Source organism: Chelon labrosus (genome assembly GCF_963514085.1).
Source record: "Chelon labrosus genome assembly, chromosome: 22".
NCBI classification, from domain to species: Eukaryota; Metazoa; Chordata; class Actinopteri; order Mugiliformes; family Mugilidae; genus Chelon; species Chelon labrosus.
Genome location: NC_140355.1, coordinates 15157521 through 15301699, shown reverse-complemented (window position 1 = coordinate 15301699; position 144179 = coordinate 15157521). Strand labels below are relative to the sequence as shown.

Here is a 144179-nt window from a genome sequence, read left to right as displayed (position 1 = left end):
TGTCACCTGTCAGATATGCAACCAAACGGTTCACACACACACATACATACTGTATGTCTGCCTTGAATGAAATCTCTCTTTGCACGGGGAAAAGCAAAATGACTGAGGAGTGCACTGATAAGCATTTAAAAGTCTCATCTGTTCTCCATTGTCCTATAATAGTAAAAGTAATGCTCATGTTTCACTCTGTAACATCATCTTCAGCTCATGTGGAGCATTAGACTGCCATAATAAACCTCTGTGTGTTCATTAAAGATCGCTGTAGCTGCCAGCATTAATGATTTAATGCCCTGTTCTCAAATTGAATCAAAAGTTATATCACTGGACCCAGATTCAGGAAATGAACTCGCATCAGCCGGAAGTCGGAGACCGAAACGTGCTTTCTCTTTGACTGCAACTGCTGCGTTCAATTTTCATTGTCAATGTGCATCACAAAAATAACTACAAAACAAACAAAAACTAGCCTGTTTTATCTGACAGAAGGCTTGTCTCATGTTTGCTGTGGTGTCACCATAACAATTCGCTATTCATGTTTTGTGAAGCTGTACCCAACATGCCGTTTACAGCCTTCGGTCCGAAAAGCCAGCAGAACGTCAGCCCAAACCAGACGGAGCAGTGGATTAACCCAGCTGCAGGGGAGAGACATTTTTTTAGCGTTTGCATGACTCACTTGAGCTCCAAACATAAACTTTCTGGTTTCTCGCTGATGTGAACTTTGATTTGCATGCAGCAGTTCTGACAGCCGTTGATTCATTCTTTTGCCTTTTGCAGCGGGTCCGCAATCACTCCTCAGAACCGTGATGTTTTCTTTACCGTTTCCCCGAAGGGATGTGTAAACATTTGCCTGAATCATTAGCCATGATAAACCTAAGCTAAGCTAAACCATTGATCAATATTACACCATGTCTTCCTATGGAGCCCTCAGGAAGATACCCTGTTGGACAGCCAAATACATCAAGTGACCTTTCCTTTGATAAACAACATTTAAGGATGTCAAGGCACTCAGTCAATTTGGATAATGTTAATATATGCGCTGAAATATTGATAGGCATGATCCACCTCCTGCTAGGAGAAGCTCGTTAAAAACATAATCCCCTGAGCATCCAGCCAGCAGAAAAAGATCAGATAGGGTTGTTTATGCCGAGGTTGACCTGCTGAATTAAAGATCAACAAAAATCAAATTTACCCTTAAATGAGCATCAATGATTTATAGCTAAGTATTAGCTATTTGTTTAATATATTTCCTTTTCCAAGGATGCCATAATCTCTTAGAGTTGAGGATATTCGACAGTTGTAGAATTTTCCATAATCATTTCCTTATTGTAAACCCAATTACTTATATCACGCTGAAACATGCAAATGACTGACAATAGAAAAAAGTTTGTTCTTCCTGCTTGTTTAGCCGAGGCAGAACTACAATATGATAATGACAACATGCATTATCAAATATGTCCTTTACGTTACAGTTAATTGAGAGGGAGCCCGTCAGGAACCGGTCTAGCCGGTTAATCAAAGCGGCGGCGGACAATGAAAACTGGCAACGCGAGAATCCACGCCCTCCTCTGCAGCTGCTGCTCCTACAAAGGCGCACAAATGCAGCACGCATGCGTGATTCCGTGCGTGTGATGCAGGAGTGGTGCAACATTTATTTTCCGTGATGACAGCGGCGTGCGTTCGCTGTGGCGCAACTGTGACGACAAAAGTGCCATAAACGCGCAGGAGGTGATTATGTAGGACTAGTTTTACAGTTGGCTACAAAGGAATTGCTTTAAAATAAAAGACTGATACTGAGACGAGGAATTGACTTTGGATCAAGTAAAAAAACAACAAAAAATGCTGCATCCCACACTTCCTGAATACGTCATTCTCCAGCCTGCATTATATAAATCATTATAGCAGCTAACTCAGCTGTAACAGAGCTATCAAAGTCTCATGTGAAGTGCAACAGCTGCACCTTGTATTTGTACCAGGATTAAATTCCACATGTATGCTTTAGTCAGATGTACACCGATCATCAGTGACCATCTTGTGACAATACAATGTTCTGCTGGGAAACTTTTGGACCTGGCATTCATTCATGTGGATGTAACTTAGACATGTACCTAGACCAGACCAGGCACCCCCACCCCATAGCAATGACACTCCTTGATGGCAGCAGCCAACCCCAGCAGGATGACACAGACACACACACGGTTTAGGAACAACTCAAAAAACATGAAAAACGACACAAGGTGTTGACCTGGCCTCCAAATTCACTAGATCCCAAACTGATCAAGTGTCTGTTTGCTGATCCACAGAGGCCCCTTCCCTCAACCCATTGGACCCAAAGGCCCCCACAAACAGCATCCTGTTGCCAGACATCACAGGACACACTCAAAAGGCCCATGTCCATTCTCTGATAAATCACAACTGTTTTGGAGGCACAAGGCAGACCTACACAATATTAGGAAGGTGGTCGTAATGTTATGTCTCTTCCCGGCTGGCCTCAAGCAGATGGGTCCCCCGTATGAGCTGGGATCTGCTCAAGGTTTCTTCTTGCTTGCTCTGAGGGTCTCAGGTCGAGTTTTATAAAGTGTCTTGAGAGAATTTCTATTGTTATTGGCGCTATATTAATCATTATATAGCTCCAGCATAGTGTTTTAATATTCGATTGAAATGAACTGAACTGAACTTGTGCAACACAATGCAACCTGCTGGCACAGTGTTTTAGTCACCGGATTTCAGTTTAAGCTTCGAAGTCTCCAGGCTGAGATATCATGCGAGTAATTGCCACACATGAAACAAAAGATGTGAGTTTTACAACCTTATTGCTGAATGAAGTGGCTTTCATGTGTAAAACGGAGACGTGCCCCTTGACTAACTTGAACTTCAGGTCCACACACCTTGACCCAACCCCGCCTGTCTAATGACCCCACTCGTGTTCTCTCTCTGCACTTCTAGTGTTACTGGACTAATTTAACATTATGGCGGATACCCTGCCAGCCTCAGGTCACAGATGGCTGACAATTACAGCTCTCATTGTGCTTCCTACACTTTCTGTACTGTATCGCCCCCCCCCCCCCCCCCCCCGGCCTTGTCCTTACTATCCCAGCTTCCCAGCCGCCTTCTGCCCCCTTAATCAAAGTAGAATAAGATTTAGAGAGGAGGTAAACACTCTGGTTTTATGATTGGGCCCCTTCTTACAGCGTGGCCTGTATAATTGAAAAGCCCTCTGTGACTATTTTAAGACACTAGTGGGAACAGGCTCCCATGTGTGCGCTATGGCTGGGAATGGGGCTCTCGCTTTTTCTCTAGCGCTCACTGATTGCTAAGCGAGCACGGCTCTCTTCTGTGATTATCACACTGCACCGAATGCACAGAAAATCAAACAAAAGCTCAAAGCAAATATCTGCCGCCTCACCAAGGCCGTGATCTGCCACGACGTAACAATGGTGTCCTTCACCATCAAGAGGAGAAAAGAAGCTGCACTGTCACAACTGGCCGTGTGTTTTCGAACAGGTTTTTACTCAGGCCATCTGTTCTTCACACCGCTCTGCAATCCCCGACCACCAACATCCCGCAAACCAAAATTAACGTTGTTTCACTGTGAGTAAAAAGTTTAAACAAACAGAAATATCAACAGTCAGCGTCTTCTCTCTGCCCCTGAGTCGGCCATAATAGACTCTTTGTTCAGCTGAAATTATAAACTCTTATTTTGGACCTTGTTTGCATGAGCCATGTGCGTCATGATGATAAATGTTTGTACCTAAGATTTAAAGTTAGAACCTCTGTAAAGAACAAATCACAAGCTGGCTTTTGATTCGTCGCGCTTCGACACTGAAAAAATAAATCCAGGACTCAAGAACAAGCACAAGAACGAGAGCAAGTGAGGACAGTCCTGTTACTGTTCTCATTCTGGTGCCAAATTATTCCTCAGCAAAGGTAAAGAGACATAGTCTGACCGCATATCGTGACAGATTTATGTGCTACACAACCTGATGTGCCTTAAAAAAACCCTCAGGCATGATAATTAAAGTGAGAAGTAATATGATATATGCAGGGTTGAAGGGGTATGTACTGTAATCACCAAATCACTAAAAACATGAAACTTATTTTACTTGTCTATAACACAGAAGCAAAGCACTTTTATCAGCGTTGTGAGGGTGCACTTGGGAACAGCAGTGCTTTTGAGCTAAATGCTAATTTCTCACAATGAAGATGACGGTTTAAATACAAAAGTTAAAGGAACATCAAAGTGATTAAAGACCAGCCTGAGGGACTTTTGAGTTGGCGCACAAACATTTTGCGTCAATCTCTTGTTCAGGAAACCACAACGTGGCGCTGCAGGGAAAGTCAGGCTAGAAAAGACACCAGGATTCATCCTCTGGGAACCGTGAATGTGTCTACAGAAGGAAAACAGGCCATTGACCATTAGCATTCATCATTTTGGAGCTATTTCACTCTAGCTCGAAGTGTTGGAGTCACAGCGATGGGGCTTCTTTAAAATCCTCAAAAGTCCCAAATTGTATCAAAAGAAGAAGTCACGAGTTTCTCCTGCGATATTTATGATATCAGCTCTTATTCATTATGAAAGAATTACTATAATTACTATACAGTAGAACCGAAAAGGAGAAAATCTTTAACTTGACTCTAAAAAACACACTTTCATGAGTCTTGTGGTGAAAAGATATTTATATACAGAAACATTGCCTTGTAAAGCCATTTAAATAACACGAGGCAAAGTCCCCCAACTCCAGCAAAATAGACATGTTACCACATGAAAGCCGCGCTCTGCTCTAGATCCATTCACCATTATAGCTTAACATGCATTAAATGCATTAAGTAGTTTCTTTACTGGGTGTATCTCTTCAGACAGACGCTCCATTTATCAGGGTTTCATCATATTCTTTCAGATTGCTCGACAGCCTGGAAAAACAAAAAAAGAAGAATAAAAACTTTAAGTAACAAAAATGTGAAAGTATACAAGGGACGCGAAATGAATGCACAGCAGGATGAAGATTTTTTTCTCGGGTATTACCAAGTTCTAAAGTTATTCTACTATAGCGGGCTAAGTATAAATGAGACTAGGTTTCCAGTGGCCTGTAATTACACCGCTTACATTGTGGCCCATAAATACTCTAATGCAACAGACGACTGAGAGAACATCGGTTTAGTCACGGCCTATTGCAACAGGTGAATTCCAAAGCTGATGAATACTTAGAGTCGCCTACACCACCAATTATGACAGGAATATTTTGGACTTTTTTGGGAACATGCTTATTTACTTTCTTGAGACAAGTTATTCAGTTGATACCACACACCATAACACGTGTGGGCATAAGACACATTGATCTTCCTTTGGAGCAATTGGTGCAGTTTCTGACTTCCAACATCCAAGTCACAATTTAAAAAGATGGATTCTTCGGGGGGGAAGCTCTGATATATCTGACCTGTTACTAAATAAGAACAAAAGTGACTAAAAAAATTTAAATCATATGCATGCCTCACATCAGACATGAGATTGTAGCTCAAGATAATTCAAGTTGACTTTAAAGGGGAACTACTGTTTTTTACAACCTGGACCTTATTTCTGGCATAAAATACGATAGTTTACTCACCCATATAACTTTGGTGTCATTTGGAGTCATTCGGATGATATTTACATTCGCGTATATCCATACAGTGGGAGTGGATGGGGCACCGAAACGCAGCCTCTAAATAACGCATCATCTGCCGCGAAACTCGTTCATTTCACCAATATTTTGTTATAATACGCTAGTGTTATTTACCGTTGAGTCCGGAGTTACCTGTTGAATGAGTTTTGTGGAAGATAATGCGTTATTTAGAGGCTGCGTTTTGGTGCCCCAGTTACTCCCATTATAATGACACCAAAGTTATATGGGTGAGTAAACGATCTTATTTTATGCCAGAATTAAGGTCCAGGTTGTAAAAAACAGTAGTTCCCCTTTAATATTTGGAGTGCTACACTGACAGCTAGTGAGCTTATAGCTTAGAACCAAGACTAGATGCACTCACACAAAATATAATCAACCATTTCTTGGTTTAGACCAGGGGAGTCCAATACGTTGATTGTGAACTACTGGTAGATTGCAAAGGTAGTGTGGGCTATCATCTGTCCTCAGTATGGCATTTAACACTTGGTTGATGTACAATGCAAGGACGGATAATATGGACTAAAAAAGGGGTACAAAAATGATTTGGAGAGCTGCACCAAATAAGGAACTAAAAACTATTTAAGTGACCCATAAATGTGTTGAATTGCATTGCGCCAAAAGGGTTCATCCAGTTATATGTATAGCATTTTTACTCTATTTTTACTCTTGGCGGATCATTTTGAGTAGTTCCCAAAACAAAAAAAAAGTGTGGGTCCCCCTGGTTTAGGCTGTTAACTATTCATTCATTCATCTTCTGTAACCGCTTGTCCTCTGGAGGGTCGTGGGGGGCTGGAGCCTATCCCCGCTGTCATTGGGCGAGAGGCGGGGTACACCCTGGACAGGTCTTCAGTCTATCATAGGGCTAACACAGAGAGACAGACAACCATTCAAAGTCACACCTACAGCCAGTTTAAAATCACCAATCAACCTAACGAGCATGTCTTTGGACGGAGGGAGGAAGCCGGAGTCAGCTCCACAGCTCCACAGATGAGAGGAGTAGTAATGATCTATCATCTAAGGCTTGATGAGGAAGCGAATAAGTTCCTTTCCCAAAACAGCAAACTATTCCTTTGACTGTCTATTCTGTTGACGCTGCGTCAGCTCGCAGTGTCACCTTGGCACCAGTGAGGTGGTGCTTGATCAGTGACGTGTCACAACCCATCTAAACTGTGCAATAGTTCAAATAAAGAAAAAAAAGACACACACACACAAAAAAAACAGTAGCTTAAACGTAGCAGCGAGAGCCGTGCAAAGGAGCTCTGCAACGAGACACAGCAAGTGTGTTTCCAGATTTCAAAGCTAGCCACAATCATTACATTTGATTCCAGAAAAAGATCAAAGAGAGCTGAAGGGAACCCGCACACTGCAGACATAAGGAAAAGCTCCTCACCAGAGGGGTACGAAAATAGATGCTTTTACATTTCAACCATACTAAAAAAAAAAAAAACGTGTGCACATTTCCATCAATGGATCTTCCACTGTGCACTATATTATATGCTGCATATACTTTACATGTATACAAAGACATTTTGTGCAGTGAATGACAAACAAAATTAGAGAATGACTTGTTTTATGGACGCCCGCTGTGGCACCAACCAGCATCGCCACGCTGTCTCTGCACAATAAAACACATTGGCAGTAAGTGACTTTGGTCTGCTTTCAGTCATTGTTACAAACATTTCCAGGGAAGATAAATAACATTTAGGAAGCAGCAATTCCAGTGAACACACGAGCGCCTCGATGACACATGAATCACCTACCATCCCCTAGTGTCATACAGGAAATGTTGTCCGCATCAGTTTTGACCAACTGATAAAAAGCATATCTTGTCAAATCATATGTTTTTTTGTTTTGTTTTGTTTTGACGCTGGAGTCTGCTTTTGACTCAACTTTCTCCTTCCTTTTAAAGTACGACTTTACGACCGTAGGAAAAACACTTTGTGGGAAATCTTTAAAAGAACCAGTAACTTTTCCAAGATTGTAAATAAAAGGGTTGAATTCCACTTTTCCAAGTTTCAGGTAGGACGTGTTGGACGTGAAACTGAAAGAAAGGTTGTATTAATATGAAAAAGATATGCTCGTTGGCTGTCATCTGTTATCTGTTTGACTTAAATCAAGAAATTTGGATGAAATGTTTAGTAGTATTGAGTGGCCTCACTACTGCCTGCCTGCCTGCCTGCCAGTACGATTTTTCACTTGTGACAGAAACTGGCTGTCTTCCAGTCTATCTGCTGCTGGCACCAGGTTCATATCTGCCATACCGACATGTGAGTGGTATCAGCCTTCTCAAGTCAGCAAAACAATTATTTCCCAAAGTGTTGCACTATTCCTTTAAACTGTGGCACTCAAGATGAGTGCATAAACAAATACTGCGTGCAAGAAACACACTTTTACGCACAAGCACGCTGCAAAAATTACTGCTGAAGAGAATGCCACGGTCCTTAATTCTGTCCTGGCTCTTCATTATAGTTAACTTAAATTAACAGCCACTTCAATAACAATAAAGCAACAGTAGGCAAGCTAATGAAACACTGAGCTGTTTCCAGCGTGCAAGTCTGACCCAGACTTCACTCACGCCCACCGGCATACTTTCCCCTTACATCAGCAAACAAGAAAACTGCAAAAGCTTTTTTTATTATTCATAAAACAAGATAATATAAGCCGTCACTAGCATCACAGACAATATTGTGGAGTTTTTTTTTGTTTTTTTTTTACACTGTGCATTACGCTCTCATAAAATCCCCACTTTTTTTATTCAATTCAGCATGTCTAGACTATATTTTTATTATCATTATTGCCAGTAGCTAATTAGGATTTTATTGTGCAAGTCAATTGGGTTTTGGTTTGCCTTTGTTTTTCTAAGTTTTTGTCATTCCTTGTGTCTCTGGGGGAATGCCAGTCGACCAAGTTCGTCAGCCACCCACTCAGATTCAGGGCTGATGGAGGAACCACAAGGAACCAGGAACCGTCTGCCAGTCTCCCTGAACGTCACACTGAAACCGAAAAAAAAAAAGAAAAAAAAAAGCTGTGTATCAGACGAACTGAAAGATAACTCTAATGAAACCGCAAAGATGTCTGCCAGCTGATATGACATGTAGGCCATCGCACTGCGAGTTAAATTTAGCCTACAAAACCATGATATTATCAGTAATACAAACATGTCATGACATTTTCAGAGATATTAGACTGTACATGTACACAGAGGTTACATATACAGATAATTGAGCATGTCGAGCATGTAAATAAACAGACAAACAGTCTAGACAGGTTGCCACTTGAACCAGCCCAATGGGCCATCAAAGCCAGAAGAGTAACACAAAAATCTGTGCCTGATTCATGTGCATAGTCGCCATGTTGCTTACGCATACGGCTCAGACAGAGTCAAATTATCCATCTTTCACTTGACCTGGTGGTATGACCGATCGTCTGACGTCCTCTGTAACACCAGAAGAGCTTGTGAATCTGTTAAATTATTAACAATTCATGACAGGTTGTGTGTTCGCAAAAGGACTTTGTCATAGTTTTCTGCAACATCTCGACTGCTACTGGGCAGATTGCCAAGAAACAGACCTTTGTGGTCCCCGAAGGATGAAGTCTACTGTCTTTGGCGATCTGTTGATTGTTTCTCTGCTCACATTAGGTTAAATGCTGCCTTCAATCAAACCTCATGTGCTTGCGGCTATGGCAGATGAAGTCGTGTACATAAACGCTTGGTGTTTGAGAGGTAACTTCAGTTGTGAGAACTACGCTGTGAGGCAACTTTTGATGCCAACAGTTTAATAAACTAATAAACAACTATGTAATTTGATGTAGGAAATACAAAGGTATAATAAAGTGGGAATATCACTATTGTAACCAGACGTATTATATAGTAACAGAAAAAAAACTTTACAACAAAATTACAATATATATAATACATACACATCCACAAGTTTTGGAAAACGTCAGTAAACTCATCTCACCTCGTGACTTTAGACCTTAACAAAAATTTCCAGCTACATGGTGGTCTGTTTATATGGACTGTCCTCGTTAACAGGTGAAGTTTTTGGTGACCTCTGACCTTTGACCTAGCAAATTTCCATTCTGCTTCCATATGTTGATTCATGACCATAGTCTGTATAAATATGGACAACCTGTCCCCGCTTCCTTGCACTGACCAAACTCCAACTTTCATGGTCCTATGGACTGCTTGGCATTTTATAGCGTCAAATAACTAGAACGAAACTTCTCCGAAAAATGGACACTTGAATATGTGTCACTATTATGTTAACTACCTAAAATGACTGAAACCATCCTCGACAAAAAAATTACAGTATTTGAGGTGTACTTTCCTGTATTTCGTGATTTGGCCCATCCGCTAACACGGAGGGGGCGGAGCTTATGACCTATACTGCAGCTAGACACCAGGGGGAGCTCTACTTGCTTTGGCTTCAGATGATCAAGAGTACCTTTAGAATTATGTTAATTTCTTTGTTCTTGTCTCTTCAGCACAATTAACCTGCTTCCCCCTCTGTATTAGTGAGAATTGTTGCTTTGTACTGGATCTGCATTTTCCTGTGTGATTCATTTGACATTTGTTGATAATTACAGGTAAGCTGATGGTGGACTCCTTTACTTTGTGCCATTCTTTAATGCATCCAGTGATGGATGACTAGATTAAGCACATTTTCTTCCAAGCTGCTAAGTGCAAGGAATTTGATTTAATATGTTTAATGCGCTTTAAACAAATTAGGTGGCTGTTAGGTATCCAAAATATGTTGAAATACACCTTATAATGCATGGACCATAAAAAATTAGTGCACCATCTTAGCAAAAGTCTCCCAGACGCAATGTAATGTGATTAATTTCTCTGGCCTGAATTGCAACCCACTGTGACTGATATTTAGGGATGACGGGGCGAAAGACTGCAGGGGGAGGAAACTGTGGAGAAAATACGAGTGAGAGTAACAGGGACACAAAGAAAAATGAGGAAAACTGAAACTGAAAGCAGCCCACAAGCTATATATAGGGCAGATGTGGTGCTGGTGAAGGCCCGTATAATAGAGGCGGTGGTTGGTGTCAGGTTGCGCTCCTTCCCCCCCCTCCCCCCCTACTTTGGTTCTGGCTTGGAGCTCTTTATTTACCCCCTCAAACCTCACATTTACAACACAATTACCCCTGAGGACGTCAGCAGCTCGCTCTCCACTCCACAGCTGTCGGTGGAGGTGTCCAAAGGAGAGAGGCCAATGGGGGGGAGGGGGGAGGGAGGGCAGGGCAGGGCAGGAGATGTTACCCTGCATGCACTTCCTCAAGGTTCGCCACAGAGTGAGTGTCAGGGTTTCGTCGAGGCTGTATGTGTCCTGATGACTGTGAAGTAAACAACAGGTGTTACATATGGGATGCCTGGGGGGATAATCTAAGAAGGGATTAGTTAAAATAGCATACAGTAGATTGGGTGACACAACAAGAAACTTGAAGCATTGTTTGAGATAGCACTAATGCCTTGAAGGCCCTCTAGCACACACAAACACACACACACACACACACTCATACAGGTTGTTGATGGGCACTTTTATATCTCTTGTCTGTCCTTTTATGCATCTGTTTCTTCCTTCTAGTGTTTCTGTTTGTGGATGCATGAACAGTCCATCAATTTATTTTTCCTTAGCCACAAGGCAGCAGTAAACTCAAAGCATGTCATTGCCATGTTAAAGGAGACGAACTGCAAATATATTTTATTTCTCATAAAAACCATCAGTCAGAGGAACAATCCAGCCTGACCGCTCTATTAAAATAATTCCACGAGCTTACACTAATATTTATCTAATACCTTTCTGTTTCATCCCGCAGAGACTGAGCATTTAACAGGGCTCTATGGGTTTTAAGCTCTCAGCCAGGCAGATCCACACGCGTAAAATAAGATGGGCACGGCATTACGTTCTGAATTTCAATTTGCAGTGAACACGGCATACTAAAAGATATTGTGGACAAGGGGGGCTAATATTTCGGTTCTTACTAGCTTGCTAGCAAAGCCTGCAATGAAGAACTCAAAGAAATCAAGGTGATCTCTATCAGAGGAGGATGCTACGTCAACAGGGTCTTTGCTGCGAGTTGTGGCCATAGACTGTGTAAATATGGACAACGCGTCGCCACGTCCTTGCACTGGCCAAACTGACACCATTTCCCCGGGGATACAGGCAGCGCCATCTTGCAAGTTTGGAGCCAGATTCTGCACAGCACGATATCGCAATATCGATGACCTGACCACACTTCTGCCAGACTTACTGCTTTCAAAGCGGTTGGGATGGCAACTGGTAGTCACATCCTGTTTCAATAGCGTTAAATAACTAAATAAAATGAAACTTATCCAGAAAATTGACACTTGAACATGCAATAACATCATATTAGGTACCTGAAATGACAGAAACCATTTTTGCAAAAAACAATTATTTGACATGTATTTCAGTGTTTGGCCCAAGTCCCATCCACTAACATGGAGGGGGTGGAGCTTATGACCTATACTGCAGCCAGCCACCAGGGGGAGCTCTACTTGCTTTAGCTTAGTTAGCAGTCACAATGCTGCAGTTCTGGCTAGTCAATCTAAATAGACCTCGGTGTGAAAATCCCCTACTTTACATCAGAAATAAACTTGTTTACATCGTGGTGCAAAAAATATCAAGCTTTATAATAGCTCTGCACAAGGGGTGAATTATTTATATAACTCAGCTGTTTAAATGATATCAAGGCTTAAAGTTATTCATGATTCAGGGGATGACTGCTTTTAGTGACAGGTGGGTGCCATCACAGGTCGTTATCTGTGTACCTCGGAGTCAGCCGCCCAACCCAGTTCCACTCACGCTCCACTCTTCTGCTCGTTATTAATGGAGATAGTTGGAGTCAAGCGACGGTAAAATGCCGATGGTCCCGATCAACACACTTCAGAATCACTCTTCAGGAGTTAATCCTTGTTTATACAATCGTTGTCTGACCGCATCACGGACCGCCTGACTGTGTTTGTGTTCCCTTTATGCGCTTTCAGAGCAAAGCCAACATTATTGGAAGGTTAATGTAACATTACTTTAGACTCAAACAGAGGAAGAGCAGGCGGAGGACAACAGGAACAGACCAGCATCTCTGGGTAATCCAGTTTATTCAGAGTCATTATGAATCTTCCAGAGAACCTGATAAGGCCAGGAAAGAGTATCTGCAGCTTGTGAGCGGAGCTGGTGAGCAAAAGAAAAAAGAAATCAAGCTATAGCAAAGAGTAACACAACACAACAATCTGTTATCGGTGTTATCTCTGAAAGTTTCCTTCAAAAACACGACTAGTCTTCTTCTTCCAGGCTGCGCGGTCGTGTGGGGATATCATGTTGATTCACACCACAGCATGTCTTAAAACTGTCATCACCCTTTCATTTAAATCTTGCCCCGTTGCTGGTATTTCTGGAGCGCTGAATTAATGTCTTTTCAACGGAGCCCCGTCCGGAGAACAGACAGAAAACTATACAGACAGAAATGTTTGGTGGATAAGGAGCGGGAAGAGGGTTTTCTTGGCTCCAGTCCATCGGATCGGGAGGAGGTGCATGGAGGTGGGAGAAATTCTTTGGAAATGTAAGCAAACTTGTAGCCAGCTGATATCCAAAGGCACACCTCCCCCTCTGTGATATCAATCTAGGTAGCTACAGCCACACTTGATTGGGATAATTTATGTATTCGTGAGTTCAAGATGAAGCAACAAACATATTTCAATTTTTTTACATTGCATTTTGACACGGAGACAAAAGAGCAATTCAGACACGGACTCTGAGTCAGAACCAGGAAAAAAATCATCATCATTTCAGAGAGTTTATTAAAAAACACCAGTAACCATTGGTGCTCATGTGGTTTATGACATGTGGGAATGCGTCGATGATTATCTTGTCTGTGTTAGCCGTTAGCTTGGAGAAAAAGAAAAAAAAAAGGCCTCCATGTGAGTGTATCCCTAAAAATAGATGATTTGAGTGTCTAGAAGCCACCGGGTAAAAGCAGCCCGGCACAACGTCTCGCAAGTGACTGAAAAACTAGAGAATCGTTTCCAACATGGACCGGCTGACTGAACATGCAAATGTTAGTGTAGCATCTTCGAAGATGAGAGGTTAAAGCCACAAAGCCCTGTAAGAGCTCCGTCAGAGAGACATGGTAATTGCTAACTTCCTTGGACATTTCCACGAGCAGAGGAGTCTTGGAAATGTTCTCTGCTTTCCTTTATGGCACTTTCTCATGTATCTGTGTCTCCTTCTTCCCACACACACACACACACACATGCACACGCACTGCATGCCGAGCAGTAATCTGATGGGCAGAGCTGTACCCAGATGGTTTGATTCATATTCCTGCTGTTAGTAGCTGATGTTAAACAGGTGCTACCTGACCTTCATTCCATTGCTGCTCCGCGTTCATTCCCTCCGCGGTGTTCCCCCTGCCTAAAATCACAGTGTATCATGTGCTCCTTCATGCCTGGCTACTTTTACTCACTTAACAATGAAGTGTGGTAATTGCTGCACGGCAAGTTGACTCTCAGTTTGACTCTTTACTTTGCCAGTGTTTTAATCAGAAGCCAGTCACTGTGTTGTCTAAACTCGGCCTGAAGCCATTGTCTACCAGACTGCATTTTGGTGCCTCCAGCTATTATGTTCTGTTAATGAGATCCTCTTTCCACTGTGGTAAACAGCACGGCTTTGCACCTACCAAAGTAGACTTGTTAATGTGGATCCAAAATAAAAAAAAAGCTCTATAGGGTTTGTGGGCGCAGACATACCGAGGCGTGTGCCCATTTTGCCTAATGACCCATGGTGTGATGATTGTTTGTCTTTCTCTCAAAGGGAAACGATTGATTGGGAAAATATTTTTACTGGAAGGAAATCTGATTAAAACTCAAAGACCCAAGTATTTGTCTCTGTCCTGAGCTCTTCATGCTGTACAAATCAAGACGTATCCTTATCTAACCTACGCTGATACGATTCAAAGTGGTGCTAAAAAAAAATCCCTTCCTTCGTTTAATTAGTGGGGTTGCGGGAAAGCTGATACCCTCTATTTATTTGGCCCAACACGGCAGTTCCGGTTAAGACAGATGAAACACGCTCCTGCCATCGGTCTCTTCTTTGGTGATGGCCTGTGAAGTGTTTAATTATGTCAGAAATTTATGTTCTGAGAAAGTGGATCATTCAGATGATCCCAGGGCTGAGTAAACATCCAATGCAACAACCTCTCCCATTTCACACACATGCAAACTAGCTTCCTTCTTCATGTGATTCCATGCATACTGGAAATCACGTGGGAATGAACTGCCTGCATACGTTATAAAGTATTTTTACAGCAGCATTTACGACATCTGAAGTCACCAATTAAGGGTTTAAGCTCCTTCCTGTTTAATTCATAGATAGTCCTAAACCACTTTGGTGTGAAAAAGCCGTTAATCCCACCTCAGGGTCTGAAATAGCGTTAGTTATCTTTCTCCCTGCTGAATGGAGAGATGCACAAAGAGAAAATGGGAAGGTGGTAATCCAAGCTTTGAGCCTGTGTGGCTGGTTAGCGTGCCGACTGTGAGAGGCCTAGATTGCGTCCTGTGTTTCCTGTGGCTCGGAGAAAAGAGTCAATTCTCTCTGGCAGTGTCACATGTCACTGGATCCCATCACTGCTCTGGTTACCTGTGTACACCTAGGGGGGTCATTTATTATTATTTTTTTATTTTTTTTCAAGCAAATAGAAGCAATGTAAAATAATATAAAAAAAAATATATATATATATATATATTTGGTTATTTTTGCATGATGCAAATGATTTTTGCTGCATTTGCCAATCATCCTTTTACTCAACCTGCATGTGTTTCGGAGGAGGCCGGGATAAGGTGACCAGAGAGGATGCTCTGGGATAAAGTGACACAAAGCAGCAGGTGTGGGAAGAAATGGTTCAGCCTATTCTGCCCAAGCTCTGACATTTCCCAAGGTAACCATCAATAGCTTGGATTTCCAACCGTCTACTTGACCTGTGTGTGCGTTGATATTGTCTACGAGTGGGAGAGAGAACTGGGGGGTGGGGGCGAGGGGGTGGACGAGTGAGGAAAAAGTTTGCAGAATATGGGCAGTGGGGTGGGAAGCATGCAGTGTGTTGCACTCCCGACTATGAACACATGCAGGTTCACTTGCAGAATACATTTTATTACATTAACTCTATATGCAAATAGTGATAGTCACTATCACTCACTCATTACAAACCCATGCTGTGCAGTCGCTTATTACAGAGACCCTGAAGGTTTAAAATTATGACGAATGTAAGTATATAAAACCTCTAAACCCCATTTGTCAAAGTTGTGTTTAATAAAGATGGTTTATGAGCATTTCTTGGTTGAGTCCGAACCCTATTGTCTTAACTTTTCCTCAGAGTCGAAACACACACACACACACACACACACAAAGGAAAATTACATGTCGTGCCTGTCTTGCATTTACTCTTCCATAACTGCATGCAGTCGGACTGACAAAGCATAAAGCAGATGTAACGAGCAGAGGCTTGCGTCGGAGTCGCCTGACAGTCATTATTTAGCTTATATTTCACTTAATATAGCTCTTTTTTTTTTACTGGTATAGTATATTAGCAGTTTGTGGTTTGAGGATACATACGTTCGCAAAGGCTTTGAAGAGCGCTCTTCTCTCTGATGTGTGTTAAGCTGTTTGGTTCGGCTTGTACCCCCTCTGGCCTGTAATTAGAAATCTGGTACAGTCCTCACAACAAAACACCGGCTTGTTCGTTCTCTGTGAGAAATCTGCTCCCATTTCTCACTCTGTCACCGGACCGTGCTTTCTACTGATGATTTCTCGTAGTTTTAACTCAAATAATGTTACTCCTTCATCTTAGGCCCGTGGAATTCATGAAGACGAAACCCTAGGGAGATAAACAAATACTCAGTTTCCTACAAATTCCTTCGTAACTGCTCCTCTGTGCCACATCATGATTTTATCATTATTTCTTGTTTCCCCTCTCCTCTTTGTGTGCCTTGCTCCACGGCAGGCTGAGAGCGTGGTTGCTGTGATATATTGCTTTGTTTACGTATCATCTGATCCCGCTTAAGTAAATGCATCATCACTATGGGAAATCCTAGTAAATGTCCCAGAAGGTACGCTGACGTCAACGGACGAGTTTATATGAGGCTAAAATGCACTTAAGGAGGAGAAAAAAGGGGAGTGAGGCAAGACAGAGAAACAGTTTGGATGCAAAATGTCACATCTGTTCCTCGATGATGCAACTGCGTTGGGGTTGCAGCTCGGCATAGCGGGAGCTTTATGGTTTTGTGAAACGGAGAAAACCCCTTCAAGCTGGGGTTGCACATCAAGGTCAGGTACCGACATGTTTTATACAAACCTGAAGGGGTTGTCATACCTTGAAAATTACACATGAATCATCAACAATACAAAGGCATGCTCCCTTTATTGAACACACCCTTCCCTACGCAGTGAGGAAAGCCCTTTGTGTAATATTATTGATATGAAGCATGCTGCTATGCATTTACACGCACGAAACAAGAGTGACGCCGTTGTGACATGGCGCGATGCCCAGCAGCTCCGGATCCACACTTCAGACCCAGTGCCAAAAAAGAAGACTCCCCACGCCTTGATCTGGTCTGAGTCAGCAGAGCACGCAGGGATGGTGCCCTGCAGATTTAGTTCATGTTTGTTTGAGCAGGGAAGCGCAGACACACGGCGGAGGGGTTGGAGACATAATTTTATACACAAGAAATGCACGAGCTCAGCTGTATTTTGGGCAACTTTAATGACACAGTAAGCGAGACGGAGTAAAAAGGTACTTAGGAGGTAATTACATAATCATAGAAAAGTATGGGGTTCGGTTCTATTGTACCACGATACAACACAAGTGATTTCATCTTTCCTCACATATTATTTAAAATGAAAATAATCTGGTTTGCCAGGTCCGAGCAAAAGTGTGAAATTCCAAATCTTTTACAGGTAAAAATAAATATACAGCTGGATTCTAGTTTTACACTTTCGGATTTCTTTCTAAGTGCTGGCAACAAGATGGATCTGGTTGAATGTCAATATCACACATTCGAGGGCCCTATTAAATTTAATTATCACATTACAAACAGCCTTGTCTCTGTCATAAGCGGCCGGACCCCGGTTTGTTGCTCTCCCTTCGTCAAAGTTGGAAACATTGACACTCTCATAATTTTATTACGGTATTTATTGCGCCCGCGGAGACGTACATTATATGTCGCCTGTGTTTCGGGGGCCGAATTTGGCTCATTTCAAACAGCTGCGCCGTTTCTCGCATGCAACACAAGGCTGATGTATTTCATGTGATGTTTCAGAGCATTGTTTGGAGATATGAAATTTCAGTCGGTCGCATGCTGGAATAGTTCACGGAAAATGACTGCTCGGGGTGTGTTACTCGGTTCATTGGTAATTTATGGACATGCTGAGCGCATAACACTTCAGCTGTTCCGTGTTTATTGATGGATATCTGGATTGTAGAGTTTGATCAGTGGAGATGTGTGTTTACACAGTGAGACGGCAATCACATATGAAATTATCAGGACATTAATAAGACAAATATGCTTTTACAAGCTGTTAGAAGCTATTATGGCAATTTCACAATGTGAGACCGGTCCAACTGCAGCAACGCAAAGCAATGCCGTTTAAGCATTGTTGTTATTAAAGCGGCGCGCTCAGCCTATCTAGAGATACAGGTCAGAGGTAAAGGTTCTTGGTCATAACTTTAGAAAGAATTCATTAGACGGACGCCATCCACATGTAAAGCTGACAGTTGATTGCTAGTGGACATTCCAGGCTCTGGTTGCCTTGGTAACCCCCTTGCATATTTCCCACCCGAAATTTTTTTCAGAGAGAAACAAGCACAACATAAAAACATTGCTAGAGTTCGGACGGGGCTAGCTCTTCTTGCCGTCACACCTCTCTATTTGAAAATACCAATGATCCCACTACTCGATGTGGGTTCACCCAAACCCTCCAAGCCCATTATTTGGGTGAATGAATGTGGTGGAAGGAACCAAAGTTGCAGACGATGCTTTCCTGCTGAGCTTAGATCGACCTGGTACCCTAAAAACTTTATGTCGCCCAAGTGTTTTTCTTCTATTATCGCCACAACTCTTTGAATTTCATTAATAAATTCCATGATCTCATGTTGCCACATTGTTTCTAGTTGCTTCCTGTCCATACACCCCTCAATTATGACAACATTTCACACAAATCTATCTCAAATCCAATAAGACAAAATAAGGAATGATGACATATCTAAATGGGACGGCACGGTGGAGAGGTGGTTAGCACTGATGCCTCACAGCAAGAAGGTCCTGGGTTTGAATCCATGGGCCGACTGGAGCCTTTCTGTGTGGAGTTTGCATGTTCTCCCTGTGTCTCCATGTGTCCGGTTTCCTCCCACCATCCAAAGACATGCTCATTAGGTTCATTGGTGATTCTAAATTGGCCGTAGGTGTGCATGTGTGTGTGAATGGTTGTCTGTCTCCCTATGTTAGCCCTGCGATAGACTGGAGACCTGTCCAGGGTGTACCCCGCCTCTTGCCCGATGACAGCTGGGATAGGCCCCCCACAACCCTTCACAGGACAAGAAGATGAATGAATGAACCCAGAAAAAAAAAAAGAAAAACTAAAACAAAGGCAGCTGGGCTTGTTTTAAGAAGTGAAGAAGCCACTTAGCTTCAAGAAGACCTCAAGCGAGTCCTTCTTTTAGCTCTGTTTCACATATATCAAGAACTACATGAATCTTCACAGGCAAGGTAATATGCAAAAGACCAAAAGTCAACTTCAACTACACTTTTCTTAAACAAACATGGATGTAAACTTCACTGGTTTGACTGCAAGGTGGTCAGTTTTGAAATAATAGGCTGATTCACCTTCAGTCTTAAAGGATTAAATGAGCTTAGCCTACCAAGACAGGAAATGGGGAAACACCCAGCTTGGCTTTGTCTGAAGGTAATAAAATCTGTGTACCAACATGTTAAAGCTTACTGATTAACACTTAATATCTGTTTGTTTCATCCATACTATAACCAAACCATAAAACTGTCAATTTGTAGTTCTGCAGGCCTTTACAGTCTTTATGCTAAGTTAAGCTAAACAGCTTCTGGCTGTGGCTTTAAATTTAACAAATCTGACGACTGACAGGAAAGGCAAACAAATGTATTGCCATAAAAGGAATGAAGGGCACATTCTTCATAATCTAAAACTTCTTCAAATCAATCAGCTGATACGATGCAAAGCTAGTGCGGCATTCACATGTTTAGGTGTTTATTCAGAGTCTTCAGTTCCCTTTACGCTGGGGGAGGAGACACGTGACCTTATTTTATTTTACTGTGCTGGGAAAGTGCTGAGGTTCCATAACACCGTTTGGAAATAACCTGCTTCAAGCAATTAAAATGCATTTTATGAACATCACCTGCACCGCCTGCGCCATGACCTTGTGCTTCGCCCTTTTTTCCGGTTGACGTTTGCTGCGTTTTATAAGCGGACAGGTGGTGGAAGCACCTCGGGAGCATCAAATCTAAAAACAGCATTCAAAAGGACTAAGGAGTTGGCGTGAGTTAACAAACTCACAGTTACTAGTTCATTTTTTCGGTCCAAAGGCCACCACGGCAAAACTATCCCTATTTAGCATTCTTAGCATTTATAAGTAGTGTTTGAACTTCTAAATGAAGACTTACAAATGTCCTTATGTGTGTGCATTGTAGTAGATATAAACCACTTACTACTATGCATGTATTATGCTCAGAAAGTGTTACCTGTGCAGTAATATAAGCAACAAAAGCATTGAGACACATCAGCTGTATAGCTAAAAATCTACAATAAAATCTGTGTAACTGAGGTTAAACGATGTATATTTTACTATTTTTTCATTTAATCATTTGTCACGAGCTGTTTCTCAGTTAAATTCTGCTCATGGAAGCCTTCGTTATTAAATCAGATGTTTCAGATGTTTCAGATGTTTCAATCTGACAAATATGTTTTCGTCCGATTGCAAAACATGAGGGAGAATAGTTATTCCAGTTATCACTTGATGTGGCGTCGTATGATGTACTGGAGATTTTGGTCACATCCCAAACCTGATTTGTCATTTGGCCGCATATTTTTTGCCTTATATCACGTTGCTGCTCTGTAATGCATCCAAGTGTCTGAGGTCAGAGAGATAGAGAGGGATCGTGAACAAGAGGAAGGAGAGAAACAGATGCTCCCTCAGGAGGAGGGTTGAGCTGCCACCTCCTCTCTCTCTTCACTCCCCCTCCATTTAATTCTAAGAGCATATGGACACTAAAGAAAGACCGCGGGACGTGCCGGGGAGGATAAACAAAGAGAAAGTGAAGGGAGAACAAACGCAGGAAGAAAGTCGAATACGCAGCAGAAGGAATGAGGAAGAGACACGTGCTAAAATACAAAGGGAAAGAGGCTTGAGAGGGACATTTTAAATAAACATTTTTTTTTATGAAATTAAAGCTGGAATGAGAATGAATTATGGAAAATAGTGAGCATAGCAATGAGGCAGCAGGCAGCTCGCCTGCTGAGGCAGGGTGCGGTGAGGATATCCTTGACTTAGTTTGCACCCTTTTCTGGCCTGAATCTAATCACTGTCAAGCTGCAGAAAGTCTCCGAGGCTTATCGGTTTAATAAAACCATGTGCTTTGATTGGGTGATTGAACATTTAGTTTACAATGACACTTTTGCTTCGCTGAATGATCAGGGGATGTGTGGATTTCTGGACATCCCCTCTCATAAGTTGTCTTAAATCCTTCTTGGTCGTATTTGCTGCAAATTTAAAGCCAAGTAATTGAGAATGATGGCTTTTCAGGGAAATTTATGTCTTGTGTCTTGAAGCAATACACATGAGTGAAGATGAATCACGCTGACTGACTCTCAGTCCACCCAACATGTGTTTGGCCGAGAGGCTATAAAAACTGGAAACAATATTTGTTTGCATGTACCACGTTTATGCAAGTCATTTGTCACAAATGCCGCAGTTTTCCAGTAACTTCCTAGAGTACGGAATTCGCTTTGCATAAATATTGACGTGCAATTGCAACACCTGCTGCAGCTGGGGGATGCAGCAGTCTGCGATCTCGGCTGAAGCCATAAAATTATTTCATGTGTATAAGACAGCTGGAGTCACTTTTCACTACTGATTAAGAAAGCCAACCCAAATCCAACCTGGAGGTATCACTCTGTAGGGCCCAGGCGTGAAATTGTTATTGACTGACTCTATACAACACACGAAACAGTACTTATTCAATGCTGCTTTGAATCCTGCATAACGCACTGTTATGCTTAATAAAATAACCATGGTCATAAAAGTATGGCAACAGAAGAGACCAACGCTGTGTTATGTTTCACGTGAAGTAATTTCCCCGAGTTTGATACCGCAGCGCCTTGCCCTGAATGTCACCTTCAGTTTGCTTACCAAACGCAGCAGGAAGTATGCAGTCATAAAAATCCTGCTTGAGGTTTATTTAATTTTATCACAATAATCAATTAGGGTTTTATGACCCTGGAAGGGGAATAAAATGGAACACATATCTTTATAGCTTGAGGATGTGATGAGAATTTAAAAACCTACACTGTGTTTGCAAGAAAGAAAATATAAAATATGCTGCATTAATAGACATATTTGAATCTTTCCTTATGGTTCACTTGTTTTTGAAGGGCATATGGTTGCTTTCTAATGCTGCAAATTTGCATTTTTGACATTTATGCGTTGATATTTGGGGGATGCAATGTTCAGGAGCAATAGTGGAATATCAAAATACACAAAACATAGTGGTTGAAGTGTATTTAAAAAAAAAAAAAAGTAAAAGTGCTTTGTGCGTTTTGTCCGAGCCACAGTAGCAGAGGGATTCATGGGAGTAAATCTACTCACAATGAATCAGTGTCAGGGCCGTTTGAGAGCTACATATGTTTGGCTGCTCTTTGAGTTCTTTTGTTTTGTTTGCATAAGACTCCAGTGTCAAGGGAAAGACGAGAGATCTGGATTAAACGTTAAAGGTCCTCAAAATATAAATCTTCCACTTGAGCACATGCATGATTTTGACTGCTAAATAATACCTGCAGATGCTTTTCAGTCTAATTCTTAACTTTTAGATTATTTACTTGTGTAGATTTCAATCACAGAGAAAATACTTTTATTTGAAACCGAGTTTTCCCGAGGCTTTATAAATGTACGACAGTTCGCAGCGCTATGGTATTCCACATATTCACATGATGGCTAAAAACAAGAAGCTAGGGAGGACGCCCCCATCCAGTGTGCTCTGATTGGTCAGCTCCAATGGGGTTTGCAGAATCAGCCCATAATACGCCCGAGCCAAGACTTGAATCCGAATCTGAGACACTCGGGAGGAGGGAGGGACATGAAAATTCAAGAAATCCTTTAATTGGATGAAATATTTGTATATACACGCAGGTGCAAGGCGACTAATCAATATATTTTTTAATTGTTTTCCAGAAAAATCCCTCAAATGCATCAGTGTTGGGCCAGGTGCTGGTGTATGGAAGACATATCAGACAAAACCACTTATTTTAGACTTATTAGTCTTTAAGTCATGTTCGTGTAAGAACTCTTCTGGCTTGTTCTGGCTTCTCAATCAGAACCTTTGCCGTTGCTCATTACACCCCAGATGTTGCCTCATGTGGTACTGATGAGCTCATTTCACTGGCCAAGTGACAACTCAAGCCCCTTCTCACTCACAACAAAACAGCATCTCAAGCGATTGCCTCGGGTCAGCCTAAGTATTATTTGTCAGATGAGACTTTTTAACCTTTGACCTTGGCAATGATATTACAAGAGCAGCATACATTCATTTCACAAGAGGTATGGCTCCTCTGAGCTGCCTCAAGGTGACGCATGGAGCCAAGAATGTGCTGATTTCAGATGTGGCGAATGGCAACCATGATGATTGTCAAATCGTTACAGTGTTGTTATTGAAACCATGTTTTGCTCAGCAGGAGAGACTCGATCCATTTTTAAGAAGACCAGTGAACCACAGCAAAAGTCGCTATGAATAATTAGTAGATCTGATTTAAAAGCTGGTGTTGAGTCAGATCAACACTTGGATCAAGCAACAGTGGCGTGTGATCGGGGAATGATTGATTCCTCTTATGACTGGCTGCTCTATTTCAGCTTTTAATCAGTTTTTTTGGAAAGGGCTGCGGCATTTCACACTGTAAATGATCTTTTACTCGGTGTGGGATGTGATGTTTTCTGAAGTTTCCTGTTCAAATGTCGACACAGTTCCTTTAAAAAATAAAAAAAAACAGAAAAACTAAACATAGCATACCAAATACTCTCCTGCGTGAAATCTGCTTTTATTTTTAAAGCTCAATGATTGATTCAACAACGTAAAAACAAATGACGCTGCACGTTAAGATAAAGCAACATTTAAACAATTGTTTTTTATGCATTAATTAACTACAAACCCAGCAGGGACTTTATGTTGGCTTACAATTATATTTGTGCTGTCTGGACTTTGGTATTTTACCAGGATTAATAGCAGGAGTTTGTCAAATTCCTGTGGTTAAGCCCTCAGAGAAAATCATTGTTTGCAAATGCTATTTTATTTAGCAAGAGACATTGCGTCTTGTGTAGTATAACCAGCGTAGATGGAGCGGATTGCTCTGAAATTATTGCAGCTTATTAGGAATTAGGAATGTTTTCCTCAAAAGGCAATAAATCATTTTCACAATCTTACTGGACAACTTATTTTATAAAAGTCATAATGAATCTTTGTTATATCAACATTGTTGCAGGCTTTCAAAGGATTCCTCTGGGAACAGTCTGACTGGCCACCATCAATCTTACTGTGTCGAGGGGGAAAAAATTGGAGGTGGTTAGCACATTATATCATTATAGTAATCATAACTTCACTGAGGCAGAGTGTTTGTGGGCAACTCACAGATCCTATAAAAGTGTTTTCAATAGAAGCCCCAAACATCTAGTCAGTGTTCTGCTATTATTAATTCCATTATAATTACTGTGTACTGACTCTACACCGCAGCTAAATCCTGCAGGTTTTTATCTTAAAAAATTTTCATTACGCAAGTTAAATGGTCTTGTTTACACTCCATGCAGGTATATATATATTTGCGAGTGTGTGCACTTTCAGTATGTGCGCTATATAACTTGTTCAACTGTGGCAAACTAATGAAATGTTCTGATCTCATTGGAAAGTGATTTGTTTTTGAATTAATCTAAAAATCTTCAATTTAATACCATTCTGAGTTTGTGTTCCTGCATTTTCTTTAGAGACAAAAAACAATAAAAGCTTGTCACAGAAAGTGTTAGCGAAAACAACGACAAAGTAATATTACATAAAGTATGTTACAACAGCATTTATTCAGAGAGAACAACAATATGGTATTTAAACAGCTTTCTTGCAGATATTAAACATTAATTTGCTCAACTGTGGCTCTATTAATTTGATGCAATCGCAGCATGTTGAGTAAATACACTGCAAGTTTCTAATGTTCCAGTTTTATGTCACATTGCTAATCCTTTTCATGCTCGCTTGCTGTGAACACGTTTACAGCTTTTAGTTCTAATGAGAGTGTTTCCATGATTGAAGCAACAAGAGTTAGGCTACAGTCATGCTAGCGTCTCTGTAAAGCTTAAAGAAAAGGCATAGCTGTGTTTGGAGCTAAATGCTAATGTCAGCAACACATGTGACAACACTCCTTCAAGTGGAACTCGTGAGGTCATGGTTACGATATTGAGAAGTCGTGCACACAAAATGCTCGCCATTCTAGTGGTGATATCAGCCATACGTCGTGAGGACTCCTCTGCTAGGCAACTGCTGCCGTCTAGTAGCCTAACGGTTAGTAGGCTAACGGTTTAGCAAGCTAATGGCCGGGTTACTAAATGTAGGAAACGCAAAGGCATAGTGACAATATGAGGCCATGAAGAATACTAGCTAATGAACTCGTACCATACTTGTAAACACAAACATTTGAAGGAAGCATGGCATGTTGCATGACATGTTGCATGACATGTTGATGCTTAGCATAGCTACTATTGGCTACCATGGATCAAGATGTCTGTGAAGGTTCTCAGTGATTCAGGTCATGGTATATTCAAAAAAGGGTAACTGGACTTGTTGAGTTTCTTGAAGACATTTCTTAAGAAGCTATTTGGATTAGAGGCGAAACATCTTCAAGAATTTCAACAAGTCCACTTGCCCTTGTTTCAAACACAAAGATGTGCTAGCACGCTGTTTTTGCTAAGTAGCACTAAACCTAAAGTAGAACTCTATTTTGAAGGTGGTTAGGTACAAGTGCATTGAGTCTTAAAACAAAGTATAGGACTATAATAACTTTACTTTGCCACCCACAGAGTCTCACTTCTAGCATGGCTAAAAATAAAATGCTTGACAGCAGAGCAATGTCTCTGCTTTTTTTATGAATTAAGACCACAAACACTGTCAAATCTTCACAGCAAACTGTTAACAGTGAACCCTAAAACCTCTGCACGCACTTCCTTCAAAACCATTGCGCATGTGTTGGTTTACTATTCAACGCCAAAATAAAGCATCACACTTAAATACAAAAGAATTTAAAAAGAACGGAGCACAGGAAGAAAACTTTTAAAAGTAGGCTATACGCTAAAACAGTACAACCCAGAGGGGGTCAGATTATTTACTTATCTTATGCTATATAAACCTGATGCAATATGTAAATATTTTTTGTACCGTAACGGATTTTCATTTTTATATAGGCTACTGTAGTTTCTCTTGTCTACCTTACTCAGTTTTTTGTATCTTGCACTGTTGTTCCGTGCAGCTGTATCTTATCTTATCTTATTAGCAGAAATTAAAACATAAAATAGTTTAGTCTGTTTTAAAAAGTAGTATTTGTGCATTAGACTTTCCATTAGGCTTAAGATTTGCTGGAAATGTATTGTCAACGACTGAGATAAGTTACTGTACACCATAGCTGGAAACTGCTTTTACAAAAAGAGAAAAAGAGAAAGAGAAAGAGAAAAGAAAAGCTAGTTGGGGAGCCAATTTGCTGCAAGCATTTGCCCAGATTTTTTCTCTGTAAGAACACAACTTTTCATCCAGTTAAAATACATGTATCAAGTTAAAAGATATAGTTAAGGATATAAATTTAGAGAAACCAAGGTCTAAAAGGTGAATCATTAAAAACACAGCCTAAAACTGGATAAAAGGTTCATTTAAAAGGAACACTTTCTAATGGGCCAACTACAACATAATTGTAGAAGCACTGCTGAGAAACACTCACTCAATTATCAGTTAGGCCTAATAATAGTAAAGGGACACTTCATACTCAGTATAAGTACTATTTGCTCATAATATCTGGCCATTACTTATCTTGAAGTAAATTAAAACTCAAAACTAACCAATAGATACCACTTTTTTGGAAGAATTTACAGTTATTCCCTTATTAACTTACCACAGAGAACAGTTTAGTACGTAAACAGTCTCGCTGGCTGCTCCACTCCAACAGTGGATACATGGTGCTAATGATGTGCACATGATCCAATAAAGTGAAATGAGCGCAACTCAGAAATTGGGATGATTGTTGACATAAATCATGTGCAGATTATTCTCCAGCAGCAAAAATTATAGCGTTAGGGTTAAGAATATGTGGTTTAGGCAAATAAAACAATTTGATTCGGATTACATTTAGGGTTGAGAAACTCTATCTTTGGTTAAAGTGAGGTTAAGATTTTCGTAGGGGATTTAGTAAGAGGTATGTTGTCAAAAGCTCAAACTTCACTCACAGTAGAATTATAGTTAGGTCACCAGAGTTTAAGGCCACATATCCAGCCATCCTCCATCCACCAGCCCAAACCACAACATCCTCACTTTCCGCCACGTTAGTTCGCTGTGAAAACCGCTGGCTGTTTCCTTCACATGAGCCCAGTGCGGTGGGAAATACACAGCTGTCACTTTTCATGAATGTATTTGCATTGTAAAACGCTCCGTACTCACGTCACAAACATTTTGAGAGGGTGCTCATTGAAATGCGCGAAAGTCCAAATCAAAAAGTGTCATTTAACGGTGAATAAGGAACAGCACATCTCAGATTGCAAAAATTACACTCTCCCCCTCCTCCCAAACTTTTCTCTGTGCCTCTCTGTTACAAAGCTCCTAATTAGAGCCAGATATGAGCTGCCAAATTCTTCTCAATGGTTTACTGAGCGCTGATGTCAGAGATGCAGCGGAGGTGAAAGTTGAAGCCAATGATTCAGTTCGCCTGTTGGAGTACGACGACCGTAATGCGAAATATGGCTTTAACTCATGTTCCCTATTTGTTTTTGACAGTGTGCCGTGCTTTGCGCAAAGTTTAAAAAGTCAGTTTAAATCTGCGCGACTACTCATTTATTTAGATTCATTGTTCTGAACCAAAAACTTAATAAAAATCCAATTAACTTGTAGCCTTTTAGTGTTTGAACACTCTTAGCCCAACTGGAATAAATCAGCTCGAAATAATTACCTTTTACTAACTGAGTTTGCATCGTGAACTTGCCAAGATGGATGACATTGACTTTTACAACGTGTTCCTTTTCATTTAAATACCGCATTTCCACTCTTCTGACAGCTTTTGTTTACGATAAAACCTCACACGTCTGAAAGTTTTGACGTATTTGTTGCGAGATCAAGCACAAAGAAGCTGCTATTCTTTTGTGGCGCATTCCCTGATTAGACTGCCACGAAGACTAATAAGATCAGATTTTTATTAGTGTTGTCTTTGGGCCACAAGTGGTTTAGATTTTGGGGAGGTCAGGGGTCATCATACATCTTAATAAGCCAATAATATGTATCAGCATGAACTCTCACCTCCATCATCTCTAGCCTATTGCTCCATCTCTAGCCTATTGCTCCAGACGTCGGGATTGAATCTCCAGTGTTTTTTCTCATTAAATTATATTCCGTTAAACTTCCTTATTTGCATTCAAGGCAACATCTTTGTGTTGTCTTTACTCTATTATGTCCACACTCATATACGTGGCTGAACTATTTCTGAAAAGGAATTCATTTCGTCTGAAGTAGCTTTTTGTTTGGGCAGTTTGGGCAAGGAATGAATTCAGGCCGTGGGTGTGAAACTGGCTTGCATACCATTCAAATAATTACCCTTTTTAATTTTTAGAAAAGAGGGCTTTTTATTTTGCTAAAGGGCGACGATTATGACAGAAAATATGGATTACACAAACAGCATGGTGCATTTATGAGGCCGGGGTTGCGCCGTGCGGAAGGGACGGCGCAAACATGACACCCTCAGGAGAGATAACTTGGACGGACCCCCCAGACGTCTGTGTGTTCAGCAAATGTGATTAGGGGTCAATTAGGAGAGGAACATTTTGACACATGTCTTATATTTGGTGTGAGAAGACTCAGATATCATCGGCAGAAGAAGGTGGAGATGGCGTGGAAGATATTCAATACAATGGGTGATGTTAAAGTCAGTGAGGCGCATTCATGGCGTTCAAGAGTCTGGCTTTTAGTGCACTGGGCTCCCGCTGGAGACAATTTTTCACATTCTCATTGTTTGCAGCAAGGCTCCCTTAGAAAAAACAAAAGTGTGCTTTTGATCCACTGCAGGACCAGGCTTTCATTTTCTTTGGGAGTCAGTCCACGGCACAACACATTCTGGTGAGAAAGTACACTTACAAGGCTGCCATGACCTCACATTTCTGCATGCGTACATAAAGTGGGTAATATGTCCAGGAGTCCTACGTCACTGGATAGCTCTGTGAAACCACTAAAGCAGAGCTGTAAGTCTTGTTTTGGTAAACACTCCTCTAGAAACCACCCCGATCAGAATGTGGCTCGGCGGCTGCTGCCAGAATTAATATGCGGTTAATGACACGGCTTGGCAAGCTGCCCTGCTCTATTGATCCAACGTGGATTCTTCCAGTCCACTTTATTGCCCTAATGTAAAACATTCATCACTGGTGATTTCTGCCGTCCAACTCAGCTGAAAAACTGTACAATCTATGCAGTATTTTCCCTCTGGAAGCCTCAGGCCTCTCTGGCAGAAACCGAATATTTCAGATCATCAGATTTGCATCAGATTTACATACCTTAGTCCTCTACACCCTTAAGTGAGTCAAAGGCTGTTGGCCAAGGGCTTAGTGCTAAGAAGGCTGTTTCAGTCCGGTAAGATGTCTTCTCAAGTGACTATTTTTATAGATTTCTGCTGGGCCAGGTGAGCTCAAAGAAATCCCCAAACCAGTAAAGAAATACAGCAACTCGCACACTATGCGGCCGGCTCAAGAGTATGTTGCTTTTGTGAATGGGAGCTATACATGAAACATCTGGAGATGATCTGTATAGAATGGCGGCATGATGCAGGAAGGAGAGGGTACCCCCGCAAAAGCAGCACGGGCTGCTGCTCTCTTGGAAGCAATGTCACAGTCTTTGAGGTTAAAGGCCCATCTGTTTCTCCCTGTCTGTCTATATCTGTCTGTCTGTCCCTGGGATGGGCTCCAGGTGTGTTGTAACACTGCGGTTGTTTCCAGGAGATATACTCGGTGCACAGGCGCCAGAGTGCCGCGGTTCCTCGTGATAAGCTTTCACGAACAGTCGGTTCGAATGAGCCGGAGCCAGCCCCGGCACCAAAAACTCAAGTTAACCGTCATTAAGGCAGCTTTGGGGCCGAGCTATTAACACTCTTGCATAATTTTGCACCTCTTTAAGAAACAATTTGGAACAGCCAGCGTACTTTATAAAACATCTATCTTCATTGGGAGCTGGCACGGGTGAAGGCCCTGATAAATGAGGTCATCATTTAGATTAGAGTGGCTTCGATGTCAAAAAAACAACATGATAAATTAAAGCCATCCCGGCTTGAATAAATACTTTGCTTTTCTTCTTCTTGTATTTATATGTTTAACTTAATTTCAAACCAAAATTTAAACTGAATTGCCTCATACTCAACGTCTATTTGATGTCTTTTCCTCATTCGTTAACCCCTTCCATCTTTAGGGTTCTTCTCGGAGCTCTAGGCTGTATCTGTTATTGATATAAACTGATACTGCCGTATTTAGAAAGTTGCATAGCACGATGCATGACCAAATTGTGTGGCACCGTCTTCAGATCAGGTTGAATAACATCAGCGTTTAAAGACTTACTGCGGCGTGGTTTGGTGTTTACAAGGAGCCCAAATGTTGTTCAGCTCCACTCACATTTGTGAAGTCGTTACTGACTGAATTTGGGAATGTTTTCACAGACAGACTTGAGCTTAAAGAGTGCAAGAACCAGTGAACATTGCCAATAATACCAATACCAAATTCTCGCTTCCCGCACTTGAACTTTTGAGGAGAGCACCAGACACATGACGGCTGAAAGCCAAGCGTTCTTTCATCAGCCCTGCCTCTGGACCAGTGTTATCACTTCCAGTGAAATCAGATGGAGCCTGTCACTCATGGCGCGCTATAACGCTTCTTTCCTATGTTTAAAAACAGTGTGGCATGTTCACTAAGAATAAACCAATAAAGAAAGCAATCAAGGAAACTCAATGACACTATAAACGCGTATCAGAAAGCGTATCAGTGGGGGAGGAGTACACTGGGGTAGCTATCAGTTTCTACCTTTTGAACACACTAGTAAACTATATCTGTAATGTAATTATGATGCTCATTAAAAGTCAACAGTAAAGCCCATGGAAAAAAAAAATAAAAAAACTCAACCACTGAGCACAATGAGCTGCACCGTTCCACTGGGTTCCATGTTCTTTCTTTGTGCTATCCTGCAGCTGCATCTAAAAAAGATAAAGTTTGCAAAGGTATTCAAGTCCATACAAGTTATTTTACTCATGCTTTTGGTGCTCATCTAGCACCAGATCATATTCCCCTATATAGTCCCTTTTTTTGAACCGCTCATCAGATTTTTGCACCACTTTTCCTGTCTTTGCTCCACCCTGCTGATCCACCTCACGCCATTGACAGCTTCCCGTCCCGTCCCTTCCCTTCCTGTCATGCCTTGCCTTTCCCTGTCACCCCAACCCATCCTGTCCTGTCCTGTCCTGTCTAGCCTCATCTATACCAAATTATTCCCCCGCTCTGAACATTGCCTCTTCTCCTACTTTTGGTCGATGTTCTTTTTTTTTGTCCCCGTCTCTTAGCTGCCTCACATTCCTCTCCCCTTTTCTTTTTTAATAAGCACTGTCACTGCAATATTTACCTCGCAGCTGACAAATTGACAAACATGACGCGAGTCGTGCCCAGAGAGCTCTTTAGAAGCGGGACAAAGTCAAAGAAAGTCAAGCTCCGTCTCAGAGTCAGATTGTTTGAATTAGAGCAATTGCGTCTTTTAGCCTCCCCTCTGCTCCCTGCTGCGTGCACACACACAGACACACACACTCGCTCACAAACACACACACACGCATGCATGCATGTGCGAAGGGTGAAGGAATTGTTACAATCCAGCTGCCTCCCATCCGAGGCTTGTCCACTGCTGCCAAAGAATGATGATGCTGATGATGAAGTTGCACTGGACAGCATGCCAGCGTTGGTCCCATGATGACATCACGAGCTGATGTCAAGCAGATGGGTGTGGTGATTAGACTAGCAGCTGAGAAGGGTATGTGCGTTTGTGTGTATGTGCATGTTAGGGAAGGGTGAAAGTATGCAGTGTCCTCTGGGGGCTTTTTCTGCAGTCAGTCAGAGTTTTGGACGGACGCTCGCTGTTACGTTTGTGCAGAGGAGGATAAGGATCGAGGAAGAGAAGAAGAGCAAGGAAGTGGAGGGGGAGGAGGGGGGAAAAAGAGGAAAGACGAGCAGGAAGGAAAAAGTTTAAGATCTGTGATTTAGGGGTGGAAATGGGGAGATAGCAGAAAACAAGAGTAATTTGTCTGCAGCCATTCATGCCGCGAGACTGTGTTTAAAGCCCAGATGAAATCTGATTTCCCCAGTTTTATGTTTTTACATACTCTACGTCTTGCACATTACTTTAAAAACAATAACATTTTGCACCAGGGGGCAGGTTAAAGTTTTGAATCCAATCTAATTATTTCTTTTTCTCCCTTGCTCCTATCCTTCAACATCAGCACTCTACTGGCAGGGTTGATGCTGACTGATGGCGGGGTGTCTGCTCTTAATGTGCAGAAACAAATATCACTCCACGAGCTCTTTCACAATTCAATTGGCTCTTATTGCCACATTTCTGCTAGTCTCATCCTGCGTGTACACCCCGTAAGAGCTAATATCCACATGCTAACATGCTCGCAGTGGCAGTGCCAGCTGTCTGATGTTTACCAAGTTTGCCATTTTAGTTGAGTGTGTTGGATGATAATTTTACAAGTTTTGCCCTTGTAAAAGAGAGGGCATCTTGAAATTCTGTTTAATTTGGCGTCATGGACGAACACGGATGTCTGTAGAAAATTTCATGACAATGCGTCCAGTGCGCACCAACAGTGCTATCTCTGACGCTACTCCATTTGCGTGAATAAAAAAAATGAGAGAAATAAAATAGAACCACTGACACAATTCTTTTGCTATTAGTGATAAGGAAGGATTAATTATCAGTTTAGCGCATTTGTCCTGTTTTGAGATATGAAGTTCCTGGAAACCTGTGAACAATCTGTTATCAGTCATTTAGCTCTCAGGAAATCCAGAGAACCGCATACATGTGAAAGCCTGTCTAATCTAATCAACAGAGTCTCTCAGCACAGACACCACAGCACAGGAGAGGGTTTTCCTTCACCCCTCTTGTCCGGTCAACAAGGTAAACCCGTTGTAATTTCTTGGACTTTGTATGGCCTCCTTGTGGCAGTAAATTGCACGACAAACCTCCCACGCAGTCCACAAGCGATAAGAGTATATCAGCAGCTGTGGTTGCTCTTAATTTGATATTGTGACAACACTGAAGGAGAAGCACCTTCAGTGCTGACAGCAATTGAAATGCAACAATTATAGTAATGAGAAGGATATGTGAAAATAGTAACGGGAGACTACCGGGTAGACAAACTTGTTTTCTCAAAAATAGAGGTAAGGACAATGAGTCCTTATCAGATAGCAGGGCTGCGATGAGTCATGTGTGGGTGAAAGTAGGTCAGTCGAAGAATGAGACACACAGGTATTCAAGTGTGGGATGTTACCTTAGAGTTCAGCCACAGATCATAACCTCACCTGTGTACACCGATCAGCCACAACATTAAAACCACCTCCCTAATATTGTGTAGGTCTCCCTTGTGCCTCCAAAACTGTTCTCATCTGGGAATGAACATGGGCGACTGAGGGGATGGGCCCCCACGTGAATCAGGGTTGTTCCAGCACAGCCTGCAGATGCTCACTCCATTTGGGATCCAAAGAATTTAAGGACAAGGTCTCTCAAAGTTTTTCAAGCTGCCGCATTGACCTGCTGGATGAGCCTGTCGCCTTTGGGGATGGTTGTTGCCATGGGGTGGGCGTGCAACAACACTTAGGCGTGTCACATGTGTCTAAATCCGTCTACATGAATGTCAGGATCAAAGGTTTCCTAGTAAAAGTGCACCGTAATGCGATGACCAGTGTTATTCACTGCACCTGTCACTGGTTTTAATGTTGTGGCTGATCAGTGTATTTCTACATTATATCTACATATATGGATATCTTTGTGCATACTCATCCAACAGTAGGCTCTAAATTGGAGAGTTGGCACACTTTGAGGTTTGGATATAGTCATTTCTAGATAATTTTAACAAATGAGATATCAGTGTTGAAAATCTGAGATAAGAACATGGTGTGACAACAGAAAACACAGTTATCAGTGATCTGCTACCAGGTGTACAGAACAATTTTCATCTCTGAATGAAATTAATATCTCATTTTGTCAGCTGAAAAAGCTAAAAAATACTGATTCGATTGCAAAGAAGCTGTTGCTAACTTTAAAGAAAAAACGAAACAAAACAATTATGTTGGATATTATGAACCAAAGAACAACAAGGCAACACAACGTGATAAATTAAATATTTTTGAAGGGTCTCTTTTATGCCTTAATACCTACAGCTGCTGGGCTGAGAGTACCACGACCATGACTGTTACATAATTTAGGGTTTGTTTTGCTGCTATGACGCAATTTTGAATATAGCCCCGCAAACCCAGGAGGTTAGTTTATAGACATGTAATTTACTTTTATAAGCCCAGCTTTAGTCGTTGGGAGTCAAAGATGAAGAAACAAAAATAAGTCTGCCAGTGTTTGCACGGTTCACTGGAGAAACGCTACACTGCTGAACGATAAAAGATTATATGAGAGGACGTTGAAAACTCAGATCTTCAACGCCGGTCTTTGCGATTTAAAGATGTGTATGACTGTATTCACAAAATAAAATTTAATAATGGCAAATACTGAAACCGACACGTTACAGTAAATATAGATTTACTGATACAGTGCAGCCTGTGAGTATTTGGACAGTGATACGACTCTAATTGTCTTGGCTGTACTCCAACACCTGAGATATGAAATAAAACAATGGCTGGGTTGAAGTGTTGACTCTGAACATTAAGGGTTGGGAGCACATTGACGGATATCACAGGAATATTTACACACTATTAATACTCTATGACTATTCTTTTCACTTCCAATCAACGTGAGTTAATATACAACTGAAAATATGTATATATATAGCATGTGTGTACAATACAGTACATTGTGACAATTTTTTTTATCTTATTTCCTGCAGATAAAAAAGGGGAAAGTTACTTAACAATTAGTTTCATTTTGATTTTTGTATTGTTAAAATAATCAACATGGTTCCAACTACAGAGCCAGTCTTGTTTCTCCCCGTTTCCTCCTTTTATGCTAAGCTAATTGTCTGGTGGCTAATTACTGCACTTCCAGCAGCCAGATTTAATTAGCTTAGGACAAAAAACTAAAACAAGGAAAAACAAATGTGTTAAAGTGTCAAAAAATAATTTAACAACGGTTATGTTGTAGATTTACACACTTACATTTTGATTTTTGCACAGGTAAAACAGACAAAACGCTTTGGACAGAGCCCCGGTTAGTTGGTTACATTACGATAAATAAATACAACAAGGGATAACTTTTGTGTAAGAACGTTAAATTGTTGTTCAATACTGGGTTATATGTGTTAAAAACCTTTGTTCTTTGGGAAGATCCCCCTTTAAAGGGAAACTATTGTTTTTTACAACCTGGACCTTATTTCTGGCATAAAACACGATTGTTTACTCACCCGTATAACTTTTGTGATATCTGTAGTCATTCGTCAGATATTTAGATCTGCGTATATCCATATAGTGGGAGTGACTGGGGCACCGAAATGCAGCCTCTAAATAGCGCATTATCTGCCGCGAAACTTGTTCATTTCACCAATATTTTGTTATCGTACGCTAGTGCTATTCCCCGTTGAGTCTGGAGTTACCTGTTACCTACAGACCCCGGATGATGTCTTCTGACCTGGATGATGTCATCTCTGAGCGCCGCGCACACCCGTGATCGGCTTGATCACCTGTAATTTATTACTGCAAGTTTTTTGCAACATGGCTGAATATTTTTGCCGATTTTGAAGTTGTGGACGAACAATAGAGTTTCGCAGCAGATAATGCGTTATTTAGAGACTGCATTTCGGTGCCCCAGTCACACCCACTATATGGATATTCGCAGATATAAATATCTCCTGATTGAATACAAATGACACAATAGTTATATGGATGAGTAAACGATCGTGTTTTATGCCAGAAATAAGGTCCAGGTTGTAAAAAACAGTAGTTCCCCATTAAGTTGTATCCCTATTTCCTGTTTTTATGCTAAACTAAACAAAATGGGGATTGAATACTTTTATCAGCTTACTGACTTAACTTAGGACACAAAAATACAACAGGGGAAAACAGAAGACAAGCTATTTTTATGTATGGTACATTTTGAGTTTTTACAGTGTAAACACACAAGGTGCTTTGGACAAAGACAGACTAGCTGTTTACCTTTTTCCAATGTTTACGCTAAGCTAACCCGCAGCTAGAAGACTAGCTTAGCTTTGGGCATAAAAAAGAAAGGAAAAAGTACAAGAAAATTAAAGTTGTCACTCTTTAACGGGGGGGATGGTGTGTGGAAATAGTAGTGTGTTCAGACCACCAGTGGAAAAGCAATGGGTTTGAATTCTTAATCAAACATTTACTTGTTGGAAGCCCGCAATATAAAGCTACAATCTGACACCTGCCTGAGCTGGCCTTAACACTCCTGTTACGATGTGAAGAGCCCGGCTAGCGTCTGTGTTTGTTTTACCATTTAACTTTAAACTGAATAACGACTAGCGACTGAGCATCAACGGCTGCTCTTTAAACTCATTTAAGCTATGCTAACCAGGTGGTAGCTCCAGATGTATATTTAGTGTAAACACGAGACTCTTATCCGTCTTCTCATCAAGGAAAATAATATGTGTACTTTCCAAAACATTTAACTTTTTCCTGTAAAGAGGTTTTTATCGTATTACCTATTCACATGGGGAACTCTAAGACTCTTGCTCTGACAGCTCAGACAGACAGGTAGTGAGGTCTGCAGTTGCTGATCGCTGGCCAGGAGGGTGTGGGTACACTTCCTGTGCCAGCATCGTGTCAAATCTCTGGCACAGCGCACCGGGTCCTATGGTGGGTGGAGGGATTATGTCTTGTCTGGTGATGACGTGCCCCGTCACGGCAGAAGAATGAGGGAGGGGACGAGAGGCTTGGAGTGGGCACAGGCGCTGTTTGAGGTGTAAGAATTAGTGAGTGTACGTACTGTGGATATCTGAGGCGTGTACGAAGGCGCTTGTCGTGTTCGTGTGCGCAGGCAGGGTGTGTGTGCATTCCTTTATTCCTTCTTGTGTGTGTGTATCTCTACAGCTGACACAAGCTTCCTGTTGTAGTAATTGTCTTTTTATAGCTCAACTGAGGCGCCCCTTGGCCTGTGGCAGACATGCACTTCAAAATCACCTGCTAGACAGTGAAGAAGTTCAGCATTTGACAGCAAAGGAAACTGAAAGAGAACGGACAAGACCAAGTGCTTTGAGGTGAATTCAAGAATGTCAGAATGTCACAGGGTCCTGAGGGAAGTCCGTAAAAAACACTTCAATCAGCATGAAGTGGCAGCGACCACTCAAGGCGTTGCATAACTTTTGCTTCATTTTGTTTCTCTTGAGCTGCACTTATCTGAATTGTGGCCCCTGTAAAACGAGCCCTGCATTGTTACTGGACAGAATAGTAACAAGATTAGACCTGGCTTGGCTTTGTGTGTGTGTAATAACTGCACCTCTGTGGCATTCATAACACAGGCCTGGGTCACAGTTAACAGAGAGAGAGAGGACAAAATAAAGCAACGACAGCGGTCTTATCCAGCGCTCCCCTCCCTGCTCTTTTCCTTCCTGCGAAATCAGATCTGAGCCCTGGCCTGTCTCTCCACCCGGCCCCCCGAGAGGGCGAGGAGGGGGGTTCTGTCTGTCTTCAGAGCTTCCTCCCCGGCCTCACCAACATGGGTGGCGCTGGGATTGTTGCGTAACTACGGCTTGATAGCACAATGTTATGAGGTCATCGTCCTTTGACCGACATTATGCCTGCTTACCTCTCTCCAGCCGGGCTCAAGCTCCAGCCTGTTCCTTCCTTCCCTGAGTGGATCCTGTGATGTAGTGAAAGTAGGTCTGAGTCTGAGGTTACGTCAGGCTCATGCTACAATGGGTGCACGTATATATGGGTGTGGAAATGATAACATTATGTCATAATTTAAACACATGAAAATAAAAGAGTTGTTGATGAATGGAAGATTAGGAATGGCACAAAGGTAGCTGGACTAACAAGCATGGTCACTTGGTCACTTGTCAGGAATGACGCCAGGATTAAACTCATCTGCCATTAACTTGCTAAACTTGCTAAAACAGCCTCCAGACCAGTGGTATTTTCTCAAGGCAGAAGCAGTGACAAACTTCAACACACATTTAATCGATATGCATCACTCTTGGTATGGATATTCTCACGTCCACATGATTTGTAATTATTTCTTTGGTGCTCTCCTGACATTTCTCTTGCACGATGGCTTTTTTGCTTCTTAGGTAAATATCACGCGAGTTAATCAATGGGCCATGAATCAATTCCTACAAGCGTTCCTGTTGTTTCTTGGGATTAAATGTAAATAGAGGCCACCGTGGCTATAAAGGTGTGTTTTGCAACTTTTTGAAAGTGCATCCGAGTGCGAAATCAAACAACATAGACGTGGAAAAGATGTCTACGAGAGAAATCAGAGCGGCAGTCACTCTACTTTCTGGTTTGAACAATAAGTATGCCTATTTTGAACGACGCTTACTGTAAGCCTGGCTTAAACAGGCCAAGGTGAACTAATATTACGTTCTGATACCCTCACACAGCCCGCTTTGTATCACAGGACTTCTCTGCTTTTAGACTGGTGCCTGTAATCTCTGACGGTATAAAACTGTCTTTGTGCTTATCAATCAAAGCATCAGTGAACTCAAACAGGAAATGTCTTTTTAACGACCACGTTGGCCTTGTACCGTAACGTTGTGCTATCCAATTATCTGCCAATAATTACGTGCCGGTGTGTATTTTAGAAATGGACCTTGTCTGCGAGCACTTTTATTAGTGTTGTTTGGACAGTGAACGGGACAAAGTCACAAAAGGTCTCTTTTAGAAGCTCCTCAGGTGCATTTTGTCTCCGCGGCCGCGGCACCTTATCTGATAAAACTACGAGATGATGCCAGCACTCTGCGGCGTACTTAAACATTTCCTATTGGAAAAATTGAAGCATTTTAAGCTGTAGCTGGTCACGAAACGGAGTGGAGACCAAGTGGCGCACTGAAACGGGCTGATAAACATCAAATTGCTCCTGTTAGCGACAAAAACTGTCTGTTTCTCACATTTTGTGGCCATAGGCTCCAGGAAAAGGACGCCCTTTCCTGCAGCTAAATAACACTCATTATGGACAAGAGAAAAGAAGGACTGACAAATGGTCAACCTGTTTAAAAACGTATCTTAATATGCATCTGAAATCACTTTAACACCTAAAATGAGAAGAGAGAAGTTCCACACAGCATGGTTTTGTAAAAGGGGCACGGGATATTTTCATATTTAGTAATTATTTAAGCAATTTACACACACGTGTCTGTTTACCATAGCAACAATTATTATTATATTCCTTAAAATGCTTGATCAGCACTTTTTCACTGCTCTGTGCTGCTATTTTTCCTGCACACGTCACTGTTACTGAGCCTGTGTGTATGGTTTGAGATAAAAGGCTGCTCCTATCTGTGGGTAGAGGGCGTGTACACCACATCAGCACGCACATTATCGTGAATAAGTGAATATTTACCCTCTGGCCCGGTGCCCTAGCTTCTCTCTCACGATGGCATCTGACGTGGTTTCTATGCCTCCATTCTTGCCGAACATGTCCCGACAGCCACACTTTGATCCCAAGCCGAAGTCAGATATTTGCATTCCTTTTGGTTATTTTTTTTCTCAATTTCAGACCTTTACCAGAGCTAGGTTGCGTATAGACACGGTGATCCAGTGACGGCTTTGATAGTTTATGAAGCCAAGTGTAATAGTGTTGCTGGCTGTGTCCACTGTGACATTATAATTTAGGCAACACCCTCATTATGGCTTAATGGAGCTGTAATAGTGACATAATACTACAGAGACCCTAAACTCAGTGGAAAACCCCTTTGACAGTGATTCATTTTCATTCACCCAGACTTGTGTTACTACGTCCTCAACACCTGCTGCTTGCCGTCACACACTTTCTCCTCACTTCCATCATCCCTTCACATCCCTCCTTTCTCCCCACATCTTTCTGCTGCCTCCCCCCCCCCCCCCCCACAGTAAAACATTGCACTGTAAAAAACAGCTAAACATTTCCCACGGATACACATTGTCTGCATTATGATCTAAGTCTTGCTGCTGAGCTGCTCTCTGTTTTTTAACATGTCATTTGCACTGCAACAACAGCAACGGTGACGGTGATGAGGACGATGAAGAGAACAATAATGGTAATAGTAATGGAATACTACTCTAAGTCCTGTAGCAGCTGCTTACGCACGTATCAGAGTGAGTCACAGGGACGGGAGGGTCCTTCCTCCCTCTGCAACTTTGTGGTGAGGTATTTAAATAGAGGGCAGGAAAAAAAAACTGGTTTGACAGACAGTTACACAATCTAGATTCTTCTGCTATGGAACGCAGGGAAAGTGGTTGGAGATGTGTTGACGAGTGGTATGCGTGCACATGACTGCAACGGGCACAGAAAAATTAAACAACAGGGAGGCAATAGAGAGAGTCTGAAGGGGAAAGAGTAACAGGGATTTGGAAGAGGGGGTATTTTCTTGTAATGCACCCTCCATGAAATGCTGAGCCATATGTACTGGTTAATTCTAATACTGAAATGAAAATGTCTGTGTGACGTTTTCAGTTCAAAGTAACAAATATTATCATGCCAACACTCATTGGCTGGCCGTGCATTTTCCACTTAGCCCTTAAATGACCTCCAACCTTATACAAACACGTCTTAATACGATCGTTATAACGCCACTGCTATAGAAACAATCAACAACAAACAGATACGCAATAAAACGGGACATTGCGTCACAGACAGGTAGCTCATATAGTGAGATGAGTGCCATCAATAATTCCATTACTAAAGCCAGAAACTCACTTAGGACAATTCAAAAAGTCTCCTCCCAGTTACTGCTTCGCTGAGGCTGCGCACCAGCCCCACATATGTCAGATCCAGCAGAAGCATCAATGTTGACCCAAATATAATGGCAAAAATTTCAACAAAAGATAAGTATAATTTATTTTATTCACCAGGACTTAAGAAACAATTTAAAGTTCTCTTTAGCCTGTCAACCAACGGTAGCGCTCATAGTCGCTGTCCTGGAAGTTTTCTCGGCTAGGTCAGGCTCGCTAGCTCCAGGACTGGGTGGCCTTTCCTCACAATATCCAGCTTTTCCTTCAAAGTCCGCTGTGAAAATGGTTTTCTAAGAAGATCTCCAACCAAATCAATAGCCTCTCCTCCTTCAGCCATCGTGGGTTTAAAAAATAGCTATCAAAATGTTAACAGGGACGATTTGCTTGTGCAGCTCGCAACAGATGAACATGAACCAGTAGCTTGGCTTAAACGGAGCGACTCTCTGACAGTCCAGTCAGAGGACCTGAAAACGCTGATGCTAACGTAGCCCACAGAGAAGGCCTAAGAATATGAACTTTAAATGTGACTAGCTAAAGGAACAACCTCATTACAGTGTATTTCAATGTATTTCAGCTTCAGCCGCCTGCAGTTTTAATTGTGAAGGCCCGGGCAGATTTCACTGACTCCGGCAGCACATGACGGCTGAAATATGATTGGATAAAAGCTCTAATGCAAAGTTACGCTGCCAGAAGCACCACAGCAGCTGAGAGACAGACAAGCCATAAAATGAAAAGAATAGGCTATTGGGAATAATTTAATAAGATTAATGGGAACATATTAAAATGTAAGTCAGTGATTTTGATAAAGTTCAGGCCAGAAGAGAAGGCTTTTGCTAAACCAAAATGACGAACACGGGAAGTATAATGTTAGGACTGTGATTATACTCAGTGCAATGGCCCATTTTTTTTATTTTTATAGGTTTTGCGAAGTTTGTATATTTCAGAAATAGTGTGTGCATTTAGTATTTATTTCTCCTTCTTGGTCTTTACTCTGCTGCTACTTAAATTATTTATCTTTGTTTTCTTGTTTCTTTTTTGTTCTCTTGACTCCTGACTCAGGGAACTTCGCACAAGAACTTCCATGTACCTGTACCTAGCATCCTGATGTTAGCATTTAGCTCTCGCTGCTAAGAACAAACTTTTTTTTTACAGATGGCGCACATTCCCAGACTACAGCTAATAACTTGGTGTGTTACTACTCACAGAATGAAATCTAAATAACAAGACATAGGTTTTAAGTTAACTAATGTTTCTTGGGATCCTTTTGTGTCAAGGCCATCTTTGAAATCCTCGAGGGCAGTCATTAGGCCAGTGGTGAGTATCTCCAAAAATAGCTTTACAGTATGTCCTTCCTGCGGTGGTTCCCAGCTCAGTGACAGAGAAGTGAAACTGACACTGTAATAATCTGAGTGACACAATACACTGGTCTCCTATTCCTTCAGACACACGCAACCACATGCAGAATGAGGAAATGAACGTAGTCATAGCTCCTGGGTACGTGTGACAGCGCAAACACAACCGCTCAGTCTTCAGACACTTCAGTCACAACAGGTACACAAACTGTTGATTGTTCCACTCTTAGCGTCATCATGCGAGCCCATGGAACCAGCTCATGCACTTGTTTGCTTTACGAAGGAAGTAGCCCCTTTAACAAGAAAACACATGGCTGCGCTTTAAATAGCGAAGTGGCCTTTGCTTGCCGTACGCGAACGTGGCGACGATGGCGCTGAAGCCTCCAAGACAAACAAGAAAAGTTGTACTTTTCCTTCCACGCACAGAGGTGTGTTCAAATGTGTGTGAGCGCATATGCTTACACGGTGTTTGCATGCCCACGTCTTACAGGCTTTTTTGTGAGCTCCCATAATATGTCTGCAGCCCAGTACCCTGCATCACATTTTCCCCGGTGCAGATGTAACTAGCTCATGTCTGCCATGAACTGTATGTGAGCGGGCATACATACTGTAGCTTGGCACAGTGGGGTAGTGGAATAAGTCCACATACACTCTGACACCATCAACAAGCTGGAGAGCATCCACTCTGGCTGTAAGGTCTATAAACTATTGGAGGGCAACGAGGTCACATAGTATGAAGGAACCGCTGGGTGAGTCACACAGTTTTCTTTTAAAAAGTCTGGTGGCTTGAGGTATTGTTGGAAAAGCACACAAGGCATTTGTACTGAAAAAGTGCATTAAAGATCGTAACTTGAAAATGCCATCTGATGAGAAAATGGTTTAAATCACAGCAAATGTGTGACTTTATAATCTAACTGTCTAAATCTAAAATAATATGTGTTGTTTTTCCTGCAGTGACAGCACAACATCCAAAACTCTACAGCTCCAGCTCCGTCTCCGCCACTAACATGCCCACATAACAGTGTCCCCGTGGAAGTAGCGGAGACATAAAACATTATCCAAGATCCAAGTCTGACTTTGTGAGTTCTAGCATCAGTTTTAGCTGTTCAGTGACGACTCTCCTCAAAGTTTCTGAAACATTTATAAATACTGAAGTTTAAAATTGTTTTTTTTTCTTTCCCATTAAAGATCAATAAAATCCGCGGGCAACAAATACACCACTCAGAGTGCCAAGCTTTAATGATTACCATTCTTTTTGTCATGTTTATGGCCATTTATGTGGAAGGTTCTGCCAAGGAAATCCTAATTTAATTTTGAAAAAACTTCTCGGCGTTTCATGCCGGAGCCCGACTTGATCACAGCACCGTAGTCGGCGAGCTGTGTCGTGAATGTCATTAGCAGAGGGGAGAATTTACTTTAATGCCTTCAAAGTGCACCAAAGAACGCAATCGGTATGAAAAGAGGAAAAAAAGTCTCTGATGCTCTTTCAAATATGTCCATAAAGGAAGAGTGCCTTTGCTAATGTGGCAAATTTCCAATTTTGGTTCCAAAGAAATCCATGTGAACGCACTAATTTAGTTTACTTCTAACAGCCAGTTTTCTTTTCAGACTCATTAAATCCATGCGTCTAATGAACAGCTTGTGTAGTAGCTCTCTCTCCCTCTCTCTGTGTGTGTAATAGTCTGTGCACATGTGTGTAATGTTCTGTATTGTAACTTTGCTTTGGGCCCATATAGAAGAATTTTGGAAAATAGTTTTAGTGCATGTCTTGGTGAGAAGATTGCCACCGCTGAAGCCAGTTAGCTTAGCAAAAAGAATGGCAATATGAGGAAAGAGATTTCACTAGTACTACTCTACTATAACAACTCTAAAGTCCATTATATTGATACACTACACAAATTAATCCTGGCCTAGAAATAGCCAAACACAAAACTACACATTATTGGCAGATCAAATGCGATGTGTCACGTCAGTAAGAGCAGATGTAACTGCACTCTTGTTGCTTTGTGCAACAAAACATTCAATTGTTTATCAATCTTATAATCTGCATTCTTGGCAAGAAAGCAATTAATTTTCAAAATTTCTAAACCATTCCCTCCAGGGTGTTCATTAGTTTGAACCGTCTGCTCCAAAAAACTAAATCTGATAAAAAATCTGTCGGGTTTATCATGAAAAGATGACACTTTCACCACCTCTACTTTCCCTCCCTGTCTTTATGATCAACGGCAGGCTATCGAATTCCTTCAGTCAATGTAAATAGGTCAGTTTTATGACATTTTATTTCATAGTTAAGTATTTCGCTGAGCCAAAATAGTTCTGTAAGTGGAGAGAGAGAGAAAGCGAGAGAGAGCGGGAGGAGGGGGAGGGGGGGCGGGCGGACGTTAGTGCATGAGCTGGTGGCCCATCTGGTTTGAGTTACCAAAACCCCCCTTCTCAATTAGACTCAGCATGATGTCAATAAAACGTCAGACTGGAGAAGCCATCACTTAAATTGGGCCTGTCAAGTATTGTTCTTTCCTCAGCATTCCAGCAGGGCCGATCGGTCTAAAATGATTTGTAGTTTGATTAAGGTTACCACAATGTGCCATATCTGATTTGATTTGGGCGCTTGGCTCGAAAAAACACTGCCACTAAAGTTGTTTGCCTATTAGTGGGGATGTATAAGCAGAGATAACGCTCAGGGGAAGGTGAATATACAGTATTCCCCATTCGGCATTCTCTCAAACAGGAAATCAGCTCGTCTCTAGTTTGAACTTTTAATTATTTTTCCAGCTATCATTTTCCGTGTCTTAGGCCTTCTCTGTTTTTCAGCTCTTCCAAAGATTTGCCATCTAGCTTTTAGATTTATGCTTGAATATTAAACTGCATACCACAGGGAGTTCTGGAGAAAGTGGTGACATTTATGTTTCTCCTCTCTTGTTGCAAATTTATTAGGAGTTCCCTGGTTTTTTTTTTCAGAGGGGAGTTTCCCACCAAGACTGTTTCCTCTCTCCCTCAAACCATGGATCATCTTGTATCGCCTGTGCGCTGATATTCAGGATTAGGATTGTCATTTCACCTCTCTGAGTGGTTGCACCAATTGCGGGCACGTTTCCATCGAGGCAATCCAGCGCCTGAAAAACAGCGATCCATGGAAAAGGTCACACATTCCCAACAGCTCCCAGTGGGAAAACAGGAGAGTCCACACCTTCACAGGAACGCAGAGGCCTGCTACCCTGAAATCTGACAACAATTACCACATGAATTTCAGCATATTATAATGCCAAACGCTTTATCTGCAGACCTCTACTCGATGCCGTTCCCCCAGTCTGGAGATCATCAGCTAAGGACATTATGGCAGTTTGGTAGCTTTAACTGTAAAAGCTAGGCATTTACGTATTTAGGCTTCGACCAAATCTGCTGCAGAATTCACATTACAGATGTATAAAACTCATGGCAACCACACTCGAAGCCCTGTAAATCAAACTCCACGTCTGCGTCGCTGAACCGCCGTGCCTCTATCGCGCTGCAGCTCAGATTCCAGTACGCCTCACGAACATAAAGATTTAATCAAGTGTTGTGAAAAAGTGACAGCCGCGCTTTAACGGCAGAGCATCGGGGGGATCGACGCCGGTTAGCCGCCTTTGAATCGATGCCAGCGCTCTCTTAGAAGAATGCTGGTGATTGCCACGTTTGCCGTGCAGCGGGGGTCTGATGAAGACTCGTACAGTGAAATGAAAGACTTTAATACTAATGTGCTTCTATAGGAGCCTCTGCAGCATTGGAAAAGATGTCATGTTGGGTTACTGACAGAACTGCACGCTTGGCGTTTATGGTATAAGCACGAGAGATTTTTCAGGGTAGCTCATGTTCCCCTCCAACTACACTTTAAAATCCGTAACGGTGAGCAAAATAAAGGGAAGGGGTGAACTGTCAGGACGGGCAAACAGAGCAATTGTTCGGGAACATGCAAAAAAAAAAGATATGGCTACCTTTTGGCATATTTTGCAATAAAAACCACAAACCCCCTTAAACCTATGGAGGCCCTACAGTCCATCAACAATTCTCCACAACCCTCCCTAAGCCCCCCTTTCTACCCCTCTGACAGATTTTTCTAGTTTGCCTGTGTTCAGTAACACTAGATTGGACCTTTAATGGAACAAGTACATGCGTCTTTGCTTGGAGCCCCCCTGAGAACCTAGGATCACCACTGATAAAGGGAACATTCAACAAAAGTTTTAACTACAACTGCAGGCCTACAGCTTGTATTTCTGATTACGAAACAACGTACGTATAAATGTCCAAGTACCGCAGTAGTCTTCATAATTTCTCAGTTTTTCCACGTACGAGCATTTTGTTTTGTATCCAAAGTTCAGGCACACTTGGCTTGACGTGGCCTCTTTGGAGCTCTGATAATTCCCACTGGGTTTGTAGTCTTATCTCTTTTATAGCTGACAGAAGCTGCTGCCTCTATCCATCCGCGCACGCGGCCATGTTTGTGCAGACGACTTAATAATCAGGGCATAAAACAAAAAAACAAAAGGCTGACCCCCAATTTTGACAAGATAACCAGTCAATAGAATCGACTACTTACTCTTTACGCAACTCACTACTAAGAGTATTGCAAAACTATTTGAGGAACAGCCATTGGTTATTTATATGCACGAAGGTCAAGTTGTAGCTAAGAAACAAAATAATGTATATGTGATATAAAAAAACAATACATACACTGATCAGGCGTAACATTATGACCACCTTCCTAATATTGTGCAGGTCTCCCTTGTGCCTCCAAAACAGTTGTGACCCATTAGAGAATGGACATGGGTCTTCTGAGGGTGTCCTGTGGTGTCTGGCAACAGAATGTTATTAGTGGGGGCCTTTGGGTCACATGGGTTGAGGGGAGGGGCCTCTGTGGGTCATCCCACAGATACTTGATCAGTTTGGGATCTAGTGAATTTGGAGGCCAGGTCAACACCTTGTGCTGTTCTTCATGTTTTTTGTTCCTAAATTGTTTTTGTGTGTGTGCCTGTGTCAGGCTGCATCCTGCTGGGGATGGCAATGGGGTGGGGGCTGCCTGGTCTGGTCTAGGTGGGTGGTACATGTCTAATTCACACTAACATGAAAGCCAGGTCCAAAGGTTTCCCAGCAGAACATTGTATTGTCACAAGATGGGCCATGTTATTTACATTTCCTGTCAGTGGTTTTAAAGTTGTGGCTGATCGGTGTAATTGTTAATGATCGGTAGCAAATTGTACACGTGTGGATGATCAATCGCGGAACCAAACCAATATTTTGATATATAAATGAAAATAGGACAAACACTGAACTATTGTATTAGTTAAACTAAATATTCTGCATGCTAATCTATTTAACTGTGACCAGCGTGGATGAGAAACAATACAGTGTGTGGTGAGAGGCTGGTACTGATTTTAGTCTTCAGATTGAGACGTGAAGCAGTCCAAGTTCTCTGTATGTCAACAAGGTGAGCTCATGGTAAGTCCCTGATTCTCCCATGTCAGACAGACACAGAAACACTTTCCCTCCCTCTCTGGCAGCATAGTCCCGGGCCTTTTCTTTTTAGAGGCTTCTAATCCTGGTGGGTCCCTGGCCTGACGTCACGGGCCCCCCCCCCCCTCCTCCCATCCCTCTGACTGCTGATGTGCTGTACTCGCACTCTCATTTCCTCCGCAGCTCAAGAGCACCAATTACTGCTCCGGTCCTTCTGGCTTCTGACGTCCGAGCATCTGATTAAAACGCACTGCCTCATCTGGGCGGCTGAGGGGGTTAAACTGAAAGCAGAAAGGAGGTGCTGAGTGAATGTGTGGGCTGGTGTGAGTGTGAAGCAGCCAACCAAGCTCCCTCTCCTTCCCTCACTCGCTCGCTCTTCCCCACTCTTCCCCCCGACACCTCCCCACCCCGTTGCATGTCTCTTATTCTCCAGCCTGGGCTGAGTCACGTGACCAGGAAGTGTGGCTCCCCTCCATTTCCCCTCTTGACAAAAAGGAAACATTCTAAGAGAGGGGGGTGGCGCTGGGCTGTGTTACGTCGCTGGTTAAAAATAACTGGCATATTTAAGGCTGCTGAGGAATCCCAGGGCAGGCAAAAGCTGGACAGCTTGCCGCCCGGCTGGAGCTCTCTCCCTCTCAGTCTCCGTTTCTCCCCGAACTTTTCCCTCTTCTGCAACAAGCCCTGCAACACGACCACCACTGCATACCTCAACCACATTTTCCTATGTCAGTGAAAAAGCCCACCGCTACAGTAAATCACACGACGAGATGAAATCTCTGTATCGGTTGGTTTCGTCCTAGCCTCGCTTGCAGCTTTGTCCAGCTATAGAGGTTTGGCCGACTCACCGACTCAAAGAACTCATCCATATGCAAACCCTCGCACAGCAGAACCGGCAACCAAAACAAATACAGGTTTATTTTGCCTTAAAAATTACCAGAACTAATTTCTGTCACTCGGATGATTTATGTACGAGGCTCTGTTTACTGGTGAATGTCTGGACTGTAGTGACAGGTGTGTTACTGTGCAGGCCTGAAAACTGTGTTGAACCTAGCACAAGTCCATCAATAACTTTTTAATTTTTTTTTTTTTAGATTATTAGAACCCAGGCCGGTCACGCCACGTTAGCTCTCCCGATCGAAATGGATTTCGAAATGGATGCTGACACGCGGAACAAGGAGAAATGTTTAGTTTTTAAGTTACAAATGGATTAGTTAGGAATGTATAACAAAAAAATGATGAGAAACAAACTTGTTTTTTTCTAATTAGAGAAATAATTTGAGCTGAAGATGTAAATCACTCACAATTTTGCAATTTAGATTAACTGTTGGATTCACATTTCAATCAAAAATGACAAACATTCGAATCTTCCAGTTCATTTAATTTGATAATTTAAAGGTTTTCTTTGGTCTTTTGGTTTTGGGCTGTTGGTTCAGACTACACAAGTTAAAGTAGTTTTGCGTGACCTTTTCCAAAGAGCAGTTCATGATGTTTGAACACATGCTTTCTTCAAATATTAAGCCAAAAGAACAAGCTAAATAGAAGACATTAATTGAAATGATATGTTTTAGTGGGGATATTTTGTTGCGCAGCACCAGTGGACGTCTTCCAATTCTATGTCGGATGAGAGAATTATGACTGAACTAAAAACTGTTCAGTGACGGAGACCTACAGTTCTCTTTTCAATCTCGCTTCTTCTTTAGCTTTTTCCTCCGTGTGACAAAACAGAAAGTCCCTACATACACGCTGCATTAAGGCTAACGCGAGGTGGAGCGGAGGGAAGTGCATCACTGAGAATCAACAAAGCTTGCCTCAGCTTTCAAGAATTAAGGAAAGAATGAAAGCTATTTTTTAATTACTGAACAGCATCTGGAAGCGAGCACAGAAAACCTCAATATCTGGAGTTATGATCCGCTGATACTCATATTCATTTGAGTGCTTTCCAGGAGGGGGAACTTCACTGAGGGACACTGAAACAATGAGCCAAAATACTCAAGGACTTGTACAGCCTACTTATTGTCAGCTATGTTCACGACTGTGTTCCTGGATTATATTTGATTTGTGACCACTGGTTGCTGCCAGCGGTCAGTGCCAGGGCTCACCTTTGAAACAGTTATAGTTTGGAGACGTGCTTTTTCAGGTAGCTGCCATGGCATCCGCGCTTTACTCATACTGATAAGAACACAAAACGACATTATCGGGACACTTGAAGTGAGTGAAAGGAAAATATTAGTCGATGCAATAACATTACCTCAGTTTCACCACATCCGACTCTTAAGTCATCTTGTGTCATTCACTGAAGGTAGACTATTGCAGATTTCCTATTCTCATCTCAGCTATGACGGTTACATTAATCTGTTCCGTGCAAGTGTTTGGTGTGTGTTACTACACCGCCATGACTTCATTGTGTCAGGAAAAGAGCACGGCATACAGTGGTGTCATCTTCTCCTCCTTTATCTCTTCCCTCTGTTCCTCCTCGGCCTGTCAATATCGCGACGCAAAGCACCTCGGTCGTCAACGTCAGGCCTTTGTTTTTCAGGATCACTTTCAGAGCCATTATCTCCCATCATAAAGAATATGGCTATGATGACATTGACTCCATTGTCTCCCCGCCTGCTGTAGGAAGCAGGTCTTCAAGAAAAAGGGACGCAGTGCAAACAAGAGTCAGTTTAAGGCCATTCCTACCTTAAAGACAATGAACCATACAACTGCTTGGATTCACATTAAGTCTCAATAATCATGAGTTGCAAAACAGGATACGCTCTCTATTTACAAAGTCCTTCCGCCATTGTGGTTCATATTTTTCCCACCAGCTCTTGTTTGCCAACCAAAGCTCTGTGCATTCACACAATTTCAAAGTCTGTGCGAAGACACCAACAGACATTTGCCGCGAACGTGTCCTGTTCAAATGACGGCATGTTTGTTGACATGCCTAACAGACAAGATCCTGATGCAGCAGGATCAGCGAAGAGCGCTTTGTTTGCTCTTGCACTGAACTCTTGAGTCAATGTGTCTAATTATGTTGGATAGAGAGGCTTGTGTTAGCTCGCTAGCTCTGTGCAAACACCGCCTGAACCTAGTTCAAACTCAACACCGAACAGTGCATTTAATGCTCCCAGGTAAAGGTAAGTTTCTTTTGTTTCCCATGAAACAAATCCTATATATATATATTTTTTTTTTACTATGGTTTCTTGTATCGTGACAGAAAGGAAAGCCAATGGGAAAGATTAGTTAGTAGTGCTTGCTACAAACATCTGTTTTAAGACAGTGAAATGTCGACAAACAGTAGCCAGATGTTTTTATTCAAACTGATTGTTTTTCATAAAAATTACATGCTAGCCTGAGATTCGTATCAAGACAATAATGTGTTTAAGTCTAATTTTAGCCTTTATTATGTTATTCGTAGGTGCATATAGCCTGCAGAAAATCTATAGGCCTACATATGTTACTTATGCTGCTTGCAAACTTAAAAGTATTAAATTGCATTAGTAATACACAAGTGTGCATGTGTTGTATGTGGGATTTATGTTATATTATGCAGTTTACTGATGCAACCTAGCAGACACAATACTTTGAATGACATGGGATACTCTAGTAGCGATCACCTGCCAACTCATCCACTTTTATTTCCGGAAATAAGCGCAACAGTGATCGATGGGGTTATAAAGTATTACTAGGCAATTTGGTAAAAATGATTTTTTTTTCTTTTTCTAAATCACTAACCTGTAGCCTCTCCGAGATTATTTAAGTGTCTAAATGATAGACTAAGGTAAGTGCTCGCCTCCAGGTGATCCTAGACATAATTAAATAACAGAAACTGGTATTTCCTCGTCAGTCGGTGAGTTGCGTTTGGAAAGATGCGTTTCTTCACCCACATTTCACAGCAGTAAGGCTCGGCACCGTTGCTATGAATACAAACAAACCTCTCTCTGCCTCCCTCTCTCTCTCTCTCTCTCTCTCTCTCCCCCCTCACGCTAATGTTTTTCCGAGCTTGTTGCTAGGCAGCGAAGGCGTTTCCCTGAGCTCCAGTGATTTAAGTGATACCTCTCACGCGGCTTTCTCAGTCCAGACTGCCGGTCCCTGCATGGCAACAGGCGGGAGGGATTCCCCTGCTCGTCGCCTCTCTGTCTTCCCAAGCAAAAACTGCTTCAGCGTTTAAAACTCAGTCAGCCTGGCTGCTTTCACCGGCGCGCCCATCCGCGGCGGCATGTCTTGGAGCAAAAGTGTTACGCGCGACGCGGAGCAGAAACTTTAAACGCTGGGACATTTAACCATAAAAACAAAAAACAAGCAGCAGCAATTGCGCCGAACAGAAAGGACTCCACATATATTCTCACTGATGAGGTGTGGACCTTAAGAAACTTTTAATAACTGCTGATTTCACATCTGCTTGTGGACTTGTAACAGGCTGCGCTCTCGCTCTTCCAGGATACCCTCGGCAAGGATTTACCGTACTATTTTCTGTTTAATTTCAGGCAGCCTCCAAATGACATCGAGATGGCTTTAGGCGGGACGCTTTTGCCATCCATTTCCACGTTCGCCAGCGGCCCCACCGTGAAGAGTAAATCCATAGGAAGTCCCAATTTAGTGAGTATCCCGTGGTCACTTCTTAATACGTGCCAAGCGCCCGTGCGCAGCCAGTATTCTGCTGTTAGGGAGCGCATGTAGTGGGTGCAGTTTATTTACTCTGTGTTTCCCGATCTGTCGCTCCCGTGTTATTATGCCACAGTCAGGGCTTGACACCACACTCTGCTGGGGCGTGTACCAGTTTACACGGGCTACTTCAGGAGGTTTTTTTTCTTAGGAGGCATGGGGAGAGACATGGAGTGAGGGCGCACATGGGCTAGAGAGCATGCTGATGCGCAGCCCGAGCAGTGCGCTGTTCAAAAGGCTGAAAGTTAACCGCTAGAGTCTCCTGTTGGCGCTCTAGCAGCCTACATAGCTCAGCGTTTAATCACCAGAGACAAGTGTAGCTTAAATATGCCACTTCTTGTGCCTGCCAATGCAGTTTCATGGCTGATGCAAGTCTGTATTCTAGGAAGGGAAGGACAGTTTCCTCAGAGCTCTGTAATCATCCATTATAGATCCATTAATATGTCAATTGTCTTTGTCTGTTCAAAACCAGCTCTATTTTTAATCAGGACAGGTCAGACCTGTGTGTGATTTTCTTGCTCATGCGTCTCACAAACATGCAGCTTATGCCAGCTCGATTATTAACGCCTCTGTAACTTTCCTTTAGAGATGGAAGGAGGAGTTGTCCCATCTTAAGAGAACCAGTGTGCCAGCCGGAAGCAGCTGCCCTGACCCAGACCACCCCACTGCCACCAGCACCGCACACCCCAGCATGTCCAAGAAAGACACGGAGCCAGACCTGGACTTGGACTACGACTTCATTTTGTCCAACTCTATTCTGCAGCAACAGCAGCAGCAGCAGCAGCAGCAACAACAACAGCAACAACAACAGCAGCAGGAGGACGCCATGGCGCTAGGCTCTGCCCAGGCCCTGTCTCCTTCCCCTGGTTCTTTCTCCTCATCTTACCCTCTTCCCTCCCCTCAAGGAACTGCCAGTGAGCTGCTCTATACCATCCCAGATATCAGTGACGTTTCGCCCTCTGGAGGCTTTGTGGCAGAGCTCATGAGACCCGAGTTGGACCCGGCGTACCTTCACCCCACCAGCCTCCACGGCAAATTTGTGGTCAAGACAACAATGGACATGGGAGAATACAGCCAAGGCATGAAGGCCTGCATTAATGCTGTGTCAGACCCAACCGCTACACGTGCCTCACCCTCCTTTACGTGCCACAGGATAAAGCAGGAGAATCCCAGTAACTGCACCATCTCACAGCCGATGGACTTACACCTGGCTGCCCAAGGCCGTGGGAGCCAGCAACAGCAGCAGCAGCAGCAGCAGCAACAGCAGCAGCAGCAGCAGCAGCGCCCCAGCCACTTGGATCTACACGGGTTCCCCGGGGGAGGGCGATCCATGACTAGCAGCAGGTTATCCTCATCCTCTTCCCTCTCCCCAGACCATCCTCTCAGCCGGGAGCACCAGGTGTTGGGCCACCCCCACTCTCAGATCCCTCTACCTCCACAGGGATACCACCATAGTTCCCCGCAGGGCTACTCTTCCTACCCTCAGACGTCGTCCATGCAGTACCAAGGTTTGAGCACATTTAATTTTCATTCAATTTTCATTCAATTTAATGTCTATTTTTTTGCCTGCAATCTTTATATGCAGCAGCTTAAGTACAGTCAAATATCAGTCAGTCAAATAGCAGGCATAAAAACATTTAAAGACGCCAGTACTAGACAATCAACTTTCATAGGGTCGGTTTTATTGGTTTATTTTTTATATGTATATAACTGTAAGGGCTTCAAATTTACCACGCACCATAAAACTAGTGGTTCAAAAGGTTGACAAAAACAATCTTGTCGTCTTAAAGTTGTCCAAAAAAAATATAAGACATACAGATACTTTGTACGTTGTAATATCTTTCTTTGAATACAACTTGTGTTTTTATTCATTGTGCTGTCAGAGACTTCTTTAAGGTACACGGCTGCATTTTGTACAAGCTGTTTGAGTTACTTAGTCATAATCCTAATGCTGACAATGGAAACAAACTATTTTAACTTTTCTGTTACTTTAGCATATATGGCCCTTTTGCTGATATATATAGTTTCTCTATCCGTGTGCTAGTATGAGATGAGGTACAGAGATGATGACCGTGATCTTTTGACCCCACAGATCCCCTCATGATCTCCAGCGGGGACTGCCTGCCGGAGGAGCCGAAGCCCAAACGTGGTAGGCGCTCCTGGCCCAGGAAGCGGGTTGCGACACACACGTGTGACTACGTCGGCTGTGGGAAGACTTACACAAAGAGCTCCCACCTCAAAGCTCATCACCGCACACACACAGGTACGGAACCGAATGTGTTTGTTCTTTCCAGTATTTTTGTTCATAGCGCCCAAATACTTAAGCTTTCATTGTTGATTATCAAAAAATAACCGCACGAGTTACACATTTCCTACAAAGACATAATGTATGGGGGCGTTAAATGGCGGTGTGGGGGTGGGGTAGCCGAGTTGTTTGGCAGGTGTGGTGAAACAGGTTAGATGCTGATCCCTGCTCAAATGCAAACCCCAGGCTGGGTGGTTTGGCCTATACACACACACTAGCTGCAGGACAGGATGGACCTCTTTTCTCCCTAAGGTTGGCAGGCTAGGGCCATTTTAACCTCAGGGCTAGCACTAACTGCTGCTTGTGTATTGTGTTTCCATCAAAGGGGAGAAGCCTTACCACTGCGACTGGGAGGGCTGCGGCTGGAAGTTTGCACGTTCGGATGAGCTCACTCGCCACTACAGGAAGCACACAGGCCACCGGCCATTTCAGTGTCAGAAATGTGACCGGGCCTTTTCGAGGTCAGACCACCTCGCTCTCCATATGAAGAGACACTTATGAGACTTGGTTGGAGGACCAGACAAAATGGCGATGGATGAAGGCTCCAGGAAAATATATATATATATAAGTTAGTAGAACTTTTTTAAAACCATAATTTGCCTTCAAGCCGGTGTCAAGCAACAAGACAAGCTGTGGCGTTCATGGCAAAACGAGCATTACTCCTTTAAGAGAATTTCTTTCAAGACTGATTGCACTCTGAGCAGGTGACTCGACAAGACCTCTCAGCCAGGGTTGTAAACTTTTATGAAAGGGACCAAACTGGAATTTGTCTTATTTAACCGACAAACCTTGGAGGACCAGGTGCCAGCAGCTTTTAACTGGAAATGTATTTCTGTCAGGGAAAACCAGGAGCAACAGACAAACATCTCCAGATGCCTTCTACCAGCAGCGCGTCATCACACATCACAGACTGTTAACTACACACTGTTCAAAATACTGTATTAATAGATACGTCTATATTTATATCTACATTTCACCTGCAATGCCATTGATTTCAGGTACAATGTTAATTTATACCAAATGGTGCTCAGTAACTCTGAAGAAGGTTTTCTCTTTTTAATAAAAGGTACCAAAGATTAAGGAAAATGGATAAAAGGGTGAAAAGGATAAAAAAAAAAGTGCCATATGGTTGTTTGTGTGTTTCTTGGAAACCTCTCTTCCACAATCTGACTTAAATCAGGTGAACACTACACTTTTTTTTTTTTTTAAATGGTGATGGCAATCTTCGATGCACTGCAGCTGCAGAGTGCAATAATTTATATGAGACATTCATATTTTTGTATTGAATGAGTAACTCTGAACAAAGATTTCTTTTTTTTTTTGTTTATAGCCAAAATATGTAATATAATCTTGAACTTTGTACATTTGTAAATAAAAATGCTTTGTTAATGTTTTGTATTTTACATTATAATAAAATAAAAAATGTATTTGGAATAAGAAAAATTATACTCAATTGAAATCCTAAACAGCACTATATATATATGTTTTCTCGAGCATCTTTAGTTAACGTAATTGAAGATTTCCCAGCCAGTGTAATGGAGACGCATTGCATTTAAATGGCAGCAATAGCTCATAGTCAAGTTCACACACAATATCCTCCCCGACAATGGTGAGATCACCCTGGGCAAACTAACACAATGCCGCCGTTAAAAAGATTCTCAAAAGAAAACTCACTCCTAAAATGTCCCGTTTCCATGGGGTTCTCTTTCCAACTGTCAGGCGGAAGAATGGGGAGGACAACCCAGTTACTGGCTGACATTCAAGGGTGACACCAAATATGACTGCCACTCCGCGCTGGAGCTCTCAGGTGCACAACATGAATAAAAAAACGCACAAAGATGCTGCAGAGAGATAGAGTATTAATAAGTCTTTGCTATATGATCGTCATGTGTAATTCTACGCAGTGAACTCAATATATCTACTTGCATTTTGTGATATAACACTTGAGTTAAATGCATTAAATCCCACAGTATGTGTCACTATACACTCCGTATATAAAAACTACTACTGTAAATCAATGAATACATGTTAAAATGTTTGGTTTAGTTGCTCTAAAGCGTAATAATTGTCGTTTAATTTACATATTGTGACTCGTTTTTGAGTGTATGATATCCATTTGCTCAGCAATTTTATAATTTCCATTTAACAACAGCACAAGAATAGTGCTTTACATGCTATTTACTATACAAATGGTGTAAATTATATCTTAAGTAAACCCTGAGTTTGTTCTTTTTGTTGATATTTGGTTTCTGGTCCTTTATAGCTTTCATTGTCGATTATCAAAAAAGTTGCACATTTGGTGCAACCACATTATGAATATGGGTTTTAAATGGAGGGGAGAGGGTGTCACATATTGTGGACATGTAATAATTGACGTTTAATTGACATATTGTGACAAATTTTATAAAAAGAAGAAAAAAAGTGCCTCAGGGTTGCTTCTAAGAACTTTAAATATGTCAGTGTTCTTCAAGGCCAGACTGTTGTGCTAGTTTACCTCTAAGTCTGCAACAGTTTTTAAGATATTGACACATTTGCAGTAAGTCACACACCTGCAAGCTGGCTAATAGCACAAGGTGCTTCCAGTGTTGAAAGCTGGAAAGATGTTGTGGTCTGTGTTGCCCCCTGTAGGTTAACTCAGGTTAAGAACGCCGAGATCTGTTGGGTTTGTGCCTCAAAGCAGCTGCAAGCAGGGAAACTGTACATTTAAAGTGTTTACAAGAGCTACGACTTTTTAAACAAACCTCGCACAAGAGCTGCAAAACATGGATCTAGGTTATTGTCTTTATTACCCTACATTTAGTTTCCCTCTTGCGGACACGGGCCACTTACAACACAGTCATCCGTCATAAAAACTTTCACCTCCATTCACACCTCGAGTGTGTGGAGTTCCTGGCAGTTAATGAGTTGTAAGAGCAAAACTCATTGAAGGAAAAACTGGAACAAATTTCTCCAATTAAAAGTGAGTGTCTGGTTGTTGACGCCAGTCACGTGAGCTTCAGGTGGGCACCACCCACAGATGTGCCATATATATATCTAAACTCTACCAGTCATTTAGAAGTAAAACAGGATGAGTGGTGGAACGTATTTAAGAAAACTAGTAGTATAGTTTATTTTGTTTTAGCTTTCTTTTTTATGGATATACCATACTTGGATTGCAGAGATTTATTTGGAAACATCTTGCGGACACAGATTTTTTGGAAGTTAATTGTGTAATGATATGACTGTACACATAATTGACTTAGACAAAAAGTGCAATGTCAGATATCTCACAGCCAATAACAACCACAACCACATATGGATAGCTTTCAATAATCTGGAAAACTTTATTTTTTTTTCTGTAAAAATGACAGCCATGACAACTAAGCCTTTAGCCCATGTATGCAAACTTTATACATGACTTCATATTATGCATCACAGTTCAGACTTTGTCACACAGCTCCTTGTCAATCATCCTGTGGATTTACATGCAAAATGAGGGATGTTCAAGTAATAAAATGTTGCTTGTTTTTGCACAACTTTAATTTTTCAAATCTCAACTGTTGGTCAACTTAAAAAAAGAAAATCAAACGAGTGCATGAATACTGTCATAACCTTACAGATCTACCCTGAACTTACCTTAATTAAAATGCAAAACATACTATAGTTGTAAACCATATTGTTAGAACAAATCATACTGGTTTTGACTAAAGCATTTAAAAAAATAAAAAATAAATCAATAGAACACAAGTGGCGTCTGATTCAAATGTACTGTACTTTAATTGTTCCTCCATTTCAAAGTGATGACAAACAACAGCCTGTTGCTGTACACCAGCCACCAGCTATTAACGATCCAGTGTTATTAACAGAGTTGAACGTGGAAGTAGTGACTAGAACATTTGTTTTAAATCAAATTAAAAAGGCTTGTGGTACACGTATACTGAATATCAGGAATCAAAAAGTAATGGAAGAAGAGTGGAAACAAAATAATCCAACAGTTTTTTTTTTAATCGTCGTCAAAGTTCTGTTGTAAAAGGAAGTTGGCAGCCAAGTTCTCGTTCTTCTCACAAGCAAAGTAGGCTTGTATAACAAGTCCCTCTGGAAATCCTAAAGCTTTTAGCTGGAATTAGAAAGACAGGAATTGTATATTAGTCAAACAGTACTTTAATAATGTAAATGTTTGCTTTATGTTACTCTACAGTACTGGAGAATAAAGTGAATCAGTTTTTGGATCACCATCAATATCCCAGCCCTTCTGTAAAAGCAGCACTGAATTTGGAAATCAAAGGAAAAGGCTGCAGTGTCATACTCCTCCCCCCTCCTCACCCTCTCAATGGCCTCTTTCTCCTGTGGTGTGACCTGGATATAGCTCATTTGACTTCCACCAGCTGTATCACGTCCCATCCCTCCAGCTCCCCCTGCTCCCCCTGCTCCCCCTGCCACACCTCCGCCACTGGCTGGCACTGCATCTGGATTGGGTTCATTCAACATCTGGATGAACTGCTCTTGGTGGCTGCTGATCTCCTGCATTAAACAGTAAATGAACAGCTTAGGAATGACGGTACAGATACAGTTTAATGTTCCTTAGCGGTAACAACTTCAAAGTACAGACAAAAACATAAATTTAAAAACATAACATTCAGTTCCTCAGTGAAATACATCAATCATTTTAATATTGCAGTTCCATATGGTTTCAGGACTCGCGTTACAAAATGAATGTCTAAAATGAATCTGGGGAGGCCAAGAAATCCTCCTTTTTATGGTATGGTTACACAAATATTAAGTAACTGCAAGTAGGGCTGGTGTGTCTACCTTTCACCACAGTGTTGTTTTTTTTTTTTTACATAGTTGTGCACCACTCCAAGTGACCATTCGTCTCCTACAATAAAGTGCCGCTGCTGAGCAGAACAACATCATAAGAACAGCATCACTTACAGTCCTCGCCAGATCTGTTGTAGCCGAGTAAAACGTCTTCTCCAATTGCGGCGCAATCTTCTCTCGTGTTTTGTTGTGAAGACGGGGTATATGCTACCGCCGCAAAACGTTTTGCTGTTTGACAGCTCTTACTTGAGATCAGTTGTTCTCAACATCTTTTCTTTTTCTTTATCTTTACTCAACACCGGCTTTTTAACCGTGTGAATTGTTACTTTGTTTTTCCTGATATAAAATGCTAATACTTCTGTAATTTCCTTCCTGACAGGGCGACACTCAAATCCTTGGAAGTAACTGGCCCCTCTTGTGAGTAGTTCTGGTTATATGTTCCGCTGAGTGAATAATATACTCAATTCTGACTTAACAATTGTTTTCTGACGTATATACTGAGTATGCATACTTATAAACCATAAACCATATCGTTATTAGCAGACTTTTTTTATTAGCTGGTCGTAAAACAGGCAGCAGGATGCAGACTTTGGCATCCAAACATATACACTTCCTGTTATATGCTTGTCAACACATCAAGCTCTGTCAATAATTCACCTGCAACAGTTCCGGGTTTTCCCTGCCGATCTCCTGCAGCAGGGCGGGGAGCAGGGCGGCATTCTGCTGGATAAGCTGTCGCATCACGTGAAACTGGGGCTGATTTCTTAGGAAGCTCAAGGGATTGCCTGAAGGAATGAGCCAAGGCAGTGTGAGCGGCAAGAAGACATGCACAGGAAAGATACTAATGCGGACAAACATTTGCTCGCTGAGGCTGCTGTGATATGCAGTACAGGCCATTTACCTCCTTCAGCACTTGGTGAGGAGCCAGTGTTAGCGGGAACGCTGATACCGCCAGAAGGAGCAGCTGGAACTCCACTCGATGGCGGAACCACTGCATCAGGTCCTGTTGCTTGGCCCTGATCTCTGCCTGGGATACCCTGCAGGAAAATTAACACCAATTTAAATATCATAAATACTGAATAAGCTGCAGAATCACACTTTCATTTAGAGTAACTTGGGGGCGAAAGTGGTTATGGGCAGAATATTTACATAATCATGCCATGGATGTCAGTGTCAGGTCACATATGAAGTAGTCAGTGAACTAAAAACATACCAGTTTATAAAAACCATCCAAAGCGACACAGAGACATGACCAATCATGTGTTGGGTTACATACTGATCCAGCTGCTATGGCCAAAGATATAACAGTTCTCACCGTGAGCAGGTATTCCACAGCTCTGTCTGGGTTGTTAAAGCTCGCTCTCAGAGCTGCCACCACCTGTTCCCTCTCGTAGCCCATGAGCATCATCTCATTCACCATGGCGTCATATGATGCGCCTGTCACTGAAAGCACAGACAAGACGAGCACACACAAACACAAGGATAGCAAGTGCATATCAGTAGTGCAACAAAAGAAAAGATTTGCTTTGGCAAGGTAAATAGAAGAAAACGTCAAATAGCAAACTCATTATTACTTTTCCATCCGATCCAGGATCAATAAGGATGGATGGATATCTTTATTGTCACTCTAACAAGTACAGCGAAATTACACCAGTCAACCCGTACATATACAACAATACATACGATAAGAAGTGATTATATATAATTATACAAGTCATATAACAATAAAACCATAAAACAGACCATTAAAAGCAGCCATACCTAGATTTGAAACTGCTTCACTGATTAAGTTTGCGTTTGTTGTTGCCTCGGAGCTTCTGTAAGAGAAACAGACCTCAGGTGAGGCATGACCTATGCATGATTTATCAAAGCAAGACACACTGTGAACAGATAAATAGTTAAAGACAAACATCTACCCATCTTTACCCGACAGGGGTGGAAGCTGGTTCATCTGCTGAAGACGGTTTCTCCTCTGGCTTGCTGTCTGCCGTCTCGCCAGGTTTGTCCGAACTGGACGATGAGGCAGGGGATGTTGCAGGAGCTGTAGTGCTGGAAGCTGAAGCGGCCTGTGAAGGCTGCGGGGCAGCTGAGGCAGTTTTAGGCTGCAAAACCATTTAATAAACATAAAACCTTGTCATTTCTCTGATTTCACTTGACAGTTACGACTGGTAATTCCTGCACAAGTTGCAATCAAAATGTTAATTTAGGGCTGTATTTTATTGTGGTTTGGCTCTAAAATACTGTTCTTTGTATGTAAATCTGAGGCTTTTGAGAGTTAGCATCTACAGATACAGCATCTTATACAGTAATATCAATTAATTCCAGTGCAATACTATATCAATATTCAAATATGCAATAACCTGAACAGCGCTACAGGATTAAGAAAACCTTTAGCTTTCTGAGGAATCAGGCATCAAACATTTTACAGCAACCACAGGTCATCTTATATTAAATACAACATTTTTTTTTTAAAATATCCTGTGGTACAAGAGAGTTAAAAAAAAGGCACGTATATACAAAACACATTTGTGCATATTTTGAGGGAGAAAGACTGCTATAAAATAGTTCATTTACTGAAGCAAAAAGGAAGAAAAACCTCACCCTAATAATAATCTTTTAACTGACTGGAACAAGTAGTGCACCATTTACTGGCATATACAACTCATCACAATAGACAACATGACCCAAATCTGCAGTGGACTACTGTGAGCTGCTTGTTCCTGTGCACTAGAAGAGGCTGTTCAACAGCCCCAACAGACAGACATTAGTGTCTGGCAGCGCAAAAGGAAAGGTTGCAAAACCTAATCACAGTTCAGTATACTCAGGAACACGATGTTCTACAAAGAAAAGCCTCCTGTGTTCGACACAGAAAAGCCAATATTTACTAAAACTATTTTTAATTCCCAAACCTTTGTCACCATGACGACCACAAAGTTCTTCTCGTCGATTTTGTATTCTTTGAGGGCGCTGTCATCGCTGAGGATTCGACCTGTAAAGAGACAGAAAAATAACTCACAAATTATTGGCTTAACCTGCTGTGACCTCGACAACATGAGGGGGTGTAACAAAAGACAGTATCATATTATTATCATTGAATAGAAGGTGGCTGAGCCGATAAATTGTCAGCTTTTGTCCTCATATCTGGTTCTTCTTGTTACGTCGCGGAGCCCTGCTTTTGTTTTGCGCTATACGTGAGAAATTTTTAGTAGGTCGTCTAATACATTATACGTCGTGACATGGGATTGTTTTCAAAACCAAAGTACAGTCAAGTGATAAGAAATTTTAGAGACTGACAAAATACCATTTTCTACCCAGTGTTTTCCTCCGTTATCTTAACACATATTTTGAAAGACCGCTAAGCTGCGGTCTTTGCACTTATCTGGTTGAGATTTTCTTTGTCCAGAAGACAGATGTGTCCTGTGTGTTTCTTGACTTATAAAAGAGACTTTGTAGCTCAGTGAATATGCTATAGCTGTCAGCCCTTCAGGAGTTTTGTATGTGTGTGTTATTAGCAATACACTTAGACATCCAAACAGCACTGTATTATTATATCTGCATGTGTATGACATTTAGTAAGCGTCTCAGTGACAACAAATTAGCAATGACAGATGTGGAAACAGATCCCTGTTTACAATTACACAAGTTCTATTACACCATCAAACACAAATGAATGGAAATCAAGTGACAACAAAGACCTGGGCGACTACTGCCTCAACTACCTGCCATTAAAGACTCTGTCACTGATCCAAGTGTAAATCACATATGACTTCACTCACATATGAAGTCAAATAACAACAAACAAACAAAAACTAATTATGACAATCACAATTTTTCCAATTGAATAATTGTTTACACTGGATTTGTTTGTAAAAACAAGTTCCAAAGCTTCTAAGAAAAGGGACGTCCTGAGGTAAAATACAAGACGAGGGTCTATTAATGAGCCAAGCAGCTATTGAATTGATTTAATAATATGGACTACGTGTAAGGCTGTAACACTGGGACTCATCATTCTTGTGAGCAGAGCAAATAACAGGTGAACCACCATGGGAATACAGAGCAGGCAGCAGCTGCAGAAAGTAGCTAACTTTGCATTAATTTCTGTGGTTTTGTGGGCTCATACCACACCATATTCTGGTTTTATTCCCATGCTGTCTTATAAAAAGAAGCCTCAAATAAAGTATTTAAATGCAAGGTCACGTTGTTCATAAACGTGAGAAGCCTGAATCACGTTAACCATCACGAAGCAAGAAAATAAGTCGTTATAAAGTAATGAGAGGATTTCAGGATGGTTAACGTACCGGCGTAGATCAGTTTCAGTCCGGCAACTGAAAAATGGTCCTTTCCCTTCTCCTGCTCAATCTTCTCCTTTAATGTCTTCACCTGTGAAACAAAAAGAGCCAAGATTATGATTTTTATTTATTTTTTGCTTAACAATCAGATTCTCTGACACCATTTTGTCCAGACCCAAGTAGCTGCATAGCTTTAGCACAAATAAAAGATAAAAGTCCAAACTGTGCACTAACTGCTAACAACCTCATTAAACTGGAGTTGAAGACATATGACATTTCTGACTCCTGGAGGAAAACTGAAATAGCAGACTGAGGGCATAAAGAAGTTAAACACATAAAAACCAAGTAAAATAATATTAAGTTTCAAGCGTTAACGATAATATGGTGACTGTGTACTTAGTGAACATCATTGCAGGAGTCATGAGTTTACCGAAAGTAAAAGTTAACGTTTAAAAGGTGCTTTCCATGTGAATTTAACTAGCTAAAGTGTCATAAAAATGTACAGTAGCTAGCTAGTCTCATCGACGGTTAAAGCTAATGTTAGCTAACAGTTCATATTTTTACCAAACTTTCGTTGGTGCCATTTTACACTAGCTTATTATTAACGTTAGGTTACCAAAATGACATGTTATAAATACAGTAAACAGCGTTAATTAGCAGCAGTTACAACCAAAATTATGCTAACGCTTGTTTATTTTACATATAAAATAACTGCTAGTTTGTAATAACTTAAGAAAAATGCTAACGTTTATGCTAACTCGTCAACTCACCCCACATCTGGAAACATGGGTGGGCTACGGCTAAATGCTGACAATCAAAATTACTTTCCTAACCTGCAATTAATAACAGCTGCAAATCTGTTTGAAATTTAATTTCAAATGCAAACCACCTTAACCCAAATAGCTGGTGCTTTTAAAGATAACCTAGCGCGTTTGGGCTGATTAATCTGTCATTTTTTTTAAAAACTGAAATGGTCAAAAACTGTACTCGGTTCCAGGACATAACCAACTCCCACTCCACCCCCCTTTCACAAATGCAGTTTTTAAGTCTCACCGTCTCTTCTTCATCGATGTCGATTTTGAACGTCTGCTGTTGTAAGGTCTTCAAAGTTATCTGCATTTTGCCGGCAGAGGTTTTATCCCAGGGCTTGGTTTAAAGGGTTTATATCCAACTTGCAAGAGTCTTTAGTGTTCGTTAGCTCATTACAAGCTGTCAGCCGCCATGACTTTTCTCTTCTCTTCTTCTATGCTAGACAGTGAGCTACACCGCCCCTAGTGGCGAGTCTTGAGATTGCAGCAAAGGTCATTACAACTACTACTACTACTACTACAAAAAATAAAAATAATAGTAATAATAAATAATAATTTCCAAACCATAGTTACAAAGTACTTTATTCAAAAAAAGGAGTATATATTTTATAATTTAAAAATATAGTACATAAGAGGTATTCATCTTTTAGTTACACCTTCTTACAAGTAAAATATCTGCATAGATTGTTTCAATTAAAGCACAAAAGTACTGTCAGCACAGATGACTAAATTAATGAAAAAAAAATGCGTTTGGATTATAATTGCTCGTGTATTTTGCGTGTAAGTGTTATTTACAATTCACTACCAATTTATAATTCTATCGTTCTGTAACTATTCAGAATCAAAAGTCGTTGTTTTTAGATGTGGGGTACAGAATATAGGATATAAAACGATTATTTTGTGAAAGAAAATGTAAAAATATATACTGATTTTATCCTCAGGTTTTTTTTTTTTTTTAACATGTAATTAGGTAAGGCAGGGAAACTAGATGGTTTGAAGGCGACACAAATCGAAGGCCTCCGTCATTTCTCACATGCAGTGTCGTAAACACATTCACACAACAAGAAATCATTTCAGAGCAGACATCTTGAGGGTAAAGCACAGGTTCCAGTAAACCATGACAGTGAACCAGCAAACACATGTCCACCAAATGCCCATTATATTAACTGACTCCATTAGGATGCAAAAAACGTAAATAAAAAACTTTCTCTCCATCCTCTTCAAAGGAAATGCACAGTAATCGTCAATACCAAATCAACTGAATCAGTCGTGAAGGTTTAGCTATACTGCCTTTGAGCTGAATCATGTTTGTCTCAAGACTGACACTGCAAAAAAGAAAAACTTGCTCCCCTCACTAAACTTGTGATGGCAGTTCATGCTGTTATCAAAAGTTTCAACCGTCCTGGAGGAATTTCAATGTCTCCCATCCAACACTCAGTATTCAGTGGCATTATTGACTTCTATTTTCCATGCAGCCGTGCTGCCCACCTCTGACTTTAAGAGGACTGTTAAGTGTGAGAGATAATATGCTGGTGCTCAATGGGGTCCCTTCCCTTCTCCCCTATTCTCACATCTCTCCCTCTTGAGTTCGATCGTTCTGCGTATGAGTCTGCCTATCTTTAACTGCCACTCCTCTGCCCCTCGGCCGCTCTTTGCCCTTCTCCTTCCCTGACTTCAGCCTCTATCTCACCTCTCAATCCTCTCGCTCTCTCTCTGTCATCCAGTTATTACGACAGGAGCAGTGCCCTCGCCTCCCTTGGCCTGAGCACACACTCATCAGGCATTCCTTATGCTGCTCCACTCAGCAGCAGCACCAGCAGCAGCAGCACCAGCAGCAGCAGTGTCCTCCTTTCCCCTCTCTCCACTGTGGCTGTGCCTCTTGCTCCTGTCTCCAGGGGTCGTCAGTCTGCCACCACCCCACCCCCCCTTCTTTGAAGTGGTGAGCCGCTGAGATTACAGTCTTATCCCCCGTGACTTGGAGATATTTTCAAGAGATGATGTTAGACATGTGAAATAAAGACTTTGACCTTCTAAAATATGCACAAGAGGAAATGCAGAGGACACATGTGAAATCAAGACTCAATAGAAGAACAATAGTAACAGACAACTAAAAGTGATTGGTTTAGAGTGGTGAAAAAAAAAAAAAGGCCAAGTGAGACATGAAAGCTAAATGAAACTGCTGGTCTCTGTGGTATTTAGGGTGCAGGAGCTGCAGCATTTCATGCATGTACGTTAAACAGACACACGACGACAAGCACACAAAGTCACAGCTGACATTCGGGTTTGTGGTTTTGGTCAGCAGAGCTCTTGAATGGTGTGGAATGGAGGAAGAGAGAGAGAGAGAGAGAGAAACGGAGCGGTGGAAGGGTGTAACACAGAGTGAAGGCCAGCGAGATGCCTTCTCAGCCCAAAGCTATTTCCTGTGAACAAGGTGCAGGGACTATTATAGGTCATTCCAGGGCCTCTGCGGACATGTGACAAAGGAATTTATGTGTCACTGAAAACAGGAAACATGCAGTACAACAGTTAGAATGAATCAATCAATCAAACAAAGCATTTCATTATAACTACAGGAGAAGGAGAGATGGATGTGTGGACTACCACAGCCATGCTAGCAGTTACTGTGAGCAATGTTCTGGTGGTGTGAGCTGACTGAGCCAAATGCTAGGAGTAAAAATGTTGATATGCTGATGTTCACCAGGCGTATGTTTATAACACAATAGCATTCTTGGCGCGCTGACATTAGCTAATTATTTGCTAAGTGTAACCGAGACCCGGTCTGGTCTAGGTGGGTGGTACATGTCTAAGTAACATCCGCCAGGTCCAGAGGTTTCTCAAGCAGAACATTGCGCTGTCACAAGATGGTCAATACTATTTACTTCTCCCGTCAGTGGTTTTTATGTTGTGGCTGATCGGCGTATGTGGTGAACTGACTGCGGCGAGCGCAGCTACATATCTGTTGTCTGGGTCCGTGGTTAAGACTGGAATCCCCCAAATGTTTGGTTAAAGATTTAAGCAAATAATGTTATTCTAGTGGCTCCGACACCGGTATTTGGCCTTTTCGCACGGCCCTCAGATAAGTTACTTTGCCCCTATCATGTACTTCTCTTACTCTAAATCTGCTGAACAGGAAACAAGTTTATCCGGGAATTTAAATACTTTTGACATCTCCGCCGACGTGCAGAATTCTCTGATTTAGAAGGTGGCTGAAGTTATATCCCACATGAGGAAGTGATGTTGTGTATGATATCGACTATATCAACTCAGACGAATAGAAGAATACCCACAATTCTCCAACTGTCAGTCTATAATGCGCAAAATGTTAGTGTTAAGCAAGGAAATGCTGCATTTCCCCACCCCGGTGTACACAGAGGAAATACACACAATTAGCTGTTATCTGATAACTTTATTATCAAGTTAAAAAAAGACAATGAATTACAATATTTACAGAATATCCAGAGATAAATGGAATAAAATTGTAAACAATCATTCTAGGCAACATCACAACCCACCATCAGGTAATCAGATTTATATGGGAGAAAGGCAAGAAGGAGAGATTCTAGTGTCAAACTATGGAGACAACAGTCTGAAAAGAGAAATGCATCGGAAACAAACTAAACATATATACAAGTATCCAGTGTGTCGTCAGCAGGGGCTTCACTTTGGGTCAACTGGGAAATATTACAGTCTACAGCGACTGCACACAGTGAGGGATTCATAGTCGTTTTCTATTAAAATGATCACAGAACAACAAACAATTTTGGGTTGACAGCTTCGTTTTCCAGAGCGTCGCGATTCATCTCGTGGGGTTTTTTACGCTGGGTTTCTCAAACTGGGCAACAAGCTGCCTAACAAAGCTTATTTCTACAACAACGTTTTTTTTTTTTCATTTTTTTGTTGTTTTTTTTAAAACGGCTTTACTTTCCAGGAGCTACACGCTGGACCTGCAGAACAGAAATAGGGCTTTGAGATTCAGCTCCAACTCAACTGGTTTTGAAGGTATTACGAGGGCTGAGGAGCAGAGAGGACTGCGACGTACTGTTGAGCGGGTCGAATCTGGGCTGGTACACTTAGGATGAGTGACCTAATGCCCTTACTGGTCACAGATAGAAGATACTGGAGTGTCACGTTATGGATTGTATGTGCTAGATCTCAAAGGACTCTGTAGGCCTCTATAGATGTCGGCCAAGCGGTTTAGACAAAAGCTCCCAAAGGAACTTTTCCTTCTCCTTCACAATAAAAGCCCCCGGCCATTAGTTAGTGGAGAACTCCATACATTTCCTTTATGTTTAATATTGTACAACCACACTGTGCTCCCTGTCTGCTCATTCCCATTACAGTACAAAAAAAAAAAAAGGGATATTTTTCATTGGAACCAGACAACAGCGTAAAAATGTTGGATTGGGATCTCAAACACCCTAAAAGGGTTAACTATATCCTTTTTTTTTTTTAAATTTCTTTTTAAAAAATGAGAACACCTAAAGGAAAAAAAAATGGGGGTTAAATTATCCATTCTGAAACACCACAGTTCAAACACTTAACGAGTAGTTTTGTTTTCTATACATGGCTGCAAACATGTAGGTCAGCAGGGTTCCACCCACAGAACTCCACAAGATCCTAACGGTCCAAAAACAGATTTCCCATTTTCCCCCAATAGTTCAGTGACAATTACAGCAGCAAACACAGCAGGCGTGGGAAATATTTTGGTGCAAAGGACACAGTTAATTGCGCGTGTTCCTTTTGCGAATTTTGATACCGGAGCCATTTCATTTCACATTGTTTAATGGTCTTATCGGAATTTGAATTTTAGACTTCATTGCTATTCTCATAAGGCTTCAGGGCGTTCAAGCAGCAACTTCCAGCAAATACAATCTCTGCCTTTTTTTTTTTTGTTAATATCAACGACAACATAACAGCTTTGTCTAAAAAAAAAAAAAATCAAACAAGTTATGACGGACGTGTCCACACAGAATGAGAATTTAAAAGGGTATTTAAGCTAAGGGGGTTTGACACTTTTAAAAAGTCGATCTTCAACATACAGTCCCAGTGTCATATACAGTATATATTCTATATGTGTGGAAACAAATGGTTTAAGCGCGACAACTGCTCTGGTTGCACTTGTCCTTTCAACATGGCGTCAGCCGTACATTTCTGACGAGATGTGCCGAGTCAGAGATCCAGTTATCTCAATACAGGCCCTTCGTGACAAAACGCTCGCTCTTGTTCCATTTACTTCCAGTGGATCAGCAAAGATCTGACAAGACTGAAATATTAAAAACCTTGAAATAAATATCAATATGGCTAAAAACCACTGCGGGGCAATGAGAGGAGAATATCCTTTTGGTAATCTGGTTAAATCAATGCTTTAACACTAAAAATCCTTGCAATAGATGCTAAACCACATTTCTCTGTACCGGTACTCAATTGGTGCTATTATAATAAAAAGGAATTCATTTTAATCTGATCCTAATTGATCAAAGACTTTAAAATTTGCCACTAAGGCACATACCAGAATACGTTAAATAAACTGTTAAGTCCGATAGATTCAAATTTCATGAGAGGGGACATTTTTAAGGCACTTGTGCACTGGTTTGAAAACGTATGTAGTAGCAGTCACCTGGCCTGAACGTAGAACAGTGTAATGTAGAGCCAGAGGTTCATACCATCGACGCTGGCATCCTTCAAAGAATGTGGCCAGAGCCGGATTCTGCTGAACTGATTTGTGATAAAAGATATGACACTTGGAAACTGTTGTGTAAAGGGCAGGCACTTTAAAAGAATACTTGGTGATTGGAGGAAACATGCTTCTATCATGGAATGGCTCCAGCCAATGAGAAGTAACCATAGCTCATTGTTTGAGGACTTTTGAAAGCTAGAAAGCTGAAGGACTACTTTCCAGTACTGATGTAACTGATGCTGTTGACAGTGCTTCCCCATCAGACGCTAATTGATTAAACTATCGTGGTTTGGACACATGTGCATACAGTAGATTGAAGCCTTGAAAGATGGCATCTCATGATAATTCATCCCCCTCTCTCAAGGTAAGTATTCCAACACACCTAATTTACAAATCCCCCATTGAAAAGACAAGTGCAACCTCTCGACCAAGATGCCGCTACCGTTAAAACCTCTTCTATGCGAATCTTGAACGGGTACAGTCATGACACATGAAACACATCTCTGCTGTTATACTGATCTGCTGAGTTCAGAGGGTAACTACGAACAACGTGATACCTCACAGGGAGAGGGAGCTTGAGACTAATCCCATTATTTCCACGATTTCATCACTGAAATTACTGGACAATAAAAACAGCACAGTCAAAATGGAAAGGGCGCCAAAGGCTGAAGGCTTATACGTAGTATAATATTACGGGACTTAAATTATAGCAATTTGCTACAAAAACACCGGGGCAAACTGTCAATATTTCTACAAATGGAGAAAACGTGGTTTTGGTGATTTATTTTTTTTGTTTTTTTTACTAAAATAGATAAGGTGCGACTCTTCCTCGAGGAATACTTTCACACATTTAACACAAGGCTAAGATGGGAGGGGGGGCAAAAACAGTCTCAAATTTCAACAAGAAATAAGAACTGGTAGCTCTACAGTGGGCCATGATCATAAATGCTTTCATACCTTTTTTTTGTTTTGTCTTTAGGCAAATACAGTACCCATATTTTGGACGAGCAGAGGGGGGAGTGTAAAAGGTGCTTCAAATAATAAAAAGCTAAATTTAGTTAATTGTTTTGGACAACATTCTTTATATATAGCTTAGTTTTATCTAGGTGGGATCTTTCACTGTAGATTTGACCAGAATGTCAGCAATAAAGAGTTCTGTTCACTATTGGTTACCAATATATTAAGATCTGTCCTAGGGGACCGCCCATTTAAAGAGCTCAGCCATTTTATGCAGCACAACCTAATACTTATATATGTAACACCTAAAATCTAATAATGCACCAACTCATAAAAAGTCACTTTAAGTTTCAAACCGTTCCGTTTCCTTTGACATCTTATTTTCCGATCCCACCCAGAGCCGATCCTACCCCAATGTTATCGTTTTCTAGCACAGTAACCCGAAGGAGGCCGCGGTCGGTTCAGCCGACCTGTGGGTCCTTTTTGGTGTCGAGCGTTTCTTTGTCTTCCGCGTACTGGCTTTGACTCGTCAGAGAGAGATCAGTGGGGTTCCCGTCCTCCGTTCCGTTGGTGGACGGGTCCGGCTTTGTGTCTGGGAACGCGGAGCAGGCGGTGGAAGATGGAGCCGAGGCCTCTATTGCTGAAGTGGTGCTGGCGTCCGGTCGGCTGTTGGTAACCATCCTGAAAGGAAAGATACGATCAAAGATGAAGACTAATGACAGGAGGGGAATTATTATAAATACCGCATTTCCTCAAATAGTGAGCTTTACTTGAAGGAGGCCTACACCGATCAGGCATAACATTATGACCACCTTCCTAATATTCTGTAGCTCTCCCTTGTGCCTCCAAAACAGTTGTGACCCATTAGAGAATGGACATGGGCCTTCTGAGGGTGTCCTGTGGTGTCTGATAACAGAATGTTATTAGTGGGGGCCTTTGGGTCACATGGGTTGAGGGGAGGGGCCTCTGTGGATCATCCCACAGCTACTTGATCAGTTTGGGATCTAGTGAATTTGGAGGCCAGGTCAACACCTTGTGCTGTTCTTCATGTTTTTTTGAGTTGTTCCTAAATTGTTCTTTTTTTGGCTGCATCCGGCTGGGGATGGCTGCTGCCATCAAGGAGTGTCACTGCTATAGGGTTGGTCTGCCTGGTCTGATCTAGGTGGGTGGTACATGTCTAAGTAACATCCATATGAGTGAATGTCAGGTCCAAAAGTTTCCCAGCAGAACACTGTATTGTCACAAGATGGTCAATGTCCCCTGTCAGTGGTCATAATATTATGCCTGAACGATGCATATTATAGGCAGGTCTGTATTGTCATTTCCTCCGTTTTGATAATTCGTTTGTTCAACTTTGTTAAAGCCCACTACCATTTCAGTGCACTGAGGGGTAACATTTGCAGGTACGGGACAACAAATGAGTGATCCAGAACAACAAAGAATGGAAAACTGCATGCTAGTCAATTAGAATCTTATATATGAACCAGTTGAATTAAAGGCAGTAGAAATGTGCATTATGCTTGACTGATTTCTCTTCGTGGCTCTCAAGCCTACTCCTCTGTCTTATAATGAGCATGCCAAAGACACACGAATGAAAAGAAAACAAGAGGAAGAGACGTGAAAAACCACTCACATGCCATGTCGAAGGACGTGTCGTTCCCATTCGAGGCTGTTGGTGAAGCAGCGGCCGCAGAACTCACAGGGAAGACGCTTCTCTACGCTGCTCGGACCAGTGCTGGTGGTGCTGCTGCTGCTGCTGGGAGATGCAAGGACCTCTGGGAAACGGGGTTCAAATAATTGGTCAGTCCGAGAATGTAGTAATTTCACGGCTGCTCATGTCCTATTTGCCAGAATATTTGCCAGAAGGAAAATCCTCCACTTTAATCCACCTCCGTAGATCAGCGTACAAAGACGATCTGGATGTTTTCCACATTACTCTGGAATAGACCTATTGTCCCTTCCGGTGTTAAATGCACAGAAATATAAGCTAAAAGAATAAAATGGGACAACAAATTCAGATTTACAACTACTTTGGACATAGGATTGATGTCCTGCTTATAAGCCATATTTATTTGTCTTAAAAAGAGACACAGGAGATACTACATTTCTCATCTGAAGACGATTGTGTACAGCGTTGCTTTCCGTCAGCGTTTGGATTCGACTGGCGGGGTCAGGCAGTGGTTTGACAGTGTGATATAAAGGGGAGGATTTAATTTATTTATTTTCATACGGTTTTGTCTTCTACACCCAGAAACCCAGACAGCTATTGACCATCAGGATTAGGCACGTTATGAATGAAGGTGTCTGAAAACAAATATGGCCAGTGTGACAACATTTCAAGTTGATTTTAAAGCTCACAACAAATAATCTGAAATGATATTGCTCCTAAACTGTCTCATTTGATAGGGACACTGTCCATCTAGTAGTTACCTTGCAGGGGGGGCTTCTCTTCCTCCACCGCCTTAACTTCTTCTTCCTCCTCCTCCTCCTCCTCCTCCTCTTCTTCCACCTCCACCTCTTCTTCTTCTTCTTCATCCCCCACATCCTCCTCCTCCTCCTCCTTGATGTTGTCCTCCATCTCTTCATCGTCCATCTCTCTCTGGTCCTCCCCTATGTTCGCCATAATTTCCATCCCTTCAACGTCATCCTCCTCCTCTTCCTCCTCCTCCTCCTCCACATCCTCCTCCTCCTCCAGAGCTTCTTTTCCGTCTGCCACCATCTCCATAATTTCTCTCGCCTCCTCCTCCTCGGCGCTGCTCCCTTGCTCCTTGATCATCTGCAGCTGGTCCAGGTTGACCCGGCCCATCAGCTCAAAGTTCCTGATAACCTGACCACAAACAGGAGGGACTTTTCAGTTTCAGCGCACGCCACTTTCTTTTTTCACTTTCAGAGGCTTTTTTTTGTTTTGTTTTGTTTTTCTCTCTGCAGCAGTGTCATTTGTCATTGTTGAAAATGAGCTGCAGCTTTAAAGTCAATACATATTTATGTCTGTATATCTGTTTAACCGAAGAAGCTCAAGAAATCGAAACACAAAAACTTTTATAAATTCTGCGTCTGGGCTAAGACCATAAACCTGACTGTTGTCTATTTGCAATTGGTTCTTGATGTATACCACCTGGTTTTCTGATTTATAGTCATTCATTGTGACACAATGCTCACACCCTGTCTACACACAATACTACAGTAAAACAAGTGAATCATTTTGCAGAAGCTCAACAACTCCTTTTTGTTTGTTTTTTAAGTCTTTTGAACATGAAGGCCTGACTTGCAAGAATTAAGAGTTATGTAAGAGATCTTTGCGGCATTAGATGAACTAAAGTTACCGGAAACAGGAGTAATCTATGACAAAATCTACTCATTTCTTATGCATCTAGTCACAAATAGTCTCATGGTCTTTGAGTAATGTCCTCCTCCCATTCTCCCTGAAGACTCAGAACTGCAGCCTCCAAAAATCTAAATCTAGTCTTCCAACCATTATTACATTTCATTTCTCCAGATTCCCTTTAATAACATGTCTACCATGGATGATATGAACTTTTATTTTATAGGATTGAGACCTATACTTACTGTATATCATCCAAAAAACAAATATTAATCAACCTGTAATACAGTACCTCTGCCAAAAAACTCCTGCACACTGCCCAACACTCGAACTTATTTCATTTCTGATCTTTGAGATTCACTTTCATCAGAAAGTGTCGGCAGCACCTCCCAGTAGAAAGTATAAAGTAAAATATATTTTCTAATTATAAATAAACGTTCTGTACTGAGCTCTTCCACTTGCAGAACTACCCAGCAGAATTACAGCCGAATCTAACAGATACAGCCGTAATGGAAAAATACCGTGACTGTAAAAACGTGTGGCCGTGAAGAATCTCAAAGATTTCCTGTCGCTTCTCTTAACTTCTCCAGAAATTCTTAATCCCTCCTTTGACCTGCTGTATACCAGATTCCTGACAATAGTTCCTCCCTCGCACTAACCACAGGGCTTCCAACCTCCTTCTTTCATCCCCAACATCCACAGCTGGAGGTCATCCCAGCATGCGTTGCATATAAACAGACATTTAGTCATGTAAAGTAAAAAAAATAAATTAAAAAAATCATCTCAAGAATTATCGCCATTAATCGAGGCTGAGAGGCAAAAACCTTTTCCTCTCCTGGATGTGGTTAGAATATGCCGAAGCTGATATGTATGCACCTACTCATCTCATTCCAATGTACCATTCAGTAGCGGTTCCAGTGTTATATTATCTCCTACTTCATCTGTCAATATTCAGCATCGAGTTTCCTTTTGTGCCAAGAGTGCTTACTTTTATATCATGCCTACCGCACAACGAATAATAATATTTAGACAATTAAGATGGGCAGATTTAAGTTTTTATATTAAACCTGGAGCAGTTTACTCACTCACTGATGTTGAGGTGTGATAAAAAAAACAAACAACATAAGTTGGACAATTTGGTTAGTTTTCTGTTATTTGGTTATATTTACACATGCTGGGCAAAGAGCTGTCAGAACTTAGTGAAGTTTAGATGAAACTACAACGTACAGTCTTCATCCAGTTCATAATAACTCACAAGACTGTTATCAATCTGCCGACATTATAACTGTTTTTCCTCAGATTAGCTTTAGCATGCTAAATATTTTCACTGGAACTGAAATCTAGACACTTTTAACACCTTAAATCTCAAGGACTTAGATGCTAAAGATTAAACCTTTTTTGTAAATCTATGTTATTTCTTGTGGTTATATTCTGAAGATATTAGATATAAGTTTTTTCCACAGCCTCCCAGATAATAAAACCAGAAAAGGCAGGAATAAATCAGACAGTTAAACACAAAATCATATAATAGCCACTAAGACGACTGATTTTTCAAGTAAAGCACATTCATTAAAATTCTGTGCTGGTCAAAAGTATCTCATCTGCTAAATAAGACTGCAGCTTCTGGCGGCCATGTTCTGGCTTTATGAATCAGATTGCTAAATAATCAGTTAGGCGTATCAGTTTAAATTTAGCCACACAAATCTTCATCATACGTGTACTCCAACTGACCTTGTGCTCAAGGCGTAGATGCTCCTCCAGCTGGCTCCGTCGACTGCTGTCATAATAGCAGAGCTGGCACTGGTAGGGCTTGATCTCAGCGTGCTTCTGCAGGTGCAGCTGCAGGGCCTGGTCACTGGAGCATGTGAAGGTGCATTTGTGGCAACGGAACACCAGGCCCTGAAGGTGGCGCGACAGCTTGGAGCGGCTGACCTCCAGCGGAGCCACGCGCTCCTCTGGTGGAGGAAGCGGAGGAGAGCGGATTATTAGGTTGGAGGAAGGGAGGAGGAAGAAGCGTAGAGGAGGGGAGAAGAACAGCATGCGCTAACAATGGGAAGAATGGGAAGAGATATGTGGGAGAAGGAGAGGTATTGAAAGACATTTGTCTCACGCACACACACACGCGCGCACACACACACACGAAGAAAAAAATGTTTAAAATCAGTTTAAAATCTAGATAATTGAAGACAGTCTCACATTAAACTAACCAAACACCCAAAAACAAGTTATATTCCATTCCCGTGTTGGTTTTTAAGTGTTATATTTCACTTTAAGTTCTCATTAATGTTCTCATATAGAGTGAGCAATTCATTATTTAAACGCTGGCAATTTTAAGCGACTTAAAAAGTGCACCTCTATGATTACAAGTTAATCTCAAGAGTCCATTTATTCAGAAGTGTTTCCAATCAGTGTAATGAGACTCAGGTGTCGTTCAGTGCTCCGTTTTATTTGGAGAAAAAAAATCATGGATTTGTCACGGTCTGATCTTTATAACACATGTTCGTGGAAGTGTATGATGGCACAGACAAAGGAGCTTTCTGAGGAGCTCAGTGAGGGAGTTGTTGTTGTTGCTATCCAGGCTGGAAACGGTTACAAAACCATCTTTAAAGAGTTTGGCGTCCACAAATCCACAGTGAGACAGACTGTGAACAAATGGAGAAGATTTAAGACGACCGGAGTGGTCAACCAACAAAAGTCACTCAAAAAGTAAGACGATCAACAGTCTGACATGTCATGAAGGAACCCATGGTGACTAGCTAATGTTAATGTTCATAAATCCACCATCAGGAGAAGACTGAACAACACTGCATGGCAGAGTGGCAAGGAGAAAGCCACTGGTCTCCAAAAAAAAAACCTGCCCTTCTGCAGTTTGCTAAACATCATGTGGACAAGCCAGAAGACTATTGGGAAAATGTTTTGTGGACGGATGAGACCAAAGTAGAACTGTTTGGTTTAAATGAGAGGCTCATGCTTGGAGATGAAAAACACTGCATTCCAGCATCAGAACCTCATCCAGTCCATGGAACATGGGGGTGGTAATGTCCTTGTTTGGGCCTGTTTTGCTACATCTGGGCCAGGACGGCTTGCCATCACTGGCAGCCAATGAATTCTGAATTAAACCGGCAAATTCTAAAAGAAAATGTCAGGACATCTTAAGAGAAAGTGGGTCACGCACCAAGACGACAACGTCAAGCACACGAGTCGCAGACAAGAATGACTGAAGAACAAAATTAATGTTTGGAAATGGCCAAGTTATGACGCCTCTCATTTAAACCAAACAATTCTACTTTGGTCTCATCTGTTCACAAAATATTTTCCCAATGGTTTTCTGGCTAGCCCACATGATGTTTAGCAAACTGCAGACGGGAAGAAAGGTTCTTTTTCTCCTCCATTTGTTCACAATCTGTCTGACTGTGGATTTGTGGATTCCAAGCTCCTTAGAGATGGTTTTGTAACCTTTTCCAGCCTGATGAGCAACAACAACTCTTTTTCTGAGCTCCTCAGAAAGCTTCTTTGTGCGTCCCATCGGACATGTGTTGTGAAGATCAGACTGAGACAAAACCCTGACACCTGTGTCTCATTACATTGATTGGAAACACTTCTGAACAGATGATCTGTTCATATAATGGATAATTTGACCTTGAAATCAACTTAAAAATTAAAATATCTAAGGGTGTTCTTACTTTTTGCAACTCAAGGATATGTAATATTGGTTCATTTTCCTGAATAGACATATACACAAGTAGAATATTTTTGTTTAATTAGTTTGATTGGGTTCTCAACAGTTGTGACTCATCAGAGAACGAACATGGGCCTTCTGAGGGTGTCTGTGGTGTCTGGCAACAGGATCTCGTTAGTGGGGCCTTTGGGTCCTATGGGTTGAGGGGAGGGGCCTCTGTGGATCAGGCTCGTTCCAGTGCATCCCACAGATACTTGATCAGTTTGGGATCTAGGGAATTTGGAGGACAGGTCAACACCTTGTGCTGTTTTTCATGTTTTTTGTTCCTAAACCATTTCTGTGTGCCATCCTGCTGGGGATGGCTTCTGCCATCAAAGAGGGTCATTGCTATAGGGTGGAGGTGTCTGGTCTGGTCTAGGTGGGTCCTACATGTCTAAGCAACATCCACACGAATGTCAGGTCCAAAAGTTTCCCAGCAGAACATTGAATTGTCACAAGACGATCGATGTTAGTTACTTCTCCTGTTGGTGGTCATAATGTTGTGGCTGATTGGTGTATATTTGTGTTTGAATAACAAATTGCTCACTCTATATAACAACACACTGACCTGAAATATAAAACTTAAAACCAACACAGAGGAATAGCATTCCTCTGATATAACTTGTTGAGCGTTTTCTTGGGTTTTCTTTGTCTACTATACATATGTGAGAGATGTATATCTGTGTTGTCAGGGGAACATATTATGGTTTGTCAATCATTCAGAAAAAATATGTTTTATAATGAAACCAATTCACTGAATATGTTAAAATCTTTAACAGGCTGGCCGGTGACTTCCTTGAGTCTTGACATCAGCATGATGGTTGCTAGGCAGACAGTCAAGACTCAAGTAGCAGTTAACCCCCATGTTCCCCTGTTTTTCACGGTAAGCCCAGCTTTTTACCACACAGATATGACGTTCTCAAAATGGTGAACTATTCCTCGTCAAGTATACTGTCAATGTGCCTGGTTCCATTTTGCATGAAGCGCACCTCTGTGCAGAACAATGTGGTCAATCATATTGCTCTTGTGTTTGGTGTGGTAGAGGCAGAGAGGGCAGCGCAGGTCTTTAGGAAGGTCCTCAGGTGCATTGTTGTTGTGACCTGCCTCCACATGCATGGTGAACGTATTCCTGAGGCAGATTTACAGACAGAAAGATCATTGAACGTTCAGGGTTAGTTAAGTGTCTCTAGAGCTTGTACATGTGTGAATAGTACTTGCAATGTGTAGCATTTTATAGACAGTTATGCGTTATACAGTACATGTACATAATTAGTACACTTTTTGCAGCAACAATACTTTCATATATAGCATGTAGCACAGTACAATACATGTCAGGCAGTCTTAGTCTTTCCCCCCGGTTTCAGTGAAGTCTTTTCTTACTTGTAGCAGGTGAAAAAGGAGCAGTCTTTGCACTTGAAGAGCTTCTTGCCACCGTGGCGGTCCCTGTAGTGCCGACGCAGACTCTGCATGTACCCAGAGCTGAACTCACAGAACTCGCACGTGAGGACACTATCTGGACGATTGTCAGCCAGGGTTGAGCCACCAGGCATCGAGCCGGAAGACATTTGACTGCGGGAGGCCAGCTGGTAGTGACTGAGCTGCTGACGGACATCCGCTGGCTCCAGGTATGACGGATCTGAGAGAGGGGAGGGAGGAGGAGTATTTAACAACTATAGTTATCCTTCTTAGCATGTTAGGCCTTATACATAAAATTCAGCATCTGGTTGGAGCTTCTTTTACTTTTAGTTTTAGTATATATCATGACACACAGTTTGATTACATTTCTCCTAAATTAAAAAGCTACTTCAATCAAGACATGCTTGTATTTACTGATAACATCCAGAGGATTCAGGCTCTAGTTTTGCCATCCCACAGGAGTCATCCAAGACTGGCTTCAGTGCACAGTGAAGATTATTACACAGCAGGATGGAGTTAAATGTACTTTATAATTTTTATCCAGACTTGTGTGCCTTCAGATGTCTGGTTACAAAAATGAAACACCTACATCTCATCAAAGACTTTTTCAGGAACACCATAACTAATAGCGGGATGGCTCCTTTTGCAGTTCTTCAAAGCATGGATTCCACAAGATGTTGGAAATATTCTGTAGAAATTCTGCACCACGTTGATTGAATTGCATAATTTCTTCAGATTTGTTATCGCACATAAAGATGCGCTATTGAATTCGCATGTGGTGCATTGTCATGCTGGAATAAACCATTGACAAGAATGTCAAACTGTGTAAATGGATGCATATGATCAACAGCAATATTCAAACCGGCTGGGATATTAAAAAGATGCCAGCTGATGCCGATGCCCGGTTGGTATTAAGGTGCTGCCCAAAGTGTGCCAAGAAAAGATTCTCCACATCATTACACCACCAGCAGCAGCTGCCAGGACTGTTGACACGAGACATGTTGGGTCCACGGACTCACGCTGTTGATTCTTACTCAACCATCTGCAGCCTCAGCAGAAATACAGATTCTTCTGACCACGCTATGTTTGTTCAGTCTTCAAATGGCCAGTTTTGGTGAGTCTGTGCCCACTACAGCCTCAGATTTGTTTCCTTGGCTGACAGGAATGGAACCCATTGTGGTTTTCTGCCATTGTCGCCCATCTGCTCGCCACAGTAACCGTGGCTTTACTCGCTCAAATCCAAACAGTGTGGTCTCCTTTAACCTCTCTTCAACAAGGTTGTTTTTTTTTTTGTTTTTTTTTAAATCAGTTTGATTAAACTCTAAATACAACTGTGTGTGAAAATCCCAGCATGTCAGAAATCTCCAACCATCCTCAATCCATCAAACCAGCCCATCTTGCAACAATCATGCCACAGTCACAAGTCACTAAAGTTCCATTTATTACCAATTTGGATGTTGGACAAGGACATTAACTGAAGCTTCCAACCTGTATCTGCAGGATTTTATTATTGCAATACCGCCAAACACCTGGCAGATTGGATGAAGCATTAATAAAGCAGGTGTACAAGTGTTCCTAATAAAGTGCCTGTTATGATACATACAGTACACATAATATTTTTTAAAAGGCCATCACCAGATGGCACCGGATCCTTGCATTTCTATAGGAGAGATATTCAACTGTGCTCAAACACAAAACGTCCCCTGGCCCTGTCGAATACAAAAGTGTAACCGACGGTCATCCCTCTCTTTTCTTCCTCAATCCTTTTTGAGGGTCTATAATATCAGCAAGCGAGCTCATATTCTCGTCCTACTTTGAGCCTCCGACACATCAATAAATAAACCACTGTGACACTAATAGAATATCTATCCATGTGAAAAATGCATCGTTCAGCACTGCGAGGGGAAAAAAAAAAACAACAACTTTTCTTTAAAACTTCAGAAAATTCTTCAGATCCAATTTCTGACTTTTGCAGAAGGGGCGGAGGAATTCGTACGAATCAGACAAATGCCACAGATGATTTATTCTTTTAATATCCTCTCTCTCTCTCTCTCCGCACTGTGAAGATTCGTGTATGTAGATCAGACGGATGGGGAGCAATTCCTGCAGGTTTGATGGAGACGTGTCAAAAGCGGCGTCGTTGAGGGTGGGAAATACGAGTATGAGAAGTTGAAAAAGGAGAGGAAGAGAACACTAATAATAACAAAGCTAACATGATGGTGTGAAAGAATTAGTTTAGCTGCTAGCGTTTAGGCAAAATACAGCTGAGGCTTTTTATGCATTGGACAAAATTACATTTTGGCCTCATGATGGTGCTATATGAAAAATCTGGGCATCACAAAAGTCATTTGAGATTCATTCTCTGAGAACCAATTCATCCAGTGGTTGTAGACATCTGGACCAAAGTGAGTGACAGATTGCGAGGTGAGGTTGAATTTGGAGTTTTATGCATTATTAAAAACCATTTCAAGAGATCTAAGCAAACATCACAGCTAAAAAGAGGCAATCAAATGTAATTTATTTTCAAAAACTCACTGCCAAAAACACTAACTCCCCCTGTTTGTATTTCAGACATTCAGCTGAAGGTAGCTACTTTGGCAGAGTAGAGAGACATCCAATATGTCAGCTCTGCTCTTTCTCAATGCTTCACTTGTCCTGGTAGGGCACAGATGACAGTGGTGGATGGTGCATCGAGGAATGCTTCCCTGCTCCAGCTCCAGGGAAGATTCCACAGCTCCAGCAGCAAGGTGACAGCTGCTGCCAAGAACAGCGTGCAAGCTAAAGCAGCCGCTGCAAAGCCACTAAAGCACCTAAAACATGGCACCTCATCAAGGAGTTTACTGCTACACCAACCTACAGCGAAGGTACCTCTCTGACTCAACATATCCTGTGAGGAACGTATCCAGTCTGTGCACACAAATCTGCCTTAGACTTTGAATATCAGGCAGACTTATTCGCACTAAATGTGGATTTTACTGCCTTATAGCAAATCTTACATTAAACAGTCTTTGCTCATGTAATTTTAAAGAGATGTTTTAACTGCATACATCTGGGGTTAGATGTAGATATATGTTTTTTTATGTTTTTCTGTGTGTGCCTGTATCAGGCTGCATCCTGCTGGGGATGGCTGCTGCCATCAAGGAGTGTCATTGCTATGGGGTGGGGGTGCCTGGTCTAGTCTAGGTGGTTAACCCTAACCCTCGACCTAACCTGCATTTAACTAAGCAAATAGGTAGGAGCCTCCTATTGGATAATTACTGCATGGGTGATCATCTTTCAGCTGGCAACAAGTTATTTAACCCCAACTGATGCAATGAGTAGCTTCTCATTTCTTAAACAACCATGTCTAAAGACACATCCTGTGGTCGTGGAAAAGATGTTAGTCTGTTTGAGAAGGGTCAAATCATTGGCATGCATCAAGCAGAGAAAACATCTAAGGAGATTGAAGAAACTACTAAAATTTGGCTAAGAATTGTCCAACGCATTATTAAAAACGGATAGTGGGGAACCATTGTCTTCTAGGAAGAAATGTGGTTAAAAATCCTGATTAATCGTGATCGGCGATCACTTAAAACGTTTGGGGAAATCAAATTGAAGAAAAACAACAGTAGAACTGAGGACTATGTTTAATAGTGAAAGTAAGAGCATTTCCACATGTACAATGTGAAGGGAACTCAAGGGATTGGGACTGAACAGCTGTGTAGCCTTAAGAAAACCAATAATCAGTGAGGCTAACTGGAAAAAAATGCTTCACTTTGCTATGGAGCATAAATATTGGACTCTGGAGCAATGGAAGAAGGTCATGTGGTCTGATGAGTCCAGATTTACCCTGTTCCAGAGTGATGGGGGCATCGGGTTAAGAAGAGAGGCAGATGAAGTGATGCACCCATCATGCCTAGTGCCTACTGTCCAAGCCTGTGGGGGCAGTGCTATGAGCTGGGGTTGCTGCAGTTGGTCAATTCTAGGTTCATCAACATTATGTGCCCAAAGAATGAGGTCACCTGACTACCTGAATATACTGAACGACCAGGTTATTCCATCAATGGATTTTTTCTTCCGTGATGACACGGGCATATTCCAAGATGACAATGCCTGGATTCATCGGGCTCAAATTGTGAAAGAGTGGTTCAGGGAGCATGAGACATCATTTTCACACATGGATTGGCCACCACAGAGTCCAGACCTTAACCCCATTGAGAATCGTTGGGATGTGCCGGAGGAGGCTTTGTGCAGCGGTCAGACTCTCCCATCATCAATACAAGATCTTGGTGAAAAATGAATGCAACACTGGATGGAAATAAATCTGGTGACACTGCAGAAGCTTACTGAAACAATGCCACAGCGGATGCGTGCTGTAATCAAAGCTGAAGGCTTTTCTGGCCAGGCAGTGTATCTAAGTAACATCCACATGAATGCCACGTCCAAAAGTTTGACAGCAGAACATTGTATTTGTCACAATACGGTTAATGTTATTCACTTCTCCTGTCAGTGGTTTTAATGTTGTGGCTGATCGGTGTAAATCCCCATGGGATCTCAGTCTCAAAGCTGAGAAACACTATCTGGTGCTTTCTTCTGTTTAAAATAAATAATGTTATATCTATGTCTTGGTGAGAAGTAGTGTCCACACAAAAACTTACCTGGGAGTGTCCAATCAACTCAAAGTCCATCACATCTTAAATGTATAAAGATTTAACAACCACTATGCTGAAGTGGAGCTAATAAGCAGATGGCTATGGCTTTAAATGTAGTGTAACGTCACAAGACTATTGTCAGCCTTCTCATTTGAGAAATTGCCAATATGTGAAACCACGACTTTAATGCGTCATCGCCATTTTCCAAATCTGGCCTGGCAACTTTATCATGTGATCTCATATCTACTAAACAGATAATACAGATGATCTCATACCATCCGGGGCCAAGGGAGCCTGCTCTGTGTTGCTGGCCGGTCGGGACAGCCTGAGGGTGGCATGCGCCGCCTGGGTAGCGGCTCTGAGCTTGGGGAGGGTCAGGACCTCGCCGTGGTCTCTCAGAGAGTGCTCCTTCAGCTGGCTGATGGTCATAGAAGAGAAGGGGCACGACAAGCACTTGTATGTGTGCTGCTCACCTGAAGGATTATTAAGAATCGTGAGTCAACAACTTGACTTTGACATGCGTCCAAAAACACCACAAAATGGTAGCTTGCAGAGATGTGTAAATGGCTGTAGATAAAAACAACAATCTGTAAGAAATACTGTAGTCAGTGGTGCTCCTTTAATTCAGACAGAGATGTCTCGAGGTATCAAGTCATTTCATTTCAGGAAATTTGGACACTGATTTTGTATGAAGGTTAGAGCTTTTATTTTAGCTTCTTAAAAGTAAATGAAAGAATTTCACTGCATGACTTTATGTAGACAAATTAAAATCAAATATACTGACAAACTTCTTGACTGATTTATGCTCTTGCTGTGAGACTATACCGGTTATACAAAGTTGGTTTTGTGTCACATGTTTTGGTTTTGGTGTGATGTTTCCATCGCCCACATGGGGGATTTATGGCATCTTGCTTCCTGTTTCTGTTAAATGTATTTGCTTAATCCAAGGAACATCCTGGAGCCATTACACCCAAATCTGATCTGACTGTCTTTACCAGAAGCGGTTTAACAAAGAGAATACTTCCTCATTGAACCATTCCTGGTAAGAGCGGTTGTTTCTGAATAACACACCTCCTGGATGTAGTAGATGCGTCATCTCACAGTAGCTTCACTTGATAAGATCTAATGCTGACTGTTTTCACACAGCCGACATTTCACAATCTCTACACAAACTCTACTTTCCAAACGTAATAGCGATTGAAAGTTGATTTATGTCATTGGTAAGGCAGTTGAGAGCTGCAAAAAAACAAATAAATAAAAAATCTAGCCTGGCAGTTTTAAGTTTCGGTTTGCTTGCTCAGGTGGAGTTTTATTTGCATTTGCATCTTCACGTATTTGGATAACTGCTGTGCGGTTCATTCTGGAGAATCTCTCTAAAGATGCCGCCACCGTTTCTCACCATGATCCTAATAGCCAAATCTTAACAATATACTATAAGTGTTTAAATCTGATCTTTAACCTGCTTCCTTTAGAACAATGAAGCTGCTCCTCAAAGCTAATCTACTGGTTGCATTGTGTTGGATTAGCAAAAGCAAGCACTGCATATTCATGCGGAAGATGATAAAAACAGGAGGTTGCTACTTGAGCCAACAAAATACACGGTTAGTTGTGGGTACAGCTGTAAGATGTGACTTAAATGTATGTATGTGTCTGTTTACCTGTGTGTGCCTTATGCAGGTGGCTCTTCAAGCGGCTCACGTAGGCAGATTTAAAGGGGCAGAGCTTGCACTTGAAGGGCTTGTGGTGCCCATGGTGAGACTGCATATGTCTGTCCAGACTGGCGATGAGACAAATAAAAAAAACAAAAAAACAGGGAGGATATGAGATAAGAGGATAAAAGAAGAAAAAAAAATGAATGATGAAATGAGGACAAAAGGATAGCAGATAAAGTGACAAGAATAGAGTACAGGAAGGAAAGAGGGAGAGAGAGAGAGATCTACAGCATCCACTTTGATGATTTCAACAGCAGGGTTTTTCAGGAGCATCTAAAGCGCTCGATTCTGTTTACCACACAAACAACAGCCTCACATTTCCAATGACTACCGAACAAGGAGCCGTGGGGTGAACTCATCTACCCACAATCCCCCAGCGGGAATGAGCGTGTGAGTGCCTGTGGGGACGGTAGCTGTGTTTTTAATGCCAGCCTCCTAGGTGGCATGGGAGTGCGGCTTCTTTCTGGGTCAGGGCACATACAGTACAGAGGGATTACACCTGGGAGCTCAGAGGAGATGAGGACTCTCTCTTTCCCGCTCACTCTGTGTCTCTGTGATGGATAAAACAAATCACACTACCAAAAATGTCTGTCTCGCCGTAATGTTTGTCTTACTCTCCTAGGAGGCAGGGAATGTTAGAGGAGATTGGTGATTCAAAGGGACTGTGATAGGGTAAACAAAATAAGGTATAAAACTGTGCTCGGTACAAAATGACTTTAGATGATTTGAAGAACAGCTGGTGTTAGACTGGTGTGGTTTATAAAGGTTTAAAATGCACCGCTGCCAAGGCTAAATATTGTAAGGGTTCACAAAAACTATCATTTTATCTCATTAATATCACACTCATTGTTTACTGCCAAGTTACTGTTAATGTAAACTGAGCAATATCTAGTAACGCTGCTTCACATTGGAGCGTTCAAATACTACAGGGACACAATATGTTTGTCAGCGAGTGCACTTCATTCAGCGCTGCTTCTGGGAATATTGCCATTTAGCCATTTCTTGTCATTTTTAATATTTGCAAGAGGCAGAATAAAGCAAGAAAAGCCAGCACTGTTAGATAAAGAGCTGATTGTCAACTTATCTTGTCGAATTATTAAAGGTACTGACATCACAGACCTACCAGCGATGACTACAACCACTACAGCTGACATATACAGTGATGCTTAAAAATGTTTTTATCTTCAGAATTTTCTACATTTTCGCATAATAGTCCTGAAAGTAGATGAAGAAAACCCAGTCAAATAAATGAAATATAAATATAACACTTGCGTATTTGTTTGTTCAGAAAAATTAGCCAATACATTATATAGTTGCAGAAGTAAATCAAGTTCTAGGATTACAAGTTAATTTCAAGGCCAAATTAGAGTCCATCTGTTCAGAAGTGTTTCCAATCAGTGTGTTGTTCAGTGCCTCATTTTGTTTTAAACAAAAATAATCAGGGATTGGTCACAGTCTGATATTCACAACACATGTTTGTGGAAGCGTATGATGGCACGGAGCATTTTGAGGACCTCAGAAACAGAGTTGTTGGTGTTTTGAGGCCGGAAACCATTTAAAGAGTTTAGAAACCACACATCCACTATCAGACAGTGTGTGAACAAATGACAAAAACGTCACGGCAAAAGCAGGACTCATAATAGTCTGAGGGATCACAAAGGAACCCAGGGTAATTTCTAAGCAACTAACGGCCTCTAACACATTGGCTAATATCAGGAAAACACTGAACAACCGTGGTGTGCATGGCAAAGTGGAAAGGACAAAGCCACTGCTCTCTAAAAAGAACATGTCTGCCTTTCTGCAGTCTGCTAAACATCATGTGGATGGATCTGTAATGTCATCGTTTGGCCCTGTTTTGTTGCATCTGCCATCATTGGTGGACCAATGAATTCTGAAATATACCAGCAAATTCCAAAATAAAATGTCAGGACATCTGTCTGTGAGCTGAATCTCAAGAAAAGAAAAGCTAGGTCCAGTAGCAAGACAACGAGTCCAAGAACACAAGTCGTTTTACAAAAGAATGGTTCAAGGAGAACAAAATTAATGTTAAGGAATCATCAAGTCCGGATCTTAATCCAAAAGAAATGTTATGGGAAGACCTGAAACAAGCAGTTCATGTTCTCAGAGCTGAACCAGTTCTGTACTGAGGAATGTGCTAAAATTCCTCCAAGCCCAAGTTGACGACTGATCAGCAGTTACCGGAAACATTTAGTTGCTGTTATTGCTGCACAAGGAGGTCACAGCAGATACTGGTTACTTTTGCATCTCACAGATACACTACATTGCCAAAGGTATTCACTCACCCATCCAAATAAGTCCAGTTATGAAATTTCATTTCGTTTCGATTATGGTGTGAGGTTGTTTTTCAGGAGCTGGGCTTGGCCTCTTAGTTCCAGTGAAAGGAACTCAGAGAGATTTTGGACAACTCTATGCTCCCAACTTTGTGGGAACAGTTTGGGGACGGCCCCTTCCTGTTCCAACATGACTGCGCACCAGTGCACAAATCAAGGTCCATAAAGACATGGGTGAGCAAGTTTGGTGTGGAAGAACTTGACTGGCCTGCACAGAGTCCTGACCTTAACCCCATAGAACACCTTTGGGATGAATTAGAGCGAAGACTGTGAGCCAGACCTTCTCGTCCAACATCAGTGTCTGACCTCACAAATGCGCTTCTGGAAGAATGGTCAAAACCTCTCATAAACACACTCCTAAAACTTGTGGAAAGCCTTCCCAGAAGAGCGGAAGCTGTTATAGCTGCAATGGGTGGGTCAACGCCATATTAAACCCTATGGATTAAGAATGGGATGTCACTTAAGTTCATAAAATAAAGGCAGATGAGCTTTTGGCAATATAGTGTATGTACAGAGGATTTTTTTGAATAAATACATTTGTTTGACTGGGTTTTCTTTGTCTACTTTAAGGATATTGTGAACATACACTGATGTTTTGAGTTAATGCAGAGATGTAGACAAAATCTCATACCAGGAGGGGACAGAAGTTTGTATTCATTAATCAAAACAGCAACTGTAAGCTGGGAGGCTTGGAAGCTGGGAAGAGGTATAAACGATCGTACACAGCTGCCCTCTCCTGCTTCACACTGATCAGTTTGTCTACAGTTTATTCATTCTAGACGACCATGTCATCTTGAAAATATTTGTGTATTTGAATGTTCAGATTAGACGAATGCGGGAAGAGCCTCCTGTGTGCGTCCTTTAAACACTTCAGAAACCACCAATCAGAGACATCTCTCTAACAGACTGGTCCTGCCAATTAAAAACACTGAAGTGACTGAAAAGTGGCCAACAGGGGGTCTGACGAGTGACAACGACGTGGGACACATAGCCAAGACTGAGTCACTGGTCAATGGCCAGCATTTGGCTCAAATGCCTCAAAGGTCCCCTTCATTCAAAAATGAAGACATTTAAATTTATTCTGCTTTGAATTATAAATTGTGTCTCACATGGTTTGCACTTATAAGCCTCAGAGAAAGGCAGTGGCGTAAAATATGAGCATAATGAAAAGAGTGGGGGATTATAACATGAACTTACCTCAATGAAAGGTAATGATTGGAACTAAACTGTCAGGATTATTCAATGTTCAATGGGGAGTCAACAGACAACATAACACTCAGCTAAATGTGTGTTTACTTTGGGCAAATCTGTTCAATTTACCCTAATCTATTCCTTATGTAGTGCCAAATTACACAGAGGGGACTCTACTGTAAAAGCACTATTAATTGTCAGTCACAGACCCTCCTACTCTCTTCTTACTTGTGTCTGAAGGGTGAGACAAACTGGCAGTACTGGCAGCTGTATTTGTCTTCTCTGCTGAACAGTGCCATGGCTGAGTGGCTCCTCTCATGGGACCTCAGTCCCTGCATGGACATGAAGACTCTGTCGCACTGGGCACACGGGTGACCCCCTGCCACTAACCGCTGTTTCAGTTCGTCCTCTGATGCCCCAGCCCTGGCTGCAGCCACGAGGGCTGCTGCCCTTCCTTCAGCATCATCCGTTTCTGGATCCAGCGTCTCCATGTCAACCCCATCAGAAGCTGCAGAAAAGGTTGGGCCCATCGTTATAGCTGCAGGTCTCTCAAGGCATTCTGCATCTGTGGCTTCATCTCCCTCCAGGTTGCCATTAGTTAGGCTCTCTGAAGGCAGGGTCAGGGGCACGTCACTGACTTCCTGCTGCAAAACAAAGAGGACAAAATTCAGATGTCCAGCAGCGCTTCTGTGCCTGTTTGTTTTCTGTCAAACACTTTGGTTATGTGGGTGTAGAACACAGAAACAAAAAGAGAAAGAAGATAGCAGTTTATTTAAGTATCACTTAGTTCGGCACTTGTAGCTCTTTTTTTTTTACTCTTTGTTTTTAGATGCAACACGTCAACAGCACATAAGCAACAGCTAAACATCTGTCTGACACCTCAGGCTCTGCCTATGCTTTGTCACAGCAACCATCAACAGCTAAATCTTAGTTACAAACTAAGACTCTGTTTATCTTTCTCACTTTCTGTATAATTTTAACCCTGACGTGCAACTCTCTAGTCTGAGAGTACAGACACACTCTTCTGAGTTGGTACAGAGTTGATTGCTCTTTCCAACCAGAATGTGACTGGAAAACATGTGTCCAGCCCATTTGAATCATCTGTCAGGAAATTTGCCACACATCATCCTCAACTTCCAAATCTTTCCGATGAGAATTAATACAATATCATTCCTCTTTCCCAAGTCAATCACTAAAATTCCTACTGTTATACTAAGCCATAAGCATTTATTGTTAATTGTCTGTGTTCATTTGGCTAAAACAGCAGCAACTACAAAACAAAACTTCCATATATCCATTTGTACTTCCTTCGTCTGTTAGACAGCAGGCTGGTTACTGCAGTCATCAAGAGTAGACAGACAACCGCCATGACTTTCTTTATTGCCTTGAGGAAACTCATTCTTTCAGTGGAAGGACCTGACCCTGCACTTCATGCAACCATAAATAAGATGTGGCATCCACAGGCCCCAACCTTGCCGTCCAGTCCCTGAATGCACTGTCAGCCTGCTCTTCATCCGAGCACACGAGAAACCAGTGCAGTTCTTTGTCCTGCAACTGCAATTGTAATATTATGAAGAGGAACGTCTCACCTTAAATACGAAAAGACATACTGGGGGTCTGACAGAAGAACCAGGCCTCCATTTAGGTGAGGCGTTGGATCCTTAGGCCTGTTCCCCTCACTGGCAGCCTCAGTGGAATACTAATGTTCGAATGGTTACCCGTCACTGCCCTAAAAGTTATGGCTCACCACCCCGAGCTTGTTTTATCTGGAGGAATCTGACAAACTTTCTAACAAGAAGCCACTGTTGGTGATAAACAAAATGGGAAACCGAACCAGAGATCACTACAGTGCAAGGAGGAAACAGGTTAAGAAACAAAGGATTCAGAAATTTGGCAATTTTCTACATTTCTGCATAAAAATGACTCATAACATCAGTAGATCTTCACAGAAAATGCAATCAAACAAATTAAATAAAAATAGTATACTTGTAGTGCACATCTAGGATTACAAGTTAATTTCAAGGCCACATTAGAGTCTATCTGTTCAGAAGTGTTTCCAATCATAGTAATGAGATACAGGTGTTGTTCCGTGCCCCAATTTGTTTCAAAAATAATCTGGGATTTTTCAGTATCTGATATTCACAACACATGTTTGTGGAAGTGTAGTATGGTACAGACAAAGAAGCTTTCTGAGGACCTCAGCAAAAAAAGAGTTGTTGTTGCTCATCAGGCTGGAAAAGGTTACAAAACCATCTCTAAGGAGCTTGGAATCCACAAATCTACAGTCAGACAGATTGTGAACAAATGGAGGAGATTTACCTCGACCAACTTGCTCCAAAAACAAGACGCATAATAGTCTGAGGGGTCACAAAGGAGCCCATGGTAATTTCTAAAGGCCTATCTCACATTGGCTAATGTTGATGTTAATGAATCCACCATCAGGAGAACACTGAACAACCATGGTGGCAAGGACAAAGCCACTGCTCTTCAAAAAGAACATTTCTGCCTGTCTGCAGCTTTGCAGTTCAGAACCTAATTTTGTAATGTCCTAGTTTGGTCCTGTTTAGCTGCATCTGGGCTAGTACGGCTTGCCATCATTGATGGACCAATGACTTCTAAATTATACAAGAAAATTCTAAAAGACAATGTCAGAACATCTTTCTGTGAGCTGGTTCTTAAGAGAAACTGGGTCATGCAGTAAGACAGCAACCCCAAGCACACAAGTTGTTCTCCAAAAGAATGGTTCAAGAACAACAAAACTAATGTTTAGGAATGGCCAAGTCAAAGTCCTGATCTTAATCCAAAGAAATGTTGTGGAAGGACCTGAGGCAAACAGTTCATGTGAGGGAACATCACCAACATCTCAGAACTGAAGCGATTCTGTACTGACTGGGCTAAAATTCCTCCAAGCTACTGTTGATGACTGATACAGCATTTACCATTTAGTTGCCATTGTTGCTGCCAGACCAGCTACTGAAAACAAAGGTTCATACACTTTTGCAACTTACAGAAATGCACAAATGATTATTTTTTTTTTTTTTAACAGTATAATATTTCTTTTGCATTTGTTTGACTTGGTTCTCTTATATGTGGCAGTGTATAAGATACCATACGTGCTTTATTTTGTTGGTGCGCAATATGTAGGAAGGAATAGTTTAACATTTTCATAAAGGTTACTTAATATGAAACTAGCAGCTAAGCCTAAATTAGCTTAAGCTAAGCTATAGCAGGTTAGCTTAACTGAGCTCAAGCTAAGCTACGTGTAGCAGCAGGTTACCCTAACTCAGCTTAGGATAAGCTACTGCTTGAAGTGATTTATATTTATAGTAGCTCAAGGCAAGCTACGGCTAACAGAAGGTTAGTTTAACTTGGTCTGGCTAAGGTACAGAGATGCACAGCTAACAGTAGGTTTACTTAAGTCAGCATTTAAGTTAAGATCAATGTAACAGCAGGTAAGCTTAGCTTAAGAAACATGTTGCCGTAAAAGGGTTTCCTTAAATGTCAGTCTATTCCTTTAATGCCATTTGCACATAAACAAATCTATTTTTATTTTATTTTGCTGTAACAATACATCTTTGTTTATTATAATTGGTATTTACATGAATGATTTTTTACACTGTGTTGTTGGTATATGAAATGACTTCTGACATAACTTAAATGGTAGAAATGCAACTATAAATCCAACTTGATTTACTTACTTTGACATGTCCCTCTTTGACTTCTCCATACTGAACGTGTTTCCTAAGGTGGTTGCAGATCGCTCTGAGCGTTGGGTGTATCTCTACACAGAATTTACACCGGAATCCGATGGGGACGTTATTTACAAGGCTTTCCTGATCAAAGAAAAAGAAAAAAGATCTGGTTCAATCGCAGTTTTTTCAATCTTTTAAAACACACTGTATATGAAAAGATTTCTCACAAAGAAACAGATTACAAGACTACAACAGTGTAAGTTACTTGCCAAGTTCATTAATGCCTTTTAATATGTGAAAAAAACTACATGGAAGCCTCCAACTTCCAGAAATCAATAGACACATGTAGAGAAGTTGCTTGTGACTACATAATCAGTTAAATCACAATTATTATGCAGGTTTTGACTATCTTTGCTTACCTTTTCAAGTTTGGACTCAAGTATTTCTGCGGCTTTCTGTTTGCTGAGAAGCTGCCTTCTTCTCTCCTGCCTCATGGCCCTCTTCTGGAACTCCTCATTGTGATTCAGCAGATGTTTAGCCAGAACAGGGAGAGCCAAGAACTTCAGCTCACAGTGGGAACACTGGTATAACTCAGACTCAGAGTCCTCATCCTCCGGACCAGGGGAAACCACAAAGTCCCTCTTCAAGTCATTGCTGTGGTGGTCATTGTAGTGCAAAGAGAGCAGCTCACCTGTACTAAAGGACAACCGGAAGCATTTTAGACACTTGAATGGCAGCCATTCAACATCTCTGTCCTCCTCGGGTTCAAGCGGAACCTCCAGCATTTCCTTGTCATCCTCTGCCAATGCACTGACAGCAGTCTTCTCTGGTTCTTTGGCATAAATAACAGTAAAGTAGCGACCAAGCTTGCTGGAGTGCTGCTTCTTGGGGAAGACACCTGGGTGGCGTTTAATGTAGTGTGAGACAATGCTCTTCCTGCTGAAGGCCTGGAAGGCGCAAAGAGAACACCTTCGTCTCTCCACAGCCAAACGCAAGTCTTCACTCATTTCTGAATTTTCCCCTTCTGATGGTGGGGGTGCTACCACTTTGTTCGGCTTTTCGCTCAAAGTCTTGGAAGCAGCAAGACAGTGTGTATAATAGGCATCGATATCATGCCTCTTCTGGTAGTGTGCTGCCAGGCCCTTGCGTATAGGGTTTGTGTACGAACATAAAGCACATTTGAAGACATTGTTCTTACCCTCTGGCTGAGCACGGACATTGTTGTGCTTGATACGGTAGTGGCGAGCAATGCCTTTCCTGGTAGAGCAGAAGTATTTGCAGAGCTGACACTTGAATACAGTGTGTTTCTCTGTCTTATTGACGGGTAACTGAGAGAGTGCAATGTCCAATTCACTGACCTCCTGGACTTTTGGTGCACTTGACATATTACTAGCGCTGCATTCAGCTACTGGCTCTGTGTCTTTACCGGAAGAAAACTGTGTCAGAGAGGGAGCGAACATATCAGAAGCAGACTGATTGTGATATTTCTCATAATGGATTTTCAGTTTCTCCAGAGTCCCGTGTGTGTATGGGCACATTTTGCATCTGTATGCGCCATATCCCTGCCTTTGAGTTTTGAACTTGTCATCTCCTTCATGTAACTCAGTGATTTGCTCTACATCATCTGCAAAGTCTTCTGCAGTGACTTTCACCAAGGGGTGTCTTTTCTGGTAGTGAGTTAGGACTCCATGGATACGGGAGTTTACGTACGGACAGTGGCGACATTTATACACAGAACTAGGGTTGATGTCTGCCTCCTGTGCAAAATCTGCAGCTTTTACTTTCATGCCTGGGTGCTTCTTTCCATAGTGAGTGAGTAGGCCGTGGAGGCTGTTGTACTCTGACAGGCATACAGTACACTGATAAGGATTATTAGAGATGGAAAGGCGTGGGTGGGAAGGATGGGGATTGCTTTCTTGAGGAGGGGTGGAAATAACCAGTGCTCCATCATCGTCAACAGACTGGCAATTCAGAGGTGCATGTTCTTTGGCAACCTGCTGGGGGATGTTTTCAGCTGAGCCATTCCCCTTGATAATATCCAACAGCACAGATTCATCCCCTTTGATAGCCCAGGGGTGGACTGCCTGATAGTGACTTGTAATGTCCCATATTGTACAGGCCTCAAAGGCACAGTCTCTGCATTTGTAATGTTTAGTTTCCATATTGCCCCCTTGTTGGGTGGTCTCAGGCCCAGCCCATAGCTTGCTGGCCATGTATGTATAGTCAACATTATGTTCAGGATGACGTCTTTGGTAATGGAGCAACAGACCCTGGGGTTCAGCATGGGAGTATATGCACCACTCGCAGTGGTAACCTGCCTCCAGAATGCCATCTTGGTAAGCCCAGTGTAAAATGGTCATAGCTGTGGCTTTCACAGTGGGGTGCTCTTTCTTCAGGTGCTTCTTTAGGGCATAGACATAGGGAGATGTGTAGGAACAGTGTCTGCACTTAAGGGAACGCAAAGGTGTAACATTTTCAGGGTCTGGAGGAGCTGGGATCATGGCAGAGGAGACACTACCTGACTGGACCATCTGTGCACGCTCACGCTGACTCCGGACAACTGCAGTGTGACGACGTACAAGGTCAGCATTTGCCTTGGTTTCCCTATGCTTTTTCTGGTAGTGAATAAGCACTCCTTTAACAGTGCGGTTTCCATAATCACAGTGCTGACAAAAGAACAGTTCGTCCTCACCCTTATCACAACTTCCTGGTTTAGGACTTGAGTTATTAGATCCATCATGACCATTATTTTGAAACTGTTTCAAAAACTGTTTGGGGGTTGCAATTTGCAGTTCATCCATTAATTTCATCAAACCAGGGGTAGGAGCACCATGCTTGATATATTTTGCTGTCACTTTCACTTCTGGGTGTCTTTTTTGATAATGCACCAACACACCAACAACAGATCGGTTGCTGTACACGCAGTGTTTACAGTAGTACATTTCCTCATCAGATCCATACAGTGCCACACTTGATTGTTTCGGGGGTGTAGACATGCTGGAGTTAAATGAAGAGTTGGCTACAGGCTGTGACTGATCCACTGAGACAACCTTCATGGTTTTCTGTATGCGGAAATAAGATGCTTTTTGATCTGGGTGTTTCTTCTGGTAGTGGACCAAAACAGAGTGCATGTTAGGGCTAGCAAAGGAACACACATCACAGTCATAAACAACGACATTACCACCCATGGTTTCTTTGAGAGGTTCTGTCTCAGTGCTAGCTTCAGGGGACTTGGGAACTGTTTTCGGCACTGGGCTTGTGGAGGTCATGGGCACTGAAGCGGTTGGGTTAAAATTCTTAGGGCCAGAGTTTAATATTTCCCTCAGAGTTTGTGATTCACTTGATTTGTGGGTCTGCTCCACAATATAACTGGAAAAGATCATGGCATTGTTAATTTTCACCGTGGGATGCATTCTTTGGTAATGTGGCATCAGGCTCCTGACATTGGGGCTTGTGTATGAACAAAAGCGGCACATGTATAGCAGATGTGGTTGGTTGAAGTTGAGCACGTTGCTTGCTTCAGGGTGGTGATCCATGTAGTGTTGGTGCAGATCGTTGTAATTTGTGTATTCGATGTAGCACTCTAAACATCGGAAGACGGCACTCTGGTCTTCAGGGTCCAGGATGTATTTAAAGCTGAATTTGATGTAAGGGTGCATCCGCTGGTAATGGGTGCTAACGCTACGAGCTGATTTGTTGTGGTAGTCACAGTGTTTGCAGTAGAAACGTGTAGCTCCATGATCCTCTGAATATTCCATGTTTTCTTGGACAGTACTGTCACTTGCATCAGCAGAGATGTTTTCGCTATCGTCTGAGAAAGTCAGTGATAGAGGAATGTTTCTAGGCTTTGACTTGGGGTTGCTTTTTCTTTTGCCTATTCTGCCTCCCTCATGAATGATTGCTGATTCTCTTGCATGAAGATGTTGTGTGTTGTAAGCAAAGATAGGGTTTTGGACGTCATGGTTTCTGTCCTCATCAGCACTAGTACTTTCTCCTAGATCTTCATCGTCCATGTCATCCAGATTTATGATCATGTCCTGCTGGCTTTGGCTTATCTTACTTTGAAGATTACTGGCAATTTCATCAATTCTGGTTCTCTTTTTGACCGAGGACAGATCCAAAGGCAAGTCATTAATGGACTTCCTGGCTCTTTTCCCTGTTACTAAGGGCTTTTTGGTGGCAAGTCCTAAAATGGAGGTCTGAGTTTTTTGTAGAAAGATTGGAGAAGCCTCTGCTTCAGAATCTGCCTGGTCAGTCACCTGGGTTTCAAAGACAGTGGGATCTAGGTCGTCACAGTAGGAATGCTTATGCTGCTGGTGGACCCTCAGACCTTTCAGAGTGGTGGTGGAGAAGCTGCAGAGTGTGCAGCGATGAGGGTTCTGCTGGTCGTTCGGTGTGCTGGTTGTCTTTTTTCCATTGACTTTGGAAGTTACATTACTCCCATTAACTGGCTCTGCAGTACTGTCATTCTGAGATTCTGGGCTATCACTTGTTAGGTCCAAGGTCTCTAAATCTGAGGAGTTGTGGCTCTGTTTGTGCGTGCCTAGTTTCAGAGGGCTGGTGCAAATAAATGGGCATTCATCACATTTATACACTGTGGTTTTGCCAGACAGGTGAATGTTTTCAATGTGACGGGAGATGCTCCGCCTGTGCATGGTGAGAAAGGAGCAGAAAGGGCACTGAAATCGGTTCATGTACTTTCTGAAAGGTATTCCTTTAGTCTCCAGTAATTTATTATCATCATCCGTCAATAACTGCTTTGCATCTGCAGACAGGGTTCCAGTATAGCTGGGATCGTCTATGTCACCCAACTCCTCGTCATCGTCATCCTCTACGCTGCTCTTTGAGTCATCCTCGTTGAGTAAGTTTGCATCCAGTTCTGCGACACTGTTGGAAACATCAGATGATGCAAATCTCTTAGACAAAATGGAGGAACCTGTGCTGTTGGGTGTAACTGCCCTTATCTGTGCATATTGAAATGATGAGATCTCTGCAACAGACTTTTCCAATGTGTTTTCTGGCGTATTTCCTTCCGACTCCTCCTTTTCACCAACATCAGCTAAACTCATCTTTGATCTAGTCGGGCTACGGGAAGAGGAGGGGGAATCTGGTTTGGGTGAGCTTTCACTTGCCTCCCCTTCTAGCTCCGCAATGCAGGAAACTATCTTGACCTTGTCACTGTGTTCCTTCACCACGTGATTAGTCCAGCTGTCCTTTTGGTCAGTCTGATAGTCACACCATTCGCAGGCAAATGTCCCTTTCATGAGCCCGCTAGTTGAGTCAGATTCCATCTCAGTGTCGATGTATTCTGGAGGATCTCCAGCGGCATCTGAGGGAACTTTGTTATGATACATCAGTTGGTGTTTCATTATCCTTGCTCTGCGTGGAGACTTGTATGTGCAATACTGACAGGAGTACATTTTTGAATGATCATTGTGCATTATAACTGTGTAGCCTGGCTGTTTAGCTGTCTGTGGCGAGACACTTGCATGTGAATCTCCCTCTATGACATTATGCACCTTTTTGGTGTGATTTCTTAAGAATGACTTGGATCTGAAGTAACGGACACAGAACTTGCACTGGTAAAACGGCGGATGGGGTTCAGCTGTCTGCTTTTGGGATGTTTGATTGGGACTGTCAGTAGAGTTGGGGCCTGAAAAAAAAGAGAAAGTACGTGAGATATGTCCTGAAAAATAAAATAACTTTAACATTTTACTCTTAACATTTCTTTCTGTCAATAAAACAAACATGTTAATGCTGCTCAATGAAAATATATGGTCATCCTACTATAAAAAGTGTTTCCTAATCCTCAACAAATTAACAGGAACATCTGAATTAATGCGGTAGGCTTACTCATTCCAGGTTTAGGAGGCGTATAATCCTCGTCTTCCTTATCCTCAAATTCCTCTTCTTCCTCCTCGTCTTCATCCTCGTCTTTCAGAGAATCAGACTCATCTGCATCTGCAGGCTGCAGGAAAACAGTGTGCACTTCCTGTATGTGAGTCTTCAAGTCATCATATGACTCGGCGCGGAAGTCACAGCCATCACACTGCAATACCTCCATCACTAAAACGGGGGAGAACTCCCTGGAAAATCAGGGAAACCTGCAAACAAAAAGAAAGAATGATAAGACATACGGCGTTTTTGAAAAAGCCGACGACAGATTAAATAAGCACTTCACGTGAATCGAACCAGACTTATTCTATTCATTTACAGCGAAGGTTAAGGGGCATTTTCTATGTATATTCACTGTATTAAAAATCTGATGTGAAAGTCAAGATACAGTTCAAGATTCAGGGATAATATTATCATGGATTGCTTCCACAACAAGCGTATTAAACATGCCCTTCTGCAAGAATGAGCTCAGTGATGCTCTTACATGATTACAACAGTGATTCCTGCTGTGAACAAAGAATAATCAGGTGCAAGATGGATGACTTGCCATTTCTACACAACAAATGTGGCCAGACAATGTTCAGATTGATTATGTGCTCAAAAGATATTATCCTAAAACAGGGCTTCATTCACTAGATACAAATTAAAGAGTTTGTATTTACAATGTGCTTGAATAAAAGGGATTCAGCACTTTGAAGGAAAAGCATATTGTGGGATAAGGAATGGTTATTTGACTAAATATTTAATGATAAATGGGAATGTGGAAAGGGAATGACCGTGTCAAATAATAGTTAACACAATTTAAATGATATGACACAATTATAATGAAGCCCTTAAGGGTTAAATCAAATATATCAATGAAGAACCTCCCATACAAACACTGCAAACTTGTTTCTGGGTATTATTACTAGAAAATCAAATAACAATAAAAAAATAAACCCTATAATGGTTCAGTTATTTTATTGGTTGTTTTGATGACCAAACTCCATAGATCAAGTATCATACATCTGTAAAATGACTGAAGCAGTCCATAAACTCTGACACAAAGCACGGCACAGAAGCAAATTCAGCAGATGCTGGTGTTACTCAGAATAATAAGAAGGTCCCATTTTTTAGCATAGCATCATTCCAAGAACAATGCAGGGACTGAGGAGGGATTATGGGTTGATTTGTCCCATTTTTATTACCTTGGGATAAGCAACAGCTGGAGAGCAGCTTCACAGCTCAGTATTTAGAGCAGACTATTCCAGCAGATTGAATCAACGGTTCTGCAATAAGATGAAGGCTTTATGTCTTAGGGCTTCTCCGTAGTACGGACTTGGCGAGAAAAATGGAAGCTGATGGTGCGGTCATCATTTCAGAGCTCTTTCATCATGGCTTTTTAATCATCAGTCATTTTGTCTTGAAACCGTGTAAAGACTGCAGGACTCGTAGCTCACGCTGGTTAGTGAATAGGCAGTTAAAGGGCACAGTTTACAACCTTTACTCTCGAATCAAAACCCATTCAATCTGATTTTCAACACTTTCTTTTGAACACAATAACAAGAGGAGTATTTATTTCATGAGAACATACTGTATTTTTTAAGACAAGAGGTTAAAGGTGTGTTGAATGCCTTTTTGACGGAAGAAAATCAAAGATATGAGATGTGAAGTTTGAGTTTTACCTTAAAATACAGAATACGTAACGTAGCTTAATGATACATACAACTATACTTAATGGTTGTATGCACAGTTACTGCACGGTGGCTATTTTCTAAACTTAAAATATATAGAAAACAATAATAAAGTAACTGTGGCATATGATAAAGTTTGGGCACGTCTTAAAACTTCATAACTTGTTAATCCCTAGAACACAGCAATTAAACTCCCTGACTAAACTTTATGGTAACGCTCGACAACCATGGACTCTTCTAAGCAACTGAGGATTGAGGCAAATAGATGCCTACAAAGCGGTCAAAGGCTATAAAAAGCTATCAAAGTGCTCCCAGCTAGCACTTTCCACTGTCTGAAATGTCATCAAAAATGTCAGTTAAGGGAAGCAAAAACAAGCCCAGAGAAGATCAAGAGGATTCAGAAATGCACATGTGAAGATAGAATTATGTAGATGTACTGTAACTGAACATCTGACATTTTAGCTCACACAAGTTGTGGTGGTGCACCGTTTCCCTAAGCAACACTGATAACACAAACTGACTCTACATTGAAGCGCCATCAGAATATAACCTAACCTGCAACATCAGGTTAAGCCAGAGTCATTTTAGAAACATGCCTTGGACATAGCTTGTTCCAGTGCAATCCACAGATACTTCATCAGTTTAGGATCTAGTGAATTTGGAGGCCAGGTCAACACCTTGTACCGTTTGGTTGCATCCTGTTGGGGATGGGTGCTGCCATCAAGGAGTGTCTTTGCTATGGGGTGGGGGCGCCTGGTCTGGTCTAGGTGGGTGGTACAAGTCATAATGTTATGCCTGACTGGTGTAGAAAGAGACTTGGCTGGCTATGAAATGTTTGCAAACTGTTGTATCTGAGAAATGTAACTTGTTTACAATTTATGTTCTTCTATTCCTAAGTTAAATCATACAAAAAGTAACAATGCATTAATATCAGACATGTTGGACGTACGTATGTTTGGGAGTTGTCTTCATGGGTTGGGCTATCAAATAACAGAGCCCAAACTTCAGCTGTATTCACATAATTTGTCTAATACCAACAAACTCTATCAACAATGACACACTAAGGAGACTGCCAGCCGTAGACCAGTGTCCGGTTTCTATACTGAGATATAACAACCAGAATGACTCCATTAAACAGAACTAGTTTAACAACAGTCATTCATGCTGTTGCTACATTTTCAGGACTAGTTTCAAGACAGGTTTCATGATCATTATGAGAACCTTGCAGGTCTGAACATATGCTAACCTACACAATCTCAGGATGTAAATGCACAGATGTCCCTTCTTCACGACATATTTTGTGTACACACCTGTGGTATGCACACAAATGAACTAACGCACACCCACTACTACGCCACAGGCCCAGAGGCCAACGCAGACGCCTGAGCATGCGACATCTGTGTGTGTATTTTGTGAGATTGATAGTGTATTAGTGTGGGAATGACACTGACTTGACTCAAACGGAGGATGTCTGGCTTATGTTGGACTGTATTTATGTGTTTGACTTGCATTTGCAACAAAGATAATTCTTCAAAATGGAAACACTTTTATGAAAACTTTCCAAACTAAAACACTTTTTTAGATAACAGCTACAGATAGTTTAGCATGCGTTCACGGTATGCGTACGACTGAATCCATAGTCTGGCCGAAACGCCAGAGGATACTTATGCTATCCATAAAAACATAAATAAGAAATTAATAATAAACTCATAATTTATAATCATTATATAACGCAATCACAATCAAGATTAGAGTTACGGCTTCAATTTTAGCCTCCAACTACGAGAGCAGCCTCATTAAGCTGGTTTTGACAAACAAGAAGCATAGCAGAGTTCCGTTATGTTTTCATAATTGTCTTTTCATTAGTTTGTAATCACTTACAAATAGCAATTGCTGTGCTTTTGTTACCGTGGAATGAGTCAAGGGTAGCAAAGGTAGCAGGTCTTATTCCGTGGAGTCTGCCACGTTGCGCCACCATATGTCTACGGTAGCACAAAATGGACAAAAATAGTGGCTTTAAAGAAAAACTTGACCACTGTAGGTTATCCTACATGCGAGGGGTCCTTTAAGCCTTAAAAAGACACCTTCATTGTTATTTTATTTGAGAACAATTTAGCCAACACCACAAGGCAAAGCTTGTAATTAATATATAATCTAACACAAATTGGTTAATCTGGTGTGTATGCTGCCATGACCATTTTGTGTCTTCCAAAGACCTTTTGTTACATATGAAAAGAGTATGAAAATGTTGAAAATGAAATGGATTTATAGCCACCAAATTTACAGTGTTGCATAAAAAACAAATAAAATCCAAGTAGTTTTCACATAACGATTATAAAACTGTCTAGTGACTAAGTGCTACATTAGCTGCTATTAGCATAACTAACCTGCAACTCAACTCAACTGCCAGCTTTTAACAAAGAAGTATTTGTGGAAAAACTGTTTAAAAACTATGCCTTGCTAGGACAATGCTGTAATCTCAATGCCTCTAGGTCTGGCTCTATAGGCAGGTTGAAGACAAGATGAAGTTAAAGAACCTGAAATAGACGCAGGCTTGATTCTTAAAAGCTACCCGTGTTATGTTTAACATACAATTAGAAAATAACCCAAGCTTAAATTAGAAAGTTGCTCCGAATGTGGACTACAGCTAACTAATAAAACTTCCTCAAGTAGTTTCAAGAGTTTAATTTTGTGTCAGAATAAATCGGGAAGAAAACACAGCTCCAGTTGAATTTAACTAACCAAACTACTGGAAGGGATAAAAAAAAAAAAAAAAGAGTGAGATCCAGCCGGAGACAATTGGGAATCTCACCCTGCTTCCCACACCCAACTGCACAGCCAGTGGAGAGGTCCTTGTGAGCCAGCCAAACTGTCCCTTGGTAACCAGGGGATCCATTGTTGTTCAGGGTCAGGTTACAGCCTCACCACGTGGCCCCACCCTGCCCTCTTGGCAGTCCACTGCTGTTTTGAACAAAGTTGCCTCCTAATGCCAGGTTCCTTGACATGGATATGAAGAGAATCCTTTTGGAGAAAGAGGTGGAGAGGAATGCCCGAAGAGGGAAAAAAACAACTCCTACACAACCACCATCTGCCTTAGAGTTGGCTCTGTCTTTTCAGCCAGTCAGTCAGTCCCTGCGCCGCACCAAGTTAATGGGTGAGATTGTGTAACTGCTTTCATCTAGTCAGCTGGGGCTCTAACAGACAGCGACCGGGCTGCTCAGATCCTCCTCTGAGCCGAGCTTCAAGGGCAGCCATTTTAGGAGCTGACTATGTGCGCTTAGGTGTTCAGCCAGCACACAACATGGACCCACAGATCTGATCCTCTTCCTCAAAGGCAGGCAGCCTGTCGCTGGAAAGCAGCTGACAGAAATCTATCTGCCAGATGTACAGTAGTGTACCCAAGCGCTCTGCCCACACAGCTCAGCAGAAAACATCTCACACTCTCGCCAGCCTGACTTTCATTTCTCAGGGACATTATCTCCCACATCAAGGGGATTTCAGAGAAATGCAAGAACCCCCTTTCCAAAGAAAGAATAGCGTGAATCAACACTTTGTGGAGAGAAACACAGCAAATACATGTAGTAGAAGCAGCCAACTACATTCCACAAGGGGGTCTAAAATGTGAGGCATGTCTGAACTTCTTTATCTCAAGAGTTCGGCAGCTCCGAGCCCTGAGGAGAAAGGGGAAGCGAGAAGGGAAGGGTGGGAGGAGAAAGGAGGCAGTGAGACGGCATGTCGGAGCCACCTGGAAGACCTTCAGTGGTTAGCGGCGACAGAGGACAAAGCCATCAGACTGGGCTCCCCAGATTCCAAAGTCTACTGACATTTGTTAATCACCAACCGGTCTCTCTGCATCGGTGAGCTCTGCCAGCAGTCACACCCTCTACTCAAACCGGCTGACAGCAGCTGCTCTGTCTGAAAGAGGGCCTTTGAATAAGCCAGCATTAAGCTGATTAGGAGTACAGAGGTTTTGTCCTTAACTGTTGGTTACTGCTACCATCTCATGTCGTCTGGGACAGGAAAAGTCCACAAATGTGTTACATTATTATGTCCTGGCTGCAGATAAATCATCTGGCAAACAAGACAGGATGTGCATCTTGTCAACCTGCACAGCAGCCTCAATAATTAATGACCCATTGATTGAAAATGACAGCCTGCATTTTAAAGGAAAAACACAGTGGCAGTATCCGCAGGTTGCCAGTATCATGGAAATTGATTTTTTTGCAGAGATGGGATGACAACATGAGAGGCAAATCAATACACATTTAGTTTCAAGAAATTCATTAAAAAGAAAAAGAAAGAGAAGTGCATAGATAACTGTTTGATACTTCAAATTCTGATCTCTTTAGTCCACAGTGATCACCAGGTTTACCCAGGCGAAGAGGGAAAGGCAGGAGAGAAAGATCTCATTGTGCCTGCAGAGGAGCAGAAAACGTTGCGTCACAGGACCAAAGAGAATTTGGCCTCTTGCACAAACAGGAGATCGAGAGCTGGAGATCAAGATGGCTACTCCCATCCTCTGATGTCAGCAGCCCTGGAGAGCCCAACACACCGGATCTGACAGTCTGCCGAACACTTTCTCACATACAAATAGCACACCGCACAGTCCAAATTACAAAAAAATATGAAACCACACCTCTCTGGAATACATTTAAAAAAAAAAAAAAATGAACTTATTTGAAAGGCTAGTGTACAGGACTGATATGGTGTAGGGTCTTCTCTATACAGATGTTTATAGGGCTGCCTCATATAAACAAATGTTTCAGCAATTACAGAAATGTACAGACGATCAATAAAACGGCACGTTTAAGGCGACTACGCAAACATTTCCTGACACCTGACGATCACATTCAGCAAGAAATACTCAATATCCAAAGCTGCAAAACCTGTAATTTAACTCGCATGGATTCATATTTTGCAGCTCTTTGCTGCGACTATTCATCCTAAATTTACTCAAGCCACAAGAGAAAAGGTGTCTGGTGCATGCCAATACAAAAAAAATAAAAAATAAACAAAAAATTAGGTTCTTAACCAGCAGCTTCTGAATGCTGGCACACCGGCTCCCTGTGTAAATAACTAATATTCTGATTATTTTTTTTCACAAGCATGCCAAAAACAGCGCCTTTCCCTTTTCTCAGTAATCCCCACCCAAATGTTTTCCTCACAGCAGTCTGTGCACCTGTTTTTTGACCACTTGTAATCACTGTTATGAAATATGCACACTATAATAATTTCAGTCAAGAAGAGTGAATCACATTTTTGAATCACAGTTTTACATGACATGTTTAAGGGCAGGGTTCAAGAACTTACAGCAACCTGTAAGGAGTTTGAATGCACATTGATCAGGCATAACATTATGACCACCTTCCTAATATTGTGCAGGTCTCCCTTGTACCTCCACATCAGACTCATCAGAGAATGGACATGGGCCTTCTGAGGGTGTCCTGTGGTGTCTGGCAAGAGAATGTTATTAGCAGGGGCCTTTGGGTCCTAAGGGTTGTGGGGAGGGTCCTCTGTGGATCATCCCACAGACTTGATCCGTTTGGGATCTAGTGAATTTGGAGACCAGGTGAGTTGTTCCTAAACAGTTTTTGTGTGTGTGTCTGTGTCTGGCTGCATGAAGGAGTGTGATTGCTATGGGGTGGGGGCGTCTGGTCTGGTCTAGGTGGGTGGTACATGTCTAAGTAACATCCACATGACTGAATGCCAGGTCCAAAAGTTTCCCAGCAGAACATTGTATTGTCACAAGATGGTCAATGTTATTTATTTCTCTTGTCAGTGGTCATAATGTTATGCCTGATTGGTGTAAATCGATCGTTAAATCGTTAAATTTAAACTGGTAGCAATGGAAAGTTTTCACTGCCAAGGACCAAAATGCACACACATGAAGTAGGTTTGTAACTAATAATTCTTTATCTGTAGTTTGACGAAGTGTCATTCAACTCATTCATATCTCTGCTCTCGTGTACAGCATAGTAGCATTAAAACATAGAGAAGAAAAGGAAGATCAAACAATCACTTTTCTGACAAATGCAAACCATAACGAATTCACAAAAGCATCAGCCGTAAAACTGAATAACTGCTGACACTGCCGTTCTAGTGATATTAATCCACTGGTATAATGTCATATTACTACTGAAAATCCATGTACAAAACCAATCAAATCCTTCCCAACTAATCCTTCACCTACAGTGTACAGGAACAATAATGCTTCCTTTCTTAAGCTTAGCAGATATGACAGTGTTCTGTCCTACTCCTGAATATTTCTCTACACATCAGATCTTCAAGTCAGGGGACTGTGTGGGCCACTCCAAGAGCTTTAGCTTATGTTTCTTTAAGTAGGTCATAGTGGATTTTGAGGTCTTTATCTTGTTGTAGAAGCCAGCCGCTTTTCAGTGCCTTGAATGTTAGCAAACATTTAGTGGAATTTAACGGAAACGTTAATTCCTTCTGCTAGCAAACCTTTGGTGACAGCAGCAGGAGAGTTCAACCTGAACTTCCTCCGTCTACTGGTTTCCAAAGTGACAAGCTTATGCAGATTCTGCTTTGCATACGTGCGTTTTCTTTTGTGATGAGTTTGCATGCAAGGTTTCCTTCTGAACGACTCTTCCATGGTAGATCCTGTTTTTGCAAGCGGCGCTGCACGGCGGAACGGTGCACCGCCACTCCTGTGTCAGCTAAAGCTTTCTGCGGATCTTGTGTAGTATGGATTCTGCCTTGTTTTCAGTTTTCTGGTCTTTCAGATCTTGTCTCGACTTTTAGACGGTGGAAATTTAATTCCCAATTCCTTGGTTTTTAGGCATCACTTGGATTAATTTCCAGGTCTTCACGGTGACAACTGCAGCAGACAGCTTTTAATGTGAGTTCTTGACCTGTCAGACTAATCATAATGACTCAATTAAGGCCTACTGAGTTGATGAAATTCTGAAACATTACTAGTTTTACACATGCCGCAATTTCTTATTTTAATCTTTAAGTTGCCTAGGGGTACACAAACCTGCTTATTACTGTACAAAAATGTTTTCATTGTTTAATTTTCATCCACGATATCGTTTGACTGATTGACAGCCTACAACAGAAATCTCGTAAGACCAGAATGAAGCGTCGCCGAGAGGCATCAAAATCTTAGTCGGATATGGAACAAACAGTATTTGATATTTAACTGAATTCGGAATAAAGACTGGAAATTGCTCAGCTCACCCCTTCACTTAAAATTATACACTGCTTTATTTGCTCTGGATCCTTTACTGCAACAACACATCCCACAACACCTTTTTTTTTGTTTTAAGTTTAGTAAACACTTCACTGCACAACCTGTTTTCCTTAATGTGTCAAATCTGCCTATGTGTCTTTGAATCTGCGCAGCAAATATTGTGTGAAAATGAGAAATATATATGTAATTACGATTAAAAATTGATTCGGATGTTCAATTTTAAGTGTGTCTTTTTTTTATAGTTTCATTATTTCATTATCTCTGGTATCGTATGGTTTTATATTAGGAAAAAAAAAGCTCTCTTATGATTTTATACAAAGGGCATACAGACATTACATCAACCCCAATTAGCCTTGTTTCTGTCTGAATGTTCTTATGTAAAATAAGTAATAAATAACAGATTTTTTAACAATACCTTTCTGTATCATGGAATGAAAAAACCTCTGCACACCTTTTGTATGTGAAGGCTTAACTTGTCGTCTTGAAATCCAGCAAGTGCTGATGCAAGTATGGGCCAAGTCAAGCAGCACGGAGACGTATTTATTCTGGCACCAAACCTTTAATCATTCTCTTTACCAGATACAACTGAGAGACTTTGAAAGCAGAAGAAATCTGATGTAAGGCTTCAGTTTTCAAAAGTTTTATTTTGGTTTCTCATCCTACACCTGATGACTGCATCGTTAGTTGGACGATATACGGTGATTTAGCACGTTAATAAAATGATTACAGTGGATTATTTCATTTTGGTTGGCACAAAAATAGTAAAATATGGCCAACTTTTATTGCCAAACTGTTGCTTCTTACCTACAGATTCATATGCCTACAGATTCATATGCAAATATCAGTTTAGAGATTAGAGGGTATATTAGATTAGATTAGAACACTCAATTCTCATAGGCAACGGGATTTAGAAATGGGGAAAAAGAAAAATGAGCTGGCATAAGAAACCCGAACGTCCAAGCAACTTGTTTTGTCACAGAACAAGTTTCATCTGGTGCGGTTCCAACTCGCGGTGTACAGAACTTAAAGGATCTCCAGCTCACATCTTGGTGCCAGATACCACAAGGAACCTCCAAGTCTTGAAGAGACCAGGACAAGGTAGGTTGGAATTGTTTTAGTAGCACCAAAATGACGAAAGTATTTTATGTCTTTAGGTTTCTTTTATGTGCAACACCTTGCAGCACGGCACCTGTTCTCCTTAAAAAGACACCAAAAACAATGTGCTGACTACACTCGAGCTTTCTGGAAAATGTAAAACCTTCACATCTCCACATAAATCCAGAAAATCTAGACTAGATTCGCCTCAGTACTTGAGAACAGTATTAGGCAAACTTCCAAAAAACAGGTTGAAAACAGAGTTACTCAGATGGAACACCAAAACAATTTACACTAGGTGACAGCCGCAACCACCGAAGCTGCCGTGAGTTGCAAATACAGACACCACAGACACTGACTGGTGGGTAAAGACAACTGAGTCACTCCTTCCACATCTGTGGGGAATCTTAACGTGCTATTTCTGTTGGGGCTGTAGTTTTTAAAGTAAACTCTAACTCACAAAAACATCTGACCTGGTGAAGAGTTCCTTTTCCATTTTATCACAGCTCCATAATATTAAACTATTATTCAGGTTGCTCTTAATAAAGAAGGGGGAGACCTTTTTAGATAATGTTCTGGAAACATTTGGGGAAGCTGCCTTTGTGGTGTCACTTTCTTTCTGTTGAGCTCATTGTTGAATTGTCTTGGCTCTAAACCAATCAGCTACAAGCTACGTCAACTGAAACCAGGAAAAATGTGAACAACGTTAACCTTGTCAATGAAAAGCTGAATCCATACAAACAAAATCCAACTTTATTTGATTCTTAATCTTTTGCTCATGCAGACTTGATCTGGTGTTAGCAAGTAGCTAGTAAACACTGTGGTGCATTTAGAAGTTTAAGAGGCCTCAGGAATTGGCAGAGACCAACAATAGAGCTAAAGGAGATGGACTTAGGCGACAGATGCCACAGGAGGTGGCAGGCCAGTCAAGTTCTTCCAGACCAAACTCGCTCATCCATGTCTTTATGGACCTTGCTTTGTGCACTGGTGCGTAGTCATGTTGGAACAGGAGGGGGCCATCTCCAAACTGTTCCCACAAAGTTGGGAGCATGGAATCTCTTGGTATGCTGCAGCATTCAGAGTTCCTTTCACTGGAACTAAGGGGCCAAGCCCAGCTCCTGAAAAACAACCCCACACCATAACCCCCTCACCCCCCTCCACCAAACTTCACACTTGGCACAGTGCAGTCAGACAAGTACCGTTCTCCTGGCAACCGCCAAACCCAGATTCATCCATCAGCTTGCCAGATGAAGAAGCGTGATTCGTTACTGCAGAGAACGTGTCTCCACTGCTCTAGAGTCCAGTCGCTGCGTGCTTTACACCACTGCATCCGGCGCTTTGCATTGCACTTGGTGATGTATGGCTTGGATGCAGCTGCAAAGGCATGGAAACCCATTCCATGAAGCTCTCTACGCATTGTTCTTGAGCTAATCTGAGGCCACGTGAAGTTTGGAGGTCTGTAGCAACTGACTCTACAGAAAGTTGGCGACCTCTGTGCACTATGCGGCTTAGCATCCGCTGTCCCTGCTCTGTCAGTTTACGTGGCCTGCCACTTTGTGTCTGAGTTGCTGTTGTTCCCAATGGCTTCCACTTTGTTATAATACCACTGACAGATGACTGTGGAATATTTAGTAGCGAGGAAATTTCACAACTGGACAGGTGGCATCCTATCACAGTACCATGCTGTACCATGCTCACTGAGCTCTGAGAGCGACCCGTTCTTTCACAAATGTTTGTCGAATCAGTCTGCATGCCTAGGTGCTTGATTTTATACACCTGTGGCCATGGAAGTGATTGGAACACCTGAATTCAGTTAATTGGATTGGAGTACTTTTGGCAATATTGTGTGTCAACTTAAAAGGTCGTAAGTCAGTGTCATGTTCAGTTTTTTCGCAGTTCGTTTCTACTGCCTCGCTGGCAGCTTTAAATAATAACAATAAAATTAAATAAGGGGACATTGTTAACAGTGTACTGGAGCTGCACTTTTATGATATAATTTCATTTTTTATGGTGAACAGACACAGCGAGCTACAGGCCCTGAAACCCCAGCCAACGGCAAGCCAGCTAGGAAGCATAATTAACGTCTGTACTGTCAACTAACATGCACCCATATGTGCCTAAATTTACTGCCCTGCACACACAACAATCAGTCGTGACAGATTACACACACACACACACACACACACACAGAGCCACTGAGCACCATCATAACCTCAAATACACACAGTGCAGAGTTCCAGCGTCAACTCGCCTTGAATTTTTCATGGCTTAGCCTCACCTGAAGGTACACACATTTAAGCCACAGGGTCTGAATATGTCACAGAGCATTATTCCGTAAAAAGGATCTCCAAGAATTTCTTAACGCATGCTTTGGAAGTTATTTTGGTTCAGATTAGGAATGGTGCCCCAAAATAAGAGTGTCTGGTTGTAGTAATTCTCTGGCCTGGGTGCAGCTGACACATTTGTTGGCTCACAGTTGAGCTTTTATCTGTCAGCATTGTAGCAGATAACAACATTGGTTCAAAACAAGCTAGTCCGACCTGACTGACCTTCATATTCCAATACTGAGCCTCATCCCTTCACAGAAGAATAACATATTGACAGATACAACCACTACACTCCATGGTAGTCTCATGTTGCATTAGTAACCATATAAGGGAGAGATACCTGTGTATCACTAATGCTGACTTTGTTTTTACAGGTTCTCATGAAATGCCAACAGATTTGGCTTTTCATCTAAATCCACCTTAAGGTTCACATTGGTGAGTTCAAGGGAAATGTCTCAACAAGTATTGGCATGCAATCTGCTGCCCTTCACATCCATCACATTGGTGGCTTTGACTTTGGAGCAATCGTCAGGCCACATTTTCAATTTATTATGATAAAATACAGCCGAACAAACATAACATCATGATCCTTTCTAATAATGCTGTGGGGCCCACCTAGACCTGGTCTGGTCTAGGTGGGTGGTACATAAAGGTTTCCCAGTAGAACACTGCATTGTCACAAGCTAGTCAATGTTATACTCTTCACCTGTCTGTGGTCATAATGTTATGTCTGATCGACTGTATGTTAATCTTAGTGCTAAAAGGCAACCGTTAGCAAGCTAATATTCTAAATAAAAATGGAGACATTGCACCCGCTTAATATTAGCATGGTATGAGCATGTTGAAAATCCTGGTGAGCAAGTTAGCAGGCTTCCATTAGCATTTAGCTTAAGGTAGCACTGTGCTGAAGTACAGCCTCACAGAGCCACTAACACTGTATGCAACAGACTGATTTTTTAATAGTTTCAGCAACACAGAAGTCATTAAAGATATTGGGATATAGCCAAATCAATACATATCGTATCTAACATAGAATTTTTACATTGGCTAATTAAATTTGGATTTCCATTACTGACAAACAGCACCGTGCAAATGTCCTCAGCCCTAAAAATAAAAAAATACACCATGAGCAGCTGTTTTTCATAAGTTTACATAATTCAAGTAGTAAAATCAGATAATCAATCAAATCAATATTTGATGTGGCCTTTAAAATACTGCCAATGCTCAAATGTATACTTGTTTGGCAATATCTTGTAGGACTTAAACTGTTCTTCTGTGGATTTAGGCTGTCCCACTTGCTTCTGTCTCTTTATGTAATCCCAGACTGACTCCATGTTGTTGAGATCTGGAATCCAGAGAGAGTGGGGGTTGGGCTGGATGGGGTGGACGTGCATTACCATCTGTTGCAGGACTGTTCTTCTTGTAACTGAAGATAGTTTAAGAGAAATGAACACACACTTGCATGAATTTTCTTAACTACAGTCATGTGTGACCGTGACAGAATAGTATGTAAATAATCCCAAGGAATTAATTCACAAAACCACAATCTAACAACCTGAATCTGACCGATATTTATCCTTGATGAGTATATCTGTCTCATTGCAACAGCATTTCAGCTCTTGGGTGATAAGAACATTTAGCTGGACACTGACCTCATTCCTCTCTGCCTGTGATCAGAGCAGAGAGCTTCCTTAACTGATGTGATCACATGATGCCGCAAGTCTGAACACACAGAGATGAAGCATCGATTCCTACCTGCCCGATCAATGAACCAGGCCTTTTCAGAGGAGAAGGGAGGAATCAATAATGTTCAGTATGAACGTTTTGTCATAACATTCATCATACGTCTGCTGGAATTGAATGATAGGGATGGGAATGGCATAAAATGCAGGAGAAGAGAACAGAGCTGGAAATATATCAGCAATTCCATCACACATCATGCTGCAAGAGGGCTAGCACATGTTTTAACTTGCAATGTTTTTATTTAGTATTCTTCACATAAATCAGTTTTTAGTTTTTCCTTGAGGTTTGTTACTATATCTTGAAAAAAATACCCAGAAACTTAAGCAGGAATAACGCTAATGTTTTATGTTAAACCACACGCTAATGCTACTTTCACACTGTGGCCGTGTCATCTTCATACACCAACTCTGGAAAGTGTGAAAGTCAAATATGTATTCGGTAGTGGTGAACTACATCAGCATTATCGAAAGATAATATCAGCCACCTTACTAAAAATGACGTTGCCAACCTGTTTCAAGAAGCACGTGGCATTAAAAAGAAGTAGGTCAACCATTAACCAGCTAACACGGCGGCCTTGACTAGAAACATTCTTCTGGCACCTTCTTCATTAATCAGTGTGGAAAATTTGATGTCAAGCAAAACACTCGTCATCAAAGGTAGGCATTAGGAAATAAGAAAACAAACTCCTTCCAAATCACAAACCAAACTACAGCCTTTTGTTGTCTGATTTAACCAGCAGTTAATCTTGACTAATGATAGTTATTGCTGGTAGATTGAGATTGTTTGCCTGTCTCCACCTATACTACTAATCAAACTATTAAACAATTTGAAATGGTTACAAGTTCAAATTTACTATCTTTTACATGTATTACACTTACAAAATGTAAGCAGATTGCTTTCCAAGAACAACAAGTATATTGCTTTTCATATCTGGTTAAAAACTCCCCAGTTACCTCAAAAGACAGCAGAAGCACCTTTTGCTTTTATGCAGACTGAAGCAGTGTTTGAACTTCTGAGAGCGTTCTGGAAAATTCAACACTTTCCCTAAAAAAAACATCTGACGCTATCGTCTTCCCCACATACCCAGCAGCTGTGGAGTTAAGGTTCTGACCTGTACTCTCTGTGCCATTCCTCTAAATTTGGGAAGTTAAGATCAATATATTCTACCTTGATTTCATCAGACCACAAGTTCCATTTCCCGTCATGGTTTAACCACACGCTTGCAATGTGTGCCTTTTGCCGAAAAGAAGCCTCTTGCTGTTGCCCTGAAGACAGCTCAGGAGAGTGCAGAACGCATAAAACCCTGGCTTCGTGCATGTAGTGGACAGCCTCAGCTAGACAGTCCTTCAGTTATTTTTAGCTTGCTGTTGGCCTCTTGGTAGTTTTTCCTTTAGAGCTTCCTCTTTACATGACCATCATCCATCATAGAAAGATGACCTGCTCTAGATAAGGTCCCCATGCTGCCATACTTCCTTCCTAGATGTCGGTCTTCTCTATGTTCCTTTAAAATCTTACATTGTTACCATAGCTCATTTGAGAATCAAGTTTCATTTGATCTTACAAGGCAAACTTAGATCAAGTTTCATTGCAATCAGACTTTATATAACTGCAGGTCTGCATCAAGGAGTTCCGTGCATACTTGCATAACAGAAATGTTTGCCCTTTCTTAGATAGCACAGGCCAACAGTAGCCTTTTGTGTTTAACTTTCTTTAACTGAAAGAATAAAGAAAGGATTTTTGCGAACATCCAGGAAACCTGCTCGGTAATCCCAGTTTGTCTCAAAGGACTGGTAAATACAGGTGCAGAGCCTTTCAGACGCTGAAATCCAGCAAGCTTTGCTGATCTGTCTGCAGCCTGACCTTCACTAGTGTCACATTCAGAGGGCGTAAGAAAAGAAACAACCCATTGCAGCAGGCTCAAGCAACCCTTAAGGATTCTGAGTAAAAGGAGAAGATCATGGAGGCCATTAGACTGGCTGAATGCTGCCGACTGAAGGACCGTTTAAACAGTATTACTGATCTTAAAACTGATTTATTAAGCAAACTCATGCTCATCATCGTCCGTTGCGACATTGCAGTTAATGAATCACAAAATATGAAAACGTGGGAACCCTGCGATGAGAAACAACAAGTAGAGTTTAGATGATTGCAATACTGTGATCCTTGGACCTTGAAGTATGCAAAAGAGTCTTCATATCCAAAAGAGAAAGGGAAGATGGGGACAGCTCCTGGTTTGAATACTCCACTAATCCCCAGGAGAGATCAACATTTTCTATTTTATCACTGGGTCATCTATACTGCAAGGTCAGACAGAGCATGTGTCAGCCCGTCTATATTTGACAGATGGTTACCTGACATCACCCACCCAGTCTGAGAGCCTTTAATACTTAATATTAGTGCACTCACTCTCCTCTTTCAAAACCGAGACATTTCCTTTCTCAATCAAAGACATTCAACGCACTAATTCCATGTTTCCCTCAAAAGCTGAACTAAAAAAAAAGAAAAGAAGCTGGCCATCATGGTACAAGTAACCTTGCTCCAAGGGTAGCCTTTGTGCTTAGCAAAGGGCTCAGATTGTCCCTTCTGAAAAGGGGGACGGCAGCAACACAGAGCACTCAGTAGCAACATTTGGCCTGTTTTGCACAGATGATAATGACCAAGCAGATTAGGAGGAGACGAGCCCTAATGGTCATCTTTCATGTGGCTACTATCTTCAGGTTGTCATGGTGAAAACTCCCCCCACAGCCCCACCTTCAACAAACAGAAAGAAAAAAAAAACAGTCCATTCAAAATGTAGCACCGACAGTGTTTTAAATCTCCTGCATTTACGTTTTAATCATGAGCCTCGGAGATATTTATGTGACCTTCAAGGCTGAAATTTTTCACAAAACAACAAAACAGGGGGCTGGTAAATCCCTCAGCCACAGCCTGCTGGGTGTGAAGGTTAGATAATGAATACCCTTGCATAGTCACTCTCTTCATTCCTGTTAACAAAACTAAAAATGAACCTTTTCATCTTAGCCGATCGTTTCTTGAAGCTCCTGCAGGGTCTCTCTAATGCAAAAAAGCACCCAATGAAAAACGGACTGAAATCAGAAATAAGGTGAGGATCAGAGGTGGAAGCAAGCAGGCAAGCTTGAGTTATCTGAAAGTCTACTGCTCAGCCTTCTTTTAGTATAGTCACCTCAGTTGGCTGCTCTCTCGTCTCTCTCTCTCGGGGCTGACAGAATTATCTTCTGCATCAGAGCTGAGGCTGGGCCAGCGATCCACACAGAGGACTCCATTTCACACAGCCAGCCCCACAGTGGCTAAGGAGACACAGCCAATCACGCTGGAGTATCAGTGGCATGGCCATCCACCATTTTGTGCTCCTCAAGGTCTTTGACTGTCCTGCTCAGCTGAGTGGAGCTGCCTCTGCTCGCTCTGCTATCTGGTTACACAGATGGTAGTGTTTAACTTTAAGAGCACGGACCTGAGCGAGCAGCTTCCCCTCCTGTCGGTTCCTCTGCAGACTGTCATGGCAGTCAGCAAAAAAAGGAGAAGTGAGATGTGTGGTTTTCTTCACTGCGAAGATGGCCACCTATGAGCGTGGCTTCACAAGCTGTAGGCAATCTCCTAAATCTGATAATAGGGCCTCTATATATGGAACTTTAGATCACCCTCTGATACGATTTTTAAGAAGATATGAGGAAGCTTCTGTAGATAACACTGTGAGATGATCATTTGATCCAACGTCGTGTTTTAGGACTTTGTGACAGAGGTGAAATGTTTCTTTCTGCACTGAGAAGAATGAAAGATAAAACTTGGAGCAACCCTCAGCAACATGATTAAATATTCCATCCAAAAATGATTAAGTGCACAATTTAATTAATAGCCTAAGGCGTGATTATTTTTGCAATTTTATATGGGAAGGAATATTTGGTTTTCTCAAGAGATTTCTTCCCTTGAGTTTAAAGAGAAAAATCATTGTGTTAAGTAGTGTACACAAGTAGGCTATAGCTAAAAAAAAAAATAAATAAAAAAACCTGACTGCACACATGCCGTAAGCTCGAGTCAGATCTCCCAAAACTGAAACACACGGGTTTGTGGGCTAAATAAACACCAGCGAGGAGTCAGGCAAGTGAAGGATGTCCAAGGACAGATCTTGGAGAGAAACCAGGAAGTGTTTTTCCACAAGGACAATTACTCCAGGAAACCTTACATTCCATGCAGCCTTGTAGCCCATCTCTCCTAGGAAACCACTTCCTGACGTAAATCAATCTGCTGCTGTTTAAAATAAATTTTGTAATGTCTTCAAAAAAAAAAAGAAAAAGCCAATTAAAATTTTTTGCGCGCTTCAGAATCTCCTGCATGAAAATGAAAGTCCTGAAAATAGATAAAAAAAGAGCCCAATCAAACTAATGAAACAAAATGCTGGAATTGTGTTTTGTTTATTTAGGAAAACGAGCCAATATTACATATCTGTGATTTGCAAAAGTAAGGATTACAAGTTAATTTCAATGCCAAATTAGAGTCCATCGCAGTCCGATCTTTACAACACGTTTGTGAAAGTGCACGATGACAAGGACAAAGGAGCTTTCTGAGGAGCTCAGAAACGAAGTTGTTGTTTCTTATCAGCCTGGAAACAATTAAAAAAAAAAAATCTCTAAGGAATTTGGAATCCACAAATCCACAGTCCAACAGCTTGTGAACAAATGGAGGAGATTTAAGACGACTGCTAGCCTCCACAGGAGTGGTCGACCAACAAAAATCACTCCAAAAGCAAGACGCATAATAGTCTGAGAGGTCACAAAGGAACCTAGTGTAACTTCTAAGCAACTAAAGGCCTCACTCACATTGGCTAATGTTAATGTTCATGAATCCACCATCAGGAGAACACTGAACAACCACGGTGTGCATGGAAAAGTGTCAAGCACAAAGACACTACTCTCTAAAAAAAGAGCATTTCTGCCCGCCTGCAGTTTGCTAAACATCATGTGGAAAAGCCACAGAACTATTGGGAAAATGTTTCGTGGACAGATGAGACGACCATAGTAGAATTGTTTGGTTTAAATGAGAAGAGTCATGTTTGAAGATGAAAAACACTGCATTCCATCATCAGAACCTCATCCAGTCTACGAAACACAGGGGTAGTAACGTCCTTGTTTGGGCCTGTTTTGCTGCATCTGGGCCAGGACGGCCAATGAGGAAAAAAAGAAAATGTCAGGACATCTGTCCGTGAGCTGAATCTTAAGAGAAACTGGGTCAGGCAGCAAAACAATGACCCGAACACACAAGTCGTTCTACAAAAGAATGGTTGAAGAAGAGCGAAATAAATGTTTTGGAATAGCCAAAGTCAAAGTCCTGACCTTAATCCAACAGAAATGTTATGGAAAGACCTGAAACAAGCAATTCACGTGAGGAAACCAACCAACATCTCAGACCTAAAGCAGCTCTGTACTGAGGAAATGGCTAAAATTTCTCCAAGCCGCTGTAGAAGACTGATCAGCAGTTACCGGAAATGTTTAGTTGCTGCACAAGGGAGTCACGGCAGATACTGAAAACTCGTTCACATAGCTTTGCAACTCAGAGATGTGTACAAATGATTAATTTTCTTGAATAAATGATTGCATGACTACAATACTACCCTTTCATTTGTTTGATTGGGCTTGACTACTCCTCAAAGGCACAAAAACTTTTAGTAAACAAAATAACTATGAACAGACTGCACACACTGGCTGCTCTCGAGGTATCAAAAGTTTACAAAAACAGCCTCCAACAATCCAATAAGGAGAATACTATTTATATAATGAAACTGATACGCCTTCTTTCTAACTGTCCCTTCACTCAAGTCTAAAACTTCGACTTCATTGCTTTTGTTTATGTAAATGCCTTCACTTGAATCCAATTCCCCTAGTTTACCAGAGAACAAAAGGCAGATTACATGGAAAGACGGCAAGGTTTCTAGTAAGAGCTGCTCAGTGGACAACTGCCAGAAAACACTGCAATGCTGACTTCCTTGTAAGCCTGACATGGCAGTTACTACAGTTACAGGGAGTGGGTGAGGTTACAAGCTAGTCAGGATGAAGTATTTCACAGTGACCTTAAGAGGAGACAGGATTCCATCAAAACAAAGACCCGAAAAGTCAAACTTAGCCTGGCTTCCTCGCAGAAACATGTTAAAGTTACCAATAAGTTTATTTAAGAAGAGTAAAAGTTAAGGTTCCTCTGCAGGTCCACCAGACCAACCACTTGAGGCAACAAGTTTGAGAAGGGAAAGATGAGAGACCCATCAATATTAACTTACCACTGAGACCTCCTTTCCAGGCTCTTAAATATTTAATCGTCCTTGGACAGCTCTGTTGCTTCGGAGGCCGAGCCAGTGTGGATCCCTTCTACAAGACCACTCCTGTTCCTGCTCAATGAAGGCCTTGTCCAGTGGCACCACACTGCCCAAGGAACGGGCGTCTCCAAAGAATTCAGGATTTTTTCCACCACAGGCAGCTTGAAGCTGACAGAGCTGGTTCACTGTGTCTCATTTCAGAAGTAATCTAAACTGGAAACCTGGAGGTAGACGCCTCAATTTATCTCACTGGACAAACTGTCACGTTAAACTCATCACAAAACTAGTCAGCTATATGCTTAACATATGTACGCTGAAAGGGCTAGCGCAGACAGAGATAGGCACAGCTGTGAGCTTCACTGGTTTAGAAGCACTTTCTGTTTTTCCAGGAGGGGAAAGGCAACGTTGAACTGTTGATGTTCTGGTGGAAAGCAGAGAGGAGGAACCAGTTTTGCAGCAGTGTAACGTGGCAACTGACAACAGAAACTGGAATGACACCTTCACCAAGCCACTTCCTTGTTCCACTTAAACCTTCACATGATGCTGCTTTTCAGCATTTCAAACAAGCCCATGCTGTAGATACACAGCCTTAAGTAATACAACACCTAAACACAATCTAACACGGCGATTCTTTGTGACTAAATCATCGAGCAACGTGTTTATGAAGGGAGGAAGTGAGGTCAGTAAAACACCGTCCTTCCTACAACGGCCACACTCGTTTGTAGCAGTGGGGCCAGACTGCATCTCATGAGCCATGCATCATGTCAAGAAAGCACTCACTGGAGCATTTCAATTTGCTTTTGTGTGCCTCCCCAGCCTTCTTCACTGCCCCAGGTAGGGGAGAATGGAGAAGTGCATCACCCAGTGTGAGTGAGGGAGTGAATGACAGAGAGATGGAGGGAAGGAAAGAGAGAAAGAGCGAGAGAGATAGAGAGAGAGTGGTTGTGTGTGTGTTTGAGCAGGATACACAGAAAGATGGTGAGAGGCTAGCTTCACGACCACTTCCTTCCAGCATTCAGGCCATCGCACAAGTCTCTCTTGTTTGATCCTCTGTCCTCTTTGTCAAGCTTTTCCAGCTTAATCCCGAAATACCTTGCAAAATCCAGTTATGTAATTTTTTTCCCCCCCTATCTGCTATAGTTCAGTTCTGCCCTGTCACCTTAAAGCCGGGGCCGCAAGTACAATGTGTTTTAAATATTTCACACGGGTGAGGCAGGATTCAACCACAGCGACTTAGACGTCACAGATTCGGACCATGAAATTACTTCTGATGCTCCACGGCGTGTTTCGACAGGAGTATCCTATAGTATGTTACAAGATCGTTTGAATAATTCAGCGCTGTGAAATTGCATTATAAATGGAGTATGTTGGAGCACATTTAGATGACTGCAGTTGTAGAGGCCCAGGTGTTCGGTATCTCAGTTAATTCATAATAAATTCATTAAAACGCTATGTTCAAAGATATGTGCCATGTATCTTAGTATTAGTTTAACTACATTCAGTGTAGTACGGCTGCAACTCTCAGTCATTTTAAATTTAAATTAGTACCAGAGCTGGAGACTATATTTTCCATCAAGTAATCGTTTAGCCACAGTTACTCATAGTCCAAGATAATGCGCTTAAATTATGTGTTTAGTCATATTAGAAGTTTAAAATCTTTTCCAATTAAATTTCTGTCCATCAAATAATCAACTAAATTATTCTGATTTAGACACAATCCTTCAAGAAAGTGTAGGAGTGCAGAAGCACATCTTAGGCCCCGGCAAATTTCCATTTCTTCTATTCAAATTAGCGATGCATGTTAAATTTATTAAATTACACATCTGCGTTCTCTGAGAAGTTGGCACACAGAGAACCCGGGGACTTCAGGGGCCTCAGAGAGTCAGTGGGACCCCCAGCAGATGACTGCAGACAGCTGCCAGTGTAGCACGAATAGGTCAAGAATGATCCGAAACCCTGTGAAAGTCACTACAGGAACTGTTACTGCAAAGAGAGACCACACAGTATCACGCAGATAATCTGCGTAGACTCAGAGCTTTCAAAAAAAAAAAAAGACAAAACAAAAAAAAACATCACGATCACTTCCTGGTTTAAAAACACTGATGTCATTTGCAGAACCTCCACCATCCATGAGATGGTTGACTTGCGACCGACAAATGTGTCGAGCGCAGCAGATTCCTGCCTGCTCGTCCTCTGCCCGGCTCCTCCTTGAGAACCTGTTTGCCCTGCCACGCCAGGGAGAAGGAGCATTGCCACCATTTTGATTGCTCTTCTCAGCCTCAGTATTGTCGCAGCACAGTGTGTCAAGCTCGCAGTCTCCTTGTCAGCAAGATTTCACACAGTGGCCAGGGGAACTGCAGAGCGTAGCACAACCACACAGACACGTTCTCTCCTTCTCTTTCTCTCTCTCTATCACACACACACACACACACACACACACACACACACACACACACCAGCAGCTACCAAGCACACACTACGGCTAGAAAACACGCCTCCTTCACTTCTCTGACAGGCTGGTCAACAGACACCTTCAGGATATAAAGTGTGAAAAGTCACCTGAGGCTGCACAGTGGACGCCGAGCGCATTACAACATAAAGCCTGTTAATAAGTGACCCACAATCAAATCCATTAGTCTGAACAACTTTTAAAGAACATCAAATAAATAAGTATAATCTCAGGATAACAAGCTCACGTGCTGCCCTGCACACACACGATCAGCCCACAGCTGCCAGTGTAAATAATAACTTATTTGAAGCCTCTAAATGAAAACAGCTCGACCAGAACCTCGTTGTACGCAATACAGAACAAAATAAAAATAAAAATGGAGAATCATCTGGAGAACTTCCTCTAAGAAACTATCTGCAACAGTCATTACTTCACCCTCAGAGCTGTGAAAGCAGAAGAGGGAGCGAGGAGAGCATGTGCGTGGTGACAACACTTTGTTGAACATTAACTACCTGCATGGTTTAAAAAAATAAAAAAATAAAAAAAATCCACTATTCAGCATTAAAATTCCTATCTCATCCACGTGTCCCTCAGCCACCATAAACATTTTCTAAAAGCCGCACGCACAGACACTATCACATTTGTTAAATGTGTAAATTAAAGAAGGTGCAAGCTGCTGGTGGAGTTAAAAGACAGAAGGTAACCTTGACAGCCCCCCCCCCCCCCCTCGCTTAAAGATCTAACCTCACTTTCAGAGTTCTTCTGCTTCCTCTAGCAGACTAAACTTCCGAGGCTAGAAAAAGAAGCAGAAGAAGAAGCAGAAGAAGCAGAAGAAGGAGGAGGAGGAGGAAGGAGAGGATGTGGCCGATCGGTTTCTGAACACAACCTTTGTTCTGGCGTGAGGGATCCTGCCTGTCTGACTCCAGGGCTCTCTCCTTGGAGACTCATCTGCTTTCCTCCATTTTATGGTGAAGCCCTACTACTAGTGTCACATACCTGACTTGAGACCAGTGACAGCGATCAGGCATCCAAACAGTGCAGAGGGGGGGTACAAGCGGGTAGCAATGTAGCAAATAGCACCAAGAGCAAAACGTTTGAATAAAAAAAAAAAAATAGATTAAAAGCCCCACTTTTACAGTCGACCATCGAGAGATCCAGCTCCAAGACTGTGGAGAACCAGAGTCACAAATCGCCACCAGAAAAGGTTTCTTATTTGAAAAATAAAAAAATATTAAGAGGAAAGCCTCCTCACAATGGACATGGCTTTCATGTGTATGTGTGTGTGTGTGTGTGTGTGTGTGTGAGAGAGAGTGTGTGTGTGTGTGTGTGTACTGGACCAGCGGCTATGCCATCTACTGTGTGTCGCTAATGGAGGCTGGTTGGGAGAGGAGAGCAATCCGTGCAATGGCTTCTCCATGAAGCTAACGCGCAACAACACGCACGGCCGGAGAGGGGACGCACAGCCGGGGCCAGTAATTCCCCTGACCAGACATGTCAGAATAGCAAAACACTCCGCTCCGGTGCTGGCGAAACACGCAGCCGATCCTCTCTACACCGCCGCGTCCATTTCCTTGTGTCACTTTGACAACAAACCGAAAGGCGACATAGCGAGGGGGAGCGCTAGGCTGCTTAGGATATTAACTGGGAAGCGAGAAGACCCACTTGACTTTGGCTGCATGGTTGCCAGCCGGAGCGCCCACCCGACTAAAAAATCTCGCCCCGACTTCCTCTCCCGAGTCGCCTGGACCTGAACTAAAGGGAGAGACGAGGGAGATCAGCTCTATCCAGGTCATTCACGAGGCGCTCTCCAAATTATATCCCATGATCTACCATACCGACGTTCTCGCAGACCTTGAAAGCCCAGCCGAAATCTTGACGAAACTGGAAATATAGTGCAAGAGGGGAAAACTCACTGGTACAATCTTCTCCTCAAGCGATCCTCCCAAAAGTTGTCCTCGTATTTCATGCGTGCGCCCGGTCGGTCTAATGGATGATCGCCATCTTTCCTGCTTCTCCTTTGCTGCAGCTGCAGATGACCTGAGATCCGTCTGTCTCTGAATAATGAGCAACCACACAGACAAGGAAGACAATCTGCAAAGCAGGCTACACAAAGAAGTTTGGGAGACTAGCAAGCACCAGAGGGTGCACAAGAGTTTACGATGAGACGAGGGAGCATCAGCAGGATGGACAACGTCTATGCCTGAGAAGCTCATCCTTCATCTAGACTGAAGTCAGATAGTCTGCAAAGCCTTATCAGCGGCTCAGACCACCACCAGACACATGCGGCCACGGTGATTTTTTATATAGGCTTGCATACTATGTCTGCCACGTCATGAGGTTATCTGCAGTTCACTTTGGTGGTGATGCTGCTCCAAACCTCAACTAGACAGACATATAGATAGATAGATAGATAGATAGATACTAATATTATAAGATGACAATATAAAAAAATGTGTGTGTTTAAAAAAAAATATATATTTTTAATAAAAGTCCCTTTCATACCCCCCCAACCACTGATCACAATCCCCCAAAGGTTTATTAAAATAAAAGCCAAGTCAAAAGAGTGAATTCCTCATCAAATGAATTCAAATCATCTATTTAATTCCCACTGCGTGCAAAATAATAATAATAATAATAAAAAAACATGGCTGATGTGTCACTGCACTGTTACTGTAGACGTGCTGCAGGCTGCTGCTCTGTCCACCAGCTGCTAACAAAGAGGGAGCCCAAGACAAAAGGTGCAGGGTCCTGCTCAGATGTATGTCAGCGCAAAAGGATGGATGGCTGGGTGGGTGGCTGGGTGGCTGGGTGGGTGGGGGCTGAGCGGCGAGAAAAGGGGGGTACGCACGCGGGTGGGTGGGCTCGTGAGGAGAACGGTCCACCTTGCATGACTGAACAACCCGTAATATCATCTGAGGACATGCATCTCCCTGTCTGGCTTTCAGTGAGGACATTTTGAGATTTAATTACGTCTAATAGGCGCGCAAATGTGGCGTCGGCGTTCTGATGTCGACGCCGCGTATACTCACAGACTCTAACTGTCATAAGATTTAGGATTTGTATGCACTGCGTGATATAAACACCCCCTTTTTCCTGTATAAATTCCCATTATTGAGCTTTAATGTTTGCAGCGGCAGTGTTTTGTACAATGTTTTCAGGATTAAAAACACTTTTAAACTTTGTATTTGTCACTGGACGACAAAATGAGTGAGACAAAAATACAAACATTCCAGCTCAGGATTGGATCAGTTGCTCTTTGACCTTAAGATTTACTCCAGGCATTTTGTTTGTTCCAGGCATCTTGGAGAACTTGCTGCAGTCCTCCTTTGGATTGTGGCTGTCTCGTTTGCTTCTGTTTCTTCATGTAATCCCCAGACTGACTCTGTGTTGTTGGTATCATGGCCCTGGGGGTGGAGGATTGGGGTAAATGGGACATTGGGTGGGGTGAATTACCATCTGTTGCAGGACTCTTTGTTCTTCTTGTCGCTGAAGATACTTCTTAAACACTGTGACTGTAAGGTTGGGGATGTCATTGTGCTGCAGAATGATTATGGGACTATCAGATGCCTCCCCAGATACACTGTTTTGTACTGTATTGTATCTGAATTTACTATATGTACCATATATGACATTAAGAATAAACCTTAACTTTCCTTAGTGCATATTTTTTTGTCTTGCAGAACTATAAGTAGATATGAAACACAAATATTAATACTGTATGTTATCTGAAGGCTGATATGTTTTTTTAATGCTCATTCATAATAATTACTGCTCTCTGCATGATGCTCACATTTGTGCTTTTTTTTTTCCTCCTCGTGTTTTGCAGACAGTAGATGGCAACAACAACATCTGCGCTGATTACTCAAACAAAGACGTGAACTGTTCTGTGTGCTTTAGGTTTTTCATTCATTCGGGGGGAAAAAAAATAAAAAAAGTTCCTGCCTGCGACGCTCAAACACATGAAAAACCTCCGCCGCAAATCTTGTGAGCGAGCGGTTGCTGTCTGATTTACAGGCAGAGACACAGAGAGGAATTAAATTTGTGTAAGATACAGACGTAGTTAATCATGTTTGACAAGTGTTGATGCTGCCTCTTGCGAGGATCGGTTATGAATTATGGATTGTGGATGCATGTATATTATTTTTTTATGGAATTTAATACAAAGCTAGAGATGGTAAATTACATTCGGTCACTCTTTGCATTACCAGCCTGCTATGCATGTCCCTGTGCTAATACTCGAGTAGATTCTTCATTGTGCTTTTACAGTGTCCAAAACATGGCACCACCGGGACTGAACCTTATGAGAATATAAAATATATAATATGCTGTTAAACATAAGGTGACAGATGGAAACAGGAACGAGTCTTTGTCAATGCACTTCCATAGTGCCAGTTCTTGTGTTGCAGTGACGTACATAGCCCCATGTATTTCCCAAAACACTGTGGCAAATGATTACTTGGCCCAAAAATGACTTCCTCCTCATTTAGGGTTGCCTCTGGTGTCCTGTTTTTTTTTTTTTTTTTTAAATCTGAACATCTTGAATAAAAAAACACACAAAATAGTAGCTAAGGCATTCACGCCAAACATTTTTGATGTCTCAACAGATCTTTTGAGGGAATGTCTCAGGAGGAATGACGTGTGAAATACACACATCACATACACACACACTGAGTTGACAGTGCATCCATTGGGTGCCAGGTAGCAGCCGGGCTTTATCATGCTGCTTGGACATATGGCTGCTGCGGCAAATCTGATTAATATGGGATGGTCAGGAGTCCGGCGTACGGCGCAGGACAGACTGCACCAGGACATCCCCACTGGTCCGGCCTCCCCCTCACACCGTGCCAAGCCTTCCACCAGGCAGTGCTAATAACAGAACTGCAGTTAGGGATTCAGATGGTCTGAGTGGTGGGTTGAGTGGGAGAGGAAGGGGGGCGCCCTATTGATTCAGAAGGTGACCAATTACTATTTGTATACATTCATTTGAACATTTAAATGTAAAAAAACGTACTGATAATTAAAGAAAGGCTCGCTCATTTAGTTAATTCTTCAGATTTTTGCAAATAAAAGTCATGCAAGGTTGTGAATTTAAATCCACACTTTCCGTGTAGTGTACTCTCCCGTGTGTGGGTAAAAGCACCTCCTTGAAAAGTTCCCAAGATTGGAATTGAGACAGCGGAGTCCCGTACGGGTCAGCAAACATTAGAAGATGTCTGACCTGCGCGCCCCGTGGAGAAAGTACAGAGGATGTACGAGGAGATAAAATGATTGCTGCTGGGATAGGGTGAGTTTTCATGGACAACTACCTTCAGCTGAAAGTCGGATCATGCCGCAGGTCGTCTCTTTTTGTAATCTCTCTCACTTCTCTCCCTATTAAAACACAAACAGCACCACACATAAGCAATATACACACACGGATATGCATATGAACTATTCGTGCCAGTTCAGTTTCAATGTCTTTTTTTATAATATATAATCAGAAAACTCGGAATAGATGTCTCTATAGGTTTGTGATAAAAGAAATAGCAACACATGTGGTTTTCACACCGTCTTCCCAGAATAAATCCTGCAGAAATGTCATTGCCGCTTTGACAGATGACTTAAATTACAAAGCACAAGTATAACAGTGTGCATAAAATGGAAGTAAGACCATGGACTTGTGCCTGCAAGGACTGTTAGACTATTAGAGTTAGATCCAAAAAATTGATGTGGCATGTACCCAAATGGAGAAATAATCCTAAATTATTAATTAATTTACTTTAAAGTTTCACTGATGTCTCATTCTTTACAAGGTTTCCTAGACATTTCTTTTCCTCCTCGTGTTCAGACGAATTTCATGAGTGCCCGACAGTTTAAATATGCAAATTAGGTGATTCTGAACCATGAAGTTGACTGAAGGTGTGTCTCTTTGTTGATATTTAACCTGCTCGCCTGCAGTGCTGTATCTTAAACGCATCTCCGCATTACTCACAATAGAAGAATGCAAATAAAAAAGACAATTAAAGGAATTTCTTAAGATGTTCTCTAAGTGTAACACCGAGCCTTCTTAGCAGTGTCTGAGGTGTGTATTCAGTCTTTGTAGCGCTCTTTTTTAGTGTGTTTTTTTTTTTTTTTTATCCTCATGCAGTTTCAAGACAAATTTTCCTCCAAATCAAACGAGAACAGGCAGAACAATGATTATGCTCCACTTACAGCATGTTTCAAAATAGCACGAGGAACAATGGATATACCTGCTGTGTAATCTGAATGCAATTTCCAGCAGTCTAAACTTAAACTGCACTTTTGAATGAGAGCACTTTATATATTTTGTGCCGCACAACAATTTGTGAAGGCGGACGAAATAACAGACTCGGAGGGAGCATTTTTTATTTCTACTTTCCAGATTTTAAAAAAGAAAAAAGGCTTCTGTTTCTCTTAAAATATGGACACTCAAAATGGTCCTAATCACCATATTTATAGAACGTGTTTTGAGTTATTATTAAGGTCGGACTGGAACACACCGTTATTGCAAAACAGACCAAAAAAATACCCTTTTCTAAAGAGCAAATAATCAGTTGATCAGTTGAGCAAATACTCTAATCAGCAGATAACAAATTTAAATCCATTCGTTCACATACACATCAAACTGGATACATTTTTCAACTTCGATAGAGTGAATGGCTCAAACATGACACCACCACCATAGCTTCATGTTTCAGCAAACTGCTGCCCGGTCATTTGCATACACCTTCCAACAGCTCATTTGGCTATGATCTTCTAATCTCTGTGTTATCTCTGGATGCATCACCTTTCTAAAGGGCTGAGGGACTTCCCTGCCGTTCCTGCTCATCCCTAGTTTCTCTCATGGCTGACTGGCTGTGACTGGTTTACTGGTGTTGATGGTACTGAAGTCGGACTGATCTGGGCGCTTGGATGAGACGCGAACATGTAGATGTCCTGCTTTCATTTCTTACAGCACGGAGTTACATTTCACTTTGAGCAGCAAGTCATCGCTGCTATTAATAATTTACGCTTTCACATGTTAGCTGTGATCATAGCTAATATTAAAGTTACTCTGAGTCGATTAAGTGAAGCCTTTCTTTTTTTTTATTAATATGTTTATTAGGAGGTAAGGCACATCAGAACATGAACTGACGTCAAATTTACATTGAGTATCACATCACATCTGTATCACAAAAAATATATAGACATATTGATACCACAGAAATATTGTGCATCCTGACGAATGAAGAGCAAAGCATATAATCTACCTCCTAGGACGTTTTTTTTTTTAATTTTGCGGCCCTCAGGAACCTATTCGGGCGAAACAAGAAACAATACACCATTTGAAAAAGAATAATAAATGAATAAATAACCAAAAGACAGAAGAGAGAAAAAAAATAAAAAAAAAAAATAAAGAAATAAAATAAAATAAATAAAAAAATAATAATAATAATAATTTAAAATATAAAATTAAAATTAAAATTAAAATTAAATAAATAAGGGGGGGGGGGGGGGTCCATCAATCAGGGGGCAGAGACTGAAGAGAGTGAAAGAATGTTAAAAAGGAAAGCCACTTGTTATAAAATGTATCAGAGTTACCTTTCAGTGAATATCTGATCTTCTCCAGCTTTAGAAAAGACATGGTGAAGTGAAGCCTTTCTGTGTGGAGTTTGCATGTTCTCCTTGTGTCTGCATGTGTTCTGTCTGGGTACTCCGGCTTCCTCCCACTGTCCAAAGACATGCTGGTTAGGTTAATTGGTGATTCTAAATTGACCATAGGTGTGAATGTGAGTGTGAATGGTTGTCTGTCTCTCTGCGTTAGCCCTGTGATAGACTGGCGACCTGTCCAAGGTGGACCCCGGCTCTCACCTCATGACAGCTGGGATAGGCTCCAGCACCCCCGCGACCTTTCACAGGACAAGCGGTTACAGAAGATGAATGAATGAATGAATAATATTTATCTAACTTTGTGAGGCTAGATGTTAGCATGCTAACAGTTGTTACCCATTCAGGCACAGCATGAATGGTTATCCCGAATTGTGGTGCACTAGCATAAGGATACACCATCTTGGGATCATGGGGAACCAAAGACAAAGAAAATCATTACCAACAGGATTCAGATGTTTTTCCTCTGAGAACCATGAGTGTGTACCAAGAAATTTTGAGAGTACCACCACCCGGTTTGTTGCACAGAACCGTCTAAAAAGTCATCTATGGAAACTGATTGGAAGAAGGTCTCTTTCAAAAAAGTTACAAGGCAGTACCCGTCTTCCTATCGCGGCCTATCATTGGCAGCAACACTTTGTAATCTGAGGAGATTTGAAAGCTCGCAGTCAGTGTAGTTAGTTGTGATGTTAGCATATGGGTGGATGATTCTTGCCATCTTTGTAAGAACGACTGATTGGTTGAATCACTGTGGTTTTTCCCACTAACAGATAGCTTGAAGCCTGATGAACCAACTGCAATCTAGCTATATATTCATGTTGCTAATAATTATTAGCATCTAGTAGTCTCATGCTTAGCTTCTTCATCTGCTGTAATCAGATTCCCACAGATGAAAATGCATGCAATACAACACATAAGGCTGTTATTCTCTGCAGAATATTGCTTAATACTTAGTTTTTACAGAACAGTAATACTATTTGTGTGAGTGTGTGTGTTTCTGCCTTTGTGTGTGTGCTCTTGTGGATAATTTCTCATTGTCTGGAATTTTATTGCTTTCAAGTCCTCATTCTCTGACCTCAATGAAGTGATTGCCACGGATAATGCCCTTAACCACTACCCTGCAATTCTCCGTGGCACAATCAAGAGATGGAGAACAGAAAAATACTTTTATTTCTGAAAGAGGTGTGGATGTTTCTCGCTCCTAATTTACCAAAAGGCGAAAAAAATGACCACATGTTATATTGCCTCTAAACGAAATGAATAATACATTGATTGGTCTTCACATTGTAAGCCCGCCAGTGGTTCACAGAAAGGAAAGAGGTTCAGATGAATTGGTAGAAACAAATGAAAATGAAGTTTTATTTTGCTTTATTACGATTGTAATCAATTTTACATTTGTATATTTAAAGCGCCAGATAAGCAGGTGATCCTGATGCTTAATGGACACCAATGTTGACCAGTTGGTTGATCCAAAAGCTTGGTCCACAGCTGGATGCATTGAATTAAGATATGAGAGACATTCATGCCCTCCCCCTCCCGAGATTAATTGTGATAACTTCGGTGACTGTTACCTCCCGAGTGTGTAACCAGGGGATGAGGGGAGGAGAACAAAAGAAAATTGTTCAAGGTAAAAGGAAAGCAACACAGAGACCGATAACTGTGTGTAAAATAATGTTTCTTTATTCAAAAACAAAGCTAATAGTGACTGTTGAACACTGGTCACAAACTAAACACAGCAGATCAGACAAACGGGAGGCAAGGGAAAATCCAACAAAACGCCACCGCACCAATATCTTTTCCACCTGGAGGGGGAGAGTGGGGAGAGAGAGACACCAACACACCACAACAACCACAGCGGCACTAGGGCTGTAACAGTGACCTTCTCACTTTTCGTCTATCTTGCTAATGAAGCAAAAAGTCTCTAAACTTTACTCTCCTGCATTGGTTCAAAATGCGCCAACCGCATTGACCACAACCCCTCAAACCACAAAGGGAAACTTCGCTAAAGGAGTCGATGCTTTTTGCTAACCATTCAGCCGTCTTACTATTTATTATATCATCACAGTGGTTATGTCCAAGTGACTAATAAAAGTCAAGTGTGCCGTAAAATCCAGACTGGTTTAGATGAGCTCCTCAGGTTAGTGCAGCAACATGAGCTGCAAAACTGTGGTCAAGGACCCGAAGCAATGTTATGGGAAGGACGTCCTTTGTGCAAGAAAAAAATGTAGGAAATCTTGAGAAAACGCAGCTATGTGAGGGCAGGTGCATTGTTCACGACCCAAGGATGCACAGTGTCAGCTGTGAAACTGTCTTGGATGAGCGGTTCTCTGAACTAGCACTGCACTACAACTTTCAGAATCAATGACTCTGGCATCAGCCTCAACTGTGTGTTTTGTGCTGACTGCGTAACCAGTTCACTAAACTAATATTACAATAATGTAAACGTCATACCTGCAATTTTAGCAACGCCACTGTGATGTTAGCATTTAAGCATTCGGCTCATAGCATCATGAAGTTTTATGTAAATTGCTTGCACATGCATTCTCTCAATGGATGGTATTAGATACAAATACAGTATATTGTTGGTAATATGACACAGTTATTATGTAGTTCTTCTTCTCTGTTTCCCTGTAGAACTAGCAGGAACTTGATACTTTCTGATGCAAATGCAAAAAGTCAAGGGAACAGATACATGTGCCGCCCACGTGAGTTTGTGGGGATGTCAAGCCAACAGTATATGTACTACTTCAGAACCACCTAAGTCTTCTTTCCCTGTCTCTCCTTCCATACTTTTATCTATGTTTCTGTCTCCAGGCAGAGTCCAAGGTGCCCAGTCTTTATCCCCATCTATTCAACAATAAATCTGCTCTGCCACAGGAACTTAAAAGTCCCCAGGTGTGCAAGGAGGCCTTCCTATCAGAGAACAGCCAAGCATACAGTGGACAGTGGCATCTCTGGGATTAAAAACTGCTGCATCCACTGTTCCCCTGGCCCATTGACGGATGGATAAAGCCTTGGACTTCACCTTATTGAAAGAAGGAGAGAGCGCCCGGGGAGCCATGAAATCCATAGACCCTTCTTTAAATGGGTTTGTAAGAGGCTTCCGCCTAGCAAACCACGGCTGAAAGAGCCCATTAAATAAAGCCCAGCTCCTCAGCAAGGAGCTAGGGCAGATTCATCAGAGAGAAGAAGGCAAAGATAATGATAGCTCATGGCCAGATGTGAGACGTTGGCTCCACTCACATGTCATGTGGGACCATGTCAATAACAACAACCGCAGCAGACACAGAAACAGTCTTTTCTCACTTTATTCTGCCATCTCTCTTTGGGGGCTGCGTCTGCAGAAACAGCTACTTGCAGACAAACATTAGGACACAAACTGTACACATGACATAGAGAGGGGAATATGAGTTCATTTGGCTGCAGGGTGGGCCATTTTCTTATTGAAGCAGCTCCACGATCGTTTATGAACCATTTTAAGCCCTTTGACAGATCTTAGGTTAGATCCCAAACCTGCAGCATGTGACATTCTTGTACGTCCAGCTGTGGTTTAGGAATCTGTGTGGGAGCGTTAGCCCGACTTCTTTCTCCCTCGGCAGTTAGACGAGACCTTCACGACGAGAGAAGGTGGAATGCAGCCTGGGCAGATTTGAATATCAATGTGGTCAGATAGGATGGGAAGGTGGTGGAAGGAGGGAGGAAGGAACGCTGAGGAGGGCCTCTGGCAGGACAGTAGGTGAGATGGTGAAAGAGAGAGAGAGAGAGAGATTCGGGAAAGGACGGAGAGAGAGATTTGTCATTTGCTCTCCGTTCCACCTGCTCCCCTGTCATGCATCCTGCCGGGGGGGAAATACACCCTGATGTCTGAGGGACATACAGGGAAAAAAGGATGAGTGAGGCTGGGGTGAGTGGATGGTGTGGTGAGGGGAGAGAAAGCAAATAGAGAGGAGGGGGAAAAGATGGACAGGACTGAGAAGGAGACAAAGGAGGCTGAGGGAAAAGAAAAAGGAAGAAAATATATGCATACCTTTGCGTATTTGAGGTGCCATGTCCTGAAATGCAGGAGCTAACTACAGGGGCTGGCAGGTATGCAAATAGGAGGATGTACCAGTGTGCCACTAGATTACTTTCCCTGCATTTGCTATTCATATATTTGCAAGGTGACTCACTTCAGACAAAGCAGGTGATCAAGAGCTCTTTCCTTTTCCCTCTCGCTCTTCTCCTTCTCTTTTCCTCCACATCTGAATAGCGAGGAGAAGAGGGAAGCAGGCAAGGCATGATGGATCCACAGCCTCAGCAGAAGTCATAAGCCTTGCAAATGCCGCAGCCCACAATTGCATGCCCTCAGATTTGATATGTATTCCGTCAGCAAACCCCATTTAATCCATTTTGCTGTCAGCCCCCCTTAAAAGCATCTCAACTAATACAGGGAGAGTTGAGAGTGCAGGAGAGATACAAACACGGCACCAACACGGATTGCTAACAATCACACCCCAATCACTGAAAAATATTAGATTTTTCTTTTTTTTTTTTTTCTTTCTGCTTTTCACTTCTCCAGACCAATTCTCTTCAAACTTTAGCCTGGCATAAAGGGAAGACTTTCCTGGGAGCTCAAAGTATCCAACATCTGTATTGACTGATATCTCAGAGTTTAATCTGTGATTGAAATGTTTCTGACGGCTGAAGAGTACATTTGTAGGTGATGTTCTTCATGTCCAGGCTTAGCTCTTTTTCAGACCAGTGCTTTCCTCAACAAATATTTTAAGTCATTCTTTAAATCTCTTGAAACCAACTTTGAGGTCCCAGCTCCAAGTACTCACACCATCAGTGAGAGCTTTCCATACCCCCTCCTTTAGCTTCATATTTTCCTTCCTCTTGGTTTTGTTGCCAGCCATGGTTGTTGCCTACCATCAAATATATTTCCAGTGCTGTATTTTCTCCCTTGTTTATTACTGTGCTGACTGCCTGTGTGGCCCTTACTCATCTATCTTACCAGATACAGACATTTGACAGAATCCAAACTATTCTAGGCCATTCTTGTGTGGATTTGACAGGGTTGAACCTTTCCACTTTAGCACCACACACGTGTCACTTTGATAGGTGTCACAAGTTGTTGCCTGGGACACAACCGCAAACACGAGACATGCTAACAGCGTTCATGCTAGAATAACAATCGACAGCCACGCCAATGTCTCTGTGCCAAAGGCTCTGTACTCGGTGGAGATTCAGACCAGAAGTTGAAAGAGCACAGGCGGCCGCATTGGGTGGAGGTGTGTTGAAACATGAAATTTGACCCAGGAATTTCATTTATGGTCACAGACTGATGCGTTTAAAGGCTTATCAGGTGCCAAAGCATTGCGCAACTGTTTGTGAAACTCAACACCGACAACCTTTTCTACTACCACCTCTGCTTCTGCTACCTTTACTCATCTTTTCTCCCATTGATTGGTTGGGAATCAGTGGAAATCTGTCAGGTACATGTGCTCTGTATTTTTGCATCTGATTGCTTTACTCTACTCTCACCAGCCTACATCAATAGACTGTCTCTACTCAAATGAACAGGAGGGCTGTCAATACAGTCACAACTGTACTTGGAGCTAAATGCCATTGTTAGCGAGCTAACGTGACGACGCTAGTGTTATTAGAGCAACAATGTTACAGTAATATGCTGATGTTTAGCAGGTATATTATTTACCATGTTCAAATTAGCACCAAACACAAAGTAAAACTGAGGCTGGTGGTATTGTGACTAGCTGTTAGCAGTTAGCAATGTTTGTTGTCATAGTCATGGTGGTCCTACAGGAAAATGTATCCAGTATAGACTACTTTCTTTAAACTCTCTTCTGCTTATGACACTATAAAAAAAAGTCAGAAGATTCATGCTCCAGGTACCATTTTATATTTCCGTCCTTAGAGACAAACGCCATAAGTGTATGCACAGTGGTCCCAAAGTGGTCCCCCAAAGTCAACAGGCCTGAAGCAGATTATGTCTACAGATTGACAATAGAAACTGATATGTATATTTAGCCTACTGAGCAGACTGACAGACTGATTTACTCTCTCTATAGCAGATTTTCAACAAGCCTCTGAGGGCTTTGTCTTGGTGAGATTGAAAATGAGTTCTTGCCTCCAGTTCTGTTTTATTAGAGCATCGTAAGCTGTCAGTAAACACAAAGGGACGTACTGCGACGATAACACCGAACATTTCCTTTTTCTAAAACCATGAATTTGTAAAACGGCACCATTGTACGAGGCACGGCGACACATAAAGAGGATATCTGCTATGCACCCACAGCGCTACAAGATGCCACAGTCTCTTCAAGGTCACATCTCTCCACCAAGGATGTCATGCAATCAGGGGAAATAAATGAAAAGCATGCACCATCCTGATGCGGAGGGACCATAGCAAACACAGGGCAAACACATGTGAGGACTTTTAAAAAACGTCCTCGATTAGGATTCACAAATCAGAATATTAATTCTTATAGCATATAGTTTTTTCCCCCCATAACAAGACAGAAACCCGGCAGTCATATTTGGAAATGTACATGCCTGGTCAAAATGACAGTCCCAATATTTGTGATTTTTCTTTTTCCTTCAGGTCAAATCTTACACAAAAAAAATTCCAAGACTCTGGGCAACATAGCGACCCATATTTTCAAAAATGACATGGTTGTTTCTCTTTATTACTGGGTAATGTTCTTTTCCCTGATCTCTAATATGGTCTCTACTGTTCTTCATGAAAAATGTGATAGATCTTGTGGTAGTGCTGGAGCCATATGGTCCTTATGGCACAAATTAGCGTCAGACATTCCAGTAATAATTGCAAAATGAATGTTTTTCAGACACAGTTTTTGGCTAATTTCCTTCCTAAATGAAAATATTTAGACACTACGACCAGCTGTCAGAGACCATGAAAGAACACTTTGTTAAATTGTCTTTTTTTCCTTGACTCCTCAAACCAGGTTCTCGTAAGGACAGGCATTCATATAAAAATGTAGAGGACATAGGCAGCAGGTATGAAATATTAAAGCCGGGACGTAATTCCAGAAACCACAGTAGAAGTTGTCGGCATTTAATTTCACTTCTTTGTTGAGATTTCTTCCTGAGACAGTCGGCGGCGTCAGCAGATTCTCGTCGCTGGCACGAAATTCATGGGACAAGAGTCCATGTCAGCACTTTCTCCCCCCTCAGCCGGTGTGTAAAAGGACATCACACTTGTCAGCTGTGCAGAGCCAAAATTATAAGGACAAATAAAATGGCGTGTCTGTTGGCGAGGCTTTTCAAAGAGGATGTCCTCTTGGATGAGAGATATGATAACTTGTATAGGGCTCTCACGTGGGCTGACAGTTCCCCTGTGTGTGTGTGTGTGTGTGTGTGTTTAATGGAAAGTTTGTGAGCAAAGGTGTGGGTGTCTGTGTGTGTTCAGACGTGCATTTGTGTAATCTTTGCATATTGCGTATGAATGCTTATTTATGCTATTTTGTGATTATGAAACCTTAATAATTCTTCATCTTAATAACTGTAGAATGTGAGATTTTGTTGTAGTATTTCCTACTGATTAATTTTGCATCCTAATCAGGAAGTGGATGCTAGCCAGCTAGGCTAACTAGTGCCCACTTGGACAATGGAAACCACTCTTGGAAAGTTGTAGCTAGTTTGCCTAGCTTGCAACATGAGAACACCTGAACATGAACACCTGCTGACCTATTGACTACCTTTACAAAGACATGAGTATTCTGCTAATAATCAGAGTAAGATGCAAATCAGAGAAGAAAAAATCTAATCTCAGTACCTCAGTTGGAAAAGGCCGGCCTAGTCCAGTCTGGTTGGAGGGAGTTTTCTATCAGATGGAGAAACGCGGTGTAAAGCTTTGATAGTCCCTGTAATAGGAAAAGAATGGGTGGAGAAAGATGTCAGGTGTGTGTGATAAAAGAGTACCAGCTAGACTGAAAGGAAAGGTTCACAGGACAATGGTGGGACCAGTGATGGAAAGTATCAGGAATGAGTACATTAGAGGGACAGCTAATGTGAGATGTTTGGGCGATAAAGTTAGAGAAGTTGAGATGGTTTGGACATGTTCAGAGGACGGATAGTGAATATATCGGTCAAAGGATGCCGAGGTTGGAGCAAGAGGTGCAAGAGGTCTGGAGGAAGACCAAAGAGGAGGTTTCTGGATGTAGAGAAGGAGGACATGAAGGTAGTTGATGTGAGAGGATAGAGAGGCTAGGGCGAGATGGAAGCAGGTGATTCTCTGTGGGAACTTCCGAAAGGAAAAGAAGAAGAAGACACCATGTAAATGCTAGATTGGATCGTTCCTCTCTGAGTGGATTGAATACATTGAGGAGTCATCAGGTGACGTGCTCACTTTCGCAGGTGCAGAAACATTATAACAGCAGAACTGTTGGTAACAAAACAACAAGGCATGTGTCTGTCTGTGTCATCTATTTAAATTAAATGAACTGAAAAACAATGTCTTCTTATTCTGTTGTGTTTCCTGCAGATTCAACTCTCAGTTTCTGGTCGTTACAGAAACAAGTCAAGCAAGTTTCTCTGATGGGCTACACCCACAGATGTTCCTATTTAAACCTCAACTTCCCACCAGTCCCTTAGAACTGAAAAAGCTACTCGGATGAGCGGCGTGACGTCTTCAAGAAACACTACGAGTCCATTTGCCTTTCTTTTTGGATACACCATGACCTGGTTGACTGAGAACCTTCACAGACAGATTCAACTCTCCACAGTGGACTAAGACACTTTCCAGGCGTCGTAAAAGGAATTTTCTGATTGATGTTTGGGGGCATGTAAACATATGTCTTATGATGTGTCTTATCAGCCCCCGTACTGGTTTCACATTATACGTAACGTGGGGTTGCAGCTAGCATTACTTGTCCAGATGTGGTGATAACAAATAAAGAGACTGCTTAACTCAAAGCAGCAGATAATCCCGCGTCCTCATGGCCTGAGCTGGTTAAATGCCCATTTGGCTACTGGAACTTAAGCGATATTATTAAGTGGCTACCCCCCAACAAATATTGCAGCATTTGGGTAAGAGCCAGATATTATTGCTCCCTGGACAACCATAATGTAGGAATCATTATCACACTGGAATCATCTTTTTTGGCAATTTGACCAAATAAAAACACATAAAAAATCCCAAAACATCTCTTTTCTAACCTGAATTTCACTGTTTATTTAACTATAATAAGATAATAAAATCCTTCATGAACCTGTGTCATCCTGCCATCACACTCTTACTCAGACCTAGTGTGAGTTGAGTCAGGAATTAGTAGCTGGAAGGTGTGGATTAAGGTTTCTGCTCATTAGACAGGGGGTAGCAGCGCTATAATCCACATCCTCCTGCACAGCACGTGCACAGGCCTGTATACAGTACACAGAGAGAAACACAAACCCAGCTCAGTCCATTAAAAAAGTTTACAGTCATTAATTTTGCATGACCAAATGGCTCACACATAGAGCTGCTGATGTAACCAGGTGAAAATGACAGGAGGGTTGCAGGAGGTATGCATAGGTTGAGATTTTATCAGAGAAAATTGTGGGAATGGTTGCGATGTGATGCTGCAGTGCCTGAATCTGGATTGAATTTCGGCTGCAGTCTTTGTGGCTTCTGAATCGGTGAAGTGGAGCTGAGGCTGAGGCTGAGGTCTTCTAAAGTCTAATCCTCTCCCAGTTCAATCAAAATCCTCACAGGGCGTCATTATGAAGTTATTGATTTGACAACAAGGCATGCTGAATGTCACAGCAAAGGTAGGGATAATTTTCTTGGTATTTGAAGGTATCGAAATTGGACCTGTATTGTAGAGCTGAAGAAAAAATAATCTATCAGGAGGTATGTGGCAGGTTATGAGGAGGTATTACTATGGAAATTTACATTATAGAGGAAGTGACCCTTGCTGTGAGTGAAATAACAAAACTGGTGTGCAATCCACAAGCAAATTATTGTTACGACAGCTGATAGAGCTTGCGTGTGCTGACTAAAGCCGTCAGCGGAACATCAATAAACAGTGGTTAACTGAAAAACTCAGACAGCCTTATCAGACCAACGGAGAGGACTAAAGGAGTGAGGACAGGATCCTGCACTACCAAACCGGGAACAATGACAGAAGAGATCAAAGCAGCAAAGAAATGCAACACTGAAAACTTGAAAAGTTAGTTTTCAACCACTGAACCGTGAGTCAGTGTGCAGAGGCCTGCAGCGTAACTACTGAGACCATCCCCCCATGCTGTGGAGAACCATCTACCGGCCAACAACCTGAATGTATTTGACTGTCAGCGCTCGCGCCCCTCAGCAACTCTGACTCAGACATCAAACAGCCATCTGCATCTCCTGCCATCCCCTCACCCCTCATCCCTAACCACCTTACCTGCACTCAGAATCTAAGGAGAGGTGTGTGTCAGCTCTTTCAGAGACAGAAGATCAGGAAGCCACCTGGCCCTTATTGTGTTGATTCCCTCCTGTCTGAAAGTCTGTACCGATCATCTTCATGCGGGTCTTCAACAGATCATGGGAACTAAATCTGTTTCTTCTTTATGCCAGGCTTGGTATTCAACACAATCATCTGCTCTAAACTCCCAGCTCATTGTGCCAGCCTCCACCTGTCAATGGATCACAAACTTCTTGACAGACCGGAGGCACCATTGCACCATTGCGCTCAAACAATCGGCAATGGTGCCTCCCAAGGATGGATTCTCTCCCCTCTGCTTTTCTCCCTTGACACGAATGACTGCACCTCAAGAGACCCATCTGTCAATCTCTTTTAATTTGCCGAAAAAAAAAAACATTGGTGCCAACCTGCCCTATGTTTAGTGACACATTCAGAGTCAGGAAACAGTCAGGAAACATAAGGTCTTCCCTTTCACTGCTGAATACTGCAAACCAAAACAACCAGACACAAGAACCGTTTCTACCCACAGGCCATCACTAAGATGATCAGATAATTTTGATTATACTTCTGCAGCTTACGTTTGTACAGTTTAAACACATCTTTTCGTGCACATGCCATCACTCAGTGTCACTGTTTCAGTTGCTTCTGTCTCCTCTTGTAGCTCGTTGGTGCTGACATCAACTGTCGGGGGAGGGGGAGCTAGGTGATTACCATCTGTTGCAGGACTCCTTGCTCTTCTTGCCGCTGAAGATAGTTATGACTCTGGATGTATGGTCATTACCATGCTGCAGAATAAATTTGAAGCCAGTCAGATGCTTCCTTGGTGGTACTGTGTGAATGTAAACGCTTAAAGCACACAACACTTTTCAATAGTACTTACGGATTTTTCACACTTATTTAACAGACATGATATGACACATCTAATTAAATGACAGTTGATTCAGAATTTATTTAGAGCCTTCTGCTTTTTATTTCTTCATTATGCTGTTGAAAATTGGCATCACCTCCCGTAAACTACTGCCAGTCCTCCATTATGACAAAGTGAAAACTTGCTAATCCGCTTCAGACTTGTCTGGGCTGTATATTTTTGTTAACCGTCTGGCTGATCAATCTTGAGTCATGTACGTGCTGGAATGGGTTTTCCTGCAAGAACCTGTCTGAATTTGACTACCATGCATTCTTCCTCTGTTCTGACCAAAATTTGACTTCCCTTGGTCACAGATCATGTGATCTTCCATTGTCACATGGTGGTCAGTGCTCAGAGCTCTGCAGAAATGCTTCAGTTTTTGACTCATAGAATCAGATTATTATTATTCCCTGTGCTCCAAGGTACAGAGCAGGCTGTTCTGTACCCTTTTACTCAGATGACGTTGCTAGTTGCTTAATGATGAAGGCCTCACTGAGTGGGAGCTGCTGAGAGATACATTGAAAAAAAAAAAAAAATCCCGCAAAAAGTGTACCTACACAGTTATATTAGATGGGAGGATGGAGGAGCTACAAACTGTTGTACAGAACGACATTGGCCACTTGGATCATGCGGAGCAATTGGTCTTCAGTTTATTCATTCCACAGGATCATGTTGTGCAAATATTTGAGTATTCAGATGAGGTGAAGATGTATAGCAGGAAGTGCCCTTTGAATTTCTTTGCTAAGTTTACTTTCGTCACTCATGATATGCGAGTCCTGAACGAATCGTTCAGAACCCAAGAGTAATTTTACTGACTCGTGAGTCATGATTCCTCGTCTTCATTAACTTGTTCACTGACTCGTCCCTGCTACCGCTAGCTAGCCAACTACAAAGAAGCAGCCAGACAACATGTCACTATTGTGCGACTGCAGCTGTTTTTCGCAGAATAAATCAGCTGGGCCTGGGAGTGGGTGAAACTTGTGTGCGCATGTGGTTTGGGTGACTGACTCAGCGACTCAAATGACTCAAAAGGTAATTCTTCTTTGGTGAGTGACTCATATTAACTTGAGTCAGTAAAACGTAGAGTTTTCCATCACTATTTGTCACTACTGTAGTCTTCTTTGGACTAGTTCTCTAATTTCATCAACTTATCAGTGAGATCTCTCTAACTGAATTAGACTTGTTCCTAGTCTCTGCTAGCCAATACAGCACGTTGAACTGGACCTGCTGAATCGACAGACGTCTCAACACCGTCCCAACAATGGCAAATGTCACAGCCCTTTGAGAGGTTGTCGGGTCCTTGGTCACCTCCCTGATTAAGGACCTGCTGTATTTAAACTGTTTAAGCCATGTCATGCTTTCTTCATCTACGTGTCTGCAAGAGTCAGTGTGACATACATTTCATCATCTGCCTAAGTCCACGAGGCTCCATAGGAAGTCTGCTGGTGGTTTCAAACTTCTTTCATTTCGCAATTTTTTGAGGTCACTGCACTGGAGACATAGAGGTCTACAAAGTGGATGGCCTGGTTTTTGACCTGACATGCGAAAGCATTTGAAAGAGCACATTTTTGTAAATGGGAGATTTCAGTTTCTACTTTCACTTTGTCTTTTTGGATCTCTTCGGATGTAGATTGATGGGAAAAACAAATGCCAACTTTGTTCAATGCCAGTTCAATTTACAGTGCAGCAAAGTGTGCAAAAACCAAAGGGGTTTGAATACTTTCTGAAGCTACTGTAGATGTAACCAATCCATGAAACCATCTTCACATTTTCATCTTTTCCGCTCTGCCTTTGTTTTGCTGGCCTGTGTTAATACATTTCCCCCTCAAAAAAAGCCAAAGATCCACAAGGAGAGTGCTATTTAATTAAAAGACACTTAACGTGACCACAGTTTCCCTCTATGCAGTCATTAATGTAACATTTGTGAATAATTGTCTCGGTGAAGACTTGTTCTACTTAGGCTTTAGTGATTCTATTCTTGAAAGGTGCATTGCCACACATGACTGTGTCCTTTCTATTTCGACAAACTGTTAAGATGATAAAATGTGATTATATGCGTTACAGTCCTGATATGGTATTGATTTTAAAAGGGGTTGTATGGTAATGGTTAATTTATCATATAAAATATTTGACAAATACCAGCATGTTCCATCTCTACCACCACTGTATCTTTCTTCATTTGTACTTCATCAAAACGGTTGACTAGCTTTTGAATAATGCATTAATTTTCTTTCTGTTGAGTAGAATGCCATTCGGATGAGAACAATGTCAACAAAACAACATCTTAAGATGAACCGAGTGACTTTTGAGCTGCAGTCTCTGCTTTAAATAAGCAAAAATCTTAGCAGTGTAGGTGGGTACGGCTCAGCGGAAAGTATATGTATTTGCATTTGTTAACACTGATGGAAACATTTTCTACTTGAGTGACACCACTTTTCCACAGGAGAACTGCCGCAAGTTCCCCAAGATGCTTTACAGCTGGGCCGAGTGGAAAAGAGATTCATTTTGCACAATTACTGTCATAAACAAAAGTAGGATTTGTCATATTCTTGCCTGTTTCTGTACATTTTTTTTGTTCTCTCATATTGCTGTTTGTACTCCTCTCTAATCATGTCGGAGGGCACTACAGCTTACAGAGGCAGCGCCTTTGTAAAAATAAATCTGGACTGCGTCTGAAGGAGCACCACCTTATCTCAGAAACACTGGCGGCTGGTTGTCAAATTTCTGATGCTTTATATTCAGGGGTAATATCGAGATTCAGATGAACAGAGGAACCCAGGTGTATCTGGCCACTGTCTGTGCAAGATTCAATCAAAGCCAAGTCAGAT

General features: G+C 41.9%; 3 protein-coding genes across 6 annotated transcripts; 1 reads left to right on the top strand and 2 right to left on the bottom strand.

The window, feature by feature from the left end:
• The first annotated feature begins 51929 nt into the window (after positions 1-51929).
• klf4 (Kruppel like factor 4) lies at positions 51930-57627 on the top strand. 2 transcript variants are annotated; one of them, XM_084572596.1, is made up of 5 exons: positions 51930-52498; positions 52630-52741; positions 53394-54315; positions 54900-55070; positions 55438-57627. In XM_084572596.1, exons 1-5 carry the CDS (start codon positions 52494-52496, stop codon positions 55611-55613), a joined length of 1386 nt encoding a protein of 461 aa, XP_084428722.1. In that variant the 5' UTR covers positions 51930-52493; the 3' UTR covers positions 55614-57627. The 2 variants fall into 2 exon arrangements, with proteins under 2 accessions (XP_084428722.1, XP_084428723.1); XM_084572597.1 differs by lacking the exons at positions 51930-52498; positions 52630-52741 and adding an exon at positions 52889-53221.
• A 784-nt stretch (positions 57628-58411) lies between these two features.
• On the bottom strand, positions 58412-65424 carry rad23b (RAD23 homolog B, nucleotide excision repair protein). Its single transcript, XM_084572598.1, has 10 exons — positions 65252-65424; positions 64208-64289; positions 62819-62898; positions 61836-62011; positions 61671-61726; positions 61225-61352; positions 60811-60946; positions 60567-60694; positions 59415-59612; positions 58412-59208 (listed from the first exon to the last, which is right to left on the bottom strand). Exons 1-10 carry the CDS (start codon positions 65315-65317, stop codon positions 59095-59097), a joined length of 1164 nt encoding a protein of 387 aa, XP_084428724.1. The 5' UTR covers positions 65318-65424; the 3' UTR covers positions 58412-59094.
• A 2974-nt stretch (positions 65425-68398) lies between these two features.
• znf462 (zinc finger protein 462) lies at positions 68399-124727 on the bottom strand. 3 transcript variants are annotated; one of them, XM_084572315.1, is made up of 13 exons: positions 124305-124727; positions 99528-99778; positions 94094-99327; positions 93681-93815; positions 90211-90626; positions 86387-86505; positions 85004-85201; positions 80062-80317; positions 79671-79810; positions 76695-76918; positions 74072-74468; positions 73275-73416; positions 68399-72322 (listed from the first exon to the last, which is right to left on the bottom strand). In XM_084572315.1, exons 2-13 carry the CDS (start codon positions 99736-99738, stop codon positions 72103-72105), a joined length of 7692 nt encoding a protein of 2563 aa, XP_084428441.1. In that variant the 5' UTR covers positions 99739-99778; positions 124305-124727; the 3' UTR covers positions 68399-72102. The 3 variants fall into 3 exon arrangements, with proteins under 3 accessions (XP_084428441.1, XP_084428443.1, XP_084428442.1); XM_084572317.1 differs by lacking the exon at positions 124305-124727 and adding an exon at positions 119907-120145; XM_084572316.1 differs by lacking the exon at positions 124305-124727 and having other exon boundaries at positions 99528-100341.
• Positions 124728-144179: the final 19452 nt, after the last annotated feature.

Bases quoted from the DNA above. Each gene is read 5' to 3' on its own strand.
- klf4 (XM_084572596.1), top strand. The intron at 54,316-54,899 runs GTTTGAGCACAT...TTGACCCCACAG, and splicing joins GTCGTCCATGCAGTACCAAG to ATCCCCTCATGATCTCCAGC. The intron at 55,071-55,437 runs GTACGGAACCGA...TTTCCATCAAAG, and splicing joins TCATCACCGCACACACACAG to GGGAGAAGCCTTACCACTGC.
- rad23b (XM_084572598.1), bottom strand. From the start codon at position 65,317: ATGCAGATAACTTTGAAGACCTTACAACAGCAGACGTTCAAAATCGAC. The intron at 61,727-61,835 runs GTAAAGATGGGT...TTTCTCTTACAG, and splicing joins CCAGCTTCCACCCCTGTCGG to AAGCTCCGAGGCAACAACAA. The intron at 59,613-60,566 runs GTGAATTATTGA...TGTTTAATGCAG, and splicing joins AAAACCCGGAACTGTTGCAG to GAGATCAGCAGCCACCAAGA.
- znf462 (XM_084572315.1), bottom strand. From the start codon at position 99,738: ATGGAGGTATTGCAGTGTGATGGCTGTGACTTCCGCGCCGAGTCATAT. The intron at 76,919-79,670 runs GTGCGCTTCATG...TTCCTCCACCAG, and splicing joins CCACATTGTTCTGCACAGAG to AGGAGCGCGTGGCTCCGCTG. The intron at 74,469-76,694 runs GTCAGTTGGAGT...GTTTGTGGTCAG, and splicing joins ATCTACGCCTTGAGCACAAG to GTTATCAGGAACTTTGAGCT.